This window comes from Scedosporium apiospermum, assembly GCF_000732125.1.
Source record: "Scedosporium apiospermum strain IHEM 14462 chromosome Unknown SEQ_SAPIO_0106, whole genome shotgun sequence".
Lineage (NCBI taxonomy): Eukaryota > Fungi > Ascomycota > Sordariomycetes > Microascales > Microascaceae > Scedosporium > Scedosporium apiospermum.
This window is the reverse complement of record NW_015971807.1, coordinates 1-136,557: the sequence shown is the minus strand read 5'-3', so window position 1 is coordinate 136,557 and position 136,557 is coordinate 1. Positions and strand designations below refer to the sequence as shown.

Sequence of the window (136,557 nt, the reverse complement as noted above, 5' to 3'; positions counted from 1 at the left end):
AACAACCGAAGCTGATTCCAAGATGCAAGTTATGACGATAATGATCCGGTTCGGCAGATGGCCAACAAGCGTCGTTGTTTCGTGGGAGCCTAGGAAGGGTGATTTATCGGGACGGCAATCAGCTTGAAGGAATATCGACAGTCGTTAAGATGATGGGGGAGGCAGAGAGGCTAGCGTGTAGGTAATTCTTGTTCATCCGTTAAGTTGGAGAGATGGCGCTGACTTCGCAAGCTGTTGAGTGCTATTATTTACAGGCGGACATCAATTGATCCCTTGTGATCAAGTGGACACAGGTGACAGCGAGCGCCAAGGAAAACGGCTGCCTATGAGCAGCTGGATAAATAGTTATTCCGCCGGCCGACTCTTTTTTTCTTTTGGCCCCGCCCACCCACGACTTTGCGTTCTTCCCATGAGAGAAGTAGCAGAGAGGAAAAAAAAAAAAAAAAAAAAATTAATAGTTTGGGAAGGTCCACCAAGCTTCTTCCAGGACGATAAAAAAATTCTTTTCCAGTCCTGCACCTACCTCTCTTTCCGAGTCCACCCCAAACATTGCGACATCGACTCGTAATTGCAGGTGGCCTTTGTCAATTCGGAGAAAGACCAAGCCAGAAACCATCTCAAGAATTGAAAAGAAGTACAATTGCAGCAGAAGAGGAGGGAAAGCGTCCCTCAACACCCACTCGCCATGCCTTCTCTATACATTATTGCCGACACGCCGGCAGGGTAAGTGCTTGCTTCTCTGGAAATATCCTTTGAACCTACAGCTGATTTGTCTCTTTTTCTTCAATCAGTTATGGTCTGTTCAAGGCCGCCGACAGGAAGCTTTTGAAGCGCGATGATCTCCGACAAAAACTCGCCAATGTTGAGGCGCTGACCGAAACGTGAGTACCATATTCAATCCCTTGAGTGCCTCTCGTTTTATTTTTCTCTTTTAGTTTCAGGCCATTAGGCCAATCCTAACACAGTATATGCGATAGTCTGCGATTAAAGTCTTTCGAAAAGTTTACCAGCCCAACTGTTGCCCTCGAAGAAGCCGCAGCTTTAGTCAACGGCAAGGTCCCCCAGACTCTTTCGGAGCTCTTGTCGAATATCAAGGACCCTGGTGATTCGACCATTGCTATTCCCGACCCTCGCCTATCGTCCGGCATCCGTGCTCTTCCCGGATTTGAGGCGGCTTCCCTTTACGCCAGCTCCTCGTCCGATTCTAAGACGGAAGACATTTTCAGAGCCATCCGAGAGCACCTAGATTCCCTCATCCCCGAGTCTGCCTCTACCTTTGAGAAGGTTGCCCTTGGTCTCAGTCACTCGGTACACCGACACAAGTTGAAGTTCAGCGCCGACAAGGTCGATGTCATGGTTATCCAGGCCGTCAAGCTTATTGAGGACATGGATAAGGAGCTCAATGTTTATGCCATGCGAACCCGAGAGTGGTATGGCTGGCACTTCCCCGAAATGGGCAAGCTCATCAGCGACCATGTAGCCTATGCCAGGGTCATTATTACTGCTGGCCGCCGACAAGGGTTTACCGAGGCTGATTTGACCACGGTCCTCCCCGAGGAAATCGCCGAAGCTGTAAAGGCCGCCGCTGAGATTAGTATGGGTACGGACGTCAGTGATGAGGATTTGGAGAACGTCCAACTGCTTGCCGCGCAGGTGGTTCAGTACTCCGAGTACCGGTCCCAGATTTCCAACTTCTTGGAGAACCGCATGCGCGCCTTGGCCCCTAACCTCACCGCGCTTGTTGGTTGGCTCGTGGGCGCCAAGTTGATCGCCCATGCTGGATCTCTGAGGAATCTCTCCATGTCTCCCGCATCCACCATCCAGATTCTCGGCGCTGAGAAGGCTCTCTTCCGCGCCCTCAAGACCAAGCATAATACTCCCAAGTACGGTATTCTATACAACTCGTCCCTCGTCGGACAGGCGTCGCAGAAGATGAAGGGTAAGATTGCCCGTATGCTTGCAGCTAAGACAGCACTTGGCCTGCGCATTGATGCTATTGAGCCTTTTATGAAGGAGGATGAGGAGGATGAGGCCACCCCTGCTGTGGAGCAGGACGAAGAGGAGAAGAGCCTGTTCGGTATCACGCAGAGGACGAGGTTAGAGAACCGGCTCCGCATGCTCGACGGAAAGCCTCTGCTTCCCAAGGGCGTTGCAGTCGGTCCTGACGGCCAGATCAAGGGCCCTGGCCAATTCTCTGTGAAGGAGGCTCGTGCCTACAATGACGAGGCCGACGGCATCACCAACGGAACCCCCAAGCCTTCTAAGAAGCCTCTGATTGAGGAGGTCTTGGACCAGGCGAACGGCGACGCCGAGTCCGACGATGAGATGGACGTCGACGATGAAAAGGACAAGAAGAAGGAGAAGAAGAAGAAGTCCAAGGAGGAAAAGTCCGAAAAGAAGTCTAAGAAGAGCAAGGGCAAGTCCGCCGAGAGCGCGGAGCCTGACTACGAGAAGCTGGCTGCCAGCGTCAACTTGTCTGTCAAGAAGTTCAAGAAGAAGCTCGATAAGGGTGAGATCACCATCAACGCCGACGGCACGGCCGAAGTTAGCAAGAAGAAGGAGAAGAGCAAGTCGGGCGAGAAGCGGAAGCGCGATGATGACGACGATGTTGAGCCTGAGCCCGAAGAGGGCTCCAAGAAGAAGAAGCACAAGAAGAAGAAGGGCGTCGAGGCGTAAATACCGCCCGACCGCCATTCTCCTTCTCTGCTCCCTTGTAATAGCTTCGTCAACTCTCTTGGTTTTCTTCTTGAGGCTTGATTTGTGTACGGGTATATTTCGCTCATGCGGCAGCGAGGATTCCAGACTATCGTGTACTGTCATCGATATCCCTATTCCCGCAGTTTTCCTCTTTTAAGGGATACTTTTGTTTCCGTTTCTCATGTCTCATCTCGTCTATCTTGTTTTCTGATTTCAAGAAAAGGAGGGAGGGGAAATCTAGGAGTTGAGGTTGGGAATTGTGTTCATAATGGACAACTGTCCAAGGCGTCAGGGCATCTTTTCCAAGTTCTTTTTTCGCGTCCTTTTTTTGCTAATTTCGAGTACTATTATATGAAACTTATCTGTTCTAGTCTTCTGTCCGCTTGTGTGTTTGCATGTTGGTTGATCTTGGGAAGCTTCGAGATGGTTCTGACATCGATCCCAGATGTGTGGTGCCTTTCTATTGAATTTTGCTTCTCATCTAGTAACTGAAATCTCTTGCAGCTAAGCCGAAACCAAGAATGTTCTGGACTAGGGCTCCTCTTGGCGAGTATAGTCTTTACGTGGTTATCCGTTCAACCGCATCGACCCTCCCTCTCCCCCAGAGCAAGAACCTCCTAGGAGCTTTCACATGGTGTAACCGAGCGGGCATAGGCCATCAACACCGAACAGACGGCAACTCTATCACAAGCATAGCTCCTAACGACACACCCAACATAATTATACCCTAAAGTTGACTTCGTGTATGGGAAGTAAAAACAACTGAGCAAGAGCAAAGAAAAATAACCAGCCTAATCAGAAACTAGTGTACTTGTGCAATAGGTCCACCTCCTCCCTAGACCTTTGACTCCCTCACGACTTCAGCATTCTCGAATACCGTTCTCCCTCCTAATCTGATAAATATAGGAAAGGGGCACATGGGGAAAAATGGAGAAATCTCCCAGCAAAAAAAAAAAAAAAAAAAAAAGAAGATCGAAAAAAATAAACATACAACACCGGGGATTCGCTGGTCGTCACCGACCCAACTACTAGTCCGGCGCTTCGCAGCTTGTGTACAGGGGAGCGGACGGGACCCTCAATATTCTGCGAGCTATGGTCGTATGTAGCAGTACTGGTTGCTAATCTCGCCTATAAGGAACGCCTGGAAAACGGTTTCCCTGGGATCGGCGTGCCCATGGCGATGATGACCAGTACCCGCATGTAACGCAGTGGAGCGCGAAGTTCTTGTCCAGCTTACCCTATTCCTCAATCTTCGAACAGAACCTCTCAACGGCGTCCCTGAGGTGGTCCTAGTCCCGCGTACTTTTGTCATCTAGGTTCGCGCAGACGAGCTCGCTTTCCTCGTTGCTGCCCCGACATCCAGTGTCGATGGCGGCGGTTATGGTGACTCATAAAAATTAATTTGGATCCAATGGCAGATCAGGGGTAGCACTGGATACGCCGGGTATCTTCTCAACGTCGTCGGCTTGGGAAGGAGTGATGTATGTACACCACCATACAAACTCATCACCGAGGTGGGCGGGCTCGAGCTCGACTTCCCCGAGAAGCTCCTCAAGGGCCTCTTTAGTCACGGCAAGCTACACCTTGTTGCCGGGGTCCACGGGGAAAATAGCGTACGGGCCGGTCCTAGGCGCATCTTCTCGCGTGCCACTGCGCGCAGACGGGGTAGCGAGCTTGGTAACCTGACCGATGCCCTCGTAGCGCTTGTATCTGCTTAATCTCCTCGGGGGAAGCTTCGACGGTCCAGGAGACGACTTTCTCGTGGACCACGGACGTGATGAAGTCTGCAGTCTGGGATATGTCGGCTCCCGGTTTAGGGCAGATGGTGTAAAAGGCCTTTCTCGGGCCCGGGACCCTTTGTGGTGCATGAGGGATGTTAGCTGCGGGAATATAATTAGAAAAAGAGAGGTAGAAAAGTGAGAATTCGATATAAGAGATGTATCTTAAAATGAGACCCCAGCTTATGATAAGCTGAAAAGAAGAAAAAAGACATGTTGGCTGATGAGTCGCGGTGTAGGTGAAGCTCAAGAAAATCAGCCGGCTAGGCTGGCTTTGTGGGGGGGGGAGTGAAGGTGGAAAAGAAAAGAACCTCACAACTACTTGCCTGGATGGGTTAGGTTGCAGCTGCGTCGCCATCCTGGTAGTTTTACCTCGTGACGAGCGCCCGGTTCGAAGGACGCGGAAGCAGCACTGAGGCAAAGGGGATTTGGAGATGTGGAGAGGAAGCTTGTAACAAAACCCCACAGCCCGCGACAAGAAGCGGGGGAAGATGTAAGATGGTGTAGCAATGAAAGCCAACCCATTTTCAATTTGGCAAACGATACGAGACGCTGTGGCTGAGCGGCCCGTCGCGTCGACCTCAACCTGGAAATAAGCCCCCACAAACATCCCGAACTCCGAGCCCTCTTGAGAATCGGAAGGGGTCACTCTCATGAGTTCATATGGAACCAGAGGGCAAGATTCAGGAAGGGTTCAGGATTGAGAGGGGCCGGAGGTGAGACCCCAAGGTTCTTCTAGCTTCCAAGGCCAACGGGTTATATCCTCACGGGGCTGTGATTTGGGTTGCCTCGTTGATTCAGATCGTGCTGCCATGTATTTTCGAATTGGGTAGGCATAACGTTATAGAATTGCCAGTAGATTCCCGCAAACCTAAAATAATGAGGAATTGTTGCCTAGAATGGATTTGGGGATGGTGATGGACTTATCAGGCCAACGCCAGTATCACAATCCAGGATGATTCAAAGGATTTGGTGAGTGATATTACTGCCACGGGCCAGCAGGAGAACATGGCAATACCTTCGGATCAATAGATATATTGGGCTCGATTCAGTTTCGTCGCATGCCATATACAGAGCAACACAATTAACACTGAGGGATAACAGTAAACACTATCATACACTCCCCAAATTCAAAACGAACCGCCCTTGAATCGAGAGGGAGACGGGCGGTAAACGAAAGAAGAGAAAAGGGAAATGCAAGGAAATCTAAATGCAACTGTTACCATTCAGAGCTCCACATCGTCTCCCTTCATGCTAGCCCATGACGCCGGCCCCCGGCGCATGAACTCGGCTGCGCCCCTTGAAGAGGCCGACTCGGCCAAGTGCGAATGTATCGGCCCTACTTCATCGTCCCCCCAATGCGCCACAACTGTCTCGCGCAAGACCCGGAGGAAATGCTCGTCCACCATGTCGCCTAGCACGATGATTCTCCGAGGAGCTCGTGCGCCCGGGTGTACCCAAGTGACCGAGAGCAGGAACTCGCGCACGTCGGCCCAGTAAGCGTCATGGGTGGGATAGTTCACAATGGCGTCACTCCCCAGCGTAAAATTCTCAAAGTGCCGGCCGTCGGGCTCCCACGCCATGACGGCGGCATGAATAACAGGCATCGCGACGGTCAGGGCGTTGCGCGTGAAGTGCACCGACATGACGGGTAGGTTCTCCATCTCCTCCATCTCTTTTTCGCAAATCGCCTCGTCGCGCCAATGCTCGCAGAGTCCAAATCCGTAGCCGGCGTACGCAGAGGCCGACTCCCATACAAAAGGCCTGAACTGCCAGTTGGGTGTGAAATAGTGGATCTTGAGGAAGGCGGCGACGTCCTCAAGGTCGTCCTGGTAAAGCGCCGTGAGGTGAGATCCAGTGAAGACCGCACCGTCGATGTGGATGTTGTGCGTCTTTTCCAACTTGGTACGGAGGCGCTGGGCTGCATGCCCGAGGATGCCGACTTCGTAAGATGCTGGAAGACCAACTAATTTGAGGGATTCTCGGAGGGCTTTGCGGGGCAGGTCCCTCCACATCTCTTCCATGTCGTCGTATGGGGGACTAGGAAGAGTTTTAGCCATCGGAGACACCCGAAGGACAAGCGGCGCTACGGAAGGTAACGTACGCGAGGTGGCGCGAAGAAGGAAGCGACAACTTCGCCATAACCTTCTGGTACGCATTACTGCTCCGATCGATCTCTGTATGCCACTCGAGGTTGCCATCGTCATCCTCGAAGAGGACAGTTCCGGCGACATACGACGGCTGGAAACTGAAGCCCACACTCACGCTACGTGATTCCACTGCCTTCTGGGGATCGTGTAGACGAGATTGATCTCCAGCCCACGATGTCGCCATGCCCACCGCAGCACGCATCATGGTGGTCATAACGAGAAGAAAATATACGGGTGCCATTGTTAGCGACGAGAGGACGATGAAGACCTCCCAAGGCGCTAGTGAGCGAGGCGATGGGAAACTTGATCGGGTTTGGGAAGCTCGGGCAAGGCTTGGGAGAGAGAGGTAGGAGAGAGAGAGAAACGAAAAGACACCAAATGGAAGGGTGAGCCCAGGCAGCCGAGAATTCAATGGGTTTGGCTCTATTAATGGAACAGGCGGTTGCAGCTACACAAGTGATTGCTTGATGTCGGTTGCAGGTCGCGACCAACCAAACAGGGTTGCGACTTCCCAGGCACCACCAATAACGTGCCCGGTGCTCCGCTCTCCGCCCCCACCCGGCCCCGCCCCGGGCCTGGACCACAATTATGATCCCATGAGACAGGCATCAAAGGATTCATGGAGGATGCCTTTCTCATTGGCCGTCAGAAGGGGCCGATTGTATCAATCGCACCATTAGCCAGGATGCATACTTCATCCTGGCGTTTTAAGGGATGGGCACTTTGTGTGTAGAAACAATCCTTAATTGATCAATGTTGGCGCTGAGGTACTTCAAGAGGAGAAGAAGTGATATTAAGGTTTGCTCATTTTATCATCTGGCATATCGGATAATTCTCGGGTTATTTTAAAAGAACAAACGCAGAGCTCAGGGAAGTCTTAATAGACGTGTTTCTTCTCATGCTTCCAGTTCAATCTCGCTTCTTTCTCTTGCTCCGTCATGAGAGGAATGGCTCATAAACCTTTCCGGAACCAAACGATTGATATCCCGAATCCATTTTCTAATTTACTTCACTCTTTGTCACTTTACTGGATTGCTGTGCATGCAAACAGCACCCGGCCACGCTCTCCATTCCAACATGAAAAGGCCACTAATGAAATAAGTAGTAATTATCTCTAGTCGCGTTTGTATTTTGCTTCATTGAGACTTTGAACTACACGATTGGATTCGCCTGGTTTGTCTTCCTTGCTCTTGGTATTGTATTAAAATAATATTCTAGTTTCAATTTTTTTTAATTGAGAGAGAGAGAGGAAAAAGATAATTATAACATTATTAGGCACTAAATAGAGTTTTCTAACTTAGAAATTTTCTTTCGTGCATCCTCTTCCGAGTCGAGCCCGCAAGAGCTTTACTTAAGCATAATATCTTGACCACGATACCGATAGCGACCACGACATTGATGATATTAACATTGGCGACACTCGCGATACTTGCGATACTTGCGATACTTGATAAGACGGCGGGTAGCGGACGGCGGACGACGATATTTTATAAATAATAATTATAATATTTATAAGATTATTTTTTTATAAAAAAATCGTGCTTTATAAGTTTTATATAATTAATAATAATAATAAATATTTATATTATATAATATATTAAAATTATTAAAATTTTAATTTTAATTTTTATATTTAATTTATTAATAAATTTAATTTTATAAAACTTAATTTTAAAAGATTACTATTACTATTAAGTAATACTAGCTTAGTAAGATTTAAAGAGTTTAAAGTCTAAGTTTACTTTATATTAACTTTCAAACTCCCTACTAGGATCCGCCCTGAGCTCTTTTTAGAATCCAGCAGCATAGATCGGAAGATGCAGATGCAGCCTTGATAAGTCTGCATCTCTATGCCTCATGCCCGCCACAGTCCTGACGTATTCCGGTAGCTATGAGTTCCCCGTTGATCTAACGGCGGACGACACTCCTCCTCCTCCTCCTCCTCCTCATGCACCTAGCCGCAACGGCACGCTAGCATCGACGCCCTCCATCCCGCAGCCAGAGGTCATCAAGATTGACCCCGAACCCCCTAAGAAGAAGAGACGCCTCGTCAGAGACAGCTACATAAAACAGGAGGACGATATCTACGATGCCGGGCTAGGCGAGGTAAGTTAGCGACCTTCCTTCACGCGGCTTAACGCGGATGCCTAGGCTAACTCGTCCTATTCAAGGACCTAACCCTGCCATCCGCCCAGGCGACAGACGAAGCCGGTCGCGACTCACCGCCATCCCACGCCCACGGACCGAATCTAGCTGAAAACCCTCCTCCTCCCCCGACACCACGTCCTTTGGCCCAGAATTCTCGACGAATTCTGCTTTCGGACGTCTCTCCAGCTAATTATCGGTCAAGGGCGCGAGCTCTCGAATGGCGATCGCAAAAACAGGAAGGAGCACGCCAGGAAGGTGGATCCGCCAGCGGTGCTCTGCTGGAAGGTGCGACCGGGTCACGGAACCGGTGGTTCACCTTAGGCCCGCAGAGACCATATATCGATGCCAAAAATAGGTGCCTTATCGAGACGGCGCTGCGAAGTAGCAAAGTCGCGTCACTGGGCCTGGAAACGCTAAAGGAACCATATACGTACCATGTGGATTTTAGCAAAGAGGAGATCGAGTATGTCCGGCAACAGGCGCGGGAATTGGTCACTCTCTCTAAGCCGCCTAAGAATCCGGTACGCGAGATCGCGAAGATATTGAGAAGACGCCCACTAGTTGCCAGCCTGCTACCTGAAAAGATCCACAGGCAAGGGGCGGTCTGTGCGAGGAGTGAACTGGACCTTTACTATTTTCTTGTTGATGTCAACGAAGGCCGAGTTGCCAAGCGACCAAGGATCTATACGCTACGGCGTGATATCTTTGACACCGCCAGAACAACATCTCGCTCGGGCAGGACATCCTCCCTGCTTTTTAAGCGGGAAATAGAAGGCCGGTCGTTGTTCGGCCGCGGAGGAAACGTCAGTGGTATCAAGGATGAGGTACGCCTAGTACGGGAGGACGAGCTCGAGCTGCGGCAAGAGTGGACAGACTGCGCTGGCGATATCATAACTATATCCTGGGTATCCGACTCGAGCTTCATCTGCGGTACCACGGAACATTCCGACTCCCATAACCAGCAATACAACAAGCCGGGAAATCTACTTTTATGCTCCACCAGCGCTGGAACGCTCCGCGCGTTTTCCGATCACCGCATCCCTCGACCTGTAGTCGCTAAGGGCGAAAACTCGACGGAGGCCATGCGGCGAAGCCAAGATCCCTGGCTCTACGCCTCCGTAGTGTCGTCCGCGTATGATGAGAAACTAGATCTAGCCTATACGTCGAGCTTTGACAAGACCGTCAAGGCGTGGAGAGTGGACAAGACGGGCAAGTCTATGAAGCTCATGGGGACCTGGCAGCATGACGCGAACGTCAACTTTGTCGTCGTATCGAAGCACGACTCCCGCTTCGTCGCGACCGCGTCTGATGTTCAAGTTCAAGCAGTAAGAGTGTACTGCGTAGTCGACCCGGACAACCTCTCCTCAAGTCCTTACCGGGGATTAGGCGGTAGGGTCGGCGGTCCCGAGGTGCAACCGGGGGAATCGGACAGCTGGGCCTACCACCCTGCCACTATTCAATGGGGCCTTGCCGAGGCATGTGCTCACCATCTGCTTGTCGGGTATTCACCTCGTGCTTCTAGCGCGGACGATAATGACATCCCAGAGGAGAGGAGGAATTCCGGCGTGATGAGGATGTTCAACGTGCGAACAGGCGGCGAGGTCTCGATGGGCATCCCCATGGCCCAGAACGTATTCGAGGTGATCTGGCACCCGACAAAGCCCATCTTCATAGTCGCCACCTCGGTACCCGTTAACATGGCGGGGCACAACGTCCGAACTCAAATTCGTGTCTTCGCGCTGTCGAGCAGAACGGGCAGTGTCACGAGCCCGCCACTCCGGCCCGAAAACAACGCGGCTACTATTAGCGCCTCAGCCGAGTTCTACGGCTTTACGCATATCCTGGACTGCTATTCGCTCGATATCAATGAGCTCACGATTCGTCCGAACAGCCCGGAGTTCTTCTATGTTACGGCTGCGTCGACTGACGGAAAGGTTTACGTTTGGGACACGGCTCAGGGAGACAGGCCCATCCATATCCTCTGCCATGGGGAGCCTATCGAAGAATACAGAGGCGACAGGGAGAAAGAAGACGTGGGCGTCAAGTTTACTGCATGGGGGAGTACTCTTGATCGTCTCTATACCGGGGGTTCAGATGGGGTCGTCAAGATTTGGAACGTGCGTCACAAAGACCCTTTGATCCGAGACCTCTTAGAGGTTACTGGCCCCGTGTCTGCTGGGGCCTTCTCTCCCGACTTTTCGAAACTAGCCGTCGGAGACGCGAGTGGCCGAGTTTATCTACTCTCGGTGGATAAGGAAGACGATATGGCCGGAGACTTTGTCCACCTCCCATTCGATAATGGAAGAGCCACACGCCCCGTTCGTCGTCCAAAGCCATACATCCCCCACCCGGAGCCGCCCCCTCCAGAAGGCTGGCAAAGCGACGACGATCCCGATTCGGGCGTCCTCCGCGCCAGGCAATATCTTGCCCGCGAACAACTCGTGCGGAACCCAAACCCCATCCTAGGCGTCTTCCAAGGCCCCAACTACTCATCCCTAAACCTCTACCGCGCCGAGGCCCACGCCGAGAACGACCCAACTGGCCCCCTTCTGAGCTCCTTCGAGGTGGATCAACAGGAAGCTTCGAGCCAGTCGATACGAAGCACGGGCTGGCGATGGCGGCGTAGAGCGCTCATATATGCCCAGCCCACGCAGCCTTGCTATGCGGCCGCCGAACAGCACCAGAAGAACTGCGAGAAGGATTTGGACTGGGAGATGTTGGCGCCTGAGGTGAAGGCGGATTTGGAGGCTTCGCAGGTGGATTTGTGGATGTTGGAGAGGATGGATTATGGGCTTGATCTCGAAGCGGAAACTTGAATATGCGGCGGTACAGGAGCGCGATACTGCATGGTGATGTGGATGATGCTTGCTCTTTGGCTTTTGATGAGTCCCAGGAATGATTGCGTTTTTTCCCCTCTTTTTTGACAACAGGATGGCCTCACGGTAGAGAGCGAAGAATCGTGGAGGAGGGAACTATGTCCGTTGCGATGATTGCTTTTCAGAATTTTCTTAGCCTACTGGTGACATACACCGCTATATATTAGAGAGCTTGAGTGACCTCCTCGAGGTGCCTCTGCTCTTCTAGCTCGTATGAATCAATTTATTGCAATCCCAATTCATATGAAATGTGAATGTGCGTATCCCTTAGAAACTGGTTGAGGGTTGGTTCTAACATCATTCTATTTCCTTGACTATCACAATCATGAATCAGGAGAGAAACAGAACATCCTTACGCGGAGAGAGAAGAGCATACACGACGGGACCAAAAGAAGATACCATGCTAATTCCAAGTTCAATTGTTAAATACGCCGAGACATAAAGGCAACAGCCTCGTCTCAACTCAGAGACCATTTACAGCAACACATCCCGTTGCTTCAGCAAAAATACGCACAGGAAAACAATCAACAATAAGTAGAACAGAATAAAATGGATAAAAAACAACGTCGCTATCTTGCTTTCTTTTCTTTTTCTTTTCCCTCTCAATCCGTACTCCTCAATGAATTCAACATGATGCCGCCACCGTCCAAATGCAGAAGTCAAACAGCTTCCTGAAACCCTCCCGGTTGTACAGCCGAAAAATGCAGTGAAAGGAACGAGGTTACCACCCTTGAACAGAAGAAGAAGAAACTAAAAAATGAGAAGACTTGGAGATTATCTCCACGAAAAGGTCGTAGATGCTGAATGCAAACCACCACTATTACTCAAGTCCCAAAAGTTTCGTACAAGGGAGGGACTTGGTCTGGTAAAGGGGATTTTTCTTAAGAGCCATTAGGCTTAGAGTCCTGCGAATATGGATATCCTGGGTACGTGGGCATCGACTGCATGCCGTAGGCATATCCGGGGGGGATAAGATTCGGGTTCAACGGGTTTTGGTATTGACCGTCGCGGTTCGAAGGGCCATCGTCATCACGGCGTACATCACGGTGTCGGGGTCGATCGCCTCGGCCGGGGGGCCCGTGGAACTCCTCATCGCGAGGTCGGGTGGACTTGGGGCCATGCGCGCCACCCTTGTCGGTCTGGACACGACGGCTTATCGCCTTGGAGGAAACGCCGGCTCCGATTTCAATGTCGGGCTCCTCGACGCAGATCCCAGTCTCAATGGGCGCGCCGCCGGTTCCTCCGTATTCGGCAGTGAGAAGCCACTTTCGATCGGCTTCGGTCAGTCGTGCGATGGGGATGACGCTAATACCCGTTTCGTAGTCACAGCAATCTCGAGGTCCGAAACCGACACCCCAGCGAGTCTAGAAAGTAGAAAATGGTTAGTTCTGTTTCTTCACTTCCTTCAAAATGCCATTCGATTTGTGGGAGGACACTTACACGAAGAGCCAAACCTCCTGACTTATATTCACCCATACTATTCTTGGCCTCGATCGCATATTCGCGAGTTAGCATCTTGACGAAAGCATGTCGCTTCTCTTTATTAATAATAACGGATTGGACATGGCCAACTCGGCTGAAAAGGTCGTGAAGCTCGGCTTGGGAGCAACTATAGGGTGGACGTTAGTAAATAGAAAACACCCTGTAATATGCACAAGGGGGAAGGAAACTCACGTAACACCGCCAACGAAAAGGGTTCGGCTCAGGACTGTAGGCAGAAGAATGGTTAGCTAGGAGTTATGTGGAGACATGAGACCAGGGCAATGGAGAGGATTGAACTTTACCTTTGATGTGGCCAGGTCTCAGATTGTGGTCCATCTCAACCCACTTTTGGGGCTTCTCATGGGGGCGATCACCGGGACTACGTTCGCGGCGTCCCATGGGGCTACGATGACGGTAGTCTCCTCGGTCCCTACCACCCCGCTCTCGGCTGCTAGAGCGGCGGTTATGCCTATCATAACCACCACGCGAATCACGTCCACCGCCCCAGCGGTCGGGTGACTTTGAGCGCGAGCGGCTCCTGTATCCTCTCCGGTCACCGGCAGGAGCATGATCATGGCCGCCGTGGCCGCTAGGTCCCCATCCGCCGTTCTGTGGCTGAGCGAAAGCAGGCATGGCCGGCGCCGCAGGTGCAGTGCTGGTACCCGACATAGCTGCCAGAATGGCAGAGATCTGCTCGGGCTTAAGGCCTTGGTTGATAAGGGTGTTGATCAGCATGACTTGGTCAACGCTAAGGGCGGCACCAGCAGGAGCTGCGGGAGCCGGAGGAGCTGGGGCGGGGGCCGGGGGTATAGCAGCGGCAGGGTACGCCGCGGGCGCTCCAAGAGCTGGAATACCAAGGTTCTGGGCGGAGGTGAGCCCAGCAAGATATTGGGCGGGGAAGCCGGGCATGGTCGTGGGAACGGCCGGAGCGGCGGCCAAGGGCTGTTGAACTTGGGGGTAACCCACAACGGTGGGAGTCGTGGTGGGAGGCAGACCGTACGCGCCAACTTGAGCGGGGGGTGTGGACGTGCTGGGTGCGACTGGGGGGGTTCCGGTTGGCTTGGGAGGGTTCACTGCGCTCTGCTTGGCAATGTTGGCCAGCACCTCCATGATGTTGGCGCCACTAGGAGCAGGCTGAGCAGCGGGAACCGGGGCAGCAGTTGGCTGCGCCCCAGGTCGTTGGGTTGGTACAGGCGCCGAGCCAGGCAGACCAGGAGGAGGGCTGCCGGGGGGAGTAGTGGATACGGCTACAGCTTATGTTAGTTATCTATCATCGCCCTCGAAGGGGCACCTAGAAACATGCTCCGAGCATAACATAGGGTTACCAGTCGTTCGTTTAGAGGAATACATACTTGCTCCACCATCAGCCAATTGTCGTCGGAACTTGGCGATGTAGCCGGGAGGGAACGTCTGTGCTCGTTCCCAGATATCGACCAGTTTCTTTATCCTATCCTACAGCAGAGAGAAGAAATCCAGTAAGTACGTGAGCAGCTCAGGGTGTGCCTTGTTTCGCAGGAATCATATTTCCTCTTCGTCACAACCACGATTCTCCAAGCCTTCTTTCTCCATTGTTGTGGGATAGATGTGTGAAAGGGAATGTGCTGGCATAACTACCAGAATTCTCTTACGAGCAGAACAAGGGGCTTTCGTGGCGGAAGAGAGGATCATTGGAAAGAAGTTTTCAGGCAGAGTTCTCGGGGCGTCACTGCTACAGATGACTACGAGGCTGGCCATCATGAAGCGAAGTCTAGAAACATACCTTCTGATCGGCTGGGGCAGACTGGATAATGTTATCCATCAAGGCCGGAACGATTTCTGTTACTCTGAATACACCGGCAGCGAACGTGCCATCTTGGGCAGTGCTAGAAATTTCTTGGTTATTTTGCTTAGCCTGCTCGACCCATTTCCTTACGACCGAGTCGATCAGGTAGAGGACGCCCAATTTGTGGGTGCCCGGAGCTTTCTTGAAATGCGTATAGAATTTTTGGACAATAAGGGATTCATCCTACAAGAGATGCTTATGTTAGCTACGGTCATGTCATCTCTCAGAGTGCCTAAGTGAGAGTAAATCCGTGGTTACCTTGATATTCTTCTGACAAAGATCAGTCAGGCTCTTAATCCTCGACGTGGATACACCGGGGGGTTTGAATTGGAGCATGGCCGTAAGGCCAGCTTCCAGTTCGGCCACGGCGGACATTGTGCTTGTAGGATGAAATACGTGGTAGGGAAAGGGTTGGTTAAGACCGGAGACCCCAGAGGAGGCGAGGTGGGAGTGGCCCAGCCAGTGGCTGGCGTCTAAAAAAAGGTCCTCTGACCTGACGTCCTTGAGGGAAATACAAGTGACACCTTTGAGGCGGTCTCAAAGGGGAGCGGTGCGCTTGTGTTGTTTAGAATTTGGTTCGGGAGGTGAAGCGTCGAAAAAGAAGACGCTGGTGTGGGGGAGTGAAAGGAGTTGGATAGTCGACCCTGTCTCTAGAGATTGTATCGCCTCCTCGAGAGAAGCAATGTGGATGAATGATGTGGCCGAGAGATTCACAATCCCTCGTCCAGTCTAGCTCCAGAAGGCAAGGACTCGTGTCACCCGGCCAGGTCAGAATCGTCTATTCTGGCTCAATATACTTCTCGTCCCTTTGATTAACCGTCCCTTGCTCCAGCTGGTCTAGATCCTTTAGTTGGCCTAATAGGATCGTACGCAGGTAGTAGGATATGTAGTGTTTAGGACGCCTAGGGAAGTACGAAGTTGGCCTCGAGGTGCCGACAGAGAGTCGTTTTCCTTCTAGTCACTTCTCTTATTGTCGCTCACGATACGGGTTTGACTAGGGGCCGCAGCCAGAGAGTAACTGTGATTCAACACCGCAAGATGTTCCAACCACTCTAGGTCTTGCAATCGGCGTTGCTTGTGACTGTTTAGCCCTGGAAGAGGTCGAGTCCTTATGGTCACGTGCCCGATCCGAAAAGTTGGCCACAGCTAGGCGAAAGCGCAAATTGTGGAGATTCAAACAGCGCAGCCTGATATCCCCAGCGGAGAAATACCTCTACTTAATAGAAAGGGCCGGAGAGTGTGTACAGGCGACCACAAAACCGGTCTTGGTAGGGCAAGTGAGATGGGTTACCAGAACGAGGTGTACTTGTTTGAGTGGTCCTAGATAGTCAAAGACGACAGGTATGTCCAGATCGAGTTTACAGGGGCGATTTCACCACGATCTGGTCGTTCGTGTTGGATCGAAAAGATTTCCGAGAGGATGGAAGATGGTCGTAAAGTGTCGTTGTTCGTCGAGCGCCTAGCCAAGTCTGTGATAACAGGCGGAGAAATGTCGAAAACGAAATCGAGGGGATTACAAGTCGTATAGAATCAAATTGGCAAGTATCAAATTCTGCGGACAATTTCCGGCAGAGCCAACGTCAACGGCGGATGAGAGAGGATGAAAGGACGTGGCCGCGAAATGGATTTGCTGCGAGGAGATGATGTGACGATGGTGGAGGTTAAGGGGGGAAAGTGTTGCAAGATTTTCAAAGAAGAGGTCTGTAACCATGCCTGATACCAGCGACCTGAAAAATCAGAGGGGTGCGGGCCAAGGGTTCAGCATAGGTAATATATTCCGACGAATAGCCGATGCTTATTAAAGCAAGAGAAGAACAGTGCAATTTCGAAAATATTATACAGTGTCTGTTTAGAGATTTCTTGCAAACGCACCGTAGACTAGATTACTACCGCCGAGGAGCTTTTGCATTTTGGATGCGGGCAGCGAAGCTAGGCTCGGAGGATTTCTTGAATGGGGGTGTCACAAGCTCTCCGGAATGATCGGAAAGAGAAGGTCAATCGAATCAAGGCCAATTCGGGTCCCGCAATCCCGATTTTCGTGGCAGGAAATCAAGGACAAACGGAGCTCCCAAGTCCCCAAAGCACAAGATCCCGTGGACAGCAACGGAGTGCCGCGGGATTTTCTATCCACACGATTCCACAACTTCCACAAGCCACGAGGGGTTATTTGTCTCGTCCGACGGGTCGAGACTCGATGGGCCCGGGAATAGCCTATACTCATCGTGTAGTAGTGTACTCCGTAGTTTCTTCATCCTCCGAGAGAATCCATACGTCCGACCTTACACCAAGACACCAACTTGCATCATTAGCAGTTTTCCCCAACTTGTGATTCTCGCGGGGTGTCCCAAACATGTCATCAGCCGTAGATCTATTCCGGACTTGTACATAGTGCTGGTTCGAAGCGCCACAAGCCAAAATTGAAGCTTTTCAACAGCTCAGTGTTGTTGCCATCGGTTGGCTATTGGCATGATCCCCTCCCGGAACCTAAAGAGAGTTCGGCGAGGTAAATATCATCTATCAAATGTCGTCGTCCGTTCCTGGAGCGGGAAACGATTCTCGCGCTTCGTTGCCGAGGATGGGAGCACGACTTGATTAGGAAAGAGGAGAGACCTTGGCGGGTCTTGGTACTTTTCGGTAGTGTACAATCCATCGATTGAAAGCTTCAAATGTTGATTTTCAGCCCCCCATCGAAGGGGCACGAAGAACGAATTCCGAAGTAAAAATTGATCATCGAGCTGCAATGGGTCAACTTCGTAATAATTGCCGCTTCCTCTTCCCCAGCCCCTGGTCAAGGTGGCGTTGGTTGGGGCTAGCAAGTGCCCTTGTCTCTGTGCTTCCAAGTGGGCAGCTCGGCACTGTTGATGTAAGAGCCTGACTAGCCAGGCAACCAACCTCCTTTCCACTCCTTCCGTTGGTCTGTTGGCATTTTGCGACATTGGCGTACCCACCTCCGACTTCGTAGTGTCGTGGAGTGCAGAGTCTAGGTACCTGTACTCGGCAGTACTCCGCCGGACCTGCCTACCCTATCACATTGCTTGCGGCGAGCGGACCTATCGGAGTATCGGTGCGGTTTAATAATAATCTTTTTTTTTCCTTCTTCTCCCTTCTTCCCTTCGTCCCTCTCTAGCTTCAACTTCCATCACTACACCACCACGATATCATCCTTTTTTCACGCAGTTCCAAACTTCTCCTCCAATTGACTGTTCGTCATCCTCGAGCAGTCATTCTACCTTCTGTCATTGCTGGCAATTGATCAAACCCTTTCCTCCTTCACAACCCACATTCTTCACAATGGCTGTCGTTTCGCGACTCAGCTCCTCGGCCATCCGAGCTACCTTCACCAAGGCGCCAGCCTTCAACACCAAGCTAGCCGCTTTCCAGACTGCCAGGTACTACTCTGCGAAGTCTAAGGTATGACATGCGAGCTTCTAGATTACTGCCTAATTGTCCCGTTGCGCTCAATGGGTTTGCGAACCGCGGTGCTGATTCTTTGCGACAGACCCTCAAGGAGCGATTCGGCGAGCTCATTCCCGAGAAGATTGAGGAGATCAAGGCCCTTCGCAAGTAAGTTTGGACTTTTCACAACCACTTAGACCTAAAAATATATTCTGGGGCGATTCGGAATGCTGACCACTTCGCAATTGAACAGGCAGCATGGCTCGAAGGTCGTAGATCAGGTCACCCTTGACCAAGTATATGGTGGTGCCCGTGGTATCAAGTGCCTCGTCTGGGAGGGATCCGTCCTCGACCCCGAGGAGGGTATCCGATTCCGCGGCAAGACCATCCCTGAATGCCAGGAGGTTCTTCCCAAGGCTCCCGGTGGCAAGGAGCCCCTCCCTGAGGGTAAGTTTGGAAAGATAGCCATGTTGCACATCGATCGCAAATCTTGACGATGAAGGCTAACGCTCTTTCGCGCATATAGGTCTCTTCTGGCTCCTCCTTACCGGCGAGGTCCCCACCGAGCAGCAGGTCCGTGAGCTCTCTGCCGACTGGGCTGCCCGCGCCGAGGTCCCCAAGTTCGTCGAGGACTTGATTGACAACTGCCCCAACGACCTCCACCCTATGGCCCAGTTCTCTCTTGCCGTCACCGCGCTCGAGCAGACCTCCTCGTTCGCCAAGGCCTATGCTCAGGGTATCAACAAGAAGGACTACTGGGGCTACACTTTCGAGGACTCCATGGACTTGATTGCCAAGCTCCCCACCATCGCCGCCCGCATCTACCAGAATGTCTTCGGCGGCGGCAAGGTTGCCCCCGTCCAGAAGGACAAGGACTACGGTTTCAACTTCGCCAACCAGCTCGGCTTCGGCGGCAACGCCGACTTCGTTGAGCTCCTCCGTCTCTACCTCACCATCCACACTGACCACGAGGGTGGCAACGTGAGCGCCCACACCACCCACTTGGTTGGTTCTGCTTTGAGCTCCCCTTTCCTCTCTCTCGCCGCTGGTCTCAACGGTCTTGCCGGTCCCCTTCACGGCCTTGCCAACCAGGAGGTTCTCAACTGGCTCACTGAGATGAAGAAGGTCATTGGCGACGATCTCAGCGACAAGGCCATCACTGACTACCTCTGGTCTACTCTCAACTCCGGCCGCGTCGTCCCCGGTTACGGCCACGCTGTTCTCCGCAAGACTGACCCCCGATACACTGCGCAGCGCACCTTCGCCCAAGAGAAGATGCCCGAGGACCCCATGTTCAAGCTCGTCAGCCAGGTCTACAAGATTGCCCCTGGTGTCCTCACCGAGCACGGCAAGACCAAGAACCCCTACCCCAACGTTGATGCCCACTCTGGTGTCCTTCTCCAGCACTACGGTCTCACCCAAGCCAGCTACTACACCGTCCTCTTCGGTGTTTCTAGGGCCATTGGTGTCCTTCCTCAGCTCATCATTGACCGCGCTGTTGGCGCCCCCATTGAGCGGTAAGCAATGGCCCGCATCCACTTTCCAACATTCCTATGCAATGAAAGCATGTAACGATTGCTAACGTGACCTTGCGCTTTTTACAGGCCCAAGAGTTTCTCGACCCAGAAGTGGATTGAGATCACCAACAAGCTCTAAATTTAGAACTACGTATAATACGATCAGGATAGCCTGTTGCACAGCATTCATGCAACTGCTATGGTGCAGCCAGCTCCTGCACCAGCCTACTCATTAGGGATTGACCCACTACACGACTACAACTACCGCCACCCCAATTTAAAGGACAGTATCGGACACCCGTAAAATTTTGGGCACATCCGGTGCAACCACAAAACGCCGCCGATCTTTTTGGAGGAGAAGTTTGGAGCGACAATTTTTTCTTTTTAATATTTTTGTTTTACCGAGAACTAAAGGGAGGGCAGGGTTTGGGGACAACCCCGATGATACACACTGCGTTTGTACAATACATTGATGCATGGGCGCAGAGCGCATTCGTTGAGGATTTCCGATTTTGTTTTAATATCCTGTCTAGACTGCGCCGATGAGTGTAGTGTACTTTAGAACCGGTGGGAGAAAAGTAGAATTTTACATATATTGTTCCATTTGCAAGAGCGCGACATCCATGGGTGACGGCGCAAACTTAAGGAGGATCCTGTCATCCAAATTCCGTGTCCTTGATGGTAGGGTCCTTCATGATGGGATCAGAGCGCATGGAATCATTGGGGGACCATGAACATTTCGACGAGTCGCTGACTGTGTCTCACGCCATGCTGTCAGCCTCAACCTAAGCTTGGTTTTTCCAACATTGGGTGCCTCCTCCTTAACCACGCCGCGAGGTATCAGTACGGCGCTGCGACAGGAAGACAAGAAGCCAGGTCCCTTGTGTGACGAGATAAATCTCAGGTGTCAATCTCAAAATATCGGTTCGTACTCGAATGTTGAGGACCCCTATCCTAGTGCCCCGCCAATATATTTTCCCTAGCTCAATGGATTGATCCAGCAAGGGACTCTTGACTTCCAGGCAGCATTAATTGAGACGGCGACCATCGTTACCGAAATCAATACTTCGTACATTGTACGAAGTAGTCAGAGGAATGATTGATTGCTTGTTCGGGGAGCTGGTCCTTGTCAACACTAACAATACACAGGATGAGGCTCGCAGGATAATGGCCGAGGTACCAGTACTCCAGCAGCACAGCTATCTCCGCCGGCTCTTGAGTGTAACTCACCGTACACCAGTACCTTTGTACCCGGCAATCCGTTGAATGACCAATTCGAAGCTTGCGCGGACACGGAAAAGTTGAGGAGCTTGCGCCAAATCGAGGATTGGCAGCCTCACACTAATGCCAATCTTCACAAATTGGATGAACGTCTTCGCTCGTCACTAGAGCTACACAAGAATGCGATTCCATGACGCAAGCTCGTATTTTTCTATACAAAGTACTTCGTAGTCATGGTTTAGTTTATATTACTTGTTCGGATGGCACAAGTTTGGTGTGGCAGGGCCCTGATTGTTAAACCGTCCTTGTCTTGGAATTTGTGCCCGGGGTTCTCAACCATTTGAGGCGTCAGCTCTCAACATCCCGGGAATTCCCATTTCGCCAAGCAAGCCTCATCGGCGTGCCAACTGGTTGGGAGCTTGAGAGCTTGGAAGCTTTGAGAGCTTGCAGCATCAGAGGGGAAGAACGCGAATATCGAAGACCACTTGATGCGACTCTTTTTCATTTGCCCTTTGCGTTTTTGCACGAAGCAGTATTGGCGGTGTATTCATGAACCCATCAATTACTTGCAGCAACTTCCGACAGGCATTTGAGATATTTTTTCTTCTCTGTACGACATTGATCAATGGACAAGAAGCAAGATTCGTGAGGCGGTCGCCATTATGCATGCTGCTATCACAGCCCGTCCCTGAAGCTTCCCGGCTTTGCTTTCCACTCTTCAAATGATGTAGAAACACGTGCAGAATCTCTTATCTCGACACGGGAAAGAAGATAGAATCTTGCCTCGGCCGGGATGGACTGTAAAACAAATTCGCGGAGCTTGCTGGCCGTACATGGAACGAAAGCCAAACACATTCCCGACCGATCGCGTCAATTCTCTGCTTTTTGTCAGCTCGCCCTCTGATTGTTCGCGAGGAACAGGACTAATACTCAAGTCTCCCTGATCAATTGATTGATCGAGTCCCAGTAAAGTGCTCAATCAATCCTTCCGCATTGATCAGTTCGAGGTGTGTGTGCCAGCTTCGTGTTACAGCGAGTGTACTTCCAGATAAGCCCCAATCACCGGCCGCCCACCACTAAATTTGCAGTCACCCTCCACTATCCGGCCCTTGCCCACCCTCCAAGTTCGCCCCCCCTGACACCTCAAAAGCTCAACTGTCCTTCCAGTGACTTGTGCTTACACCGCCTGTGCTCAAACTGCCTTTCACATTTGCACTTCGTTCCTAGTCCTCCCGAGGTAATAAAACCTCCAAGCTCCCCATCCCTCGGCTCCCGCCCACTTTTAGAACCCTTTTTACCCCCATCCTCCCACTCTTGCTTAGCAAAGCTGCATACTACATAGTTTCTAACTATTTTTCCCTTCCTGCGAAGAAGCACCCTATTCCCTTGGTCAGGGCCCCTTTCACGATAATCGCCGAAACAGTCATGGTCGCCAACTCTGCCTCCGTCGCTGCGCCCGTCGCGCCTGCCGCGCCCGGTGCAGAACCGAAGAAGCTGGAGAAGAAGCCCGTCAAGTTTTCCAACTTGCTGCTGGGCGCCGGTCTCAACATGTTCGAGGTCACCACCCTGGGCCAGCCTCTCGAGGTCACCAAGACCACCATGGCCGCCCACCGCGGTGATGGGTTCCTGACTGCTCTTGGGCGCATCTGGGGCCGAGGCGGCGTTCTGGGATGTAAGTCTTTCTCTTCTCTTTTTCATCGTCTTCTTTGTTTTCTTCATCGCCTTACTATCGGGCGTTCATTCATCCTCTTCCCTGTTTCCCCTTTTTTTTTTTAATCTTTTTATTCTGTTTTTTTTTTTTTCTTCGCCAATCCTCCACAATCCCGCGTCTTGCTCCGATGTGGAGCATCCGCGTTTTCTCTCGACATGTGAAAGTGCGATATCGGTGACTAACTTTTTTTCCCCCTTCCCTCCGCAACAGTCTACCAAGGTCTCATTCCTTGGGCCTGGATCGAAGCCTCGACCAAGGGAGCGGTGCTCCTTTTCGTTGCCTCCGAAGCCGAATACTATGCGCGAAGCTTCGGCGCCTCTGAATTCGGCGGTGGCATCATCGGTGGTGTCACCGGAGGTGTCGCCCAGGCCTACGCCACCATGGGTTTCTGCACCTGCATGAAGACGGTCGAGATCACCAAGCACAAGCTCGCCGCCGCTGGCCAGAAGCCCCCCACCACGCTCGAGACCTTCATGGGCATCTGGCGCAAGGAGGGTATCCGCGGCATCAACAAGGGCGTCAACGCCGTCGCCATCCGCCAGATGACCAACTGGGGTAGCCGATTCGGTTTCAGCCGTCTCGTCGAGCAGGGCATCCGCAAGGTCACCGGCAAGGACGAAAAGGAGAAGCTCGCCGCCTGGGAGAAGATTGTCGCTTCTGCCGTCGGCGGTGGTATCAGCACCTGGAACCAGCCCATCGAGGTCATTCGCGTCGAGATGCAGAGCAAGACTGACGATCCCAACCGACCTAAGAAGATGACTGTCGGTAACACTTTCAAGTACATTTATCAGAACAACGGTATCAAGGGTCTGTATCGTGGCGTTACTCCTCGCATTGGTCTTGGCGTTTGGCAGACGGTTTGCATGGTTGCTATGGGTGACATGTAAGTTTTTCTCCTAACCTCCCCATTTCCTGTCCTTTCGCGGTCTTTTGAATATAAAAGCGCATACTAATGTCTTTGGGGATTCACAGGGCCAAGAGTTATATAGAGACTTTGACCGGTGAGAAGGTCACGGCTAAGCATTAAGGAAACCGGCGTTTTACTAGAGGGACGGTACTTTGTCATTATCCTTCCACACGGGTGAAGGATGGACTAAAAAAAATGGAGTGGCCTTTTTTTCTCTATTCCCCAAGAACTTGACACCTTGCCTAGTTGCTTTCTTTTCTCTCTTGTCTTGCTAGCTTTTGCTCATCGATAGTGGGACGAATAAACAACACGCTTTGGGCGTCTATTTAGAACCTTGTTGTGGTGCTCATTCATAGTGACGGAAGACGGCTCCGAGCTGTCGAGGCTATCGTCCTCTAACCCCCTGCTGTGGAGGATTTGTCAGGTTGCCTCATCGCCGTCAGATAGTATTGTGAAGTTGCACAAGCCACTGCATCTGCCTAGTAGGACTCAGGAGAAACGGCGAGGCGAAGTGGAAATTTCGGGCTAGCCAGGGTAATGAATGGTACCAGGCCGGTGCTAATTCGAACGGTTTGCGGTGTGTTCAATCTTCTTTTTCCAGCTGGAAGGTAGATGGACGTCGAGGAGATGGATGGAATGATTCTTCCTGCATGGCTTCGTACCTCTTGGTCGAAGTACATACCGACGTGGAGGACTATTATTGAGCATGCATGACCGGGGCGCGGTTCATGCGAGAGCAGCTCCATGCAGTCGGCGAGAGCATCCGGACAATCCCGCTCTTTCGTCCTGTGCCTAGGCACTAGGATGCTTACTGGGACTGCATGTGTTGTTAACTCTTCGAGGATAAGATTCAACATCTTCCAGCTGAGCATCTGGCAAGTGTTGGCAAAAAAATAGTTCTTACCCAGTTTGAAACGCTCAGCTTCCCCAAGCTTCTCCTCCCTCAGCTGAACCTCGATCTCCAAGTGCCTCAAAACACTTCCCAACCTCAACAGGCCTCAAGGAGAAGGCCTCTCGAGGAGGAGAAGCAAAAAAAGACCTCTATGTATCTGAAGCTGATCCATAAAATAAAAAAAAGGATTCCCACTTCTCCCTCCCCGATTCCCAATTTCCTCCACGCCTCATGGTTCGACCAGACCGGGTTCCACGCCGGCGCCTTGCAGAAGCACTTTGTAAGCAGTGCGTCACCGCTCGACGACTTGAGCTTCCATGAGTCGTTGAGAATCCTGAGCCAAATTTTCAGCTATAACACACGCGCCCGCCGCCGTCAAAAGTCTAGAGGAAGGTACGTCCGTCACCCTCCTTGGTTTATAATTCACCAGAGAAAATGGTTTGGTTGAGGCTGTAAGTCATGCAGTAGACAGGCCATGATTAACATGGGACAAAGCTGAGATGGACCACAATTCAATGAATAGAAACGGGAATTGTCGTCCGCCCGGGACCTTGTTTTGATGGCCTGATCCTACTGGATCAAGGAGTTGTTGAAAGTGATTGAGCCAAGCAAGGATCTTGGCTGCGTTAGAATGATCGTACGATGGCTGAAGACACAGGCGCCGAATCCCTGATATCAGATTCCTTCGTACTGTCAAATGCGCCTACCTTTGGAAGCCGAACAGAATTCGATGTAGGCATATCCAGTCTCTATGACAAATGCCGGGTTCGCCTTGGGACACCCTCGATGATGGCCGCCCATAGCGAGTGTCATCAGCCTTTAAGAAGATTGATAGCCCAGAATAGCTAGAGAGGAGACGACAAGGCCCGGTTGTCTTACTTCATAAAGCTACTGCTCTGCGTCCATATTCGACACTTCTACTTTTCTACTTGCTGAGAGTAAATCCTAGAGATAGTATCCGTCAAGCAACTAGCTCGAGTTGCTCCAGAAGAGCTCTCCAAGAATCCCAAGGCCGCGACGCGTTGGAACAAACGGAACAAGGTATTCTAAGCATCGTGAATTTAACTATTTAAAGTTACCATACCAGCTCCTACATGTTTTGATTCCTCGAAGCCGCCCGACTACATACGTATGATGTTGCCGGATAAGAGGTTACTTCAACTGATGAGTTTGAGAGCTATCTTGCCACGACAGCTCTAGATAATATCAGTACTATCGAAGACCATGATGTATGTTCAGGCCTCCACCGATGAGAATGTGCGATGAAGGCCCTTTATGTAGCCCACCCACAAGGAGTGGCAGTAGTAGGTTCATACCTATGATAAGAGCCAATAGTGACTTGTTCTGTTATGATGTGAACCGACCACCGCCTCTGTTCCTTTCCATGGTACGTCTCGGCAAATAGCGACGAAGCCAATCGAAGAGGGGGACCCTCCAACCTGAGGACTACGATGAGCCTTGAGTTGCAAACGGAGACACGGATAAGGGCACAAGCAGGGTCTCACAATGGGGAGTTTGGCCCTCCGAGGGCTGTGGGAGTCCACTGTTCCTACTATTCATTATAATCCGCGACGTTTCTGGATGGTGATATCAGACGCTTGCGGGCCAAGCCTATCTGTATGATGTGAAAGAAAGGTGGCTGTAATATGAATGTATATATGCTCTGCTCATTCTTGAATAGAGAAAGAGATTCTGAAGTCAACTGTGAAACCGAAATATTCTTCTATACTAAAAAATGGGGCTTTATATCAAGTATTCGCTGTTTGGCCAAGGTAGCCGTGGGAAGCTGGCCTGGACTGGGACTTATAATCTTCATCGCCATATATGGAACGCCAACTGCCATTCTTGTCAATCGGAGTCCAGACTAGTATAGAACACGACGACGAGCCTAGGGAAGAAATCTCCAATTCATGCAGGATGCCCGAGTAACGGACTAAGAACAACAGGCGTCCTAAAGAGGTCTATCGCCTTTCGTGTCATGAAAGTGGAATCCAGCGCTGTTTAGATATTCTGTCTAGGACATGAAATGTCGAGAGTGCCTACAACAAAACAATCAAGAGTTACATGAGGCTAACTGCCGAAGGTGTGAAGGAACGGGACGAGAGGTGACGTTGTGGAGAGAGCTTCGATAAACGATACCTTGCTCTCAGGACCATGCCCTATCTGTCTGAGCTTGCTAGACTTAGACGGGATTCGTAGAAAGTCACGGATTATTCACCTGTCGACAAGCTGATTCCCAATGGACAGCATCACAATTTCTGTGAGAAAGCGGGGAAACGGATGAGGGGAAGGACGAAGCGACTAGCGCGGAGGGGAAGGAGGTTGGTATCTCATGATACTGGTCCACGTTGTTGTGTGCAGAGGGAAGCTCACCTCTCTTCCCCCTCCCGAAATGCAGTAGGCACAGCCACTGTCGGCCGAAATGGTCATCTGCAAGCTTAAGCAGAAGGTTCTGAAGCAACGAACAGCCTTTCCCGCGTAAACAACTCGATGCAAACTAGGGAAGGCGATGGCACGGCGGGCAGTGCAGAGCTCGTTGCTTATGTATGCATGTGTAGTTGTAGTTAGACTGCCGGAGCTTAAGCTCGCGCAGAGAGCTCAGTGGTTGGCTGGGAAGCGGATGACGTATTATAGCTAGGAAGGGGATGCGGGAAGAGACGTATCGGGGGTTCATTCTTTCTTGGCATCGGAGAATAAGATGTGTGCTTGGGACGACACTACTCTACGACAGGCATCAAAGAGCATCGCGCCAAAGATTCGGGGCTGGGGGCTGAGGCGGTACTTGTATTATGCCACGGACAAAGGATGGATTATCTTGGCGAGTAAAGAACTCATATCTTGGCGATTGAAGAAGGTGAAGCTTGGCAAGTAAAACGCGGATCTTGGCGGGCGAAGAAGCCAAGCCCATGGACAGGACACGCCCTTTGCATATCCTCCGATGCACAAAGGAATGGATACCTCGATGCCACTGAAGACGCCCTGTCTGACATGGGTGGTGCTTGAGGTCTAGATGTCGTGCTAGAGATCCTCAGTTTGCCATATCTCCGACATGGCCGGAACGGGAGTTCTAGATCTCGGAGCAGGACTCTAGTGCCCATCGCCTCTGTTGAAACACGACCCTTGGCCGTTCACCATCTTCACACCGCCGATTGATCAAAGTTGAGGACAAGACAGCGTCAAACAACGTCCAAACACACACCCAACTCCACTCCAAGAGCCACACCCGGGTCTTAGGTTAGCCGCATCTCCCGGAGCGGTCGGAAGCACCAATACCAATCACCGCCGCACGTCATCGGCCTCATTTAAAAGGGGAAAAAAAAATCAAAAATTAAATGGGTGCTAGCTATTGCCTTGGTGCCGCAAGCACGTCTCAGTGCGGTGAGGTTCGAGAAGCAAGGTTTTTGTGGGGCCGAGGGCCAAACTGGGTAGAAGAACGGGAGATTCTCGGAGGCTCGGGAAGTGCAAGCGATAGCGTTGTCGGCAAGTTCCAAGTCATTTTATCTCCTTTCCACTTTTTGGAGTACGGCGTTGGAGATGTTAGGGCGGCCATTGGCCGGTGCGAGAAGAGGATCCTCTTCTTATCTTTTCAAACTATGAATATGAGAACTCATTTGGATCTTTTTCGCTGGGGCCGGACCCACCGGCGAATGTGTTGAAAGGCCAAAGCCGAGTCGGCATCTCGTCATTGAAGATAGTTCAGGAGAACTAAGAGAGTTGTCATATCCTTCTAGAACCGCCTCCCGGTAAATTGGAGACCCGGAACCGGAGGTGATGAGTCCCCTGGATGGTGAACCCGGGAAAACATCTGGGATATCTAATCTTGACTTTCGTCCTCAAACGCTGAACGGCATCGCGACCCCCGACGGGAGCGTCATGCTGCAGGACGTGCGAGGTGGCAACGGGGCTCGTTACCCGAGTCTTCAGAGACTAACAGAGCGGCTTCCGGAACAAGCGGCTTCGTCCAGATAGACCTGCGTAAAGCTACTTTGCTAGGCCCCCACAGCTCAATGGTTGAAAGGTAGTGTAGTGTACACTATGTCCACAAGGCTGGATGGTTCATGGAATCATCAATCTAACAAAACTAAAAAAGAGCATTCCTCAATATTAGTTCTCCACCGTCTTGCGGCCAGAAATTTCTTCAATATTGGCCTAATTGACCAAGAAGACTAGTGCTGCACCCGCATCCGCAATCAAATATTTGATACTGGGCCACCAGCGCAAAAGAACATGTAGACTTCGTATGGACAAAATTACGTGCGGATAGCGTGTTCGCGCCTTGCACCACACACGCATTGAGCTATCAAACTTTGCCCTGGCTGCATGTACTTTTTCCGCGTTGTCAATTGATGTACGAAGTAGACGTACGAGTATGATTGAACTTTGAGGGAAAAACTCAATCCGAATAGCGTCGAATTTCGATAGACTCACCCTCAATAACAATAGGCCGCATCTTGCATGTTGTCCAAATATTATCTCGTTCGTCCGAGGAAAGGCGTGTTTGGCCCACAACATTTCCCTCAACCAACGGTTTCTGGCGATTTTCGTCCTTCCTTCATCCGATATCTTTCAATGCTCCATATTTTTCGCGGGAGGCCATGCTTTTGGCCCAGTGTTTCGTTTCTTGATGTTTCCTGCCTTCTGCCGCGAGTTTATTTTGTTTTGACGTTTCAGCATTCCTTGGCTTTTATAGGTGGTGTGTATCTATCTAACACATGGACAGACGGTTAATGGAAGCTTCCATTTCGAGGCACCGCTGAACTCTCATCTCCACGTGTGGGATTGCAGTCAGAGAGTGTGGAAAAGAATTGATGATATTAAATCTTCCAATTAGTGTAGTCTGGCACTTGAGCGTGTCGTGGCATGGCCCCATGTGAGTATCGCGCCAACATCAGGTATTGGTCAGGATCAGAAAAGCGCCGAAGAATATAGCGCGAACCGTGGAGGACGCCAATCTTAAAATTCGCTGACCTGCCCGTATGAGCCCATGGTCAAACAAGCCGTTGCATCGTCGGCGTGTCTGTCTGGACGTGCTGAAATCATCAAATACGTAATTGATAAAAACAACATGAACACATCGCATCAATGGGCGTAAGAGATAGGGTAAAGGATTTTAAACTAACATATGGGGTATCTACTTCGTATTTTGAGCCAAATTGATGATACTCCATCTTGGCAGACCGTTCCGGTAGATGAGAATGCAATTTGCGGAGACTTGGCTTGCAGAGACAGATCGAAGAATAGGAATCAGCCTGGTCCTGCCCTGGACTGCCCTGGACTGCCCTGCCTTGTTCAGACCCTACGGTGGCCCGACCTTATATTCCCCGAGTGTGTGTCCGATTTCCCAATCTCAAATGCTAGATTGCGGTCAGATCTTCATAACTTTAATTGTCTATGGGTTCGGTAGACCGAACTTGGTAATATCTAGCATTGCTTGTATATGGGAGATATAAGATAGTAGGGGTCTCTCTATTCGAGTGATAATAGCCATATGTCCGAAAGAGGCTTTTGTCGAGCCAAGCCCGGAAACCTATCAGTTGACAATACCGTTCGTTTTATCTGATGCATCGATCCATTCTGGAAATAAAATATGATCAGCTGTGGCCTGGGGCGGATTGGGCGGGAGATCTCCAAACCAGTTTGGGAACCTCGAATCTGTCTTTTGTCCCCCCTGCGGTAAAAACCGGTCTTGGCGGTTATGCAACAAGCTGGAATGTACCAATGTACACATGCGCTATTGAGGTAATTTGGATGTACCTCGTACTGGAGAACCTGCAGGCAGATTGCGGAGGTGGGGAAGGAAGGAATCAAAGAAAATGAGAGAAAAAAAAGAAGCGCCGATGAGGGGTTCAGCAAGCCAGGACCAAAAAAGCACGGCAGTAGGAGGTGCGTTGACAGGTTGCAGGTCGCAGATGGTCTGGCCAAGCTTCTTGAACATATCAATTGAACCCATTCATCAATTGACGGCGAGCTGTGAGGCCAATTGACTTATCGTCTTGTGTCATCACGAGTGAATTCTTGCCAATTGACGAGTACGGTGGCCGTGTAGCCCTACCGCCTTGGCGTTGGTGCAATTGGCAGCTCTTGTCACACACTGCCAGAATTGACGAACTTGAAGCACTTCAATCAATTGGAGGCTACCGTTGAGATCAAAGATTGAGCTGAGTGTGCGGTTTCTCTTCCGCCTGGCACGTCTGCGCTTTCTAGCCCAGCCCAGTCCCAACGTATTAGAGCATATGGCAGGCTTCGTATTTCAGTTATTGTTATGGGGAACCTGGATCTCGGAAGCACTTTTCAAATTAAGCATTGAAGCACGAGAGTCACTTGACAGTGGAGGTTTTTTCGCTAGCAGCTTCCATGATTCGCTGACCGCCTCTTGTCAGGCAACATTGAGCCCAGCAACAGCTCAGGTTTCTCCGCATATATGTGGTGCAGGCCGATTGCAGCTACTGAGACTAGTCCTTACTCCAACTGCAAAGCTCCGCTTCCAGAATATACCTCATAGTGGAAGGGTTCCCGAATGCTTAAGCCGCGAAAATGGGGGAGCAATTGGGAGTCCTTTTGGGTCCAGCTTCCAATACAGCCATCCAAAAATCTAGGTTTTTCCCTTTCGGTTTCAAGTTCATTGGAAGGGGAGCCAAGCTCCATCCGAACCTGTTGTAACCGGTAACGTCGTTCTGCAATTATACTCCGTATATTTCAGGATCTTGGTAGTAACACGTACCAATCCTGCAATCGCCTAGTGCCGCGTCGTGGAATCTGCTGGATCATGGAATTGACCACTGGCACCACACACCCCGGAGTGTCTCAAACCAAGAAAGCAACCTTCAAATCCGATCGACGGCCTGCGAGGCGAGCATGACAAGGACGCACCCCCCCCCCCCCCCCCCCGCCCTGCCATGCCTTCTGCAAGGTGCTCTGGTCTTGCATCCTTGCTGATAATAAAAAGCCAAAAATGCCGCCGCAAATACAGAAGACTTGGACCCATGCGTTTACCACAGTATTTCTATCAATAGACACTGTACCATAATTCCCTTGGCCCTTAACAGCGCATCTTGAGAAAACCGAGGAAGATTGATCGCCAACATTATCGGAGCCATTCACGAAGCAAAGGATTCGGTCGTACTAGGGGGGGTTTGAGGCACCTGCAGAGCAAATAATGTGTAGATAGGCGAATATCAATGACACGTTGACAAGCGTTAGTCGAAACCTCTGCTCCATCCGTCCGTCAGTGGCGAAGAACGAAGGAAGACGCCAGAAAACGGGGAAGGGGAAAAGGAAGGCTGGGAAACATGAAACGAAACATCAGTGAAAGGCGAGAGATCGTCAATGAACGGCTCCCAAACTACCACCAAGAATCGAATCCTATCTGTGCGCCTTGAAGCTCTGCGCCCAGTGCGCGACGTGGTGACGAGTGCCGCGGAGGCAAGTGCCACCAGGGCTTAGGGTCGCACTCTGACAAAGAATTTCGTATCAATTGATCCGACACACAAACTATGAGACATCAATGGCAAATCTCCGGTCGCAATTGCCAAGGAGTCCCCAGGCTCAGTCAGATATAGCATAGATATGGCTCTTGTCCTGGCCCTGGAGACAACAATGAGAACCTGGTCATTGCTCATCATGTTGGACGGGTCTGGTGGCATTGGGATCCACAAGGAAGTTGCATCCCCCAAAACAAGGCGCCAAGAAATATGCAGGCGGCACAGAGTGCCGAGCCTCAAGCTCGTAGCCCAGCACAGGTAAAATTAGCTGGTATCAGGTAAGAGGAAGGGCACGAGAGCAATGTTGATATCGGCGTTCGCGCTGACATTTCGGAAATATCACCATAAGAAGAGGACGTCGGTCAGGGACACCCGGCGATCGATGCACACATGTTGCATTTCTGGTGGCTGGGAAAACAACATGGGAAAGCTTGGATGCAATGCATGGCAGATGACTGGTCGAAGGCATCGGGGCAAGTAACGAAATTAATCGCCTTCCCGTCTTCCGTCTGGCCCGGATGCACTTGCCTTAGTCGCGGGGGGAGGGCTATCGAGGCAAGGGTAAGTGTGCGGGATCTGATTCAATTCCGTAATCCTACTTCGCAGCGCAGGAAGGAGGCTGCCGAGGGACTGCTCTACGAATTCGGGGTGTATAAAACTACGAAGTAGTGTAGCGTTTTGTGCGCGTGCGCGATTAGAACTCAAGAAGCTAGTATTTGCCGTTGATATTTTTTTTCTACGAGCTCGATCGGATCGGATGTCAGCTCGGCCGGGCAAATAGGTTAGGTCCTTTCCTTGGTGAAACATAGTCTCGAACTTAGCTTCTAAAACTTCGAGGTCCTCGTTCTTGACAATGGAGGGACATATGACCAAGCTCTGATGTGCGGGCGCCTAACTGCCCTGCTCTTCTTCGGGTGGTTGGGGCTTCCTCACCGTCGGTGAGCAAAGCCCCCAGTAGAACTCTTGGCGTAACGAACCCAACAGTCTTAGCCCTTTCTTGGCTCGTTCGAAATATGGGGAAATGGGCTTCCTTTTCTCTGGTTATGCTGCTTTACATCTTGGCCCGAGAAGCACTGCTTTGTCCATGTGTGTTTCTGCTTGCCACATCCCGCTCTTACTTTTCACCCCGCCATTTCCGATGCAGGACCAGTGTCCGCTTCTTTCTGTGCGTCTCGCATGGAATTCCCGCTCTGAAAGAACTTAGTGAGAACATTTGAAGGGTTTTAAGTCTATCCATGACTAATGAACTGGACATGCCGTCGAGTCGAGTACACGATGTATGAAGAAGTGAACATTCAGGCATCTGCTATGCTCTCATATAGTTGGCAGTCGAGGAGCAGGTTAGCTTCCGGAGGCTCGACATTTCCAAAATGAATAACGAGCTTTCTCCGTGATGATAGAACAAAGCAATTTGATGAAGATCTGAATCAGAGTCTCGGCCCTCATCATCCAATACAGAATCTACATATATCATTGATGTAAGTAGATGGGCATCTAAACCCGATCCGATGGACTTGTTACCATTGAAGAAGGCGGCGGCTTGTAGTATACACTACGCATGTAGCGGATCCTGCCCATGTTTCTCCCACTCCCTACGCATGCCGCTCCTCAACAAAGTGGCGTATAGAGTAGTAGTGAGAGAGGCCATTTCCGCGGGGTGCATCGAAAGGCTCCGCTGGCCAGCTCGCTAGCGAGGCAAAGAAAAAGAACCGGGGGTCTCGAATTGAGCTATTTTACAGCTCTTTTACAGGTCCGGAATGACCGCTCAATTCCTTAGGAAAATATGCGTCTTCGAATGCAGAAAAGGCTCTTCGATAATGCTGCCTTTTTTGAGGGTCTCAATTGGAATTTCGTGCGAAGGGAAGCGAGGAGATAAACCCGCTTCATTCGACACTGTACTCGGTATAGGAGCTCCAAATCCGAGGACCAGAGTCCAGTTCAAAGGTCATGGGGGCGAGATGTAGAGCTGTGGTAGCTCACCACCACTCTGGGGTAGCTGCGCGACGCCGTTATACATTTCAAGCCTTGGACCTTTTATCGCGCATGTGTTTCCCCAAAAGCTCGGACCCGTTGTTAGGTCATGGATGGCCAGGATGGTAAGGGCGTCTCCCACCAACGTCACGGTGCGGAACACGGAGTACAAGGATGCGCGACATACTTTCGTCGTTTGGTTGATCAATGATGAGCGATGGAACATGGAAAAAAATGGGGCAGCCTGCCTCTAGGCGATTGGCTGGACCAGGAATGGAAAACGTGGGACAGTCGAGCCAAAATAGACCGAGCCATTCAAACACCGGCATAGGATTGGAGCATGCGCTTGGGCCTGGAAAGGCAAGTCGAGCAACAGCGTAGGCTAACAACGCTCATCCACGGTTCTGATGGTCCGGTTGGCGGGCCTCATATCGAGAGAGAATTACTGTGAAGTAATACTTCGTAATACCACCTCTGTTGTTCAGGTATGGACTACTATCGTAGAGTTGAGCAAGGCAAGGGTGAAGACAGGGGAGGGCGTCATAGTCGGGGTTAGCGAAGCGTCTTGGAGTCTCCAGCACAGGGCTCTGTTGAATGAGACCAGGCCCATAAACATCCCGAGGTGACGAAATGGGCAAACGAACACCGGCGGCTCCGCCTGGGCTCAACCTCCCCTTGTCATACCGAAACCCTTGGACGCCGTTTGACGATTCAATTAAATCACCGAGGCTCCCCGGCGCAGCTCCGCACTTCGTATGGAGCGCAGTACCATTATGCCCTGTAGAGTCATCGGAGAAGGTGGCCAAAAGGCCGGCGGCGAAGAGCTTCTGCATTGTTGCTCCCTCTCGGTCAGACTTCCGACAGGGAGTTCGAGTCCCGTGGCAATTGGCTCGATTAGTACGGAGTACAATTTTTCTTCGTTCCTTCTTTTTCTTTTCTTTTTGGGTTACACGGTTACGAATTTTTTCCCCTTTGAGGGTGGTAATTAGGTTATTCTAGTCATCCACACAGTTTCCTTCCTGACCGCTAGAACATCATGTTGAAAGCTTTTTCCACGCTTCCCCGACTGAAGGCCGCCCGGACCAAGCAGGATTTAGCCAAGGACACAGAATGCCGACGACAGTATGACCAGTGTCGTCATTGTTGCGGCGCTCTCGGCCTGACAGGACATTGACCACCAGTCCACCCCAGCGAAAGGACCAGGGCCAGGACCAGGGATATAACAGACCCACCTCGAGTTGCCTGGCTTCCTCCACAGTATTTACAGACCATGTACAATACGTCACTCTTGGTAGCTTTCCCATCAATCGATAAGTGCACCACGTCTGTACTTTTCGTACCCGGACCGTACCCGTCCAGTTTTACTACTTTAGCGTCGTACTTCGTAGGAGCCGTCAATTGGAGCATCGGCGGCATGTGCGAGCGAGGGAAAATCGCGCAAAATTCAATTGCTGTCCTGGATCAATGATATCCTCCAGCGCCCTTTTCGTCCTTTGTGGTCACCGTGGTGAACGGAAGTACACTTCACACTCACACACTCGGATGTCACCGCGTCCAAAGTATGAAGTACTTTTACACTGTATACGAATGCCCACATCCCCATCTTAATGAGATCAATTGATGTGTGCCTGCAGTTTGCCTGGCACTATTAGCAGTAATCTGCTAGTCCAATGCGCGGATAAGGAATTACCAGGTCTAACCTTACTTCGTACGGGGTCGAAAGCTCAGTCGATTGTCGCGAACTGCCTTGCAGATATGCCCGAAGGCCAAGGATTATTACCACGCCTTTCCTTCTCAGTATACTCCGCTGCCCCGATTCGTGGTCATGAGAGCGCATTGCCAAGCCCAAGCTACAATTATACCTAGATTTGAACATCAGCGGCAGAAGAGAGAATTGGGGGAGAACGACAGGCATGGGAGCGAGCCATTCTGGGGTTCAAGCCATCAATCCCTCCATCGAAATTGGGGGTTGCAGATGGATGCAGAGTTGCAGAGTGGGGGGCACGGGCGACGCGGAAGAGCGAAAATGTTTCTTTTGTTTACATCCTTTGATTGCCGCTTTCAGGCAAGGCGACTTGGGACTGGGACACTGGGACAATCTGGGACTTGGTTCGGCACCGTGCCTGCACACAGTATGCGCGAAAACAGCTATCAATTGATCAATAGGAAGAGGGCATCTCTCGATGTCTCTCCCGCGGCGTTGCTCCAGCGCAATAATACTTTCGTATGAGTGAGCAATAATACACCACTTCCTATTTGCAGATGTGATTGGACCTGATTGGATCTTGCTTGCTCCAACAGCCCGGTCTGCTCCGTCTTGACAGCACTGGTGTACCTGATGATCTCTACCAATCTCCTATGAAGTACGAGCCTGACAATTCAGGAAGCTGTGAGCGAGGTAGAGATCTGTACCACCCACACCATGACCTGTTGAAAGATTTTTCTTGTTTTTTTTTTTTTTTTTTTTTTTTTTTTTTTTCGGCCTTATCGATCGCTTTCTCCGTCTTTCTCCGTTTTCGCAATTGAACTGCGAACTTCGTATGGGATCGCGCAATTGAACTCTCGGCCGTGCCTTTGCAAAATTCCGGACTTCGTGGTGTTCTTACAACGCGTTGGAACAGACATTCTGGCTCATCAACAAGGGTGATTCTGGGGTACAACGTAGGAGGGGATCTCATCAATTGCAATCGAAAGTAACCGAAGCTCCCAAATACTAGGCTGCTTGTGCACTATAGTAGATGTGGGTTATAGGTCAATCAGTGTTCCTTCGTAGTACACTGACCGCCGTAATTAGACGCGAAATATCACTAGAACCGCACACTGTGCCCTCCACCAGCCTGCAGGTCGAGCTTCCTGTCCTGTCACTCATTGAGCTACGGGATAGTGACTACTGGAAACTGGATTCGACTCTGCTGTACGATGTGTCTGATGTGGTGGGAAGGATGAAAGGAAGGAGCTTATTCGGGATGACCGTCACCTTCATTCTCGCTACGTACCGAAGCTTTGAGCAGAAGAATTGATCAATGATACCGTTATCGCCGAAAAAAAAAAGAAGTGTGGAACATTGAAAATTTCCTTGAATGAAACTTGAGAGGCAGACAACACAGTGCCTAATGAACTCTGATACTTGCGGCGGTGTACTCGCACCTCAATGACCTCAATCGTAGAAGCCTGGAGGACGGATCAAATGTGCCGATCCGGAGTTCGTAGTGTGCACAAAGAGCGAGGAAAGTGACGAAAGTCAGTAGCGTACTCCGTATTCCGTCTTAGAGCGACAGTGGACACGCCGTTTCCCACATGGGATGCAGGTCAGGTCCAGCGTGGATCTGGGATGAGGTGCGAACTGTGAAGTACGAAGTATTTTTTGTTTTTCTTTTTTCTCTTTTTCTCTTCTTTTTTTCCCTCGTTTCTTGACCCTCGGTGCAGGCGAGGAAGGCCGGGGTTCGGATTGGCTGGCATCTCAGAGCTTTGCGCCCCGGTCGGCAAAAAGATGGTCGCCACCGCTGGCACACGCCCCCTCCACTTCCACCACATCAATTGATCTCCACATCACACACGCCCCTCCCCCCCGCTCCTCCCGGTCCTAGTTTTCTCGCAGGTACGTACCGTTACTCGAACCGGAACTGGAGCTACGAGGTACTGGTGCTAAGGTACTGGCGCAAGGTTCCTTTCAATTGAATTGGGGCAAGAGCTTTCCCTCATATAATCGCGGGCGTCTCCCTCACCTCTTCCCAAAAGCCTCCCTCCTCTCTCCTCTTTTCCTTTTTCATCACCCACGAAGGTTTCCAGTTTGCGCTTAAAAATTGGCCCTCAAGTTTCGTGTGGTGGTGTCTTTGAAGGCTCGCCTTCCTTCCCTCGTCCTGTTTTAGGAAAATTCCTCGCGCCACCTCTTAAGACCCATCTCCCCTCAACCCACATTTTTTCTTCCCCCTCACAACCTTCGAAATATAAATTCTCACACGCGTCTCACTCGTGTCTGAATTTTTCATTTCCTACATCCATTTCCATTTTCCTCGATCGCCAACTCGAATTGGAAAAAAGGGAGAAGGGAGGAAAGGTTCAACCCTCTTAAGAGAGTAATTGGTCGTTGGAAGCTTCAGTCAATTGTTGACTTTACCGAACAACATTTTCAATCGCCATGGCTGATGTTTCTTCGGCCTCGGCGCAGCCTTCGGGCTACGACGAGAAGCGGGATGTGAAGCCCATCAATCCCCCCCACCCCGGTGCCGACGACGACGAGGATGAGGATATCGATGCTCTGATCGACGAGCTCGAGTCTCAGGACGGACACGATCTTGAGGAGGAGGGTGAGGAGGATGGCCACGGCAACGTCCGCCAGGTCCCCGAAGAGATGCTTCAGACCTCCACCGTTACCGGTCTCACCAACGAAGAGGTTCTTGCCCGCCGACGAAAGTACGGTCTCAACGCCATGAAGGAGGAGCGTGTATGTAGTCTTCCAACTAATCCCTCATCCCTTCCAACCCACTCATATCGTGGCACACGCGCACCTCATTGCCTCGATGAGGGGTATGGGCTGCAATTGGTGTTGGAAGAGTAAGATTTGCTCACATTTTCTCTCTCTACAGGAAAACCTTGTTCTCAAGTTCCTCAGCTACTTCGTCGGCCCCGTCCAATTCGTCATGGAGGCTGCCGCCGTTCTTGCCGCCGGTCTTCAGGACTGGGTCGATTTTGGTGTCATTTGCGGTCTTCTCCTGCTCAACGCCGCTGTTGGTTTCGTCCAGGAATTCCAGGCTGGTTCTATTGTCGAGGAACTCAAGAAGACTCTTGCCTTGAAGGCTGTTGTTCTCCGTGACGGTACCCTCAAGGAAGTCGAGGCTCCCGAGGTTGTTCCCGGTGATATTCTCCAGGTTGAAGGTAAGTTTCAAACATCAGATGATGGCGCCCGAACCAAACCCAAAACAAAACGAAACGAAACGGAACAGTCGAAACGCGTCTTCTGCGTGTCACGTGATTCGGTACATATGCTAACGTGTGTATGCTTGCAGAGGGTACTATTATCCCCGCTGATGGTCGCATCGTCACCCAGGAGGCCTTCCTCCAGGTTGATCAGTCCGCCATTACTGGTGAATCTCTCGCCGTCGACAAGCACAATGGTGACTCCTGCTATGCTTCTTCCGCCGTCAAGCGTGGTGAGGCCTTCATCGTCGTTACCGCCACTGGTGACAGCACTTTCGTTGGTCGCGCCGCCGCCCTTGTCTCTCGCGCTTCTGCCGGTACTGGTCACTTCACTGAGGTTCTCAACGGCATTGGTACCGTGCTCCTCATTCTTGTCATCTTGACCAACTTGATGGTCTGGGTTGCCTCGTTCTACCGATCCGTCGGCATTGTCCCCATTCTTGAGTTCACCCTTGCCATCACTATCATTGGTGTCCCCGTCGGTCTTCCCGCCGTCGTTACCACCACCATGGCTGTCGGTGCTGCCTATCTCGCCAAGAAGAAGGCTATCGTCCAGAAGCTCTCTGCCATTGAGTCGCTTGCCGGTGTCGAGATTCTCTGCTCTGACAAGACTGGTACCCTCACCAAGAACAAGCTTTCGCTCTCGGAGCCCTACACCGTCGCCGGTGTTGACCCCGATGACCTCATGTTGACTGCCTGCTTGGCCGCTTCCCGCAAGAAGAAGGGTATTGACGCCATCGACAAGGCTTTCCTCAAGTCCCTCCGCTACTACCCCCGTGCCAAGAGCGTTCTCAGCAAGTACAAGGTGCTTGAGTTCCACCCCTTCGATCCCGTCTCCAAGAAGGTTACCGCCGTTGTCGAGTCTCCTCAGGGCGAGCGCATCACCTGTGTCAAGGGTGCCCCCCTCTTCGTTCTTTCCACGGTCGAGAAGGACCACCCCATCCCCGAGGAGGTCGACCAGGCCTACAAGAACAAGGTCGCCGAGTTCGCCACCCGTGGTTTCCGTTCTCTTGGTGTCGCCCGCAAGCGAGGTGAGGGCTCTTGGGAGATTCTCGGCATTATGCCCTGCTCTGACCCCCCTCGTCACGATACCGCCCGCACCATTAACGAAGCCAAGCGCCTTGGTCTCTCCATCAAGATGTTGACTGGTGATGCCGTCGGTATTGCCCGTGAAACCTCTCGCCAGCTCGGTCTCGGCACCAACGTCTACAATGCTGAGCGTCTCGGTCTCGGTGGTGGTGGTGACATGCCCGGTTCTGAGGTCTACGATTTCGTCGAGGCTGCCGATGGTTTCGCCGAGGTCTTCCCCCAGCACAAGTACAATGTCGTCGAGATTCTTCAGCAGCGTGGTTACCTCGTTGCCATGACTGGTGACGGTGTCAACGATGCTCCCTCTCTCAAGAAGGCCGATACTGGTATTGCTGTCGAGGGTGCCTCTGACGCTGCCCGATCTGCTGCCGATATTGTGTTCCTTGCCCCCGGTCTCGGTGCCATTATCGACGCTCTCAAGACTTCTCGCCAGATTTTCCACCGTATGTACGCTTACGTCGTTTACCGTATCGCCTTGTCCATCCATCTTGAGATCTTCCTTGGCCTCTGGATCGTCATCTTGAACAGGTCGCTCAACATTAACCTTGTTGTCTTCATCGCCATTTTCGCCGATATTGCCACCCTGGCCATCGCCTACGACAACGCTCCCTACTCGTCGACTCCCGTCAAGTGGAACCTTCCCAAGCTCTGGGGTATGTCCGTCCTTCTCGGTGTTGTCCTCGCCGTCGGTACCTGGATTGTCCTTACCACCATGTACGCTGCCGGCACTCCCAACGGTGGTATCGTCCAGAACTTCGGTAACATGGATGCCGTTCTCTTCCTCGAGATCTCCCTCACTGAGAACTGGCTCATTTTCATCACCCGTGCCAACGGTCCCTTCTGGTCGTCCCTCCCCTCTTGGCAGCTCACCGGTGCCATTCTCGTTGTCGACATCATCGCCACCTGCTTCACCATCTGGGGTTGGTTCGAGCACAGCGACACCTCCATTGTCGCCGTTGTCCGTATCTGGATCTACTCGGCCGGTGTCTTCTGTGTCATGGGTGGTGTCTACTACCTCCTCCAGGGCAGCCAGGGCTTCGACAACCTCATGCACGGCAAGTCTATCAAGGGCAGCCAAAAGCAGCGATCCCTTGAGGACTTTGGTAAGTTTACTTTCCTTTCTTGCTTTAGTATCTTGAAAAGATGAAAGGCCATTTCACTAACCTGTCTTTTTCTCTCCTTTGTAGTTGTCTCCCTCCAGCGCGTCTCGACCCAGCACGAGAAGTCCGCCTAAGTGCGCGACACAGGATACCAGATGTGGGAAAGAGGGGGCCCGGTGGAACAAGGAAATATCATCACTCGCAGTTCTTCTACAAGTGTTGACATCAGGACTTCTCTCCGAACCACATCACACACAATGTTATAACTCTTGGGGTACTGTGGCTAGGTGTTTTTGAAGCTTGGATTTGCAAGTGGATTTGGCATCTGGACATTGGTGCTCTATGATAGACTTGCCTATTTACTAGGCTAAAACTTTTTTCTCTGTTACAAATTTTTTTTGGCATGTTTCAATGTCTTTTACCCTGCGGTAATACACATGGAGCTAGTTGATAGAAACCAGGGGGCATGTTGGACCCTGATGAACACAAAGAAGTTAATGAAGAAGAAAAATAAAACAAAAAATTAAAAAAAAGTTGGCTGTCCCCTGTGTCGCCGAGATGTTTCAATTGATCGCTCTCGGCTTTCATAGAGTACATAATCGTTTATAGACAATCAAAAGTTGGGTGTTTTCAATGAAATTGATGATGCATTCTCAGGAAGGAGCATTTCTTGCATGTCCTTCTGAATGATTCTGCAGCTTGAATTTGTACATTGTATTTTTTTTTTCTGTCTGTAAGTACAATTGTAGTCAGCATTAATCGAGTCCTCAGTTGAGCCTCTATTCAATTGAAACCATCAATCTTTCGTCTTTGACCGACTCTCCCTCGTTTCATCATCCATCCATGAGAACAACACATTCCTAACTTATATCAAAGGGCAGCGCTGATATTAGACAGCGCCCAAGGTTAATTTACCTTAATTGGGAATATGCCTCCCCGCGAGATCCCCGGCTTCTACTACGGTAGGGAACAGCCAACCATCATCCCTGTCTAACTCAAGCCCGCTTTGCTAAGATAAATTCCCGATCCCATCTTACAGACGAGGCCAAGGGCAAATATTTCAAAATAGAAAGCCGAGCCACAGCGCCCGTTAACGCCCCCTGGTCCTCCGACAACGTCAAAAAACTTAAACGCAAAGAGAAAGCCGAACGGAAACGGCGAAATGCCGAGGCGCGGGCGCGAGTCACGTCGGCGGGGAAGGTCAAGCCGGCTAGGATTACGCGGAGAGGGGGTGGGGTCTTCGGGAAGCAGAGCCTGGCCGGGACGGTGCTGAGGGTTGAGTGCTCGGGGAGGAAAGGCGTGGTCGAGGAGGGTGATGTGAGGGCTTGGGTGTACGGTAGTGGGTTGAGGGGGATGGGGGAAGCGGGACTGGGAGGGGCGAGGGTTGGTTGGGGAGGGGATTTGGTGGGGAGTTTTGCGGTGGATTGGGGGGATGGGGATGGATTGCCGGGGATTTATGCTGGTGAGTTTGATCGATGGGTTGAGTGAGGATAGTTTTGAGGTGAGCTGACGAGTGCGCGTGTGAGTAGGACAACTGGTGGATCAGGGCAGGATGATGATGTGTGGGCAGTATATACCGACAGATGAGACTGGCCTGTATGTTGTTCTCTTGGATATATCCCAGTTGGCGGACCTCGGTTTTTCTTAAACTAACAAATACCCATTGGACAGAGTATGTTGGGATTCTTCAAGAAACGGCGGCTGGCTCATCCCTCCGGGTGGAATCCGATCCCTCATCGTCCCTGAATTCGCCTCCATTGGCTACAATCCCACACACCAAGTCATCTTCATGGCCGGCCTATCCAACCCCGCAGCCTTCATGTCGTTCACCTGGTTAAAACCCATCTCCTACCCCGGCGACCGTTTTCTAAGAGGCATACGTCGAGGTAAAGTTCCCTCCCTCCCTCCCCTTCGGCTTCCAGGCTCTTCCTACACATATTTTCTGACTCTCACGCAGTCACCGGAGCATGCCTCGCAAGACTTCCGCAAGGAACGCCTCCGAACCACCTCTCCTCCCACACAGCCTCCCCCGCCCTCCCCCAACACCCCAACCTCTTCTGCTTCGCCGGCACAAACGCCGGCGTCCTCGCCCTCCACTCAACGGGCGACACATCCTGGGTCCACCCCACCCGCTCCTCCGGCGACATCTTCACCACGGACTGCCACCCGTCCGACCCCAGCCTCCTCCTAGCGGCCGGCAGACGCGGTATAGTAACACTAGCCGACATGCGCGTCGGCCCCGCCACGCACGCCCCGCCGCCGAGTTTCTCCCACGGAAGCCCCGTGACGCATTTACGCATCGCGCCCGACGGGAACCCCTATCGTATCGTGGTCGCCGGGTTGAGGAGTAAAATGGCGATATACGACCGGCGGTGGATGGGTCGCTATCCTCGGACCGAGGCGCTGCCGTATCTTCCGTTTCCGGCGTATAAGAATGAGGTTCGGTTGAGGATCGGATGGGACGTCGATCCTGGGGGCGATGGTGGGGGAGCAGGGGTCATTGTCGCCGCGCATGACGATGGACAGGTCGGTGTGTATTCGGCCGCTTCGGGGCGGAGGGTCGGATTTCTTCCTTTGGGGGCCGGGGAGAGGGAGCCTGTGAGGTGTTTGAGGGTTGGGAGGGTGAGGGGGGAGGAGATGCCCAGTGTGCTTGTTGGGGCAGGAGGAGGGGTTTTGAAGTTTTCTTGCGGTGCGGGTGAGGGTGAAGAGTAAGGAATTTGGATTTTTCCCTCTTTTTCTTCTTGTTACTTATAGAGGGGGATGTTGCGGGCTTTGCGGGCATGAAGGCTACGAGTTATGAATTTGATATACCCTTAGGAAAATAGATAGTGAACAATGGAAACACGCTTGTAGTAGAACAAATTTGGCATTCGTGTTTTCGGAGGTGGAGAGGAATCGCTTATTCCGTCGTCGAGGGAAAACCCAACAATGATAAGACTCTGGAAGGGTATATTGGACGATCCAAGGAGGAGGAAAAAAAAGGCGGAAAAGAACAGCTCCTCTCTATTTTTACATAAATATATCCCTACCCTTTACCCATACCTTCCAATCCAGTTCATCCCACCATCCTATCGATGCACGATGCGAGAGAAGAATACCATTACATGGCGTCCCAAAGCCTTGGGTATGCCGGCCAACCGCAGAAGAAACGCCTTTTTACCAAACCAACGGCATATACGTGCATATATACGAGGCGACTAAGATCACATGGCCTCTTCCCTCCCCTCGTATTCGAAACTACCCCGATATCAGCTGTCCTCATCGCATGCAGACCCTACATGCGGTCTAAATGCTAAACACCATTCATATACGGAGTAGACACGGTAGCCCTATATTCGGGGGGTATAACAAGATCAAGAATGAGACCTGTCACATCACGCGCGCCTCGGATCGTTTCGATATGTATACGTATCCGTCAACTCAGGAAACTTCTTCTTAAACGCCTCCCCTAGAGACCAATTATCCAAATTCCGGATATGCTGGTCGAACACAGGGTTTATAGTTATCTCGTCCGTATCAGGATTCCGAATCAAGGCGTACAGATCGTCGTACGGCCAGTGGCACCATAACGTCGACGTATACGGGATAAAGAAGTTTTCAAGGGGGTAGTTTCGGTAATTCTTAATCACGCGCTCTCGCATGAGCGGCCAGGGCATGTGGTCGAGCCAGGCGGGGTGCGGCATCGTGAGCTGGATGGGCAGGGGCCTCAGCCAGGGGGGGAGGTGCTCGTAGTTCTCCTTGGAAGGCTCAACCTGCCAGCGCATGAGGAGGAACATCATATATATAACTCCTAGCTGCTCGGGGAGCCTGCTAAGGTCGGGGAAGGTGCCTATAATGGCCGTGAATAGGCTGGAAAGAGGGTGCGCTCCTGTGGTGTTGTCCTTATTGAGAAGAGACGAGACGGACGGATATTTGGGGCCAACGACTTCTGCGCGAGGCTGCCCTTGCGCAAGAAGGTCGTGACGTTCCCTGAGGAACTTGAGTAAAATGTCGTCGAGCAAGCAAGATGTTTCATTGTTCTTGACTGGCGTCGCATAGAGGGGTAGTTCCGGCTCGGGCAGACGGTATTTGTCGCCAGATGGAGCATAAGGGCGTGATATTGCAGCGCTGTTCGATATTGGCATTGGCGGCCCAGGGTACCTCTGGTTTTGACCTACAGGTTGCTGCATAGCAAGAGGCCGCGGCACTTGGTGGTGGATTGGGCTCTGTTGGGAGCCTTGCGCATCGATGAAAGCGCCGTAGCCATTGGCCTTGTCTCCACTAATAGACAAGAACTCAGGGACGCTACCAGGCCGCGAGATGAGGAAACTGAGATCGAAGCGATTTTGGCCGGCTTCCAGCCCGCGTTGCACGTCTTCTCTTTGACGTATCAGAGTCTGCGTATGCTGATTGATGGCGGTGTGGTGGTTGCCGGGCTGTTGCAGTGGTGGTAGCAGATGGGAAGTGAGGGCCTCGGTCCTACCAATTGGTGACATGATACTGGGTGGTGTCGAGGCGATTGTGCACGTGGACGGTGCCGGCGGGGGTAAGGCGTGTGAAGGTAGGCCGGCATGGCTAGCCGGTGACGCATATGCGTGTTCACCTTCGTTTCCGTGCCGGGGAGAGATTATCTGTTGCAAAGTAGCAGTAATACCAGCTAGCTGCCTCTTGATGTCTGCATTCTCGGCTTCGACAGCTTCCTTGGCCTGGATAGCGGCTTGGAGCTCTTTGTTATGGTCTGAGCTTTTGAGCTGTCTAATAACGCCTTCGAGGTGGGCTATCCTTTGCTTAGTCTTTTCCCGAACCGCGCGCTGTGCTATCCTGTCTGTTTGGGTTAATTGGCACAGGAAAATGGTCAGCGAGCTGTAGCTTCATACCCGAAATGGCCCAAACGCGAACATGAGACGTGGTGGGAACCGGCGCATGAGCTGCGCCTAGCGTTTTGACATATCTAGGCTTGACACAAACAGTGGGAAGGTTGAGGAGATAGGTGAAGGGGACGTGGCAATTGCGCTAGCGGAGAAAGGAAGTAGTATTTACCGTTCTCTCTTTTCCTTTCGCGTTGCTCATGGGTCATATCTGCGACTGAGCGCGGCTTCTTGTGAGCTCGGCGCCTCTGGCCATGAGACTCTGGACCCGAGGTGTCCATGGTTGTTTCGGGGTTATGATGGTGTTGCGGCTCATTCTTGACATGGGTCGAAGGGCCGTGGGAGTCCGGGAAAGTGAAGGAGATGCTATCCGGGGAATTCTCCATCCGGAATGGGACCGATGATAACGGCAGACGCCTGTATCCCGGAAGGCGTCGGGCGTGGGAAAGGATAGGATGGCTGGCTGGCCAAGATGACCGCGCGGTATGCGGGACTGTATCCGTCCGTCGAAAAGAAGAAGAAGAAATCTAGAAAAAAAAAATGAAGAAAAAGCAAGGCTGGTTGCTGGCGCAGGATCAAGTCGAGGCTAATCAATAGGTTGTTCGTGGGTAGCACAGAAACGCGAGACTCTCATGTGAGGCAAAAGGGACATCTAGACAAAGACCTCCGATTTCGCAAAAGCCAAAAGCAAGTCCGTCGAGTCGGCGCTTACAAGAGGGGGGTCTCCTTGGTAGGAGGCGCCTCAAGATGGAAATGGAGCAGGGAGAGGAAACGAGCAGAGAAATGGGGTTAACAGGGCGGGAAAGCTATGATGGAGCCGCGGATGAGAGTAAGATGTGGGGTGGAATGATAGTGAAAGGCTATCAGAAATAGAAGCAGAGGCTGATGTGATGAAATGTTAGTTTGGCCAGGAAGATTTGAGCGAAGGCGAAAGGCTTCGTGGAGAGGGGTAGGTCGAATAGGTCTGGGCAATCCAGAACGAAGAACAAGTACTTCGCAGTCGAGGGGCAGCAGGTCAGTTCCCGGTCTTAGTTTCGTTGTTCGTTGTGTCCCATTTCCAGCAGACTAGATATTAAAACCGATATTCGTGGGTCTGGTGGATGATGAAAGAGCAAAATCTGACTCGCTGGGGGCATCAAATATCAAAGTCTGTCAGAACTCTGGATCCTGGGTCGGCAGGGCAGGTCGATCTCGGTTGCCTCTCATACAGTACCATTGATGTATTGATGTATTGATGTGACAGACCGCACCACGATATCTGCTCTGGCGTACAAGTACTTCGTACTTTCTCAATGAGGGAGGAGCATGAAGGGAGAGTGAGATATGCCTGACTTGGTGGCTTGGGCTCAAGATGGACTTAGGCGACTCTGGAGATGGAAGAGATGCTGAATTGGGCAGGGTCCTGCTAATTTGGGAAAGGTGGAACCCTCGAGTGTTTGGCTTTCCAGCAGTCTCGAGACTCTAAGGGAGAGATGCGGTGTACGAAGGTCTCGAAGAGGCGCTTAGGCTCAGCTGGATCGCGGCATGCTCTAACCGCGGGGCTGCATGGGTTTCCGAGGAGGGGTGGAACATGGAACATGGAACGTGGAATGCAAGGCCGATGATAATGTCAATATTGGCAGTGTGCCTAGTTTTAGAACGGTCTGGTCTGGCTGGTCAAAGGGCGATGCCGATGCGGCTGATGAAGTTTGGGTCCAGCAACTTTTGGGATTGTGAAGATGCAAAAGAATCTGTACTGAGGTACTTCGTACCCTCATCAAAGTACTTTGTTACCCCAAAGGCCCCAAAACGTTGTCGATTCCAATTTGTCGCTTTGATCGTCTCAAATCCGGTGACTCAAGGTAAGATCTTGTACAATGTACAATGCGCAATGTCGAACTTGAGGCCAGAGCCGCGCTGCAGGATCTACAATAATAAGTATAAGTACCTCGGTACTTCGAAGTCACTTTAAGCTTAGCTCAACACTGTGCATTTTGGCTCGTGGCTCAAACTGTGTGAAGGTACAAAGGTACCAAAGTACGAAGTACTTCAATTGTTCAAGGGATCAGTTGTTCAACACAACTCCTTGAATATCGCCAAAAGCAATTGAAGCAACTTTGACTGAGGCCAGACTCCATTGTCGGCTTGGGCACCGCAAGGTTAGAAAAACAGCTTAAGGTTTCACAGGCCAGAATGAGCTTTGGCTTCGGAGGGAGCAACGTTATAACTCTGCTCGAAAGGGCAAACAAGCTCCGTGACCGATTCGCTGATGCGCCTCGCCAGTTGAGAGCAGTCTCGAGCGAGTGCGTTGCCGGCTTCCTCTGTACCTCTGTCAGCGTAAATGGATAATTGACCAAGTTGCTAAAGATTTGCGGGTAGAGTCTCGAGCCTTGCGAGCGTCCTCGCAAACATCAAGGACCTTCTTCCCCAGCATGACCTCCCGGAGTGGCAAAAGAAAGCCCTGGTGCCCATCCTCGACGAATGTGACAATGTCGTTCTCGACGTCGGCAAGATGGTGGACGAGAACGCCTGCCTTGACCCTTCAAGTTCAAAGAGTAGCGCCGATAAAGCGCGGAGAGCGTGGAAGAGATTGACCTGGGACCCAAAAGACGTCCAGCAGCTTCGTCTACGAATGGCATCCAACGTCACCTTCCTAAACGCATTCCTTGGAAGCTTGACAAGGTACCGTGAATGATTTCATTGCAGACTCCCACGTAATTACAGTAAACTTACTGGAGAAGGAAAGTTGCCGTGGCCACGAAAGACACAGTGGACGGGTTGCATACGCGTCAGGATGTTCGAGAGCGGAGAGAGCAATATGCCCAGATCCTGGACTGGCTGGCGAGCACGGACTATACCTTTCAGCAACACGACCACCTCAGAAGACAACAACCGGGGACTGGCCAGTGGCTACTTAACTCGTCTATGGTCCGAACGTGGCTGGGCACTCCGGGAAAGACTCTCTTCTGTCCTGGAATCCCAGGCGCAGGAAAAACCATCCTTACGTCAATTGTAGTTGGCCATCTCCTTGACAAGTACCAAGAAAACCCGACTGTCGGCATTGCTTACGTCTACTGCAACTTCAGGCAGCAAGATGAGCAGCGGCTGGACGACTTGCTGAGCAACATACTAAAGCAACTGAGCTCGCCCTTGATGCCCGATGCCCTGGAGGCGCTTTATGACAAACACAACCCCAAGCGGACGCGGCCGTTGACTGATGAACTTTCGGGGACACTGCAATCAGTAGCCAGTTCTTACACAAGGACGTTTATCATTGTTGACGCCCTGGACGAGTGTCATATCTCGGACGGCAGTCGGTCCCGTTTCTTGGAAGCGTGCTTCGCCTGCGGGATCTATGCAAAGTAAACTTGTTCGTAACATCAAGGTTTATCCCGGACATTACGGAACTGTTCGAGAGAGCATCCACACTAGAAATTCGTGCCAATCCTGAAGATGTGCGGAAATATCTCGCTGGACAGATGTTCCGACTGCCAGGGTTTGTTCGCCGAGATGCTTGCTTACAGGAGGAAATCGAGCATGCGATTGTGGAGGCAGTAGATGGAATGTATGAATTTTGAAACTGCCATGGGCCAAGAGAGGCCACGCTAACGCGACACTAGGTTTCTGCTTGCGCAGCTTTATATAGACTCTTTAGTAGGGAAGAAGTCGCCGAGGGCCGTTCGAGTAGCGTTGCAAAAGCTCCAGAGAGGCGTAGAAGCATATGATCATGCCTACCACGAAGCCATGAGTCGCGTCGAGGGACGGCTAGGCGATCAAGAAGAGCTCGCCAAGCAAGCTCTATCGTGGATCGTCTTTGAAAAGCGGCCACTCTCAACACGCGAACTTCAGCATGCTCTCGCTACCGAATTAGGAGACTCGCATCTTCGAGAAGACAACTTGCCCGAGCTCGAAGACGTGGTTTCCGTGTGTGCGGGATTGGTAGCTGTGGATGAGGAAAGCGGCATTATCCGACTGGTGCATTACACGACGCAGGAATACTTTCAGCGGACGCACGAACACTGGTTTCCAACAGCAGAGCAATATATTACGACCATTTGTGTCACTTACCTCTCATTCCGTTCGTTCGAGAGCGGGCCTTGTCAAGCACCCTACTCATTCGAGGAGCGGCTACAATTGAGCCACCTCTACGAATACGCAGCGTCTCACTGGGGACATCATGCCAGTGACGCTCTCTCTACCACCCAAGAAGTCGATGGCACAAACGAAGAGAAAGCGCCGAATTTTCCCGAACGGACGGCCAAGTTCGACGAGGCGTACCGCGCAGTCATGGACTTCCTAGGGAGGAAAGCAAACCTGGAGGCGGCGATCCAAGCACTCTTCGCTCCAAAGGTCTCACGCGGCTTGCCATTGTATCGTAATGACTATCCAAAACAGATGACGGCACATCATTTAGCGGCATATTTCGGGCTTGGTCTGGTAGCGAAAGGCCTTCTGGCTTCTGACAAGGTCCGACTTGATGCCAGGGACAGCCGTGGCCGTACACCACTTTACCTAGCTGTTGACAAAGGCCATGAGGCGATAGTCCGACAGCTTCTCGACACTGGGAGGGTCGACCCAAATATTAGGTCTGATACTGGCTGGGCGCCACTTAGCCGAGCGGCCTTCAACAACCATGAGGCTATAGTTCGGCATCTTCCTAGTACCAGTGAAGCTGACCTAGATATTAAGGACGGCTGTGGCCGGACTGTACTTCACCAAGCCATTGTACGTGGCAACGAGGCTATAGCTCAACTATTTCTTGCACCGCACCTGCTTGATACTGGTAGGGTCAACCCAGATGCCAAGAGCGTCTATGGACGCACTCCTCTTCACGCAGCTGCTTACAACGGCCGCGAGGCGATGGTTCGACGCCTTCTCGAAACTGGCAAGGTCGACCCAGATGTCAAGAACTTGGGCGGTGCTACGCCACTCCATGATGCTGCCACGATCGGCGACGTCGCTATCATTCGGCATCTTCTCGACGCTGGGAAAGTTGGCCTGAATGCTGAGGATTGCCGGGGCCAGACACCACTTGATGTAGCTTCTAAGAACGGCCATGAGGCCGTGGTACGGCAACTTCTTGCGACTGGGAAAGCCAAGTGACGTGACACTTACTTTAATAGCGCAGGTATTTGGGCAAAGATCTATCCATCCTATCGATGGTCTGTTTTTAGCTTAGACAGGCTGTCTGCATTGATGAACAGTTAGAATAGAGTTGAGGAGGGGGGGGGATGTCTGATTTTCCAGGTATCACGAGCCCCATTTGTGGGGACGGGAACCGCTAAATCTGCAGAGGTTGGTGCTGTGAGACAGTTTCTTGGGGCTGCTAAATAAGTCAATTCATCGCGCACTTTGGTGTCCTCGTGATCACGTGACCTCGCGACAACTCCAGCCCAACAGCGCTCAATACATCTCGACATGAGCGAGCGAGACGCGGACATCGACAGTGCTCCTCGGTGCTTCAATTACACCCTTGGAAACGCCAATCTTACGCGAGGGAATATGTAAGATTTCCGTCCCCTCGTATAAAACACTTGTTCTTTCTGGGCCGACCTCTAGACCCATTCTTCTTGTGTCCTCCATCATTCTCGACACTCTTCTCACAGAGCAACTTCAGTCAAGGCCGGGCTCCGGGCGTTGATCCTACGAGGAACCCTGATTCTATTCTTTTCCTTTCCTCAAGATGGATGGACTGACCCCCCCTGGGCGATTCCCACCCGATCGTTACCCTCCTGGTGTTGGGAGCCATGCCCCTCGTCGAGGGTATCGCAGTGTCTCCCAGGACCCTCGTCTGAATCATGCCTTCAGTAAGTTTTCCCCGTGAACCCAAGCTCGCTGAAAAGATGTCTTGTTCTATGTGGAGCTGGGGAAGATGGGACTCTCCTGGGAAAGGCATGCTGTTCGTGTGTTACTCTCCTGCTCTCCGGCTCTCTTTCTCTCCTGTGGGCATTTCATCGGGATCAATCAACGCCTTGGTTGTGAACATCTCTATTTTCGGGGCCAAGTGGCACCAAATTCACACAAACTATGGCCGCCACCAGATTTTGAACGTATCACTTTCAAGAAAGGAGCAGTGGTTCATTGAATGCCGGGTCGCCGCCCGTTCTTCTTGGAGGATTGTGTTTCTGTTCTCCTTCTAGGCTTTGCTTCTTTCTCTTATTTTCCAGTTCTTCTTTCCTCCCTTCACAAACCCAACCCAACCCAGACATTGTTATACTGTATATGATTTCCAGCATCTATTACAATGGTCGAACAAGTTCCTTGTCAAGTACAGGATGGGGGCGGCCTTGGATCTCCTGCTTCGCGTCGTCGCGATGCCACTTCGTCCGACATACAGCTTCCACACAGAGAAGTTCCCTTTTCCTCTAGGCCGCCTCAGACAGAGTCTTGGGCCGAGGGCCCAGGCCAGCTCACACCTTCTATGAGCACTTGGAGATCTGCTTCTCCTAGTCTCCCGGCGCCTGCGCTAGGCAGCGAGGGCTCTCCCCCACCCAAGCAAATCGAAATCAACCCCCGCAATCCTCGGTGTATCCTTGTCAAGAGTCCTGACGGAAGTTCTGACTTGGTGTGGTTTTCATACCCCGAAGATGATTTACCTTTCGTCGCACCTGTTGCGGTACGCCCTTGGTCCCGGAAGAACATGCTCCCTGTCAGGGGTTATCGGCGGGATGGCAGTGGTAATTCCCTGTACCTACAGCTACCTGATATGGATGCTCCAGCCCAGACCCCAACCCTAGCCACCAGGCCTAGGATGTGAAACAAATACTACTGTGGGTATTGGTCATTTTTGTTAATCCTGTAAGAGAGCAGGAGACCTGGAGAGGGAAAGAGAGCTGTTGACATGGTTGCCCCAAGGAGTTTACTAACCCCAAAGAGAAGAAAACAGCATCAAAATGGCAAAGAATAAGCAGACTAATTTTCTGGATAGGTCCGACTTTGAACCAGGGCGATATCCAACTCCATCCTCCAGGAGGGCCCGATGCGATGGATAGTAGCGAGGTGATGGAGGAGAACTCGGATTTGTTGGATCACGACGCTGGAAACGCATACGAAGTGGACGAAGATGTTGACTTGGAAGGTCAAGAGTACGAAGCCGGCGAATATGAAGTAGGCGACGAGTCTACCCAAGACGCAGACGAGGATGTTGACGAAGAGTTGGAAGAGGAGGATGAGGGTCTTGTGTTCGACCCTCATCCGCCCGGGCTCAAGGAGATTTCCAACCTGGGGAAGTTTACTGTGAGCACGCACAAGCAAGACAACGGTGTTGAAGAGTTACGAAGTGATGATTTGACGAAATTCTGGCAGTAAGTCCAGCTCAGTCCTTGGCTCTCCCTTTCTCTCTCTCTTCAAGCGGCGCTATTTGCGGGCGTGATACTGACTGCAAAATGGGAAACGAGCAGATCCGACGGTACACAACCACACAATTTAACGGTTTACTTCGTGAAGAAAGTGGGAATTCGCGAGATACGTTTCTACGTCGACTACGACCAGGACGAATCTTACACACCGACCCGCATCATCTTCCGATCGGGCACGAGCGAAAACAACATGATAAAATTCGCAGCAATGGATCTCGCCAATCCTAAAGGATGGCAAAAAGTCCCTCTCGACGGTGTCGGCGGCGGTCCCGACGGCAACACGCTCTTCTGCTGGGTCCTCCAGATGTCCATTACGGAGAACCACCAGAACGGCAAGGATACTCATCTACGCGGTATCAAGATCTTTGCTCTGGATACGGAGACGGCCGTGGCGAATGGTGGCCCTGATAGAGGAGCTTTAGGTGAATGGGTGGTCGGCGATGTGCAGACGCCGGTGTCATCGACGCGCAGGCGGCTGAGAGGGTCTTTGCGACGGTTGGACATTGACCCGGAGACGCCTATTCGTCGACGAGGACACGATCATGAGGAGGGGAGTGTAGGGCCTGGGAGGAGGCAGCATCGGGAGATCCTTAGTGTGGCGGATATAACTCTCTCTGCGGAGTTTATTCGGGAGCCGGAGCTGCGCTGAGTGTACCTGGATGGACAGGACGTTGACGATAAGGTCTGTTGTCGGAGAAGGACACTGGAAAGAAAAGGATATTTGTATTCATTGTTGCACATGGTTTCGTTTGATACCCCCCTCTTGAACTATTGTTTAGGCAGGGACCGTCTCTAAGCATGGGGTTTGGTCAAATCGGTCAGGACTCTAATCTCGAGACAATAGCAAATCATTATTTCATCCATCTGCTTTTACGAAGAACTTGTATGCTTCTTCTAGAACAGGCAATTCATATGTACTACCCTCGAAAGCAATAAGCCAAACACCCGGTTACGCGCGTAAATTCTATAAAGTCCCTTTCACGAGAGTCAACCTCGGACATCTGAAATCTAGTAAACTCCTCGATCGTCGGCGATTCCTTGGCTCGTGGCTGAGCAGGGGCACTATTAACAAAGCTGAGCAGATCCTGGCGACTTTTTGATTTTACTAGTCAAGCTTACCCCTGCGGATCTCTCAGCGAAGCGGCCGCATCCCTCTAAGCATTTTTCTCCTGCTCCTTCGTCTCTTCCTGTGTTTAATGCCCTGGTGGGATTTAGATAGATCTGAAAAATCCAGGCCAAGGCTTGGAAAAATGTGGCTGATCGTGGCGCCAGATATTTCCTCTTTTTTCGATTGAAAGATCCACTTTCAAGATTATTTAGACATTTTCCAACTTGGGATTCACGAAGAAGGAACGAGGCCAGGAGGCATAGAGGGAAAATTGAGGCGGCGAGGGAAGAACGGACGAGGCGAGGTGAGGCCCCAGATCCTGAGGCCGGAGCGGAGGATTCGGATCGGTATTCATGTGATGGGTTTAAAATCTGACGTTTTTTTAATGATTTGTGCTACCTCGACGCAAAGCGAGGTAAAGGTTAATACCGGCTGAAGCAGAAAAAAAACCTGAGGAGAAGAGCTTGGAAGGGTGATGCGAGTCGGCGATATTGGTCCGCCCTGTTTTCAACTTTTGCAGCGGTTGTCGGATCTCGGCCGGGAGGGGAAAAGGAGACTCTCCCGCTTTTTAGGGGACTTGATGAAAGAGGTACTAATTTGCGTAGCCAACCGAAATTCTGGAAACATTGATATTTTCTAAGGAATCGAAAGGAGGACAACGTGATGTTGCACTGCCCCCCAAAAGTGGCACCTTGGGACGGTGGTGATGCTGTGATGCGGCGCGACGGCGGTTTGAGGCCCGCACATGAATGATGGACCCCGAAGTAAGTTTATAAACACATCAATACATAAATTAATGAAATATTTCGTATAATTGTACCGATTACAAGACGAGAACGCCGCTCGGGTGCAGCTTGGGGATATCGATCGATGGCTTTACCCTCGCGTGATGTGATATATTGACTGCTTTGGCGAGCTACGGGAGTTGGGGAAGGACCAGTGCGTTCAGTTTCAGTAGGAAGTATTAATATCTTCTCCGCAAAATGGAAGTACGTAGCAAGGATGCGTAGAGCTGCATCAATTGATGGTGCAACATAGTGCACTTTCTCTTGTTTACCCCCCTTTGTGGTCTACTTCGTACTGTAACGGTACGCAAGCTGCAGCACATTGTTGTGCCGATTATCCCATTCACGTTCTTTGGGACGAACTTGATCGAAACGAAACACGATGGTGGGTTCGACTCTCAAAGGTTCCTTCGTAAACTAAACTTACGGGTACGAAGGAAAGCAAGGCGTAAGGCAGACAGGGCTGGCAGGGACGAGTCAGAATAGCGCCCGATGGATGGAGTCAGTCATCAAAGATCCAAGTGTCAAAGAGGCGCGTATTCTTCGTATCGTGTTGCTCTGAACTGAGAAGTACCTTCGTACTCTTCGCTCTCTGGGCTCAAGCCCGAAGATGACATGACGAAGTATACTTGTCTTGCTTGAATAGTCAACGTCGCGCAACGGGTTCCTCGCTCCAACTGTCCTTTCCTGTTCGGACAAGAACGACGCCACCAAAACCAACGCTAGGAACTGGACGTGCCGAGCCTGAATTGTTCGCTCCAAAGATCTTTAATGTCTGTCCCTGTTCACTAAGAATTGAGGGATCGCGAGTGTGGGTTGGAAGCATTGACGGTGAACGACTTTGCCGTGGCTGATGCCCAATTCTGAGAAGAGAAGGGTCGATGCTGTCCAACGTGATCAGAGATAATGTATAGGGTACAAGAAACCGTCGTTTACACACTGCCTGGCTGTAGCGAGTATTTTGCGTACTTGAGACATGTGCCATCAAGAGACTTGGGGATTGACGTAATGGCACGGTCGTAAACTGCGCTAGTTGACACCCGTGGAAGCTCCCCAGTCGCTGCAGGCAGGAACGACCGTTGCTGGCAAAGCTACCTCTGATCAATTCAGGCTTCCACACCTTCACGGCTCACATTGGCTTCACACTTCACACTGGCCGTTGCTGTTCACACCACCTTGACGCATCCGATTCGATCCTTTCCCCACCCCGCCGCCAAGAGCTTCGCCTGTTTCCTACCAAGCAGATCCCGGATCCGGCTGAGAATTGGCTGGGCTCCTTCGGCACCTTGACACCTTGAGGCCTCGACACCATCTGATACTTAAACACACCCTGTCGCACCACCACTCCCACGCCAATCTCGAACGCACGAACCCCGTTGTTGTTTCTTTTCCTGTGTCTCCGGTTCAAAACACCCATAAATAACCCAGTCCCCCTCATTAATAGTTTAAACGTCTCCACAAACAATAAGCATTGAAACGTCATTAAACTTCCATCCACCCCATCATAGACACCCGCCGTCAATACATTGACGTTTCTACCAAACATCATCGACTCTCCTCCCCAACGCAACAATGTCCAACGTCAACTACGGTACGGCAGCCGAAGGCGTCTCTGGCGCGCCGCCCGCCGTTCACTCCATCAACGGCAGCACCGCCGCCAGCGCGGGGAAGCAGCCAGCGCATGATCATAACGATGAGGGCTTCCAGCCCCAACCCGCCATGGAGGTCGTGCCTCCCCGCCAACAGGATCTACAGCGCAGCTATGCCACCATTGTCGATTCCGACGCGAACCCCAAGGGCTGGTATGGCTCCATGAGTAAGTTTTCTTTATCGCTTGATGTTCCTTAATTCTGTCTCGAAAGCGCGTCGAATCCCTGCCCGGCGCCAGAAGAAGCTCCCTCCCATGGTCTAGAACTTCTCTTAGAATTTCTACTCGCTAACACGTCTTTTTCTCACCTCAAGTCAATGGGCTGGGCGTCTGCATCGGAGCTATCGGCGCCGTCCCCTGCTGTCCTTTCCCCAACCCCTACAAGACCGTCGGCCAGGGTCATGTCGGCCTCGTCACCAAGTTTGGCAAGTTCTACAAGGCCGTCGACCCGGGCCTCGTCAAGGTCAACCCCCTCAGCGAGCGACTCATCCAGGTCGACGTCAAGATCCAAATCGCCGAAGTACCCCAGCAGACCTGCATGACCAAGGACAACGTCACCCTCCACCTCAACTCCGTCATCTACTACCACATCATCTCGCCCCACAAGGCCGCCTTTGGCATCTCCAATGTGCGCCAGGCCCTCATTGAGCGTACACAGACCACCCTGCGCCACGTCGTCGGTGCCCGCGTCCTCCAGGACGTCATCGAGCGCCGCGAGGAGATTGCCAATTCCATCAGCGAGATAATCGACACTATTGCTACTGGGTGGGGTGTCAAGGTTGAGAGCATGCTCATCAAGGACATCATCTTTAGCTCGGAGCTTCAGGAGAGTCTGTCCATGGCGGCCCAGAGCAAGCGTATTGGTGAGAGCAAGATTATCGCCGCCCAGGCTGAGGTACTTTTTTTCTCTCTTGATTGTCCCAGAATTACGATGCTAACCACCACAACCCCCAACAGGTTGAGGCTGCCAAGCTCATGCGCCAGGCTGCCGACATCCTCTCGTCCGCTCCCGCCATGCAGATCCGCTACCTCGAGGCCATGCAGTCCATGGCCAAGTCCGCCAACAGCAAGGTCATCTTCCTGCCCGCCGCCAACCAGACCATGCCCAACAGCACCGTCTTCAACAAGGACGGCGAGGCTTCGAGCGTCGCCGACTTTGCTCACGATTTCAGCACGACGAACCCCGGCCTTCAGCAGGCTATAAACGCCCGCATCGTTGAGCACATTTAAAGGGGGTCATGAGCTGAGGATGCAATGCGCTTTGTTCTTTCGTTCTGTCTCATTTTTTTTTTTACCCGTTCTCGTTACTATTAATCCTGCCGCCGGTTTCTTTAAGTCTATTTTTGAAAGTGTACGAGAGTAATGTCTGGTCTGGTCCTCATATACCCCAATCCGTCATATGGCGGTTTCTTAGTTTATTTTGTTTTCTTCTTATTCCAAGTTTTATTCAGAAAGTACCACAGCACCCCCCTAAGGGACGGAATGCCTTCTCTATATGCTTTATTGAGGCACTGATGCGAGATGAGATAAAATGGAAAAAAGAGAAAAAAAAAAAGATAAGATGTATTTCTATTCCCTGACGCTTGCCCTCTTATGCTACGAGCCGGAAATATGGTTCATTCGTTTTTACTTGAGGATTGCCGTTGTAACCGTCGATAACGAGTATAGTCTCAATCAAATCTTGAAGTTGCAAGTGTCTGCTGAATTTTACTACGGAAGACAGCATGGGCGGCGAGAGAGTCTCACCCGGAAAGTTGTGTACATCCTCCTAGGAATAGTCCACGCTGTATCATCCGCTCCAACCGTATGGCGATCGATTCTTTTTATCTTTCCCATTCTCCGCCCTCTTTACTCACTACTAAAAAGACGCGCACACTCATCTACCTCGAAGATGGCACATGAAGTCTGCTATCATGTGGTCTCACCTGTCACTCTCTTCGGTCTTCTCTTTTCATGCGTGGTGGCTACTCATGGGCCCGACATTTAGAGAGCCATACGCTACGCAGTAGATATCCATTCGTGCTTTCGGTCAGGCGTCGGCTTTTGGGCGTTACTCGGGGTCCAGGCGGAAGAATTGTCGACGATATCAGGCAACATCGTCGACCTCGGGCACACGTCAATCCTAGGTAATGCTCGGAAGCGTGTTTCTTTTGAGATGAAGGGGGAAACCTAGAAATGTGCGGGCTTGAGTGCTTATATGGAGGAGACCTCCTCAAGCTTACTACCTCATGTATTAATTACCTGGCGGCCGGCAGAATCCAATTTTGCAGCACATGGCAGGGACTCTCTTCATTGAAGCAGTATTAAATAGTCATGAACTCCTTCGTAATACGCCGTATTATTATTTCGCTGTCTCGGTTTTGAAAGACGAAGTAAGGTTTGGGCTAGGAGTGGGTCGAAGGACTCTGAGGGTGTGAGTGTAACAAACCAGGGGGAACGAGTTGCGCGTCGCGGCCTTCCCACGTGCGCTTGCACAGGAGGACTGGCAGTGAGCTCTGAGATAAGAGGTAGAACATGTTCCAACGTTGGTGATCAAGACTGGGGAAAATATCATTAGGCAGAGCCTGGAATAAAGTTGGTTGGCATCAAACTCTGGATACATTTCACCATGCCCACCGCTCCAGGGGAGGAGTGCAGGAAAAAAAATAAAAGAAAAAGTGGGAGAAAAATGACATCTTTTGCATTGTGAATAATCATACAACATATATATCCTCTTTCTTACAGTAGCGGTGTGATGTGGTCCTTCAATCGGGAAGCCTCTGATACTTCAAGTCCCGAGGCGCTCTCCTACAACAACACCTCCAAACCGCCAAACCAACCAAGCCAACAACCCCGAAAATGACCAAAAGAATATGGTCCCCAATCCAATCAAACATCGCCTTATCCCAATCATCCCAAGATCCCCCCCTCACCTGCGTGAAAAACACCCAGGGGTCCGCGCCGGGCCGTCCGTCCATCAGGATATGATGCAGCGGCGCCCACCCCACGCCGTCGAATCCCCGGACCGTACCGTCGGCGGCCAGCAACGAGTGGTACTTTTCGAAGATGGCGGTGACGTACCACTGTCCCGTGCAGTACATGACGACGACGTAAGGTAAGAGCCAGTTCCAGTCGTAGGGGATGAGGTTGTTGGTCAGGAGGTGGAACCAGGGGTGTTCGGGCTGGCCGCCGAGGATGTTGTTGCTGAGGGCGCCCATGCCGCCGTCGGTGGTGAAGGCGGGATAGTACCGCAATGGGTCAAGGCTTTCGGCGCATCCCTGGAGTTTGTTAGTTTCTTTTTTCTTTCGCCCTATATTCTTCATATTTTGTCCTTCTTTTCTTCCGTGGTGGATCGGAGTTGGCGGGAAAAGGGGAAGGCGGACGAGCGAGCCCCTCGTGGTTTACTCACATTGTCCAAGTCGATGTAAATGCCCCCGTAATGCCGGAGAATAAAGTACTTCAGGGCATCGACTCGCTGGATGGGATATCTGTACCCATCGTAAGTCGGGAGGAACCAGGGGTATTGCTCCTCGATGAATTTCCTCGAATTCCTGCTCGTCCACAGCTATATTTTTTTTGTTGAAAAATGTCAGCTGTGGTCATGTTATAGCGCTACGGAATCGCATCATATCTTTAATGAGAGACTAGGCTTCGAAGCCCTTGCCTAACCTAGCCCAGCCAAAGAGAGAAGCAAAAAAAATGAAAAAAGAAGAAAAAACTCACCTTGTGTTCCCACTCGGGATTCAACAAAACACACGTCTGATGCGCTTCCTCCCAATCCTCAGGAAGCCTATCATCATTCGGATCACGCCAATTGTGAAAGATCTGGTGCAGGATCCTTGGCACGACGGGCTCTCTACCGTCTGCTCCCCTCGTAGCGATCTCGACCTGCGTGATCTTGGTGCCGGAATGCTCGCCGAAGACGCCGAATAATTGGGCAAAGGCCAGGACCCGCGGCACGAAGGTGAAGATGAACGTGGCAGCGGCAAGGATGACGGTGAGCAGGGCGAGGAGACGCCACGCTCGTCGTTGGGTAATAATCATGTCATGAGATGTTTTTGGGGGAAGTTTGTCGCGTGTGAGAAGGGAGCTGCGTAGCTCTGGCGGTCTGAACTTTCGTTTTGCTTGTCGTTTCTTCTGCTTGGTTTCTCCTGTCTGTCTCCTTTTCCCTTTCCTGTTGGTTTTCTCTTTTTTTTTTTGCTCCCCTTCCTTTTCGTTTATTCTTCCATCATCGCCAAGGCTGTCGTACACTTGCCAATTGAAATAAAATTCCTCGTGGTTTGTTTATTCGAAGACGAAGAATACGAAAGGAAGAAAAGGATGAAAAGGGGAAATACGAGTGAAAATCAGGCTACGAAGTCCGAACAGTCCAAAGTCAGTCAGATTTGGCGATAATTACACACACGCCCCAATGTGTCAACACAGACCCCACGGCGACGTTATCCTTTGCAACATTGTGTTGGTTGCGGGATTTGGGAATGGGATTGCACTCCAACAATGAAACGACCGACACGAAATAATAATGTGAGCGCGGCTCTATGTTACCCGAATTGATTCTGACTTCTCTCGCTTGTGGAATTCCATCGCGACTCTCTCTCAAATTCCTTGCATCTCTGTAAGTGTCCTCTTCCATCCTCGTATCCCGCCGGAAGAAGGCATGTCTCTAACATGTTTCAAAGAAAGAAAGAGGAAAAAAAAAAAAAAATCGCGTGATTTGTACAAAGTTTGGAGTTTTATTTATACCTAAACATGATATGTCTAGACATGCTACTCATCGCCCCGACCTATGCCAGAGACCTATGGAAAGGACAAACAAAAAAGAGGATGCAAAGAGGATGCCTTCTACACCACCATAAACATACAAGCAGCCCCAGAAGACTGAAACAATATCAACGAGAATGATACTCCACAAGAATTACCCGCCCACGGCTTTTACAGCTTAGCCTTGGCCGTGAGGGCGGGATCGGCTGCGATCTCCTCGTACATGCGGCTGATCTCCGCCTTGAACGCCTTGGCTACCGGCGCCCTCTTGAGCTTAAGACTAGAAAGAAAAGAAAGGTCAGTATAAAAGAAAGCAACAACACAGGGCCAAGGAGTTGCACTTACGTTGGCGTCAACAGCTCGTTGTCGACGGTGAACGGATCGACGAGAAGGAGGCAATTGCGAACCCTCTCGAAGCTGTTAAACTTGTGACGCCTACCGATACCATCAAGGATCTTAAGGAACGCCTTCTTCACAGCAGGGTCAGCACCCGCCGCCCTCAAGCCCTCCACATCGGCCGCATCGACAGGCTTCTTGAGAATGTTGCTAGCCCAGGGCGCAAAGATGGCGGGGTCGACGCCGAAGATGGCCACGAGCGTGGACTGCGTGGGATCGCCGTGGACGTACGCCGTGGCCACGAGCGTGGTGCTGCCCGTGTACACGTTCTCGATCCTCTCGGGGGAAATGTACTCTCCCTGCGAAAGCTTGAGCACGTTCTTCTTGCGGTCGACAATCTTGATGCGGCCGAGGCTATCGATCTCCGCGATGTCGCCCGTGTGGAACCAGCCGTCGGCGTCGAGCGCCTTCTTGGTCTCCTCGTCGTTCTTGTAGTATTCGCGGAAAATGCAGGGGCCACGAAGAAGGAGCTCACCCCTCGGGCACGGCTTGTCATTCACCGAGTACTCAAGGTCAGGGACCGACTCCAAGCAGACCTCAACACAGGGGGCCGGCGGGCCGACGTTGCCGATGGTGAAGTCCTGTCGGAGTTGGACCGAGGCGACGGCGTACGACTCCGTTAGACCATAGCCCTGCGCGAACGAGTTGCCGAAAGCGGCACGGAGGAATTCGTGCACGTCGGGGTCGAGCATGGCACTTCCGCTGACCATGCTGTGGCACCTCTGTAGGCCGACGGCGGCACGGACCTTGGGGGTCCAGATGCGGTCGTAGAGGAGATGGGTGTTGGAGGCGGAGCCGGCGGGCTTTCGCATGTTGGCCTTTTTCGTGTTGATGACGTGGCGCGAGAGAGCTCCCTTGACGCCCTCGGCCTCGACGGTGGCCGTTCGGAGCGCCGAGTTGAACTTGTTGAAGAGGCGCGGTACGGACATCAATCCTGTGGGGCCGAGAAGCTTCATGTCGTCAACAAGTCCGGCGATATCACCGTGGAAATAGCCGACGCAGGCACCCTCGGCAAGGGCCGTCATATCGACCATCCTGCCGTAGATATGCGCCAACGGAAGGTAAGAGATGTGGACGTCCTTGGGGCCTACGGTGCCGGCAGATCGAGCTCCAGAAATGGCAGCAACGGCGTTACCGTGGGTGAGGACGACACCCTTGGGCACGCCGGTGGTACCGGAGGTGTAGTTGATGGTGGCGATGTCTTCACGACGAGGGGGAACGGGCTGCCTTCCGGATTCGGCACCAAGAGCTTCAACGCCGGCCAAGGAGTAGACCTGGATTCCGCTCTGGGCGGCAATGGAGTTGAGGACCTCAAGCTTAGTGTGTCCGGATTGCTCACCGGCCTCCATCGAGTCGAGGCAGACGATGATCTTCAACGTCGGAATGCGCGGGGCAAGCTTGAGGAGAGTGGGGATATGGGGCAACGAGCAGAGGACGCTGGTAAGCTCGGCGTGGTTCATGATATACTCGGTAGTGTCGGGGCCGAGAGTCTCATACAGGGAGACGGTGTAGAGAGACTGAGATACGATACCGAAATCTTTAAAAGGCATTCGCGCGTTAGAAACTAGACGGAACCCCCGGGAAACGAGAAAAGAATTGGGGGGGGAGGGGGAACACGGGGCTCGACATACCAGCAATCTGCCATTCGGCGCGGTTCTGCGACCACAAGCCAACACCGAACTTGTCGGCGGTAATACCGATCTTCTTGTGGATCTCGACAAGTCCAGCACCGAGATTCTTGCTTCGCTTGTTAACGTCCGAGTACGTCTGCCAAACGTACTTGTTCTCCCACGTCTTTGTCTGGGCGTTCCAAGGCCGGGTGCCAAGACACCTGGAGTTGGGGAACTTCCTCACGGCATCCTGGAAAAGATCATAGGTGCTCTGGATCGAGGGGTCGTATGTGGTGAGGAGAGGTCCATCGCGGAATCGCCAGTGCCTGTAGATGGGAGTGCGATCTGCCCTCTCGGTCCCGGCAACGGGGACAGCGTGGGCGGAGCCCGGAGGAGGAGGGATGGCGATTTCGCGGATGGCGCGGTCGGAGTAGACCCGGGGGGCGGTCATGATGATGGTCTATTCTATATTCGAAGGAGTTTCGTCAGGATCTACGCTTAAGAAAACAATCGTGTCGACTATTCCGGGAGAACCTATAATACCTTCGAACGTTTGTTAGTCTGAACCGGTTCAACAAGCTGTCCGGTTTGCAGAAATTTGTCAACAGGGGGCGCGCCACCGGGGGTAGCATACACACCTTGCGCAGAATCTGGGGTAAAAGTCTTGGAGACGGGAAGGAAAAGGAGAGGGGAGGCGACAAATGGGGGCGAGAAGAGAAGGTGTCACGACAAGGAGATGCCAGCACCCGTTTGGGTATTTAGTGTAATGGGTCGCTGGAGGGAATCCGGAGAAGGCGCCCACCAAGCCGAGGCATGTGTTTGCGTTGGTGCGGCTGAGGAGACGAGAAAACAGCACGAGGTCGAACGTTGGGCTGCACTACGGCCCCTACGGGCTTTTTTTTTTAGTGGAGGTTATGCGGATGAAGCACACTAATGGCGCACTACGCGGAGATAAGAGCCCCTTCTGAGACCCCGTCTCCGTCCCGACAACCACTACGGTCATTTTTGTGAATTTTTTTCCCATGTGAATCTGGGGCGCCAAGTAGCGCAGTTGCACTAATTCATAGTTCAAACACTCCGTCTGGAGTTAATAAGTGGACAGCTGGCAATTCTGTGAGAGATTCCCAGGTTGGACATTTCGAATTGCGCCTCTGTTGATTCGTCCCCAGTTCTCCCCCAGAAATTCAGAAATGCGGAGCCGAGGAAGCGACCGCTCTTAAGCTGGAGAGCGAGGCGCATCCATCAATTGACGAATATCGCCTCCCCAAGGTCCTATCTGCATACCTTCGTAGATTGCGCTTGGATCTGGGTCGAGTATGACCTCATAACCCCTGTGCAGATTTTCTGCAGATGAATTATGGAGATTGCTGCAGATTAATATTCATGTATGGCCTCATTTGCTTGAGTTGCTGAAGATTTATGTGTTTAATGAGGTGCACTGTTCAACCGAGGCTGCCCGCTGATCTTAATCTAGTGCGCGTACAATCTCGTGACACGCCCCCACACGCCGGACACGCTTCAAGGGAAATTCCAAGTTTGCGGTGTTCATCACGTGATAGCGCGTCGGTTTCCATAAGCCCAGCAAAATATAAACGCGGTTCCTCTGTTGCTTTTGGTCACACCAACTTCCTTCTACCTCTACCAACGCACAGGCGTCAATCCATGATCGAAACCGCAGCCCTCGATCGGTGCTTGGGAGTCTTTGCCTGAGCCTCACCATCGCTCTAATTTCCTCTCATACAGCCTAAACAGATGGCTAAGCAAATTCGAACCGACCGACACGAAAGCCCTTTCGCGACACGCCTCGCACATTTCCACGCACGACGCCTCCCCCACAGTTCTCCGACTCATGTTTTCCCCGAAAGGGGAATGTCCATCGTGGGCCTCTCAAAAAGGCTGGGACCCTGTCAATACGCCGCCCTAGAGCCTGGATCGGGACCTCTTTGTCTGCGGTATCAAGTATTGCTGGTGCCGCGTCATGCTTGGAAACAAGCTTGGCACGGTCTAATGAGGGAATGTGTTTCGGAACTTAACCCTAATAGCGTACCTTGGTTCGCTCAAAGTCTTGCGCTCCTCGTCTGTTCGAAGCTGCTGTTTATTTCACCTAGGCCACCCTACCGCGCCGCCGCTGAAAAGTGGTCCCGTGGATTCGGGCGTCTGGAGGAAGGACCAGCGGTAGAGAAACAATCCAGTCACCGGCTTTCTGGTGTGTGAAAGGGCAGGTCTTTGAGTCAAAAGCGGGTAAGAGCCTCTGGTCTGAGGTCGCTCAACAGGTCTGTTCCGCTGGAGTTTGACGTAGGCCACCAAGAGACCGTTCTAGAGAAGCGGGTAGTCTCGACTGGTCTGGGAAATGTCGACGAATGCGTATCCTTCCGAGGTCTAAACTTGCCCCATAGGTCGGGATCCTCCTGCCTACACTTGTGGCGTTTGGTGTGCGGTTGAAGAGAATGGGTAGGGCACGGCTCGGCTACACACGGTCAGGACTTCCGTTCATTTCAATCGCCTTTGCGTGGGTTGCCTCGCCCGAATCACTTGGTCTTTCAATCAAGCCTTGTGAGCGAGGCACCCTCAGCTACATACAGAAATGACATCTTTCAACCCTGATTTGTGGCTTTCTGCCACTACACAGCCTGTGCGAGGCCCTCCGTACCCTGCATCTTCTGACACAAACCCGGAAGCCATTAACGGTGGACGCGCATTCTCGACGTGGACCTCCCAACTCGGATGACTGCGCTCTAGGCCTCGCCGTGACAGTTGTTACGGCGTGTCATGTTTTGCCATGTGGTCTGGCCAGCGCATTAACTTCCAAGTCATGGTTGCCTAGTCCCATGATGTAGGGGGACGCCAAATCTCCGCCCTTTTGGGCAAATTTCCCTCTTTATCGGACCCACAAATAAGCGAGACAAGAGATGATAGCACGGGTTTTGTTGGGCGTTTTTGTCCGTGCGGAACCAGCCCTCCGTCTGGCCTTATCAACGACCTTCGACGGAGAGGAAACAAGAACACGTCTTTCGTTGGCACTGCGTACATACGGAGAAGGCTTTCGTCGGTCCTACTAGATTCTGCTTTGGTACCTGCGTTTATGCTGTGGGATTAGGGTTGGCGTGGGGCGATGACGTCTCTGGCTCATTGATGGCATCATCGAACCGGTCTCGAGCAAAACTGCTACTTGGGTTCTCCGGACTGGCTTGATTTCGGCCTCGTATTCAGGAGGAAGGTCGTGGCCGGATGAGCGACTGAAGCGGTTCCGGAACCCAACGAACGGTTGGTGTTTTGAAGCTTGGTGCTTCGCTGGGACTCGTGGATGGTTCATCTGCTAGTCTTTCTGAATGGGTGTGGGCAACCGGGACCATTCAAGTTTTAGGGCTCCCTCCTTTTTCTTTTTCTTTTTTTTTTGGCACAGCCTCTTTTGTTGGACAAGGACAGGCCATGAGGTTGGTAGTCCTGGTCGCGCCCTCTCCAGAAATGGCGAGGGCGCGACCCTCCATCTGTTTTGGGGATAAGTCTATTTCCCTTCCTGCAAGTTTATCGAAAATGTGAACGCGCTAACACACCTACAGTTTAGACCTTAGCGTTGCACGTGGCTTAACTGCGCCAGCCAGATCTACGAAACGCCCATTTTACGATTAGCAAGGAAATAAGCGAGAAGCTTAAAAATGTGATGTGACGGCCGACGCCATTCAGCTGAAGTCACCGTCGATCAACTGAGCCCGGTGAGCTGGCTGTGGACGATGGTTGGTCTCGCTAAGATCGCGACGGATGGTGCAACCCTCACAGCTCCTCCACTTGACTGGTCTAGACCCTTGCTTCTCGGCGTTATTCCCTGCGCCTGCTCCTCCTGCTCACCTGTCAAGCATCTTATCGGAAAGCTCGGTTAGATAGCCACACCGCACACCGAGGTGGTGATGACGTCCCCCCCTGTCTCTGGCTCTGCAAGTTCTGCATGATGTCACTGACTTCATTGCTCCAAGGCTGGTGCAATAGGCCCATCCATGCCCAGCTCTTGCCTCCCCCCCACCGTCCTGTGTCCTGTCACTGCCCCCCCGGTCCTGTCACTGCACCCCACAACTCGTCTCACGTGGATCTAGTGCGGCGCATGGAAGGTGAGCCATGATGTGATTCTGTGTTAGTCGAGAATGATCTATCACATCTATTATCGAGGCCCTCTTCGTTGGGTAATCTCCGCCAACCATGGGAAGGGGGCGTGTTCCGGGGAAACTCGGCTTTGTGCCCCGACAGTCTGTTCGAGGGTTTTTTAGCCGAAGGGCAAAACCACCTCGAAGGAGGGAAAAAAAGCCTTATTACCGTGAAGGGAAAAAGAGATCAGTGCGATCTATAACCAACAGTCCCTCGTTTATCCTTGTTTTCCTGCAATGTTACGCTGTCAAAACTGCCAAACCACCTTCGGGCATGCACCTGAGCAGAGCCAGTCTCTTCCTTCGTACGACGTACCAGGGGGCCCCCTGAGGTTTGGGGCCGTCGAGGTTGCAGAAGCCGTTGGGGCGCTTCGCTTCCTAAGATGCTAACTATAGAAGTGTGCGGGACACGCCACGAATATGTCAAAGCCTTGGTTCAATTCAGCTTCTGTCATGCTCCGGGGTCTCTTATACGAAGTACACCGTCGGGCACGTTTTTCTCAAGGTCATGAAATAGTCGTCAAGTTAATTAAAGAAGGAAGAGATGCTAGCTACGTGATGAAAAATAGAAAGAAACCGAGAAAAATAGAAGATCGCTACCCTAATGTCCAAGCCAAGAACTCCCTTGGTGTGCAAATTACCGAAGATTTAGTTCACTGAGCTCAACACGAGCACCAGATTGCGAATTAAAACACAGACCCCATCGTCAAAACAAGCACTCATCATCTCCGCACCGGACCCCCACCCCGACCCAGCATTCGTTGGCTTGCGTTAGCTATTATTAGTCGGGATCCAGATCTGTTCTCTTTTCCCCTCAAATCGTCCATTTTCGTTTCCCGGCAGGCCGCCGTCGTATGTTTTTTCACGTCTGTGGTCTCGTTTCCGACTTGCAAATAGGTCAACCTCGCGCGAGCCTCATCCGCGGAAACCCGTGAGTGTCTGCCGCGGCTCTTGTTTTCGTCCCCCTCCCGAATTTCCACTCCCATCCGGGTTGTTCCAATATTACCTCGTTTCCTTGACAATTTGGTCATTACTAAAACCGTTCCGCATCGACTGCGGTAGGTCGCTCAAGCATAAACTCCCGTCCCCGTATTAAGAGAGAAAAGAAGAAGAAAGAAAGAAAAAAAGACAATCTCTAGGGCGCCATTTCATGTCCGAAAGTGTCCGCAGGCTATCCACGTCTTGCGACACGGACAGACCCAAAAGAGGAAAAAAGAAGAAAGAAGAAAACCATTTCCCCTCCTTTTCTTTTCGATTAAACGCCAAACACCTAGGGAATCGACCCACGTCGGTGAGCTTCGTCGGTTTCCTGAAAACGGACGTACATGTCCTCTGAGTGGGACGCTACGTCATCGTCTTCATGCTCATGGGCATCACAGCCGTCAGCCTACGGAACGGATTAGCTTCATGGTCTTCTTCTAGAATCCTCTTGCCATGGTGCTGCTAGGAAGGAGCAAAAGAGAGTTAGAGTGGTGGGGGACAAAGGCACAGGACTTACAAGACATTGCATGCAAGCTTCGCCATTGACGTAGACCCAGTTCTGGCAAGACTTGGTATAAAAGTACTTGCACCTGTACTTGTAGAAACCGCCGCCGGTACTCAGGCTAGTAGCCATAGTGTAAAAGGTGAGGAAGAGAAAAGGGAAATTAAGATATACGAAGTTGGTAGAGTTATAAAACAAGCTAGTTGATACAGAGGCGAAGTAGATCAATCGAAATGATAAAGGCCACTACCCGCTGGCAGTGAAGCGGTTTTAACTGCTTGTGGAAAGCAGGGAGATCCCGAAAGCCGGTTCGTGATGGGTGAATCGTGGAAAGAGAGAGAAGATATGAGGCTAATGGGGGTCACGAGCCCCAAGGAGGATGGAGGAGGGAGTTGTATATATACGTATATAAGCCAGAAAGCCCAGGGCCGTGGTAACGGAATTGGCTTCGGTTACAGATTTGGAAAATCAGCGGCGAAGGCGATATAACGTGTAAAGAAGAAGAAAAATGATAAGACGAGAAGGATGGAAGGATTCCGAGGACAGGATGAGATGACAAGGGAGAAGATAGAGAAATGGCATCATGACATGACACGAGAGCTCGGGTTCCACTTGGGAGTTATATATATTCGGAATACATATCTACATCCGAGGACCTATCGCCTTTCTTCTTGTTGGTTGGGTGGTCAGCAAGCGAGCCAGCAGCAGCGGCAGAAGTAGATCGGAGCAAGAAGAAGAAGCCCATGCCTCCTTCAAAGGAATAAAGTCCGGGCGTGGTCCACATCTGCTCCTCGACAAGGACATGAGTGGGGTGAGGTTAAATCCCGATGCAGACGCGAGGCACGCCTTGCGTCCGTACATAAGGGATTTGTTACAGCTAGCCACCGCCCACCCATGGCGTTGGAGGCGGACGGGTGCGCGTAGTGAGGTCCAAGATAGGCCCAAGACTTGGACCGGACGAGGGAAAAGTGGTGTTAGGCCGTTTGTATAACAGGCCACATGGGGATGAGCAATATTATCGCCCAATGCTGTGTTTTTTAGGGCTTGGAAGCAAGTTGTAACGGATACGATGGACAAAGGGACGTTGGATCTCTCTCATTGGCAAAACTGCTCCCAATGCTACTATTATAGACCCGCGGTTGCATCGAGAGAGGACCCGAGATGCACCAAAGCACCGACGACCTAGGCCGGGTCCGGACTGGACCCTTCGAAACTTGAGCGAGGATGTCCAATGCGTTAACTCTCGGCAGAAGGGCCCCCGACCGGCTCTCCCTAGCCACATCCATGGGTATGCGGCTTGCAAGACGGTATCGACGCGGCCCCGTAATTTCCGTGTTCTTTCGGCTTGGGGGAGGTCGTGTGCAGTTTTTGACGGGATGGGATGGAGAAAACAATATTAAACAGCCTTTACGACCAGGGAAAACAAGACGAGATACAAGTACGGAGTAGTGCGGACGGCGACTCATGTTTTCGACTTAGAAAAGTGGTCCTCCGTCCTAGTGCGGTAACGTGCTTCTTCTGCTTTGCTCAACTTTCCTCTTTTGCGTAGGAGGTAGTGTAGTGCAGTGTAGGCCGCGGGAACTCCTATTGGAAACTGACTGCTTTCGCATCATACTTGTACTTTGGCACTTTCAAAAGGGGACTAGACTAGGAGGGTCAACTTGGAGGGTCGCATGCAGCAGCTTGTCAGAAGAGAAGAGAGAGAAAATAATGTGGCAGAAGACGGAAAGGGAATGAAAATGGCAAGGTCTTACGCAGCAGGCAGTCTCGCCTGTGAGCCGTTGCATATCATGGGTCTTCCATTTTACCCACTTTTCCTCCCCCACACACGCCACAGAGCTGTTTCGAGAACGAGAGGGTTGTCGAGACATTGCTTTTTCCATCGTGGAAATGCACCATACGGCGAATTTGAATCGATCAACAAAGTTTATTCAAAAATACCTCCGGGAGTAGGACAAAACTCCAGCTGAACGATCGCCGGGAAATTCGCCGCAATAAGAGAGGTGCGCGTCGTGTTGAAGGAAGAGAGCATCGACGATTTTGCCTGGGAGAAGAACCTGGAAACGGCATGGAGTCTCACACATCCACATCCCCATCCACCACACGCACACACCCTCTGCCGAGAAAGCCTGGCCTCGTATATGTACAGTTACTGTTTTGATCGAGTGTTGAAAGCGAAAATCAGGCATATTGATAATCAACAATCAGCACCTCGGCGTTGTTGGTATCCTCGTACCTTTCACACGTCGTTCATTTGCTGAAAAGGCCCCCCCGACAATGGAACAGGTGGCGGGTGATGGGTGACGACGGGTGACGATGCAACCCGACGCCGACAGCACCAGCGCAAAATGCGTGATTCCGGGAGACGCGGGGCGAAAGGCAACTTCGAAATTCGATGTTCGATGTTCCAGCAGCCAAGCTTCAAATGGGGTCGGTCGGGCACGGCCGTGGCCAGGCCAGGCCAGGCCAGACCCACGGCAGGCAAAGCCTGGAGTCTCGCTTAGTCCCCAATAAGGCTGATTTGAGTCTTCGAATTGACGGGTCAAGTCTCGGTTGACGACCTATAGCGGCGGGAAGACGGGCCATCCAAGTCGAGGATCGACTCAAACTAAGACTGGATGGGGCAAATCCAAGTGCTGAGATTACCACACTGCAGCAGACTTCGTAGTGTAGGTAGCGAGGTACTAAGGAGGAAAATCGGGCCAGGTCTCGATCAAGTGCATCTCGGACGCTCCTCTAGTGTCGTTATAGAATAGTGGCATGCATTGCATCCGTTTTAGCACGGGAAGATCCATTGGAAGCCTGGTGGAGCTCGAGAGGACATTTGACAGACGTTTTGGACTATCGATATGACTGCATCCGTGAGACGTATGAGAGGGTAGTTGATTGTGCATGTATGACGCTCGAATCGACTGGCGTAGACGAAACATCGAGATATCGACGTCAATATTGACGCGTTTCCCTCCACCACATATTCCCGCTGACCTATTATTCTGCTCTTCCACCATGCGCCTGCCATTCTATCTAACCAGTCCCAACACTTGCCGAATCGGACCGGAGCAGGCCGTGAGGGGTGGGTCTTTCCTGCCCTCTCCAGTGTCCTCCCCGCCCATGACCACGACGGGGTTTCGTTGGAGGAAGGAAGGACACTTAGACCCGAGTAAATCTCTGCATCGTACCTCCCTCACTTTTCATCAAATGCACAGGTGGCTCAATGTCGCTTTTTTTTACTAATTGTATCATGTGCCCTCAAGCACGGATCAACGGACTTGGGGGTGGATCAAAAGCGAAGTGGGCGGCTCTTTCTCCTCCCGCATTTAATGCAGAGGACCTGTCTTTTCTGTATTCCGTATCTGTATATCCGTCCGGCCTATGATTCCAGGAGGCATATCCTCCGATTTCTCGCCCGCAGCATTAGGCAGATTAAACAGGTTCCACTCGTCAATGAAATAACTTGGAGTCAAGGTCCTGAGCTTTGTGAAGGTGCCTCTTACAATTGTGCTCCGTAGGCAGAACGATCCGCACTGGTAGTCACATTGAGAAGAGGTCATTCCTGGTTATAAGATTCACTCCTTTTCACCTTCGCCTTTCCCTGTCCTCCACAACAGATGGTCACCCAAAGTCTCGTGACTGGCAACATTGGCTACCAGGCTGGCTGGCTAGGGCGCTTATTAGTTCTGGGGCATGCGACTCTCTTTCTTTTCTCCCGTGTCCATTTCCATTCCGCGGGGAGGCAAGGTCTCCGACACAGAGATTGATTACATTGATCCCTAGATACCTGAACCGGGTTTAATCAAGACTCAACCCTTCTATATTTGGATTAGATGTTTTCTTGGCATTATATGGTACCTACAAGGTGTGCAACTTCCCGTCTGCTTGATGAAGCAGGAGTGCGTCTGTCAGCGGCCGGGGAAGTGGTTCCATTGCCTCCCGCCAGTTGCCACTTCCTCTAACTGTGTATTAGGTTATATTGTGTGTGTGTGTGTGTGTGTGCCACAGCATGGATTTTAATCTGGGGAAGTCTTCCGAAGCAGCGAGGCTCCTGCCCTCAGAACAGGGGAGCCGTCGAGTCAGCTGCGATAGCTGCTGATGGGTGAGGCGCGAGATGTAAGACAAGAGATGGGGCCTACGATTGACCACCTCAACTGGCTTTCCTGCCAAGTTGTCTACACCCCAAGCCGGTTTCTTGGCTACGCCCTTCCTTGTTCTTCCTTGTTCGAAGCCCCGATTCCTTCCAATACGCAGCGGCCGCGCCTTCCGGGGCGAGGAATCAAAAAGATCCGATGTACGTCATCGCTCGTGTCCTAGACCTTTCTTGTCCCGAGTCCCTTCCCGGTATGCCTTCATGCTGCACTCGAGACCCAATTTGCTTACTCGCTCTTTCCTCTGACTTTTCAACTTCAAGGCTCACGTACATACGGAGTACACCTCGTCGTTGCTAGCGCCCGTCTGATGTTGCGCCGAGGCCTGGTTCCATCGTTAGAATCAAGACATGTGGATGAGAGCAAGCTAGCAAGGTTTTAGTTTTTACCTCATAGATTGCGTCCCTCGAGAGACCGTGTCATCAAAAGGCAGGCATCGCCGGTATTGGGTGGGGAAATCGTGTTTAATATGAGAGGGCCAAGGTAGCGGCACCACGCACTCTTTACTGCGTCCCGCCAAAATAGGCAATGCGCATGCGCCGACAACGACGTCTTCCCTCAAGAAACCCTGGCACAGATTAGGGGTCCTTCTTTTTTTTTCATACATACCCCTCGCACTATACTGCTTACCTCTTAGTCACTCTGCTAAGTTGCCTCTTCTCGAAGAATGCACATAATCCTAGGTGACGCAGCACCGAGAGACTGGACGACATTGAAAACGGCCTTTTTTGCTGTGGTCAGAATGCAACGCATCATACGATCGTATCGACGGGCAGTTCCGTTTCGTGTATATGCTGCCAAGGTTCCATCCGGAGCGATAGGTCCTTGATTTTGATCCTTCAAGACTTTTAGCATATTGCTTACTTCGGACGAAGTAGTTGAGTTCGCCTTGGAAGTTTGCCCTTGAGTTCCAATCGATATCTCCTTACCAAGTACCTTCCTTCCTCGGCATCACAGGGATCTGAATGCTAACCTATCGCCGCCAGAGAACGATGCGCTCAAAATACTCAGACTTCAGATCGAGAGGGTGGCTCCTTGGCCGTGACCTGTCATATTCTTAATCAAGATTGCCTTCCCCCATGCGTGTATCTCGATCTAGAATGTCTTTCATGGAATCGGAGTTCCAACTTTAGCTGCCGGGTTGACTCGGAGCATTGAAAGTGTAAAGAAATGATAATAGCCTCACTTGTTAGGGCTCAGCCCCGTCCCTTTCATTCCCACAGCAGAGAGTCCGAAGCCGTCACATATCCACGAGTTCGTAGTCGTTTCGGCACTTGAGAAGGATCAATTGATGTCTAAAACCGCAGTATAATACACTATACTCCTACGCAGACCTCCTTCTAGCTCGTGTCAGTGACTCGTGGCGGGACGCCTCGGTCTTGGCTTGTCCGTGGGTTTTCCATAGTGTAGCCTAGGAACAGGCATGAGCAGTGTCGATCGACAGAGGCGAAAAAAAAAAAGAGAATGACAAAAATAATCAGAACAAAAACCGTTCTTGTCCAATAACAGCCTAGTCGCCTCTATGCAAGACTGCGGAACCGCAATTCAAGTTCGGCTCCGAAGGAATAGTATATGGTGATGGATGATTATTTGTCGTTTTGGTCAACGTGGACGGGGCTCCGGTGCCTGTAACACCGTGCATGCTTCAATGAACTATCTGCTCGGCTATGACGAACTTCCATTGATCAATCTCTCGTCCCACTACGTCGTACGAAGGATTCTCGTAGTTCCTACGAGATAGCTTCATGTGACTGTGTTAAACGATACACGTGGTGGAATGATGGGCGTGAGGGAGCGCATCACTGACATCTTACAACCCCCTTGGCGAGCCGGACCGTCTTTTCCTCATGTTCTATTTTATTACTTCCATGCGATACTAGCCTTCTAAAAACAGAGGGGGAAAACAAAATCTATCTCTAATAGCAGTCTTGGAGAGGAATCGAATGCTCTCTCTTCTCTTCTCTCTTCTCTCATCGCCCAGATGACCCAATCCGAGGTTCAGATAGATTCCTCCCATGACAGTAACGCTTGATAAACTCCTTTTTTAACCCGCCACGCCAAAAAACGCCAACCTGTAGTTACTAACGAGGGTTGCGGGCAATTTCCTCCCGACGCTTCCTCCTGGCGACCACTCGCATAAGCGCTGAACGAACCTCGCCGGGCTCGAAGGTGTCTATGTCATAATAGACAGGGGCAATTTCCTGTGAAATGATGTGCGCGTTAGTCCCGGCAGGACACGAATGAGGGGGGGTGAGGACAAGGGGGGGGGGGAGGGATAGGGACGATCAGAAGGGGCTAAACTCACAAGTAGCCATTCTGGCTTGATGTAGGTGCAGGTGCGAATGTACTGCTGTGACGTCAGGACAAACTCATGGTAGACGACCCAATCGGGGTCCATCTTGAGCACGGTCGAAGGATGGAGCCGCACGACCTGGTTGTCCTTAATCGTGCAGTATACCTTCGCGGCAGGATTCCGCATCGCCACTTGCATGAAAAAGCCCGTGAGGAGGCAACGGCGGATGTTGGTGTAATAGTCGGGGTCACCAAAGTCCGTGGATACCAACTCCAGGTTTTGGATCTCCATGATACGCTTGAGCTGCGTGCGCACATTGTCGGCGCTGGAAAGATGACGGTACGAAAGGAAATGCTCGTGGCACCACTTCTTCACATCGGCCTCGGGGTTGTTTGCTTGACCCTTGAAGGCGTGGTATGCGTTGAGGAGCGTCAAGTGGTCTCCGTCGCGGTGGGCAAATAGGGCCTTCATGTCGTCGGCACGCTTTCGGTTGTTCGCCGGTCTCATGAAGATCTGGGGCACGGAAAGGAGCGACGTGATCGAGAGAATCTCGTTGGAGCAGTAAAACTCGGGTGATGAGATAAGCATGACCGCGAGCGCGGGATCAAGAGGGAACTCAGAAGCCATGCTGCCAAGGGTGGTGAGCTCACCCTCGTCATCAAGGCATGCCAAGTAGTTCAGCTCTTCTAGCGCACGCATCATGGTTTCGGGGGCAGGAGGGTCCATGAGGTCAAAGTGCACTAGATCATCGACACCAAGTTTCTTGAGCTCGAGGACCGTGTTAGCCAGGTTGGATCGGAGAATCTCGGGATATGTCTGCTCAATGAGCTCCTTCTTGAAAGCGGCTTCCGTGTATAACCGGAAGCACTTGCCAGGCTTGGTACGACCGGCACGACCAGCGCGCTGCTGCGCTGAGGCCTTTGAGATGGGAGAAACGAGGAGGGATTCGACGCGGCTGCGTGGGTTGTAAATCTTCTGCTTGCTGAATCCGGGATCCACAACATAGACGATACCGTCAATGGTCAAACTGGTTTCGGCGATGTTGGTAGCCACGATGCATTTGCGACCAGGCCTTCCGCCTTTGCGGAGGGGAGGCGGAGGTTTGTCGAAAATTTTCTGCTGTTGGTAGGGGGGTAGGGAACCGTACAGAGGATAGACGGCGAGAGGACCACAACCCATTTCGCGAATCATCTCGTCTGCCTCGATCGAAATCTTTCGGCAAGCGTCCTCGATCTCCTCCTCACCAGTCAGGAACAGAAGGATATCGCCATCAGGCTCGGATCCGTGAATCTGCAAAACCGTTCGGATGGCCGCCTCGACGTAGTCCCGCTCAGGCTCGGGGGTGTAGAAAATCTCCACGGGGTGCGTTCGACCAGGGACTGCCAAAAGAGGCGCGTCGTGGAAATACTTCTGAAACTTCTGCGCATCAAGGGTAGCCGACATGATGATGATCTTCAGTTCGGGACGCCTAATCGCGATCTGCTTCAGAAGCGCCATCAGGATATCGGTGGCAAGGGTACGTTCGTGGGCCTCATCGAGAATAATGCAGCTGTAGCGCGACATTTCGTGATCGTGCATAGCCTCCCGTAGAAGCATACCGTCGGTCATGTACTTGAGGATCGTCTTCGACGAGGTCATATCCTCAAATCGAATACTATATCCGACCTCTTCACCCAACACGACGTCCATCTCGTCTGCCACGCGGCTAGCGACTGACATGGCGGCGACTCGGCGGGGCTGGGTACAAGCGATGAGCTTCTTGTTGAGCTGGGGCAACTCGTCGTAGACGACATATTGAGGAATTTGGGTTGTCTTTCCGGAACCCGTCTCTCCAACAAAGACAAGGATTTGGCTGGAGTGATATTTGTCAAGGAATTCCTGTCTGCAAGATAGGAGTTAGCAACAAAACTGAGTATCATGATGGGGGAGGATGGCCCAAAGAAACTGCCTCAAAGACAGAACATACCTCTGCTTGTGTACCGGGAGGTCTCGTCGAGTCTGCAAGATGTTGAAGTACTGCGTTGTGTGAGGCTTGTTGGTGAAAGGATTCACATCCATATCCTCAACCTTCTCCGCCTGCTGAGATGTTGTCGCGCGGCGCTTAAAGCCCGCGAAAGGCGAGTTCGCGGGTACGTCGCCATCGCCGTTCGATGCGCCATCGGCAGCCATATGCGCAAGGTACGGATTGTACTGCTCGCCGCCGGTCTTCAACGAAACGCCGCCCATCTTCGTCTTCTTCCTCGAATCTTCGGAACTCTCTGCGCTGCGGCGTTTTGTGCCTTTGGTGTCTGAGTTGTCACCCATGGTTTGAGTCGGGGGACGTGGAGTGGGGGTTTATATAAAAGGGAGAAAAAAAAAAAAAAAACAAGACGTCTGAATCAGAGCTGATTGCCTGGAGCGTCCTTGGCTGCGCGTTTGCTCCAGTTGACCAAGGCAGCCTGCAGTGATTGCCCAATTGCAAACAGAAACTTATCTGAGTGGGGCACGTTTGTGAGGATGGTGGTTCTTGGGCGCTCTCTCCGCGTAGACCTGCTCCTTCCGTTTGGATGCGATTCGGGGAGGAGATGGACAGTGGGAAATTTTTTGGTAGAAGGTGCGAAAAAGGCGGCGGTTGCTAAAATTATCATTATCGTTATCGTTATCGATAAGATAAATGCTCTCCTAGTGTGTACTGTGTAGATACATTCAGCCACGGAGTATATGTACTGTATTCACTGATTGTACATACCTGGATCCAAGACTTGGACCAAACTTGTGTGGTGGGGTTTGAGGAGATCCTGGGGTTTATTGGGTGCACATCAAATTCGATACTTCAGTCTAAGCAGAGCAAGAGAGAGCTTGAGACGGACATCAAGCTGGGACACCTGATGAAGAAGATGCCAAATAAATGCAAACATTTCCTGTTGTTTATAGATACAACTTATATATATTCTCCTGTAAACCGGAGAGCAAATTCCGATTGCCATCTCCAATGTTGTCTTGAGCTTGGCTTGCACTAGGCTTCCATCCAGGCAGATGGTATGGAAACATTTAGCTATGGTTACGGGGGGGGGGGGGGGGGGGGGGGAAGAGAGAAAAAGATCCAAGATGAAATTTTGGTCCCCTCCCCAATGTGAGAAGGAACATTTCTCCTTTGCACCTGCCCACTTTATCCTCTCACCTATGTGATTTTATTAGGTATGTAAATGCAGCCAAGGTAGAATTATTTCTAGCTCTCTCTCTTCTTTTTATTTACTTGGCACTTTATCCCTTCTCCTTCTGCATCCCCGACTGTAACTAAAACTCTTCATCTACTAGACCAATCCTGGGGATATTTACGGAACGATGGCTACGTCTGCTGATGTGGATGATATTTCCACGAGGAATGATGGCAATTGCAACATCCCCATCCTCTACCTGGGCCAGCATGATTCCATCCGACAGCAGCCTCTTGGTGATCTTGCCTACGGGCATCTGTTGAACCTTGGTGTGAGTACTAAACTACCTATGGGAATCAGCCCCTGGCCAGCTCAATGTTCATCTTTCTAACAAAAACATGTTAGTTCACCTTTGTCACTGCCCCCATCACCAATGGAAACTACCACAATAGGGTGCTAGACTTGGCGAAGGATCACCTTGCCAGTATAGAGCAGCAGGGAGTCTCCGTAAACACCACCCACACCCCTTCCATCCCGGATCCAGTCGTCCCGCCCATTACCGCGGAGGACACCGGTCTCTACCCTACGCTGTCATCCAAGAGCTACACAGCTTATTGTAGCCCGTGGATCGATATCTGTTCCCCCAGCCCCGTCATCTCCAGCATTTCCCGGCAGGTCCTGAACCAAGAGGTCAACTATGCCAACTTTTGCGGCGTGAGGACGGTTATCATTCCCGGGCCGAGGCAGGATGCCACTACCCCCGTCAGTAGCGACGGACTGGCAAGGTATTCCCGGGCTATCAAGGAAGCCTTGAACGTTGCGCCAAGGCTCAACTTTGTTATCCATATTCCCATGTATCGGGAGCCAGGATTGGAGGAGAATATAAGCAGCTTGACTGCTACTCTTTCTCGCACCTTCAAGCTTGGAACCGAAGACTCTTCGAAGGCTGGGCCCATTGATCTGTTCAGCGCTTGGGATAGTTGGGACCAGATTCGGAGCTTTTGCGAGTACAGCCTTAGGTTATTCGTAGGTACGTTTAACTGTCGCTGCTGCTCCTTCTCTCTTTTACTGGGCTATGAGTGCTGACCAAACTAGGCATCCGCTTGCCCAAGATTCTCCCCGAGAGAGCCCTGCAAACACGCTGGTTCGCTGAGCCGGTGCATCTCATTTCAATCAGCAAGGATTCCTTCCAGCTTAATAAGAGCAAGTTCCCTTGCTTGAGCAGAGACCACCAGGATCTCATCCACGAGTTTTACACACTCAAGAATACCCCCTGGGTGATGTTGTGCGATGTGGGACCTGACGCTGCCACACTGGCGAAGGCATCGATAACGGATGGAGAGTTCGATTTGAAGGTGCCGGGCGAGGCGGATTTCCCGAGTCTTTCTGAGGCCCACAGCTCGCGGTCCGTCAAGACCGGTGGTTCGAAACCTGCGGTAAGCGATTACGTTAAGTACATGAGGTGGATCGAGGGAACGCAGGAGCCGCTCTCGGATCTCGAGTATAATACCCTCTCGAGCTTCCAAGATTGGCTACAATCTCCCCTCCAGCCGCTCTCCGATAATCTCGAGTCCGCTACCTACGAGGTCTTCGAGGGCGACCCAGTCAAGTATAATCAGTACGAGGCGGCCACAATGGAGGCCCTTCGCTGGTGGAAGAAAACCAACCGTAAAACGTCTTCTGCCTCCGGCGCAGTCGTCGTTGCGGTAGCCGGTTCTGGCCGTGGGCCTCTCGTTGACCGAGCGCTCAAGGCCAGTCGAGCCACCGGCGTTCCCGTGGAAGTCTGGGCTATTGAGAAAAACCCCAACGCCTACGTATACCTTCTTCGGCGAAACGTCCTCGAGTGGAGTGGAAAAGTAACCGTTGTCAGAACCGACATGCGGAGCTGGAAAGGCCCCCTCCTGAGCAAGCTGGATGAAGCTCCTGAGAAGTATGGGCAGGTTGATATTTTAATCTCGGAGCTCCTTGGCTCCTTTGCCGACAACGAGCTGTCGCCAGAATGCCTCGATGGTATCCAGCACGTCCTCGCCCCGGATGCTATCTCGATTCCCAGCTCTTACACCGCCCACCTGAGCCCCATCGCCACCCCTCGTATTTATTCTGACCTCCTCAGTCGCGCCACAGCCGATAAGACGACATTCGACACCCCTTGGGTCGTTCGTCTGTTCCAGATTGACTTTGCCGCGGTGCGCGGAGTCCCTGGCCACCCTCTATTCCAGGAGATGTGGGAGTTTAGCCACCCCATGCCAAAGGCCACTTGGGACCAGATGATAGCTAGGGGAAAGAGCGGCCTTATTGGCGGCGTAGGCGGAAGCATGGAGGGATCTGTCGGTGCTAATGAGCACAACGCTAGGTTCAGCCGCGTCAAGTTTGTATGTCTGAACAGAGGGGTGATTCATGGTCTCGCCGGATACTTTGAGTCGACCTTGTTTGAATGTAAAGATGGAGATGATAAGGTCAAGGTTGAGATTAGCACGCATCCCGAAAGGATCGACCAGAAGAGCAAGGATATGATTTCGTGGTTCCCCATCTTCTTCCCTCTCAAGGTAAGTTCCCCACTTCCCCTTCTTTTCCTCTTGGTAGAATGACTCTAATCAAAATTTCCCACCAGCGGCCCCTCCACTATCCCGATGATTCGGAAATCGAGGTTAGCATGTGGCGCCAGACTGACGACAAGAGCGTCTGGTACGAATGGATGGTGGAGGCTTATTGTTGGACTGGGCAGAATAAGCGATTGAAGCTAGACTCATCCGATCTTTGCAGTAGCCGTAGCGTGGCTTGCAAGATGCTCTGAATCTGAGCTACGGGCGAGGAAAGGCCAATTACGGCTCCTGGTAGAAGTCACTAGTGTTGGCCGGACCCTGAATGGGACGTCTTAACAGGGGACGAGAGAGGAAAGAAAGGGTCCGATGTCTTCTCCAGATCATCAAGACTCGATTAGCGCCCACAACGTCCATTGCGTCATGAAAAGATTATCTATGCGTAGTCTCCCTCCTCTCTTTATGAGACCTAAGTTGCCGCTGAGACGGGCCCCACGAAAATACTGTCTTCCCGTGTATCCTAGCAACTTTCGCTGGCCGCAAAATAGCCATTTACGGCTCTGAGATTGGGACATGAGACTTCAATTATTTCCTCATGAAGCTGGGGATGTTTGTCGCGTCATAGCGGGTGGCACCACCGTTTGACAGCAGCTAACAGCCGGCACCCTTGATATTCGTTCCCAGTTTATCTCGAAGCTAAGTAACTCTCGCATTTGATCCCAAGTCTTTCTTCAATTGCATTCCCATTTCACACTTCTTCCGACTTCATCGTTGGCTCTGCATACAGTATTCCCCCTCTGTATCACAAAACTGATTGCTACCATAATTACCCTGGTCTGTTTTGGTACTTCAAAAATTGGAATATCCCCAGCTCGGGGCAGTGACTCACGACAGGCAGCAGACAGAGCCCAGCAAACTTATATCGAGCTCTGACATCCTACCTGGAGCTGAATTTGTCTCTAACTCGAAGAACAAGATTAAACTCATTTACTTTTACACAAATCCTTGTGTCTATATACCCTGGGTTCTTGACGGGATTTGAAGTTTGCCGGTACAATGACAATCCAGCTCATAGACACCCAAGGTGTCCGCGTCGCAATTGAAGGCTGCGTAAGAATAAATCCCCCCACCTCATCGCCCATCTCTACCTTCAGAAAACTAACCTAGCTTCGATGTTCCAGGGCCATGGCCAACTACACGCCATCTACGCTTCAATTGACGAGTCCTGCAAAGCGCGAGGCTGGGACGGCGTCGACGTCGTCCTCATTGGCGGCGACTTCCAAGCCGTGCGCAACGCCGCGGACCTAAACTCCATGGCCGTGCCCGTCAAGTACCGAGAGCTCGGCGACTTCCCCGAGTATTATAGCGGCCGCAGCAAGGCGCCCTACCTAACGCTTTTCATCGGCGGGAACCACGAGGCCGCTTCGCACCTCTGGGAGCTGTACTACGGGGGCTGGGTGGCGCCTAATATCTTCTACCTGGGCCCGGCGAACGTCTTGCGTGTGGGCCCGCTGAGGATCGCGGGCATGACTGGTATCTGGAAGGGATTTGATTACAAGAAGACGCATCATGAGAGGTTGCCGTTTAGTGGGGATGACGTGAGGTCGTTTTACCATGTGCGCGAGGTTGATGTGCGGAAATTGCTACTGTTGAGAACGCAGGTTGATATTGGTATGAGCCATGACTGGCCGAGACTTATCGAGAGACATGGTGATGAGAAGAGGCTGTTTAGGATGAAGCGGGACTTTGAGAAGGAGTCGTATGATGGGACTCTTGGGAACCCGGCGGCTACGTACGTGCTGGATCGGTTAAGACCTCCGTACTGGTTCTCGGCGCATATGCACTGCAAGTTTTCCGCGCTCAAGAGGTTTCCTCCGCCGAGCGGTGGGCAGGTGGATGATGCTCCAAGTGCAGAGACTCCAGCAGAGCCGGTCACTCCGGCGCCGGCTCTAGTGCAGGCTGCCGAACCGCAAGCGAACCCCGACGAGATCGACCTCGATATGGATGATGACGCTGCCCTAGCCGCTCCGTCTACGGAAGAGGCTGCTGCAACTACAACGACGGAGGCAACTTCTTCTGGAGTGGCCGACCACCTCCGAGCACAGCTCCCGGCCTCCTTTGCCAAGCCCGAAAAGAAGGAGAAGAGCACGCCGGGCCAACCCGTTCCCCCGGGCATAACGAACCGAGAAACCCGCTTCCTCGCCCTCGACAAGTGCCTCCCTGGACGCCACTTTCTCCAGCTCTGTGAAGTCCACCCCCATGACCCTGCCGAGTCCGCAAAGCACCCACCCTCTTCCGAGTCGCCCCGCTATCGCCTCCAGTACGATCCAGAATGGCTCGCCATAACGCGCGTCTTCTCCAAAGATCTCATAATCGGCGACGCAGCCGCCTCCTACCCCCCAGACCTAGGCGAAGCCCACTACGCACCCCTCATCGACGCCGAGCTCGCATGGGTCAACGAAAACATCGTCGCGAAGGACAAGCTCGACGTACCCGACAATTTCGTTATCACGGCGCCCCCGCACGAGGAGTGGCAGCCCCATGCGGTTCCGGAGCAGGCGGACGAGTATACGAATCCGCAGACGGCGGCGTTTTGCGAGCTGATCGAGGTGCCGAATTTGTGGGATGCGAGTGAGGTGGAGAGGGAGCAGAGGAGGATGGAGGGGCCGGCGCAGACGCAGTGGAGGGGTGGACGGGGTGGGAGAGGTGGTGGTGGCGGCGGCGGCGGCGGCGGTAGGTTTGATCGTGGGAGAGGTGGAAGAGGAGGACGACGGGGTGGAGGTGGATGGGGCCGAGGGAGGGGTGGTGGAAGAGGTGGTGGATGGGGAGGGGGCGGATATTGAGCATCAGGTTATTGTTATCGCAAAGCCCAAGGCTCTTGGGAGCATGTCAAAGCAAAAAAATGGGGGTTGAGGCTTATATTGTCTACGTACTCTTATGATACCTTACAAAACAGGTTCTATATTTCGAAGGAATGTCACCCTACAAAAAAAGCGAGAATCCAATGGAGCAAGTGGGTTCAAGCAGAGTGAGAGGGATAGGTAAGGTTTTCTCTTCCATCACTAATAGACGTTTAACCCACGGAGGAGTAAAAGGATCAAACGTATATGCTTGGATGGGGTATCAGGAGTGGGAACTGTTCATGGAGCAGTGAATTTGAGGCATCATCTCTATCATTCATCTTCTTTGTGTGCAATAAGTACATCGGAATGTCCATGCCATCTCAAGATGCTTTAGTTCATAACAATACATGCTTGAAAGCAGTGCCAATATCTGAGCAGTTCGGAATATAGCCTACGAACACATTCTCATTTGCATTTAAGCTGTGGGTAGTTAGCAAGGGAGAAGTGAATGGGGGAGGGGTGCTGCAGCAGTTCTCAGAAGGACATACTGTCTAATCCCAGGAAATCCGCCGCAACGAGGAGTTCAAGGCAGAACTCGACAGGGATATCCATATCTTGGACTCCTTCGCTGCTGTCCTTGTTTCTATACCAGTAGTGGAAGTACTCGACAGCTTTCTCCATCACGGGTCCACTAATTTTTGAAGGTGAGAGTGTCAGCAAACTCCCCAGCCAGAACTGTGTTTATGAAAAGCAGATGTTGAAAGAGAAGAAGAAATCAGATCAAGTGTAGTTTAATTTCAAGCAGACGCGTCTCATGGACTGTCTGTCAATAGTCGTCCTAATAAAGTGTTCATCACAAGAAGGGGTTGTGCTCGCCAACCGGAAGAGACGGGGAAAAAAAAAAAAAAATGTAACGCCAAAACTAAAGCGGAGCTTACCTGATTTCCTGGAATCGGCAAACCCCAGTGATGGCTTCCTTGAAACCACCTGAATAGAAGATGATGGTTAGCTAAGGCTGACCGAGGGGTTTCTTTAGTCGGTGGCTGCCTACTTCGTGGATCGATCATGCTCTTGATGACGGTGCTTATCATAGCAGCCTCGCGGAGCACGACGAATTCGAAGCCATCGCTCGAGACGAGCGTGATGTACTCCGAAGGGGCGTTTTGGGCCATGGTCGGAGTGGAACGGAGAATGGGCTTGTTCTGACCGAGATATAAGGGGGTTTGTTGGGGGGAGAGGGAATGAATTAATGGTGAAGAATCAAGGAGGGAATGACGAGCACGATGAGAAGATCGGGGTCAGTTCCTCCTGCCTATCTTAGGCTACATTGTCGAGTAAGAAGGTCTTCTCGCGCCTGAAAGATCCAGAACAGGTTGGGCTGTTTCCGAGTGTTTGGAAACACGCGCGATGTCCGGTTGGGGACAAAGAGCTGCTGGAGGAGCTATGGTGGAGGCGGAAGGAGCGTTGCCAAGAGATGAAGGAGTCGTGAGGGAAGAAAAATTCAGTGCTTCGTCAAGCTCGAGGTTGAAATTGTGCAGGTTCCAACTCCAGCGACGGCGGGCGGTGTGCTAAGTCAGGCGGGGCCACCCTCCAGCAGCCAGCCAATGCGAGAAGACAGCAGCCAGCAGCCAGCAACGGGTGGGGCCAGCAGCTGACAGACCCCACTTGATTTGCTTGCCTGGCAGTGGTCAGATCCAATTAACAATTGTGCCGCCTAAAAATAATTCCCTCTTGGACAATTCTGGTTGCCCCGCCGACTGTTTACATGCCCTCGTCCGCTCGTCCACAGGTCAACGACAGCCAAGATCCCATCACTTCTATCCCGCCTGCTAATGTCCATCCACCCACTTCGCCTCCACATCCCTTGACTCTGAATACTACTTCAGATCTTGCCAGATTCTATCTCCAAAGGCATCATCATATCCTTCTCTGAGGAGGACAAACGACTTTTATCGCATTTATCTAGCACGCATTGGGCATCAACAAGCGGTCCCATTCTCGCCAGCCACGACGGGCCCCCCAGACCCCAGACTGGAAGACTCAGAATCATCTATCCAGTCAACCAACATCTTCACTACGAACGAATATCCATTCAAGCAGCACTTTCATTCGATTTCAGTAAGGTCCTAACAACACGATATCGGACAGAGAATCATTGCTCCGAGCAAAGCAGCCTAGCTAAATAGGGACACCAAACAACTCGCCTCGGTGGGCCTAACCATGGCTTCTTCTTCTTCCTACAACTACCAATCCTCCTACTACTCCCCGCAACCCTTGAACGAGAAAGCCGACAACTACCGCGAGAGCTCCGGCCGCAGGGAGCAGCGATACCGGGCCAGTGAAGGAACCATCAGCACCACCATGAGCTCCTCCACGGGACGCGAATCCTCCGGCACTCATATGACCGAGGCGCCGACCTACTCCAAGAAGATCGTCGTCGTCGGTGATGGTGGTTGCGGGAAGACTTGCCTTCTCATCAGCTACAGTCAAGGATACTTCCCCGAGGTGAGTAAATTAGCACACCGCCTTCTTGGACTGCATTTTCTACGCAGTTCCCATCGATGCGATCCGAATGCGCATGGCCATACCGCCACTCCTGTTCCACTCACTAACCTAACCTCCCTCCTCAGAAATACGTACCGACTGTATTCGAAAACTACATTACCTACCCCATCCACCCTCCCACAGGCAAGATTGTCGAGCTTGCCCTGTGGGATACCGCCGGCCAAGAGGAATACGACCGACTGAGGCCGCTTTCCTACCCCGAAACCGATTTGATCTTTGTCTGCTTCGCCATCGACTGCCCCAACTCTCTTGACAACGTCCTGGATAAGGTAAGTTATTACGCCGGTCGAATAAAGCGCCATCGAAACCGCGGCTAACTCTCCCTCCCTCCACAGTGGTACCCCGAAGTCCTTCACTTCTGCCCCTACACTCCCCTTATCCTCGTCGGCCTCAAGTCCGACCTCCGTTACAAGAAGACCTGCATCGACATGCTCAAGACCCAAGGCCTCACCCCCGTGACGACGGAGCAAGGTCTCGCCGTGTCCAAGAAGATGGGCGCCCAGTACATGGAGTGCAGTAGCAAGGAGATGCGCGGCGTCGACGAGATCTTCGAAAAGGCCATCCTCACCGTCGTGGCCAACGATCGTCGGAATCTCGAGGCGCAAATGGCCGCGGCTAGCTCGTCCGGCGGCAATACCAACTTTGTTGTACCCGTCAAGCGAAAGAAGCGGAGTTGCAAGATTCTTTAAACCAAATAAAAAAAAAGAACAGAAAAAATGGGAAAACCAAATCTGGATGGGGGTTTTTGTTTTGTTGAAGGGAGTCTTGCATCTTTTTTTGACGGGTCTTGGTATAAATTTGTCTTTTTTATGTTCATGAAGGGAAACTCACACTCGTTTACACACATCACTGAAGGGGAAAGGGAAAATACGTTTGTCGAATAGACATTGGAAACGGCGGATGCATAATGACCTCTTTTTATTGACTTGAAACGAACACATCCTTATGACCCTTGTTGTTCTCAACCTTTCTCTTCTTCCCTTCTCATTCTAACCTTTCTCCTTCTCTCTCTCTTTTTTTTCTTTCCTTTCTATCTTTTTCTTTTGAAAACTTATGAAATATGTTTCTCTGTCCCTTTCCCTATGTCGGAACTGTCGAACTCGTCAGTCAAGCCTCTTGCTTGAAGATGGTTGAAAGGGACACTGCCGAAGGGAGACGAAACGCGGAACAACCGGAGTGGATCGGGTCAAGAGGCCAACCCTAGGACCTCAGGATACTCGGTTGTACGACTCGTCGTATCTCTCCGCGATTTCCGCCCCAGTCCGGCTGTTTCTTTCTCCTCCTGGTTCCCCTTCGCAATTTCAGCTCCCATGTGTAGCGGGGTGCGGGTCCAAGAGGCCTTGACGGCAGTTGAAGTTTCTCGAGCGAAGGGGGGCCATAATACAAGTGAGGCGGCAGTGGAGAAAAAAAAGACAATGGGGCTTCGGGGATAAGCGAATCGGGCCACAAAAAGGGAAAAGTCCCTCTCCGTCTCCTGCTGCGCCCATTTACTATCATCATCAGTGGATGACGAGAAGTGGAGGCCCTTTTTTTCTTTCCTTCTCTTTTTTCCGTCTCGGAGAAACTTCTGTGGATCTCTTGTTTTCGATAATCATCCGTCCGGGGAAGACCTATTGTCCCCAAATTCATCTTTTCCTTGGTGTCTTGTTTTCTCTTTTATCATCTGTAACATCGGTCGTTTTGCGTTTTTTGTGTTTGTTCCTCGTTTTGAGGAACTGGTGCAGGTCAGAGAATTGAGAACCCGCCTTTGAAAATCAAGTCCCTTCCCTTGTGTATCTTCCATCATACTCCGTGAGAATCTAAAGAAAATGTTCGTAGGTCGTAGTGTTTTCGCAAAGCCTCTCTGCCAAACCGCCTATTCCAATCACCCCCTTTCCCCCCCTTCTGGCATCCTCACCTATCACTCCTCTCCTCCTCCTCATCCCCATGTCCCGTAATCTCCGTCTCCTCCTCCTCCCTCTTCGCCCCCCGCTCCTCCTTCACCGTGTCTTCGCCCCCTCCGCTCTCCTCCTCCTTCCCCATAACTCCCTCAAACTGCGACCAGAGAGCCTCGACGGACGAAAACTCGTTGCCGACGGTGATCACCGACTCGAGGGATCTGTTCAGCTTGTTGATGTTTGCGAGGACTTGCTCGAAACTCTTCATTCATGCGGGTCCGTTCCCCACTTTTGTTAGCTTTTTTTTTTTCCCCCAAATTTGAGGTAGGATACTTCTGGCTTTTCCCGTAGAAAGTGAGACATTGGGGGGGGAAGACGAACCATTGCGATTTCGCCAATGAGAAGTTCGCGCTGTTGTTCAAAGTAGGTCTTTCCTCCGCCCGCAGCGGACGTGGGTCGTTGTGAGGCCATGATGCGGAATGTGCAATGTTGAAATTTGAGATTGAGGAGGATAAATGATGGTGTCCGTGTTTGTGAGGTTGATAAACGCGTCTTTTGGCCGGGGGGAAGCACGCGAATGTCCGCCCATTAAACAAATTGATGGGATGGTTTAAAGTGGTGCGGGGCAGAGACGCTGATCTGCTGGGATCAAATTGATCTGCACTGCGCATCGATAGACGGATTCAAGCATGGTCGATTTTGACCGGCCAACCAACTATCTTGGATACTACTTTAAAATCTGTGTACGTGGATTGTAAAACCTATGAAGCCTGATGCCGGTTTCTCTCTCTCTCCAGGGCGTTTGCACCTTCTGGCAAGGAATAACAAACCCAGATCCTCTCTGTCTTACAATCTGCAAAGGCCGAGACACTTGACTCATCTCTCCCGAGTTTCGATAAATTTCCATTCAGCTTGTAAACTAGGAGCTACCCTACAATCCCGCCAAGACATTGTTTCTTTTGCTTCTCACAGCCAATGGGCAGTGCGTAAAATAAACTTATATCTTGCACGGAAGATAAAAAGCAATCGAAAAAAGTACAGGTAGAAAAAGAAAGAAGAGTGAAAAAGGGAATGCAGTACATAGGTCTGATAGGGTTGAACAAAATGCGTGCTAAGTTTTTGTAAAGCGGTTGGGCAAAAGCTTCCAAACTAATCGTCGACCAAGCCAATGAAGAAGAAAAGAAAAGAAAAGAAAAGAAAAGAAAAAGAAATAGAAATAAAGCAAAGCCACATCAATGTATATACCCTCGAGATTCAAAACCTCTCAAAACCCGAATTTGAACCCGACTTGCCTTGAGAAGCTGGGCGGTGCGTGCATCGGAAATCGCTAGGAGGGCCTTCTTGAGTTGAGAGGCAAGGAGGCCGGAATACCGACATGGAGTTCCGTCATCAAAGCCAGGAGCTTGCAAGTCTTGGCGAGGTTGAAGTCGGCGAAAGACTCGGCGGACGCTTGTAGCTCTAGCCACCTCCGTAAGTCGCACGCGAGAAGCCTCCCACTTCTCCATTCTCTCTCCGATTTCATCGTCCTCAAAAGGGCATTCGTCATTCCTCGTCAACGGCCCACCACACACATCCCAGCCTCGTCGACTCTGCCATTTGGCAATCGCAGCCCGTGCTGTCCATTTTTAACTGTAAACGCCGGGTCCCCAATCCCCTAGCCCATCGGAAAACGCCAAATGTCCTGGGATAAAATGGAATAACATATAGTCCCGAACATATGCCTAGCCCAGTTCGTTCTAATTAGATCGAACAAGCTCGATAAATCGAAAACAACAAAATAACAAAGCGTACATGTATCGCGTAGAGATATATTTGCTCATAAATTCCGGTCGTGTGGCCACAACCCACCATCATCCTTCTTCTTCTCATTTCGCTTATAACAGTTCGTCGCTGCCACTAGCCACACTACTTTCGATGGCTTTGATAATATCGCGTTCGGAGAAGACGGGTCCTTGGCCGTCGCACTTAGCTTGGTTCTTTATGCGCTCGCTCACGTCACCAATATCAACAAGACCACGCTTGTAGAGGTCGTGCGAGATGATGAGGTCCCAGGCGGCCCCGACCGCGAGGAGGCGCTCGCCATCGTCGGAGGTGACGATCCTGTGGCTGGGCGTCTTGTTCGCGTGGTTCGAGAGCACATTGGAGTAGAAGTCGGTGGGGTTGTAGTGCATAGGACCGGTCGTAGTAGGCTCAGGGGAGAGAGAGCTGTTGCTGTGGCCGTTCTGAAGGCCGCTGGTGGCCCGGAGAATCTCGTTCTCCGTGCTAATCTTCTGTAGATCCTGCTTCAGGCGCTCATTCTCGGCAACTGCAATCTGCTGCGACTCCTCGAGGTTGGCAAGCCGCTGCTCTAGGTCTTTGACATGTCGCTCCTTGCGCTCGCGGAAAGCACGCTGACTAAATGAGAAAGCTGGAATTAGCATCTAAGCGATCCATGGAAGTTTCTAAGGAGGAGGAACTATTTGGGATAAGGAGGTGTGTTCTCGACAGTGGCGGTCGATGAGCTGCTGCAGAGAATGCAAGGCAGTATGCGCTTCGTAAGACGCATCCTTCACTAGAAGGACGGCCCTTTCATTGACAGCGCAGCCAAGTCCAAAAAATGGCGGCTAGAGATAAGTTTCTCAATGGCAAAAGGCCAGTCCAAGCCACGGAGGGGATATGGAACGGCGAAGAGGGTATGAAGGGAGTACATACGCTGCTCGATTCTGGGCCTTGCGCCTAGACTGCGCAGGGGTCAGATCATCTTCGTCAGAATTCGACTGGCCCCTCCGGCTCTGGTTGTACGCTTGCTGTGCGTTGCGTTGCTCGTCGCCACTCGACTCGACTTTCGCGATCGACAGACCATCGAGGGTGTGCTGCTTAACCTGGGCCGCACCGTTCAGCAGCGGCTGCGCGACCTGCTGCGTAGTGATGGCATTGTTACTCGGGGGAGTCGGGGGGCCAGGGAAGGTGGTGGTCTGGTTGAATTGGGTGGGAAAGGCACCGTCGAAGGCAGCTTGGTATTGTTGCTGTTCGCTGGGGAAGGGGTCGAAAACCTCCTGGGGAGTGAGAAGTGACGGTTAGTAATCCACAGCCTGGCTAAATGCGGGATCCATTGATCGTTCGAGTGCGCGTATTAAGGCACTGACGTGAGGGGGAAGGAAAACAGAGAGTGGTGGATCAAAGGAGCACGAGTGATGAGAAGGGGCAAAGAGAGAGAGGTGGGGGAGGAATAGGGTCTAGGAGAGCCCATACCGGAGGCGAAGTGGTGTTGAAGTCGTCCGAACCCGCCGAGTGGGAGTTGGACGGAGTCAACGGCGGCATACTCATGAACTGGTAGGGCTGAGGGCCGCCGAAGAATTGCTGCCGCGAGTAGTCCATTGTTTTTCAATTGTGACGATGGCCGGCCGGGTTTGAGGCGAGAAGTGGTAAATAGGGCGATGCAAAGAGGGAGAAGAGAAGGGCAGCTGAACTGGTCGCTGCTGCTCGATCGACGGTGCTACACTGATCAGAGCAGCGTTGTATTTCGCGGAGCCTTGGGATCCTCCTTCAGGATTTGTCTGCACGTCAAGTTGAAAAATAATCGTCAAAAGTGATATGTCGCTTCAGATCGTAGAATCGTGCTTTTGGGGGTCTTCTTTTCTTCTCGAGAGCAGAGTGTGAGAGTCCGATGTTCAAGTGGTTGAAGTGGGAGGAGGGGGCAAGTTTAAACTCAGAAGGCAAGGAGGGCTTATTTGGGGACGGACTTGGGATTGATGGTTTCAATGGAATTTGGGTTTGGATTTGGAGGGGGAAATCGATGGAACCTGGACCACGCACTGGACCATGCACTGCACTACGCATGGAAGCTGAGGAGCACAAGCAGCAGAAGCAGCCACGGGAAGGGGGGGGCGAGTTGCAACGGAGCCAAAGGAACGTGATGGAACGCAGCTTGAGGGAAAAATGAATTGCGCGAGACAGGGTAACAGGGTACGAAGGGACATGGAAATTGGGAAGTTCACCGTTGGGGGGGATGCTGCGATATACATGTACGAAGTATACGAAGTAGAGCAGTGTCCAGTTGTACCGGACCGCCCTCTTGTTAACGGTTAAGGTGGTTATGTGGTACAGTTGCGAGGCACAAAGTACAGAAGTGTACAACCACTGCTACCATCTCCGCGTAAGTCCGTCTCCAGACGCTAGTAATGCGACTTGGCGCTGTAGCCTGGCATTTCCGGGAACAGACTGGGCATGTCTTGCAGGGGACTAAAGTTCCTTGTACCGCGTAGTGTCGCGTATTAGTGTAGAGGGGGGGGAATTAGGCTCACACCGAACCAGTTAACGAAGAAAGAGTGTGGAACTAGTGCAACCAGCCAGTCCAGGGACACTGACTCCCTGACTATGGCCGAATTGCTCCGGGGGAACGAGGGAGGGAGAGCCCGCTCCTCGATGCATATCCCAAAGTCCTGGTTTCTACAAGTACGAAGCACAAAGAAAGGACAGAGCAGACGGCCCTGAATCGTGTATACAATATGCACTGGGACCAGTACCAGTGGATTGAGTGGACTACCCCCATACTTGATACACAATGTAGTGTACGAAGTTAGTACGAGCAGGAATTGCATCAACGATTTCAACGATCAGATCTCGTAGACCCGCCGACTTTATCCAATGTCCTGTGCACGAGGCACGCACACTATTATTACCTCCGTATATCCAGCATCCACTGTCCAGTATCCCAGAGCGATGGGTGGAGAGATCGGCCCTACACACAAGATTAGCATAGCGCCAAACCATAATGCCAGCACGGGGGGATACCCGACGTCAAGCGAGTACAAGCTAGTGTGCCACACGCGAAGTTTGGTTGGACGGGGCGGGGGCCTGCTCGTGCCTTCCGTGCTGTCGTTAGGTCATTGAGCATCTGTGATTGCACAGAAAACGATCTTTGCACCTGGACCAGACCTGGACCAGACCTGGGCCCTTCGACGTCGTTGCTGCTGGGACCAGCTGGTTACAAACATCTGAAGTACATACCTTGGAGGTGGCGTTTCTCCCGTTAATTGCGTAGCCAGGCTAGCCAGGCAGAGTCGGGTAATCTTCGTGCTACTCAGCACGTGCTGTCTCTTTAGTGCTCAATACATCTGAGGCTTCGGATAAGGCCTCGCCTAGAGTCAAGCGAGGAGGTAATACCGAGCAAAGCCAGATTAGCAAATTGATCCCTCGATCAAGAATACATACCCTTCACAGTGGATGTTGTTGCATCATTGTGTTGAGTGTTTTTCGTTTTTCTTCTCCGCAACCCCAGTCGCCGACCATTGAGTAGTGTAGAGTTCATAGACCCATGCTCACGAAGACACGAACCCACAGATGAACAATGCATGGCGAGCCATGCCGCATTACCTAGCTCCCCGTCCTACAGGCTCCTGGGGTTAAGATAGCGCGGAAGACGAGTGACCCTCCATTCATCGATAGACAATTGTGATCAGTTAAGGAAAAACCATGCGCCACCGGTGCATGACCGGTGCGAGATTCCTCGCTTCTGCCCCTGCTAGCTGCTAGCTGCCAGCTTGCCCGCCCTCGTCATGTATTGCAGCCCACCTCAGTACTGTTCTTCACGTCCTTCATTTGATGCTAGAATGATTCCGCCTCTTATTACTATTCGCTGGCGATCTCAGAAAAGTACTGTGCTTCCTCCACGTTGCGGGCACGCTAGGATTAATGCAAAGGATCTTCATCACGGAAAGCCAATCTCAGGCGGGATGCACGACAGGGTAGGTAGTATTGGCGACGGTCAGCCCGAGTTTAAAAAGAAGAAAAAAAAAGTTTGAGATGAAATTTTATTATTATCCTTGCGTCGCAAAGGGAAGTCTAGACTTCCCGGATATCAGATGGCTAGGAACCCGGCAGGCTAGCTTTACTTATAGTTTAACTACCAGCTATTATAGTGGAAGGCTGCGGGCACGGAATAGCAGATCGATGAGCCTTACACTTTCTAATTCTCATCAGCTCCCCCCCAACGGACTTCCTCAGAGCGAGGTGTGGAATGTGTGAGTTATTGTCCTTCGTACTCTATGCGTATCCGACGGAAGGTGAAGGACAAGACGGCGATGTGTGCAAGCACGTTTCTCCTGAGCCCGAGACCTCAATTTGCGCCGCTGAAATCGGTCTGATGCAGAGACTGGGGTTAAACGGCAACCAGGCCAAAAGGCTAGACTCCCTTTTAAGCTAGGCTAAAATCTAACCTTCCCCTCCCCCATGTGCCCCCAAACCCACTCGGAGCTTCATCAAACTGTCCCAAAAGGGGCCGTGATGTGCGAATACCCCAACTTTCTCTTTACGAGGGGCCAGTGGTGCAAGCTCCTGGAAGGATCTCCGCTCCCAACCGACCCACAGAAAAAGCCAAGATACGCCATTTCCTGCATGCAGTGTACGAATCCGCCATTCTCTTTGGTCCTCTGGACCCATATGTGCGGGAGCAGAAAAATGCAATCACGGCTCTAGTCTTGGCGTCTCCCCAAAAAGCTTGTTGAGGACCTTATCTGCGATGTAGTGTACAAAGTACAGTGCAACGAGTCTGTTTCTCGGGATCGCCTAGCCTCAAACAAATGCCCAGAAACGACTGCCGTAGCGATCTTGAGACGGGGACTAAACCCCCACGAGGCAAGTTTAATGATCGAGCTGTCAAAGCATACGGTAATAATCCGTTCGTCATTCAAGCTCACCGAACATCAGGAAGAGATCGATGGGTCTAGGTTTTCCACCTATTCACCTTGAAAACTGCTAATTTGCTAAAGGTATCTATATGCAATACAAAGTAGATCTCGGTTCTCGGGCTTTCGAGGAGAGTTACACACTGGTCTAGGTGCCCAACATACCTTAATCCATGGCTGGTCCTAATGCCACTCGGCTCCGTTCTGGGGTTTCAGAGGTTATCTTACTTTCCTACCTTCGTACCCTCGTACATAATGCCGAATCAACCAGTGCCGCCATTCCGTTGTCTTCGTTGCGCCGCGTGCAGTTAGTTTAGTTTACCTCCTACTTCTTCGTACAAGGGACCCTGGATTCAGCTGGACTCCCCCAAAGTCACTTGTACTTGTCACCCTCTTTCAGGTTAAATGCTGCGCTTCCAGAGCAACACACCAATCGCGACATCACGGGTTATTGTCCCGCTGCTTATCCCGCACGGGTTCCTCGCATGTAGAACATGCAACCACCACGTTGATCTGCTCGCCAATCCACCAGACCCTCCCGGAACTCGAAGACAAGAGACCCCTTGCCTTTTCCTATTTTGTGACGTCGTCTGGCCTGGCCTCTCCAGGTCCCACATGCAGATGCCGCTAGGTTGCGATGATAAGAGAAAGCGCAGTAGCAAAAGTTGGCCAAACTAACTGGCTTCATATTGATGATGGCTACACTAAGTTCCCTCCACTCTATCTAGTTTCTGCTACTCGGAAAATCTCGAATCATTCATCTCATACACGACCTCGACCGTCTCTCATATCTCATCTCCAAAAAGGTATGGGGTTACAAGTTAGGGAAGAAAAACATGGTGAAAATAGGGGGATACATTGAAGAGAAAGAAAGTAAGAGAGGAAAAAAAAAAATGAAGAAGAAAAAGAACAAAAGAACAAAAGTAAAAACATAGGCAAGTAAAGTTCATTCCACCATCGAAGACATTCTCTAGTCTCCTGTTCCCCAAAATTGCAGACAGAGAAAGCAGTGGGCAGCTTGTAGGAACGGAGTTGAGAAAATCATCGATCCATCCGTCCTCCTGCCATCAACGACACTGCACCTAAGCCATCACATCTCTGCTCGTATGAAGGCAAAGAAAAATAATGGAAAACCGTCCTTGAATCAAAACGTGAAAGGAACCCGTCGTCCAATCTGTGCGGTAAAGCGCCTTAGCCGTTGATGTATCGTTCGTCGAGGCTTGTCTTCCATGGATCTTTAACAGATGACGATGTTGTGCCTTCTCAAGAGTCGCTCGTACAGGGCAAGCCTATCCCGCTGCTCCGCAATCTTTTCGCGCTGCTCGGCAATGGTGTTCATGCGGTCTTCCAAGGCCCGGTCGGCGCACTCGAACTTATGCTTCCAGTCCTTGACAAGGCGTCGGAGATAGGCAATCGGTTCCACTGACGAGTGTCGGCACTCCTTAAGGAGCTGTCGTATACGGACCCTCATGCAATCATTGTCTCGTTCGAGCCGACCGACCTCGTCACGGAGCCTCGCTACTTCTCGGCCTCTCTTATCTGCCAGGGAGACGGCGCTATCGAGGGACTGACGGAGGGAGGCATTCTCGTCGCACAGCTCTCGGACCCGACATGTGAGTTTGTCTTCGCTGGCTCGGAGTCGCTCGTTCTCGTGTTCGCTCTTCTTTAGGCTGGACTTGAGCTCGCGAACTTGGCATCGGAGGTCCTGTTCCGACTTGACGAGACCGTTCCATTCGTCTACGGGGACGTGGAGACAGTCCTGGTGCTTATGGCAGAGAGTGGGCTTGCCACACCGGGGTTCGTGGCGGTGCTCGTGGTGGTGATGATGCTCGTAATGGTGGTGGTCATGGTGGTGATGGTGAGATCGGGAGCGCTTGAGCTTGACGAACTGGGTGTTGCCCCCCGGTAGGGTCTCGACGTAGACTCGGGTCGACATGAGAAGGGCCTCGTTGAGGTCGGGACACGAGTGGTGAGGAGTTAGGCGTCGGTGGTGCGACTTGTCTTTGCGGCAGGTCTCCTCACAGATGATCTTGCCGCCGTCGCCCACCTCGATTGTTGAACCCGTCAATGTGGTGTTTTTGCTTGTTCGTGTAAGTGGGAGTCTTGAACCCCGCCTACTTTGTTGAGAAGCGTAGCTTGAAGTTGTTCAAGGTAGGCTTCCAACAACAGGAGCGAGGCGCGAAGAATGGGAAAAGGCTTTCGATGTTCTTTCTTTCTTTTTTTGGTCGTCTTTGTTGACTTAGACTCTTTGGCGTGTAAAGAGTGGAAGTCGGTCGGTTAGAATACCTGAAGTGGATAGTGGTCGCTCGATACGGAACTGCGGTTGCTGGAATGCGGACAAGACAATGGAGGGACGGCAGTTTGAGGCACTTAAGCCTCTGATATATACTCTTGTTTGTTCCCAAGAGAAACTTTTTTCCTAAGAAACGAAGTCTATGAAGAAGCGCAGGTGATCAAAGCAGAAGACTGTATGGCATGGCCTCCCACTAGAGACAAGCCCTGGCAGGTCCTCACGGGAGAGGCCCGTCCCTACACAGTTATGGAGAAATAGTAGGTGTAAGTCGATTATCTTAGTGTTGGAATAGAGAAATCCAGACATCATTTTGCAGAGGACAGGGGCCCAAATTTACGGTCTACATCATGAAATGGCCGGATATCGGGCCCGGCGCAGTCTGCCCACGAGGACCCTGCATATGGTCTCCAGAGGTGTGGTGGGTGGGGAGCAAGGGTTGGGCATAGCGGCCAAGCGGTCGGCTCACTCGATGCCAGGGGGGACACTTCTACGATTCTGAGATTTATGTACCAAAGAGTTGGAGGTGAAAGGGTCCAAGTTTGCTATATGGAAGTAGACTTGAAAGGGAGGGAGGGATAAAGGAGGGCGGGAATGGTGGTCATGTAGACACGCTCACAAAATGGCGAGAATGAGACTTCGTGTGACGTCCCTGGCCGTGGGTCTTGGCCACGAGTCCAACGAGCATGTCCAGAATGTCTCAACTGGCTGTCGCCCTCTTGTGCGATGAGAGATTATATGACTTAATTTCTCACGCGCCTTCGAGGACAGACGCTTTTGAAGTGGAAACCAAAGGAGGCAACAGATTTCACTCATTCTTTCCGTCCTTCCTGTTAGACTTCTTTTTCCCCATTTTTTTCGAGTGTTGGAGAGGAGATGCGAGATTGTCATCCTCGACAAAGCAGCCGTGGAGTGCGTGACACAAGATTCGAGATGCAGGGCCACGTTCCTTCCGAACCAATCAGGGTATTCTCTATTTAACCGAAGTTCAAGCTGACACCTGCCGCGTCTAGCGCTTAGTGATCACAGCCAATCATTTTTCTCGTTCTTACGGCAAAGTGTCCCACGCAAAACAGCACCGAGCACAGCCATCAAGACATCACCGCATCGCCTCGGCCAGACCCAAACCCTTCTTCGACTTCGAGAATCACCTGTTTTAGCAGGGTGTGAAGCTCATATCGACCTTTCAGTTATCTAGAAATACTCATCTCCACCCTCTATCTTCAACATGCTTCCATGGTCTAGAGCTCGAGAATGTGGGTTTTCTCTCAAATGGACTATCCCATGAGCTTTAGCAGTCCCGGGTCTGGTTGTCTTTGACCACTCACACTTTGGCGAGGCCCGGTGGACAGAGATTCCTGGAACTTGGAGGTCCAAGGCTCCAAAGTTGTCCATATCCTCCCGCACCATCCCGCACCTCCGAACCCACCCGGCCTACTTTTCAGGCCGGTCTTGACTTGACGTGACCAGGATTGCGAACTGCCGTCCCCTCAATCTCAGCATGTGAGAAAGGATAAGAATGGCCGAGGTTGCTTAATTACCATAAAAGTGGATTTATTGCCCATCCGGCCGTTGTCTACTTCATCTTCCTTTGGGTCCGCACCGTAACTCTGACATCACGAGCACATCCAGTTCCGTTCCCTCGGGTCCGATGAGGCGCTGCAAGAGAATTTTTTTTTTTTTTTTGCTCGAGGTGATAGTTGCGCTAAGTTTAGGCGTCGAATGCTGCCTGGCCAGCTTAAAGTCGGGCCGGTTGGCGGAAAGAAATTTCGCGAAAGGCACACACTCGTGCTTTACGGAAGGCGTTCTGCAACCAACGTCTATGGCTTCATGACCCAAAATCACATTGAAAAAGGCATGGAACATTCGTGAATGATAATTCGCCACACATGATGGACCTCGAGGACCGAATGGGTAGTATTCACCTTCCGGCCGCCTTCCTTGATGCAAGAAGGCCCAGCAGTCGACCAGTCATGACCCAGGGCAAGACCCTATCGTCTGCCTCACTGCTATGCTTCGCAGGCACCCGCATTCTGCAAATGTATGGATGTTGTGCATGCAGTGCACGCCGTTCCTGTGAGACATGAGACATGCTGCACGCTTTCCTCCAAGTCGTGGCCATGGAAATCTATGTTAAAAGTCACGAGCCGTAGGGTTGAGTTCGAACCTTTCGAGGCAAGCCTCGAAGGATTTGGTCACTCACTCAAGGGACCTATAAACTTTGATTTATTGCTATCGACCTATACTTCTTCTACTTCGTACTCCGCCCCTGATCTAATTCTCCCCGAGTGTGTCAGGAGTTGGGCTCCCTTTCTATGAGCTAACAAGGCAAATCGCAAATTGCATCCTTTGCGCCGGCCACAATTCAAGCCCAGTGTCGCCCACTGAGCCGAGCTCCCCTCGGGAACATCAAATGCGGTTCTTCTCTCCCCGGCCGAACCCGATGCTCCGCACAATAAAGCGAATTACTCGCCCTCTCTGCAAGCCTCGTGCACCCATCTCGCTGACACTTCGAGTGATCGCGACACCGCTGCGTCTCCGGCTCGGCCCGCTCGATGCAAGAAGGATAGTGGCACGCATGCTGGACGCAGTAGGGCGACGGCGCCACCGTCATCGCGGCATAAGCGGCAGTTATGGGTGCGTGAGGCAGGATGCTCCATTTTGCTGCTGTGCAATGCGGCATGGCGCATTTGTGAGCCATGCAGAAGGCGCTAGAGGGACTGCAGACGGAGTTGGTGCATTCGCGGATAGTGCAGAGATGGGTGGTGCAGAAGAGCTTGGTCGGGGATGCCTTTTGCTTGCACCCTTCGAAAGTGCAGATCACGGCCGAGTCTAAATAATGGCGTTAGGTCATCTGCTCGTCGAGCGGGTTTTCCTGGAGTTAGGGAGGGCGGAGGGAGAGAGGTACTTACGGTCGTCGCATTTCTCTAGGATCTTGTCCCCAATTACCGCACGATATCGCTCACAACCCACAACTGTGCAAAGTTGATGTCTCTTGCAGTATCCATTGGCCTCAGCCCCCTGGTCACAATTCGGCTTGACGCACATGTGCTCCGGGCACCAATCACCCTTTCGCCTCTTAAAGAAGCATCCGGAAGCTTTACACTCGTGGCTCTTGCAATACAGAGACTCGGCCTCATGCCTCGCTTTCAAACAGCCGAGCTCAATGCACGAATGTTGCTCGCAGTTCTGGTCTCCCCGGCGTTCGTTGTCGCACCCGGCGACTCGGCAATAGTGGAGTCCGCACCGTTTCGAAGCTATTCCATCCTCGCGGATATGGCATAGTCTACTACAGCCGTCGCTCATACAGACTCGGTGCCTGTCGCAGTAGCGAGTCCATGAACCCGGCTCGCCAATGCCCTCGGCGAAGGCTGTGCAGTTGGCGCCGTCACAGGTGTGCTTTCGGCAGTAGGTTGCGTTAAGGCCTCTTTCTTGTTTGCAGTTGGCGACGATGCAGCGGTGCTCGGCACAGTACTTGAGGTCTACCTCGTTGTAGATGACACGTTCTTTATTGCAATCTTCTTTGTTACAGTTGTCTAGTGGGCAAGGTCGGTCAGTAACCTATACCTGTAGCGAACTGGTAAGCACCGAGACGGGGTTGAGACCTACGCAGTTGAGCGCAGAACTTGAATTTGTTCGCACTCATGTCCTTAACGTAGTTGGAACATCGTGTGCCGCTCGTCGATGCGGTGCACCTCGTATCTGGAAGGACCGTGAGCCAGGAATAGCGAATCCACAGAACGGCATATGGAGTTCACTTACGATTCTGACAAAACGGAAACCCTCCTACCGTTGGTACACCACAAGGCGCACCCTCACCGTTCTTCTTGCACTGGTGGAAACGACAAAACTGACACTGAACGCGGGTCTCGTGGATCAAGACCAACGCCCTTGGGTATTTGCAGGTCCAGCCGTTGTTGGTCCAGCTACATCGGGATGGTTGAGGCGTTCGACCTTGCTTCTTCTTGGAGGGCATGCTATATTCCTTGGGGGCGGCTCTGCGACCGAACCATGCCATGGTCTGTATCTGTCTCGAGGGACGCGGTTGTCTCTCGCTATTAAAAACGAAAGTTCCTTCTCTGTAGCGAAATCGAGGTCGGACAACTTTAGGTCTCACACATCAATTTGCCTTGAGGAGAAGACTGGGAGGTGCCTGGGCTACCGGCCTTATATACTCAGAGCCATCAGCTTCGCCAAACCGAAAGGAAAAGCCCAGTACGACGGCGCAACAACAAACCCGCCTGACACCTTGTGCCAAGGTCAGACGCCATCTCAAGGGAAATTCGCTGTGAGCCTCCAATCTGTCGATGGTGATCCCAACACCACGGCAACCTGCATAGCCTGTACTCCTCGAGAGTCCTTCGCATCCAAGGATTCACCCGTCCTTTCTTGGAAATATCGTGCCTTACAGGACCACACACTACCCCCCTTTATCTCTTCGTGACGTACGTGTTTGGCTATATACATCCTCCTCCGCCGTAAATGCAACCTGCGCGTTTGCTCTCATCGGTTGACCTCCTCCGATATCTCCCGTATAAGCCTCAACCATCTCCACCAAAACCACCCTCGCAGTCGTATTAGTCAAAAGGGTCGCCGAAACTCTTACGTGGCGATGCCTAGTTTCACGTTCCACAAACAACATGCGTTTCCATCCCTTTCGGCTTGGCCACCAAAAGAAGGCGGACGAGGACCCTCACTTGTGTTACATTCCGAAACAAGAATCGTGGGTACATACACCCATCTTTGCTTGCCAGTGCCGATTTTAAATGAAAAGAGGATGGATGGTGCCGTATATACACGAAATAGAATATGGGCTACGTGTTCCAAAAGGAAAAAAGAAACACAAACCTCTCTAAAAGCAGGATTTGAGCCACTGGTCTCATTACTTCAGGCTTGTTCTACGGATCAAGATACGGAACACGTAGGATGTTTGAAGAATAAGCTGGCAGGAGAGAGCACTAACACATCTCAAAGAGAGTGCTACAACAGATCATGCCACATAACATAGGGACATCCTCCACATAGAAATAAAGCCTTAGCTTCTGTAGCCCATTACTCTATAAGATATCGCTTCGCTATCCATCAACCTAAAAGAATATTGAACCATTTCGCCGACTTCAAAAAGAGCGTGTTTGTCATATCCCTCCCAGCCCCCCATCGAAAGTCATATACCAAACAAAGCCATGATATGAAAGGAGAAAAAAAGCCAACAGACCATAACCCCCCTCCCCTCCACTTCCCTACTGACGCTTCCGCCTCCGACGTGCAGCCGGCATCGAGGCAGCCACAAGTTCCCTCGCCGTCTCAATCGATGGCCTCGGCAAGATTAGCCTCTAGCCCGACCTAGCCTCCTTAGCCACCTCGGCCCGCAACCTCTCCAAGAGCGCGGCATTCGTAGCTTCGGCCTCCGTCACTCGCGAGAACAAATTGGCGGGTATTGTCGACGTCGGGAAGGATTGCGACAGTGTCACGGGAGGAGTCGATATCCTCGACGCGGCGAGGGAGTGGAGGGCACTGTGATGCGCAGAGGTACTGGTGGTGGGGAAGTTGGGCAGAGAAGTCACCGAAAGTGGGAGGGTGGGCATCTTCGGTTGGGTGGTGGGCGTTGCTGCGGGCGGGGTCGGCGTAGGTGCAGAAGTAGCAGGGGCAGTGGCCGTGCTGGCAGCGGCGATGGCGGATGTGGAGGCAGTAGGTACGGATGGCTGCGTTGATGCGGGCGTGGCCGTCGCTGGTGTGTAGGTCTGCGGCTGTCCTTGGGTTGAAACTTGGGGTCTTGCCTGCGGCAAAGCGATGGGTCTTTGGCCACCGACTTGGGCATGAACTGATGGGCTTGGTGCGAGATGAGAGGCTTGAGGCGGTCGCTGGGCTGTTGCAGGAGTGGCGATTACCTGTGCGGGCGTAGGAGGAGCTGGGCTTGTAGATGTGGTGGTTGCTCTATTCACTGCGCTACCTGGGGTTGTCCCACCGGCCTGCAGCGTCGAAGCTTGCAAATGGGCAAGGGGGTTTGGTGCAGACGCAAGCCTAGGCGAAGGCGTTACAGTGGGTGCTGAAGCGGGGATTGCGGCCTGGGTAACGTTTGAGACGACTGGAGACGCCTGGATCGGTCTCTGGGCAGCTGCAGATTGGGCTTGACCTTGAGCCATTGCGGGCGTCGTTATCTGTGCGGCCAGGGCTGCCTGCGCCGGGGTAACCACACCCGGGGTCTGTTTGCGCGCAAGGCTCGCTGCTCCGGCTTGGCCGTGGTTCGCGAGCTGAGGTGAGTTTTGTAGGCTGCTGGAGAGACTCAGGAGACCTTGTGCCTTCGCTTGATCTTCCTCGCGACTGAGCCTCGCCCGCTCTTCCGCCTCCTTCCGGGCGGCCTGGTTCGGGGCGCGGGTTTTAAGCTCTCCTGTGACAGCCGAGAGGTAGTAGGGCATTTCCGATTGTGTCTTGAGGAAGAAAAGCTTCAGGTTACGAGCCTTATCCTTGAGCTGAACCTGGGTCCTGTCTTTCAGAACATCTGATATGGTGCCGTTAGGACCAAACAGGCTTAGAATTTGGCTCCAATGGGGTCCCTTAACCATGTCGAGGCCAGTCATAAGCGCTTTCTCTTCCTCTGGAGTCCAAGGTCGACGGGTTGAGTGGATACCCTCTCTCCGGGTATGAGCAGTAGACTTCGAAAGCGCCGCTTGTCGTGCCTTATCGTATAGAATTGAGGTGGGGCAGGTTTGGTTGGGGGGAAGTTCACCTGGCGCCGCTGCTCCCGACGCTCGTCCGGCAGCGGGTCCGGTAATATGATTGTGGACCTGTCCGAGGCCGGCATGGGGCAGAGGATGTACTGGCACATGCCCCTGAGCGTGGCCCGGCATGGGCACAAGGGGAGGGCCCGCAGGAGTAGCTCCTTGCGCGGCGCCTGGTATTTGCTGGCCATACACGCCTTGTTGCGCCTGAGGCATCTGGGCCGCCTTGAGGAGATAGAGGTTCTGTGCGGTGGTATCGTGATCTGGCACACACAAGACGAGTTAGCCGAGCGCAAGTGAAAACTATAGGATGAGAAGACATACGAGCTAGATTTGGGACTGGAGTGGCAGGAAGAGCTGCTTGAGCAAGCTCCGCTTCGCGCGACGCAATCCTTTGGTTCATATAATCAAATAACGGCCCAAGAATTGCGCCAATTCGCTTCTGCATCTCTTCGCTCAAGGCTGGGATGCTTTCAGCACTCGAGGCGGGTGCTGCAGCGGCCTGAGGCTGTGGGGTGCCGCTCGGTACGGAAGGTTGATTGTCTGTTCCTTGGGATGTGCTGACTGCGCCTGGCACAGCATCCGTGGGCTTCTCCTCGGATGCAGGTTTCAACCCTTTAATCTCCGCCATGATTGATTCCCCGACACCATCGATGAGGCTATTCGTCTTCTTCCAGTAGTCATCGTCGTCCTGTAACGCGACATGGGCAGGGATGGTGGTTTGCTGCTTCCCGACAGCCCTCGCACTGACAGCAAGCGTCTGGCAGTGATCCGCATGGGCCACTAGCTCATTGTGAATATAGGACCCAAGCTGTTTTAATAAAGAGTCGGGAGGGTAACGGTCTACAAGTACTTGGGCTGCGGCAGTGGCGTCTTCTGTTAGCCTCGGATCCCGGCTTGGAATGTTGAGCAAACATCTTCACGTACCGTTGTTGCCACTCTCTTCGTATTCCTGTAATAAGAGCGACATTCTTATCTCCGCCGAGGTTAACATGCCAAGCTCCTCATCGAAGTTGGCCTGGTTCCAACTTCGTTCTTTGAGGACCGACTCTAAACCCTCGGTGAAGACCTCATGTAGCAGGTCGGCGGGAGTTTTCCCACTGGTGTTCTCGGCGAGCAGACTCAACGCCAGCTGCGTTTTCAGCTCCAAGAGGATGTTAGAATGATCAAAGGTAAACTTTCTCGTGCCGTAGACGAAGACTTGGAAAAATCTCTCATGGAGAGTAGGTAGATATGTCTCGTCTTCGGAAAACAGATCGATTCCGAATCGAGCAAGGTTTGCCAGCCGCACCGTCTTACGGTGCTTCTGATCATCAAGACCTAGTTTCGACCAGACCAAAAGATCGTCGTCCGTTTGGGAAAAGTTTCTCCACGCCTGTTCAAACTGGGTCACTTTGAAGCTGTAGGACGCGTAGAAGTCGGAATCGAGGTCACGAAGGGCATCAATGGACTCTTCAAAGGGCTCCTGAGACAGCCATTCCAGCACTTGCACGGCCTGATATTCGAGCATAGATGTTAGTTAATGGCGAAGAACAAGGTTGCGGAAGAGGCGTTGAAACCCACAGTTATCCCCAAAAGCTGCATGTTCATGCCTCGCAACGCTTGCGCCGGTGCCTCCAGCATTCTCCTCCGCTTCCTCGGATGTGCGGGCGCTCTCGTTTGCGGCGTGGGAGTCGTAGTTTCCTTAACCGGCTCTGGGGTTGCGGTCTCCTTCCCCGGCTCAAGTTTCACTGAAGGTGATTTCTCTATGGAAGCGATCGGCGTGACTGAGGTGGTGGCCGGGGCCTGAGCTGCAATAGGAGCTGCGGTGGGAGTTGAGACGGGTGCCGGAGCGGACTGCGTGGATGTCGCAGCAGAGGGTACAGAGACGGGTGTCGCGTTTGCGAGACTGGCGAGAGTCTCCGGCAAGATTGCCTGCGTGTCATCGATGGGTTCTATCTTGATTCTCTTTGCAGCGGGTGCTTCCGATTCCAGCGACGCGGGTCTTTTCGTTGGCGAAGTGGCGATTGGGAGATTCGGAGGGTTCATTGCAGGTTGAACAGGTATCGGCGCGGGAGGATTCGTTAGAGGAGTTGCTGTCGTGGTGGTTTTGGTAGTTTGGGTATTTGCCGTGATGGCCTTGAGGATACTCTCTGGGATGTTTGAGCTCTGGTTCGCATCCGTACCCATTTTGGGCTGTTGAGAGAGACTCGTTGCAGGTGCTGCAGGACTCGTAGTGGATTGTGTTGTTTGTGTTGTCATGTTGCTTGTAGGGTTCTCGACAGGTATGTTTGATGAAGGGACCGCTTGGAGCTCGGCTGAAGCATGCACCAAAGACTGCAGTAGTCTGTCTGCCGAAGCAGGGTCGAATATATGCGCAGCGGGCATCTGCTCATCCGACCCGGTCGAGGGTGCCATCGGAGCGGGCCCCGGCACCGAGGGGTTTTGCGTGGCATTACCCTCCGAGCCCGTCGCGGCCGTCGTCACTACATCATCGGTCATTCTTTCAAGATGGAGGAGCTTCTATATTTGGTGTATGGGTTGGCGGCAGCAAGGATGGAACAATTCGGTCTAGATCAATCCATTGTCGAGCTGAGGTATGTTGGCAGGCGCTAGCTACGTTCCACGATCCTCGGCGCAACTTCTTAGGTGGGGGGCGAGGGTTATTGCAGGGTAGGCCTAGAGGGCTTCTTCGCGAACGGGTTTAACTGCGATGTCGCGATCAGGCAATCTCGATCTGGCGACGACAATGCCGACCTCTTTCTCACGGCGGGGGTTGGTTCAGCGGCGGGTTCGATAACGATCGATAAGAAAAAGTTGGAAGGCGGTCAAGATGAAGAAATTTTGCCCTCGTACGGGGAAGTGCTACCCCAGCTGCTCGGCACATCGAACGACTGGCAACACCTGGAAGAGGCTGCCCAAGGACAAAATAGACAGCCCATTATCTGAAGCTTGGACATACATACACCTCAATTTCAAACCTATTCTAGCACGAGGCATGTGAAATTGATTCTAGGTGTTTTTCTTTTAATTTTGAAGGCATTCTCTAGTAATTTGAGGCGTTCGTTTGTGCCATGTGAATGTGTAGTTTAGGGGGTACAACAAAGAAAACTAACCCATAGCGGGTGGCTAATGTAGCTCACTAACATTAGCAAAACCAGGAACCTCAGTTTCCTCATGTGGAGGAATTTGATGTATTAGGAAGAAATTCCCCAAAGGGTAAATTATTCCCGTGGAAAACTAAGAACTATGGAGGCTGTATTTCGGGCATCTAGCTGCAGTTAGCTTTGACTGTCAACCTGCCAACACCTCAAAAGCTAAAATAGAAGCTCGTACGAAGTACTTCGTAATTGGATGTAATCGGACGGGCAGGCCAGACCAAGCCATCGAGGTCGACGGCAGTAGCAACACACAACAACGCTGGATACTTTCTGGAGACAGTGGAAAACGAATCCGGGGCATCGATGAGCTCATGAAATCAAGATTGATGTTTCCCTTACAATTGTAATGACATTGCTCTGCAAAATGGCCCTGAGCTATGACAAATCTACGACAAAAACAAACATCCTTGGCAGGGAATGAGGAGAAATGAGCGAAGACAAAAGCCATCTGTGGGGAACATGGGGCCATTCTTTCAAGGCAGGTTGGTTGATGCAACTCTTAGTGCAGACCTCTCCGCTTACAACCCCCCTGTTCGGGGATTACTCGACCAGTAAGCCGCACTGCGAAACGGCTCCGGCGTGGCATACCTTGTAGTATTTCTCAGATATGCGTGGGTGAGAAGGTATGGCCCTACTTCGTATGTGATTCACGGTTTGGCGCCGGCCGAGAGGACGCGGCATCATTTCCCGATCTGGTAATTGATGTTTAGTTTGCGGTGCTCGGAGGTACGGAAGGGCTGAAGGTGTATGTATCTGCGAGTAAGGAAGCTATTTCCAAGAGAGGATGGGGGTTCGTAGGGCGATAGTCGATGGCGATGTTGGCCTACTTCGCTCTATCAAACAGAGCTGAATTCGACAAGTCCAAGTTGCAAGTTGGCGCGGAGATAAGAGTGGCTCCCACTTTCTACGAAGTAGGAGAGTCATTAGTAAAAAACGATTTGCCCTTTCTGGTAATTTCTGGTCTGGCCCCTCGTTTCATTTGCGCGGACATTGGGGCTTTCTTTCGCTCTATGATTAGCCCGAGTGGTCGAGACGCAAAACCAGAGGGCGGGCAGAGTGCAGCAGAAGCGGATTAGCAAGTTAGTGCGAGCCGCCTCACAGCACGACTGCCATGCCACTAAACCAGGACAAGTCAATACTCTGCATGTCTCCTCGATCGGTGTTGCTTGGGGTAACTGTATGCCCGACCCAACCTTGATGGGATGTGCCTCACTGCTGTGAAGTCGAGTAAGATCAAAGGACACGAGGGTGTGCGAGTCGCACTCACATCTTCCAGCAGCGGGATACAAACTACTTCCGATTAGTAGAATTGCCGACGCTGGCCAGCAACGGATCAATCCGATCTTCGGCCAGATATTGGTAAGTTTACTAGAGTAGAGACTGTACAGTGCAAGCTTAACGCGCGACGCCATACTATTTGGATTAGAAATTAAACAAGATGCCAATGATCCCCTAGAAATCCGCCTCAGCGCTGCTCGTTAAAGGAGAGCAACTGTAATTGTACCTGGTATTCTTGTATTTTTCTGGGGGGCCAATGCTTCCATTCTGCGAGTCGGTTGACCTCCGCGTCCGAGTCTGGTACTGATGACGGACACGGATTGCTACCCCGCAATTTAGTTCTCCGCGATTCTTCGGGGCTAAGGCACTGTGCCGCGGTAGACGGATTTGTAACTTGGACAGCCACCCGCAACCTGGATCAATCGGTGATTCGATGTATTATTGCGGTTTAACCAGCAGGATCAGCAAAGCTCTTACAGATCGCAAAGGAGAAAGATCCGTCGAAGCCTTAATTGGACATCTCAGACGTACTTGGTACTATTTTTCATATCTAGGCGCTAGCATCAGGGTTGGGGCATGTGCGGAACCGCACTCTTTCCAGATGTCCTAGTAGTGGGGTGTACCTGCTAGTCTACTTTGTAGCTTGTCTGGGAAAGAGCACTTGTGCATCCCCACCTTGATGCGGGCAACCCTGAATGACGATGGTACCTGCCGTACTCCATAGATGCTCGTTCTCCCCATCTCGACATGCTCACGGGCGCTTCATGGCGCGGTGGAATTTGGAATCGACATCTTCCCTTTCTCCGTTCCTCTATGTGACCCTCCGTTTCGTCACCCAGTCCATATTCCAGCCCATCTCCGGCCCATGAATCCGAGCCATCCCTGTCCCCCGCACCGAGTTCGAGACAGCTCAAGTTAGAGCTCCCCCTCTTTACGAGAGATCTCGGGCTATTTGGTGATCTATGGGTGGCTAACCCCGCCTTGAAACGGCTGTACTACATCGAGGAACCAGACCCCTCAGTGGATCGTCTCTTCGCACCATTCCTCCTGCAGCGTCTATATAATAACAGCAAGCTCCTCTTGCATTCCCTTGCCGAACATCTCCTCTCGACCTTCATCTTTCTACCAACCCTTCGATCTAACCCTCCCATTCCAATAACCTTCCAACCCCCTGCTTCTCCGGAACCGAATCCTCCGCAACTAAGACTCCTATTCCTACACCTTACTCAACCCTACTCAATACACAATGTCTCTCACTGTGGACCTCGAGACACCCGTCACGGGCCCTTACAAGCAGCCCATCGGCCTGTGAGTTATAGCTCCCGCTTCCATTTCGCCTTAAGGAGATTCGTAGGAACTTTGCTAATATTTCATCCGTCTCGGCTAGCTTCATCAACAACGAGTTCGTCGAGGGTGTCAAGAAGCAGAAGTTCGAAGTCATCAACCCCTCCACTGAGGAGCCTATCTGCTCCGTCTGCGAAGCCACCGCCGAGGATGTAGACGTCGCTGTCAAGGCTGCCCGTGCGGCTTTCAACGGTGTCTGGAGCGAGACTACCCCCCACGAGCGTGGAAGACTACTTCTCAAGCTCGCCGATCTCCTTGAGGCGAACCAGGATCTCCTTGCCGCCGTCGAGTCGCTCGATAACGGCAAGTCCATTACCAATGCCAGGGGTGACGTGGGTGCTGTAGTTGGAACCATCCGTTACTACGGTGGATGGGCCGACAAGGTCGAGGGCAAGACTATTGATGTCGCCCCTGATATGCTGAACTACACTCGACAGGAGCCTGTACGTTCTATTCCGAACACTGCACTTACTATTTCTCATTTCCGTGTTACAAAAGTTGCTAACTAGGCCTTCCAGATTGGTGTCTGTGGTCAGATCATTCCCTGGAACTTCCCTCTTCTCATGCTTGCGTGGAAGATTGGTCCTGCCTTGGCGACCGGTAACACCGTCGTCATGAAGACTGCCGAGCAGACCCCTCTCTCCGCCCTTGTGTTCGCCCAGTTCGTCAAGGAGGCTGGCTTCCCTCCTGGTGTTCTCAACATTATTTCCGGTTTCGGCAAGACTGCTGGTGCTGCCATTGCCTCCCACATGGACATCAACAAGGTTGCCTTCACCGGCTCCACCGCTGTTGGCCGCACCATCATGAAGGCCGCTGCCGACTCCAACCTCAAGAAGGTCACTCTCGAGCTTGGTGGCAAGTCTCCCAACATCATTTTCGACGATGCTGACATTGAGCACGCCATTGAGTGGGTCAACTTTGGTATCTACTACAACCACGGCCAGTGCTGCTGTGCCGGAACCCGTATCTTCGTCCAGGAGGGTGTTTATGACAAGTTCCTCGCTGCATTCAAGGCTAGGGCTGAGAGGACTACAGTTGGTAACCCCTTCGACGAAACCATCTTCCAGGGTCCCCAGGTCTCGCAGCTCCAGTTCGACCGTATTATGGGATACATCAAGAGCGGTAAGGAGGAGGGTGCCACCGTCGAAACTGGTGGTGAGCGTCTTGGTGACAAGGGCTACTTCATTAAGCCCACCATCTTCAGCAATGTCCGCCCTGACATGAAGATCATGAGGGAAGAGATCTTCGGCCCTGTCTGCGCCATTGCCAAATTCAAGGATGCCGAGGAGGTCATCCACCTCGCCAACGACACCTCCTACGGCCTTGCTGCTGCCGTGCACACCAAGAACATCACCACCGCCATCAAGGTGTCCAACGCCCTCAAGGCCGGTACCGTCTGGATCAACTGCTACAACATCTTGTCGTACCAGGTTCCCTTCGGTGGTTTCAAGGAGTCCGGTATTGGGCGAGAGTTGGGCGAGGCCGCGCTCGCGAACTACACCGAGACCAAGTCCATCACTGTGCACCTCGGAAAGCCTTTCCCCCACTAAAGGAAGGGATAGGGAATGTCAGGGTATTATGGGCGGGAGCAAAATGATATTATGTAGCGTATGAACTAGTCTGTACTAATTCCCCCAACTATGAAATGAATCAATTTTTTGGTTACACAAGTTTTCTCTCCGCACTACATCTGCCAGGGAATGTGATTGATAGACGTGTACTGACGTGATTTGAGTAAATGGCACGTGTGAGATGATGATCGAGTGTATGCCAGGCACCGCCGCTGGTCCTCACCAACTGGCCCCTGACCGCAGATTATGGGGTATAAAGAGTAGCTTCTCCTTACTTCTACTTGCGAACTGGTGTGGATACACCTACGTTTCCGCTTGCCCGGAGCGCGCGTTTAGTCGTGGTCTTTTGTGCCGTTGGAAAGGCGGTTCCGCACTTCGTATTGCGGGTACACAAAGACCATCGAGAGTGGGACGCGATCTAGTCTCGTCCGATCCTGCTACCACCATGAAATACCAGCTTCTAGCTTGCTATCTCCGGGGAGTTTGAAAACTTTGTAAGTTTCGTATAAGTCTTTTTTTTGTTCCGCTTTGAATTTTTGTGCCGGTTGTAAGAGTTTTGATGGTGATGTGCCTATAACGAGTTGAGGTGTAAGTCGAAGCGGTGCGTTGTTGCGGGTGGCGAGACGCGGCGAGGACCATAATTATAGCGTCCCGTCCGGGGAAAGGCTGTAGGGCTGTAGGGATGCGGGGGGCGTATCGATCGCTTGTGTGGGGATTAGAGACATTCGGGTTTGGGGATGGCTCAGGGGCGTGGAGGTGATTCGGGAAAAGGGAAAGACATCCGCCTTTTCCCCATGCAGCAGTGTCTTGAAGGATTGATTGCTGGATAGCCCAGGTTCGGCTTTCTTCGTAGTTCGTATTTGATTGCGAGGACTCTCGTGCGACATTCCGAGACGGCTTCACAAGTCCTATTCTCCTCAACAACTCGAAGAAACATCTACGATCTACAAACTCCAAGCAAGTCAAAAGAGCACATTTCATGTTTCGTTGACAGGAACGTATCTAAAACGTCTTATATTCATCATCACTCCAATCTCAAGAAAAGCAAGCCTCCTCTCACAGGAAACCAGCATGCCAACCAGCCCGCCTGGTATCGAAAACAAGATCTGTCCAATTCATATGAAAACCCGTTTTCTCGTGCCATTGAAACGTGTGCTATGAAATCAAAAATCAATGATATTGGGCAAGAGGTAGTTAATCATGAAGATGGATACCAGCCCTCTCTCAGACTGCCTTATGCAAGTCAACGGCAGTCATGACTTATGTATATATATGAAATGAAATGAGATATCAGTCCAATCTATGGGTTTTGTATGCATGCGTGTTCCCATCTAGGTATATCCTCCAACAAGCAAATAAGCAGTCAACTAATTAGGCATAAGAGGAAAAAGAAAATCAAGACAATCAAGAAATCATAACCATACTTTTCATCCTTTTGTATGTCGACGATGGGAAACAATTTGGCATTTCTCAACAGCCCAGTGGAGAAAGAGAAGAAAGCAAAGGGGTTGAGAAGTTGAGGAAAGGTTGGAGGGGGGGAGCAAAAAGCAAGGGAACTAAAGGGCATCGGGGCGAGGCAAAGATATAGCTGCAAGGTCATTTCCGCTGTGTGTCTCTGCCCAATAACCTGTGGCGCAGAGGGTTCATGATAAGAGAATAATATCAAAAGGGGGTCTTTTTGAGAACGAGTATCCTCAGGAACGAAGGAGACCGCAAAGGAGAGTGGTCTTAATAAACGCTCCCTTGGACACTCTTCTCTTCCTTTTCCAGGCGGGTAAGCTCGTCCTCGTTGAGAGGCGACGCGAGGGCGTCCCCGGGCCTCGTGTCCGGAGACCCCACGTCCGAGCCAACATCACTGCTGCTGTGGCTATGATCGCCCAATCGGTTAGCCATTGCGCCACGGCCCATTCCGCTCTCGTCGAGGTACACACGTTTTTTTCGATCGGCCTCGTCGTCGTCGGCTTCCGCGTCGACGTGGCGAATTCGGACCTTGCTGCTGTGCGAGGTGCTGTGGATGCGCGCCGCAAGGCTGCCCAGCCCGCTGCTTCCCGGTCGGCGGCCTTCCTCGTCCGCGGACAGCTCGTCGTCGCTACCGCTGAGCGAGGCGTGGCCCGAGTAAGTGCCGCCGCCGTCACGTCCGATGTGGAGATGAGGAGACCTGAGGCTACGAAGGCGGTCTTCGGCGGAGATGAAGGAAGGTGTTGCATCTGGCGAGGAGGAGTCCAGCTCCTCGAGGGCCTTGGTGATGTCGATTTGAGGGCCACTGGCAACTGTTGTGGTACTGTCTTGGATCTGCACGGAGCGCTGCTGCTTTGTGATGTGGCGGCGAGTGCTAATGGTCATCAAAGTCGAGGAGGAATTCCCGCTGGTGTTTCCGTTAGTTCCGTTGCTGTGGCCGTTCGTACCGTTCGTACCGTTAGCGCCGTTTGCACCAGCCTCGTCTCGTAAGCGAAGGGTTTCGAGGTCCTCACGTCTCTTGTATTCCCTCCGGTGGTCGCAACCATGCGGACAACCTCCCCATCGACGAAGAGAAACAAAAGTTTTTGTGCGGGTGAGCTTTGCGGCATCTTTGTTGGCCTGTGTCCCCGATTCAAGCTGCTCTAGGCGCTCTCGCCGTAGTTCCGACCATGTGCGTAGCTTGTTTTCTAGTAGGTACTTGCCGGTCTCCTCGATCTTTCGCATTATGAGAAACTCGCAGTGATTGATGTTTCGAAGGTCTTCAAAATGCTCGACGGTGAAATGGTACCACTTCATTAGGAAAACGCGAGACATGAGGCCATGGGTAACTGAAGGCGAGGGTTAGTACTATGTTGGGGTCTAGCATATATTGGTGAAGGGGGAGGGAACGACGAACCAAGTACGCAAACGCTGGCAAAGTCATCTTCGCCAAACTGGCGCCACAAGGACTCGTTAAAGCCACTGATTCGGTCGTACGCATCAGCAGCGCTCTCTCCGTTGGGAATTCTGTAGAAGAAGTGACCATAGTCGGCCCTCTCCTGCCACATGCGCTCCATCTCAGCGCTGCAGGGCTGGAAGTTCCCGAAGTCCTGTTCTCGGAGACGGGGCTCCTCATAGACTTTGATATTCTCGCGCTTCCAAGGGCTCGGCTCCTCGCTCTCATCCTCACCCGTCAAAGTCTCGAGGATACCCTCGGTCGTCTCTCGAGTTCGTCGGTAGGGGGATGTGAAGAAGTGGAGGGTATCGGTCGGTTTAAGCATGGACCGCAGGCGACGGCCCGCTTCGTGTGCTTGTTGCCATCCGAGCGGTGTGAGCTTGACACGGTGATCTGGGATGGTCTGGTGAATGTCTCGGTTTTCTGAGTAGGTGAATAGCTAGTTAGTTCAAGTTCTCTCGTAGCGATGAAGAGGGCTAAATTGAAGATGAGGCAGCATAGGGACGGTAGTCTGGGGAGCCTGAAAACTAGCGCTCACTGCCGCCGATGGATGCCGAACTCGGGGGGAAATGCATCCAGACATGGGCCGGTCGAGGAGGGCAGGCGCAAAAGAAAACGGGCAATTGGTAAGGGAAGGTGTTGTGCGTACTGTTGCCTTCTGACTGGGCATGTCTAATGACGATAATCAGGCGCGGCTTAGCCATGGTGTTCGATTCGTAGTCGTCGTATAATAGTTGTGAATTGGTGGAGAGTAGTGGTGTAGTCGACAAAATCTAACCGTCGAACCAAGGTTTCGGGTTTGGAGGGGAAGAGGGGAGGCTTAAGGGTTAAAAAATAAACCAGGAACAATCGAGAACGTTGTTTGAGCTGGAGCTAAACGTTTTTGGACTTCCCCAATGAAACAAGAATTGGGAAGTATGACGCCGGCGACGTTTTGGCTGAGAGAACCCGGCTTTGGAGGGGTTGTTGTTCTGGGTGGGAGGCGAATATGGGACGAATTGTAATATGTTTCAAGTAATTCGTTCCTGAAATGGGTGAGGTATCGTATCGTTGGGATCGGATCTGATTGAATCAATTGCTCGGTGCTCAGCAGGAATCCGTGAGACGTTTGAGATGTAGCCTGGACTGAGCCAATGAAAGTGTCGACCGCAATGGCGTGTGGCTGATCACTTTGGTGGAGTTTAATGGGATATCACAAGGTGGTGGTACGAGCGAGATCTGGGCTCAAGTTCGTGAAAGGACGAGTTGGAGTTTAGTTTAGTTGATGGAGAGGTGTGATGTGAGAGGTGCGAGGTGATGAAGTACGAAGGTAGATGTAGGTTTAGATCAACAGTGCCAAAATGTGACTCGATTTTTCGTTGAATTTCTTCTACCCCTGGTTCGCTGCACTGCACCTTCCCTCGGTCGGAGGTTTTGCATTATTAAGGCGGACCTCGAATAGAACAAGTCGAACCTGCCGCATCATCATCCTCTCAGAGTGCGCCGATGGCCAAGACTTTCTCAGCCGATAAGCTTCGAAGCGAACTAACCTCCTTGTACAGCAGACGACAGGAAACTACACGAGAGCCGAGGGTGTCTAGCGAGGCAATGCTGCCCCCCCTTGCGGCCCCGGGCGCCACGTCGGCCGCCATAGGCCAGCGCCTTCCTGAAGGGAATCAGCTCCAGGCCTGGCTGCAACCACTTCCTGCATCATTCTGAGCATTTGCCGTACGATGAGATGGAGTCGACACAACAGCAGACAGGGATCAATATCCTCCAGATTGGCAGATCCATACCAGGAATGAATGTGAAAAGGGACGAGTTGGCGCAGCCACTAGACCGAAACTTGGCATGTTCCAAGCAACCCTACCAACGCCGTCCTGAACTCTGAATCATCCTATCAACTCCAAGAGCTCTCACAGTCGGGCAATGTTCGCCCTGGATGGAGGGCGGCAAACTGATCCAATCGGTGGAGCCCGCCCCAACACAGATGGGGCGGCGCTTGTGTGCAGTCATATGGGCCGAGGGTAAGGAAGCGTTTTTACGTTCTAGAACTCTAAGAGTGGTCTGGCTTCTGGATTTCTGGATTTCTGGAATTAATAATGGAATTGATGGAGAGCTTCAGAGAATTACCAATATTAGTAATGCCAGCCTGCTCAAATGGGCTCGCTCTGCCCCTACTGCATCTCAGTCCAGATTCAGTTTGTCTGTCCGTCCGATCTGCTGGGCATCAAGGTGCTCGAGGACGGCGCATGACGCCGATTTCGCAGCCTACTCCGTACACTCAGTGGAGTGCAGCCCGGGGCCTGGCGCTACTAGTACAATTATTACCATGCTTCCATGCTCAAAAGTGCAATTCTGGAAAAAGGGAGGGGCAGTCGTTGAAACTTGGGGCGGACGACCTGTAGGTGAATTGAGGATTAGAGCCTGGCCAAGTCGAGCAAAGTAGCAAAGAACCTTCCACGCTGCTGAACTAAGCCTGACTCACACGTAAAGGTACCCATTTGTACTTTTAGCCTGGCAAGTTCGACGTTGGCTTCTCTGCCAACCAAAATGGCGGGGCGTCACAGGGGGGCAAACAATTAAACCAAACACAGCTCGAGGCTGAAGGAAAAATAACGGAAGAAAAAAGCGTCATCAAATTGATCACCACGCATCATCTCCAGCGCGGCAAGGTCATTTGATGAGACACTCCACTTTCGACTTCATGACCCAAGAGTTACGACGGCGCGCATCATCATACGAAATTCCAATCCCCGATCTTGTGACCCCGGACTTTTTACAGCTCGTGACGGACATCATCAAACAACATCCCAAGCACAGTGACCGCATTGCTCCGCGGTCAGCTGAGAAACAGCTAGACAACCAAAGTTTCGCCTCAGCGCCTCGCCCCGAACCCCCGCCTTTCGGATCTCCCCTTTCCCCCACATTAATCGAAAGCCAACAGCCGAAGAAAAGTAAAGTTGCTTCACTGCACTACGACTCCCACACAATGTCCGCGGGCGGCCCCGAATCCATCCCCACCTCCCAAGACCGCATCTCCAAGCGTCCCGCCAAAAAACGCGCCCTAACCCCAACCTCAACCCAAGCCGCCACCCTCAACGCCCTCTTCGCCCGTCCCGACCAAGAAATCCGCACCGAGCGCCCTCAGCCGCGCGCCGCCCCTTTACCCCCCGACATCGTCACCAATGTCCAAGGTTCCAGCGCCGGCGCCGGCTCGGGCGAATTCCACGTCTACAAGGCGGCCAGGAGGAGGGAGGCTGATAGGTTGAGGAGGATGGACGAGGAGGCCAGGAAGGAGAAGGAGCATGAGGATTTCGAGAGGGAGAGGAGGGCTAGGGAGGAGAAGGATGACGAGAAGACGAGGAAGAATAGGGAGAAGAGGGAGAAGATGAAGGCGAGGAAGGCGAAGGCGCGCGCTGTCGCCAAGGCTGCGGGGAGTAAGAGGCCGGATTCAGACGACGCGGCGGGGGGCGCGAATGGGGCTGCCAGCGTTTTGGAGGATGTTCGAGTCGACGCGCCGCATGCGAACAATAACAGCAACGTACCGACTGCTCCCTCGTCGGGCACCAATACCAAAAAGGACGACCATTCGGCGGAGGTGGAGACCGAAGGCCTAGTCATCCATGATGATGATTGATTCTTCATTACGGAGACTATCGAGTGTTTGGGCCCGAGTCCTGCCTTCACATTCTACGGACCCGCGGAAAAGTTTCTCAGTTTCTCACTGGCGCCAGCCTGATGAACAATCGGCGAGTACCACGAGCCGTTGGGCGCCAATGGATTCACATCTATTTGGGTTTTTCTTTTTCTTAATATTTCTACCTTTTTCTTTCCTGTAAACTCTGACCCTACCATCTCTATTTGGGCAACCGTTCATGCGTCGGCCGGTACAGGGGTATTCGAGCGCAAAACATACAACGTATCTTTCCCCGACGATTCGGGTCCTTCCCGCTGACTATCTTTAGATCCATTCCTTTTTTTGTTCGAGTCACTCACGTGCTCTGTTCCCTTTACTTCTCCCGCACTTTTTTCTTACTCGTCTCCTCCCCCGCCCGTCGGGCCGGCATGTTGGACCTTCTTGGCGCTGCAGATATCATCGACACGCAGTAAGAGGCATGCGGCCTATGGTCCAGTCGTTAGCTTCAACGTTACATTCCTGTAAGATAATGACAAATAGTTCGCCAATAAAAAAGGCAAAACGGCAAGAACGGCTCTGTGGCATGGGATAGAAAGGTTGTGGTAAAAATGTGAATACTTACCTCGATAGCTGTCTTTAGGCTTTGAAGCTTGATGGCCTCCGGCTCCCAGACACCGTACTCCTTCATGTCCGCAATCGTACCCGAATCACCGTTGATGCCCCACGTGTGGTGGCCCTCTGCATGCTTGGCCCGCAGATCGGTAAGGACTCGTACCGGGCTCTTACCCGCGTTCTGAATGAGCGTGCGAGGGATGACCTCCAAGGCCTCCGCGACGGCCCTGTAAGGCCACTGCTGCACACCCTCGATGCCCTTGGAGAGCTCTCGAAGACGCACGGAGACAGCCATCTCCGTAGCTCCACCACCGGGCGCAAGACTGGGGTGGAACATGACGTTCCTCGCAACGCCCATGGCGTCGTGAAGGTTTCGCTCAATTTCGTTGAGAACATCCTTAGAAGGACCCCGTAGGAGGATGGTGCAGGCCTTGGGGTCCTTGCATTTGGTGAGGAAAGTGAAGTACTCGTCGCCAATCTTCTCAATCTCGAAGAGGCCGCAGCCAGTACCGACATCTGACTCCTGAAGGTCATCAACTCGATTCACAATAGTCGCGCCGGTGGCTCGAGCGATACGGTTGTTGTCGGTCTTTCGGACTCGGCGCAGAGCCGTAACGTTGGCCTTGACCAAATAGTGCTGAGCCAGATCTATCAGAGGACATGTATGTTAGTAATAGGACGGCACTTGGAGTAGACCGGGAGAGGGCTATCGTAGAAGCATGGGAGAAACGTACCTGATACACCCTTCTCAGTGATGACCAGGTCAGGCTTCAAGGCGAGGATAGCATCGCACATGGCCTTCACCTGCTCCTCCTCAATCTGAAGAATGCGGTTCCAGTCCTCCTCTTTGGAGATCTCGATATTAGTTTGCGACTCTCCCTTCTTGTACTCGAGAGGACAGTCTAGGAGCACGATCCTGGGGTTTTCTATCCTCCTTCGCATCTTAGGGTGGGTAATATCCTTGTTGAGCATGACACCGTCTAGCACCCTGCTGTCCTCGATCTCGCCACCGGGAACCTTTTCTATACGGGCATACCGCTTAATATCGACCTCCTTTTTGCCGTTACCAACCTCCCACGTTACGGTCCGTACCGCCTTTAGGGCTAGGTCGCACATGAGCTGCGACCACCTCGAGACGAATTTAGTGCCGATAGAGGAGTTGATGAGGCGGTACATGGCCTTGTCGTTGTTGATATCGATGGGGAGGGAGATGTCGTCGACGATTTCGAGAGCGTCTGTTAGCGCCCTCTTGAAGGCTTGTATAATCATGACGGGGTGGATGTTTCGCTCGAGTTCGGGAAGGGCCATGGCTAGTATCTCTCCGGCTGTACCCTGTTAGTACCTCTGTCCGAGAAATGAAGGGCAAAAAAAGACGAGAAGAGTGCAGGTATCGCATACCAAGAATAATAACTGTTGTAGTACCATCTCCAACCTCCTCATCCTGAGTCCGGCTGAGCTCGATCATGCTCTTCGCCGCAGGGTGAGACACCTCAATCTCTCGTAGAATGGCATGGCCATCGTTGGTAAGAACTATTCCGCCCATCGGATCGAGTAGCATCTTCAACATGGCCTTGGGGCCGAGACACGAGCGGATGATGTCGGCGACGCTAGAGTGGCAAAGTTAGAGGACGAGAAGGGAGAGGAGAAAGCTGCGGGGCTCGAGGAATAGAACATACATCTTCGCCGCAGTAATGTTGGACAGCTGAGCCTTGCGGCCAGTCTGCCTCTCACCCGACTGGGTGTCTAGATATGTCTCGTTAGCAAGGGTTGTCCAGAGTTCGGTTGCCCGCAATCCCACGAACAATCTGACGGCGAGGGGCAAGGGGGGGCAGGTCGATAGGGGCCATGGTGGGGGAGCAAACGTACTCATAACCACTACAGGAGCCTGCATCTTGGGCAATCCTGTTGGCGATAGAAAATATTAGATATATCGGATGGGATTAAGTGTAGACACGTTTCGTCGGTGAGTAGGTAGCGGGGGGGAGCAACTGAAGCTTCACAAGGCAGGCAGCCAGAATTGTCATCAAATCCACCAAAAAATTCAGAAGACGAGGGGCACAAATGCCAAGACTCTCCACACCTTCCAACTGCTTCCCAGAGCTCTATCGGCAAAACTAATTTTCCGAGAGCGGGCCCTGAATCGCCCAATCAGAGAACGGCATAGACAGTCTCTCCTTCAAGCCTCCTCAACGTCATGCGAAGGCTCGCAAGCATCACGATCCATGAATCCACTGGCAAAGACGGGCTTCACTCCGCTCCTGCAACTAGGATGAAATCCGTAATACACTTTGAAGCTAGAAACAGCCGGGTAGCGCAGGATAGCGTAGGATAGCAGAGGATAATACACTTCACGAGCCATCTTGCAGTTGGCTCCGAGCCCTGAAACCTCAGTTCAATCTTTACTTCTACTCGTCTCTCTCCTATCAATCCTATTAAAACTAGGTATTCTTCAAAGACGGACCCTCACTTCGTGGGAGTTTCCTGAACCTCTCTCATGGAGATATTCGCCAGCAGGCTCCGGCGTAGATGTGGTGACGCTCGCGTCCACTTCATTCAACTTTGTGAATACGAGTCCCTGCGTTGGGAGACACATAGTTCAGGTCCCCGAGGACTCCATCACGTATGCCTAAACTACACGATACAACCGATGAGCAAGAGGGGCCAGTGCACATTCTCAGCTCACCGGCCCGTCCCCATCAACATCTTGGCAGACAGAGCAGGAGAAGCCCATATATATAGTATCTGAGCCAATGTAGCCTTTCCGTTATCATACAGATATCGCTATCTCAAGTCGACAGGCGGACCTTTCCATCTCCCTATAATCCATGAGGCTGTCCTAGCCTCCTTGTATAAGCACACAAACCCACTCTACCCACTCTCATCAAGACCTAACAGTTGCGTTCCGAGTCAAGTGGCCGCTGACACTCGTTTTATTGGCAGTTTATGGACCCGCGTACGTTTTCTAAATACAAAGGAAGTATCTTAGGAAAGAGCGCCTTCCGCACCTTCCTCGTTCGCACTCGGCCGCGGTCATATGCTTTATATATGAGGCTACGGCAAGAACTTCCAACCGAGCAGCTCAAGCAGTGGCGACACTGCGACCAATGGCCAAGTGGTCATTGGAGCGCTCAGAAGGTTAGAAAAATTTCAATTTTCGTAGCTCGCGGCAAGCAACCAGGATTCGATCCTGGGAGCGAACCCCGAGCGAGCTTTTGGTCTTTTTTTTTTTTTTTTTTTTTTTCCCTTTATCCCCTCTCCTTTTTCTCTTCCCTATGACTCCGTCTTCATATGCGGCAACGGTCTTATCTTTGAGAACTTCTTTGATCGAGTTTCGAACTTGATTGCCGGGGAGCCCTTGCTCTCAGCTTCGAAGTATTATGCCCCTTGGCCGCAATTGATTATCATCCTCACTCTCAACGCTTAATGGGTCACCAATTGGCGGCATAGCCTCCAATCTTATCCACGCCCGCCGAAGGATAGGAAAGTAGGTTGGCGACTGCAAACCTTGCGTTTTCGTGACAACGTCGTTATCTCGGGGCGGGGCCTTCGTAAGCCTAGGTTCTTCAAGGCCTTTATGATCGCCGAAGTGAACGACATGATTCCGGCTCTGAGCCGGCATGTACCGCCTGACGGCTGTGATATGGGAACGACGGGTTACCATCAGAGAAGGGAAAGCGAGAAGAGGATGTAGTAGTACCTAGCAGCTAACCTGAGAAGACCGCGAAGGATGTCGCTTCGAATCAGTCATCCATTCCTTGGAGTCAGCCGTTCTCTTTTTGCTTGCGTCTGCCTGAGATTTCGAAATCGAGGTGAGTGAGACATTTTGGCAAGTTGGGTCTAGGCTTTCCGTGCCGTACGCGTCGGATAATTTTAAGAGGGCTTGGGGAAGGGATGTTCTGGTTACCAACCTCTTTGGAATCTCTCGCGATTACCTGTGTACATCTCGATCGTTTGAAGTAAAGTTTCACCCTCTTTTTTGCAGTTTCCTTGATTCCGCCGGGGTGTTGTATTATCTATCGAACACCATCGTCAATTGGTAGTGCAAGGTCAGGAGTGGCGAGCGTGTGGCTTCAAAACCGTGGATCGATTTCTTTACGGAGTGCGAAGCAAAGAGGATGAAACCTAGAAGATAGAAAAGGGGAAACCGAAGCTGGAAACACTCATCGAGGGCCGCCCATATCGCAGCGAATCATCACATCTTCTTTGCTACACATCATGTTCAAGAAACTGCTTGGCTAGCTAGTCATTTTACTATTTTCTTCCTCCGCTCCGGGCGTTAAGAACACATAGGATCACTCCCATGAACACCGCAGCGCCTACGATATCCCCTCCAGACCACTGGCAGAGAAAACGCACATATTGGGTCCAGCATCATCCCACCGATTGCGGAGGTCTCCAAAACTAACGTAGCTGGGATGCCCACGAGTTGCTCCTTGACCGTCTCTCGGACCTGAGAGCGCGTATGACTGCCTCGGAAGAAGGTTATGATGAGGATGGCCTGCCTGGAGCATAAGCGTTCCTCGACGTCGGACTATTGCTTTATCGGTGATGCGGAAACCCCGAGGACCAAGCATGCACCTCATCTCTTCTACTCCGGCTCTACAGCCTCTAGAGATGACCGTGTATGAGTACAGAAATGGACACCCATTTCCATTCCCATGTTCAGGGGAGTGGGTGTCCACCATCGGACAGCAACCTACATATGGTACGACTATAACACCAGACCTGTCGTGGACTCCCGTTAGATCAACGCCTCACTCCAACCCCCAGAACTTCTTGCTGTTACACCTCACTAAAATCCCCCAAATCCACCGATCGTGATTCACTCCTTCTGCATTCCAGACAGAAAAGGCAACTTTGGCCGAGTATGTCGTGTACCCGATATCGATGAAGCCAATGCCCGCGGCCAATTCCAACGACCGAGGCGTGGGGAAAAAAAAAAAGGGAAAGACCTAGCTCGGCTCAAACATCGCCGAGTAAGCGAGGGAGGAGAAACAAACGCAGGACTCGCCTTGAACAGCACGAGAATGCCTGCAGCGAGCATATCTCCCACCCTGTGTCCAAAGCTGCGCACACTGGAACACAAAATCGCAATCGTGAGGGGAAAAGCCTTCGCCCAACCATGCAAAACTTCATTCTGCCCCTTCAGCTCCTCCTCCAAGTAGTATTTCTAGCCCCCACCGCTCCCTTTGCCGCATCAAGACACCTGCAGTTCAAGGAAAGTCCCTACATGAAATGCAGTATGCCACCCCTTTACCATACGTCCCAGCTCCTGCGGCCTCACTCTTCAGGTGTCAGACTATCCCCTCAAACATCAATACAAAATCATTCATGATAACAAGGGGGTTTCTCCCTCAAAAAACCAAACAGCATTTAAAAAAACTACGTCATGTAATAACACGCAGCATTGCGGAAATATCTCTCCTCAATACTTGATTTATTTTGCTCTATATTCTTACTCCTGAAAAGCTGCCTCTTCTGGTGCCTTGCAGCAGGCCTACGTCCTGAGGCTGAGGTCATCTCTGTGCGCTGGTTGATGCTAGGTGGGAGCTACACACACACACTCACACACACACCAATGTCTGAATTGGGGCGAAGCTCATACGTCTGTTCCCAAGGATTTGATCTTTGAGGGTGTGTTAATCGCGCATTACAAACCCCCGAAGAGAGGAGGAGGGCAATATTGGTGAGATTTTTCGAGCCGTAATTTGGATAGTTTGGTGGCATCAACTTTTAGTGCTTATGGCAGCTTCGGTGAGTGTAATTATACGCCCGTAAAGAGATAACGCCTCCTGATTCAAAACGGAGGTGGTGACCGAGATGTGATCAATACATGCCTCGGTACAACGCAAGGCTGTAACCCTATTCTACATGCCGGACGTGATTGTCGCTCGGAGACGCCGGCGACTCAGGTTTAGTTTACTCTGGATAAGCGACAAGGCGAAACGGCCGAGGAGAAGAAAACAAGAAGATGTCCTCCCCTCTGCCTGCATCGCGACTCCGCGAACCGAGCTTGGGGGTGCGGGGGGGATCGTTTACCTCCTGGGACTTGCAGCCTGCGTCAATCGCATGTAACAGGATGAGCCATTCACCAATATCGCAATTTGACCCGCTCGTAAGCGAAAACGACAGAGATACACACATGTTACTTGTAAGACAATAGTTCGTACATCCAAGGCTGGCATGTGAAGCAAGGGGCTGAAAAAATAGGCCCGGACTCGTAGGGAGGAATACTATTGTTCAAAGTGGTTTGCCGTGGAACGGTCATCACAATCCCATTACCATGGATTTGTCACTACGTGAAGACCGAGAGATGGTATCAGCTCAAGGATGGACCTAGTTTCCTCTCCCGTCCGTCCTTTTCTAGTCCCAATTCAGCCCGCAAGTGGCCGCCAGCACAAGACAAGGCGGGTTCGAGGAGCGGCCACGTCGTTTTGGCTCCCTGCCGGTCTCAGTCTCATCACACACGGGAAAATCCAACAACACGGACACGGGCACGGAAACTGGTATTTGTGGCTTGCTCCCATCACATCGTAATCAGCACTGTACTCGAGAATGAACATGGCCGAGAGCTGGTATTAGCGTAAGCCCGAAGGGCGAAGATCAAGGAAACGGTGAGTGTGGGCCACATCGCGCTGTATGAAGCATACTCATGCCCGATCCTCCGGTGTTCCCTCGATTGATGGGCCACTTGCCGCCGGTGAAGGGGGGCCCAGCGCTTCCATTTTGCTCATTGACGTTACCCGTTTCCACTACTGCCCCTTAGGTCGACACCCTTGAGAATCCCAGCCCTCAAATCCGTGACGTGACGGCGCCAAAATGAACCATGAACAATAACCAGAAGATTGGTAAATGAAGTACCACACCGAGACCAGAACTCTCCCGGTGAGCCGGGCCAAGTTTCATTCCGGGATTAGGTGGATCCAAGGCCATTAACTCGGATTCCTATTCACATTCTTCGGTCCCGTCAGCATTCATCCCCCCTTGCCACCGATGCCGTTGCTGTGCTGTTGTCATTCTCGCTGTTGAAACAACTACTTCTTTCTTCATCCTCCCTTGCTTCGTGAATCGGACGAGCCCCTTTATCCCTTGCATAACCTCAGGCCGTCCTCCTCGGGGAAGAAGGAATCTACCTTTGTAGAGTTTTTGCATCAATAGAAGCCGACAGGGTAGGTGTCCCGTGGCAAACCTGATCTCTGATTGCTCCCCCAACAGAAACTGACCGTTACACAGATGGGCAGGAGCAACACGAGGCCCGGTCGGGGCTGCAGGCAAATGGCTCAGTGACAAAAATTGCAGTGTAGATCTGGCCGGGCCTGAGATGGCCAGTCAAGCAAACAAATAAGCCAAGAGAAAGCCACCCGTTTCTTTCCCCCCTCTCGTCGGCGTTCGGGCGCCAAGAAAATGAAGGCACAGATCTCTCGTAGACACCGGAGTTAGGTAAGTGACGGATGTCATGTCATGGCACCATTCGGCCACTCACACGCCGTCTCCGTGTGATGAGACTGGCCGCCGCTGACGGCCACGGGACCCTTGGGAAATTGAGATGCCTCCTTGGACTTGGCGAGACCTTCAGTGATTAGACAGAGGGCATACAAACTTGCAATGTAACCTCGTTTGATTCGCAACCGCTTGGTCGGGATAATCTAAATCGGTGATAATGGATGGTTGCGAGGCAAGCACATTCTAGAGCTAGCAGAGAAAAGATATCCTGGATGGAGATTAGCATGATGGGGGCGCTGCACAACATGGTTCGCAGGGCAAAGGGGATTAAGGGGGGCCAAGGAGGAAGCAAACATATTGAGAACAGGCAATAGGCCTGGCGATGTGTGAGACAGGCTTGTCATGCAGCCGTACCAAAGCCAAGGGTATCACACACTCGGGGGGGACGCCGAACGGTCGTAACCACGTCCAGTTGTCGGTGGCTATCGCAGATGAGGGCTAACCACTCTGTTGCCAGGAAGACTTTACACTCTTTCTCCCCTTGCTTAAGCCACCCCTCTAGCGCGAGGCAGACCCGTGGGAGAGGCAGGAAAAGGGAAGTGACGCATATGCGACAGAACAGGCATGGCTCTCATTACCCCGAGAATGCCAGTGCGCCCTCCATGCAAGTTGCCAGCACTCAATAATAATTGCCCCAGCCAGCTTCTCGTGAGCTGTGGGACGGCAGGCGTGTGTGTGATGGTCATCGCTGGGGAGGTATCAGATTTCGAAAATGGAATAGTGCACTGTGCCGCGCAGGTGCATTGGGAACGGACGGCTGTATGCATCTAGGACCTGGGGAAGCGAACTAAGAGTATACAGGGTATTCAGGGTATTTGGGGAGGGGGCTTAGCCATCCCGATGGTTGTTCCCCACAGCCACTTTCCATTGATCTAATAGTGCAAACAGGAAATGGCACAGCTGGGAAGGACGCAAGAGAATCAATAATGGGTCATCTGGTCTGGATTCGATACGGCGATGGCGTTGGAGATCATCGCTAACCTCATGTGTGGAAGATGAGGGCAAGCACTGACACCCCCTCACTTTGTCCTTGGATGACCAAGGGTCTGTTTCCCCTCACACGCCCTCTGTAATTTGAAGCACTAGCCCGTAGTTTTCCATCGAGAGCCTCTCGATATTACTTCACAGTTCGACCTCCTATTTTAGGGGTCCACCATGCTTTTTTTGTTCGGAGTGTGGAAGTGCCGGAGGCTGCGCAGCTGTGGATGGATAAGTCGTGGTGGGGGCCGAGAAATCCGGGGGATGGCTTGGCTAGTGTAGTCTGGAGTCCAGACGAACCCAAGGGCGTGATGGGCGATGAGAATTCCCAAATCAGAAAGAGGGTGTCCAGGAGAAAAGTGATCGACCCCTCGACATCAATAAACCATTGTCCCCTTTGAAGGGGCTAGACGACACTGTCGTAAACAGAGAGCGAATGCCGTGGTCAGATGACCACACTTTCTCGCATGGGGTGCGTATGAAGGAGGCTATTGAGGACTGTTTCCTCCTCTTGGCACATGTCCAACCTCTACTCTTACACTATGCCAGGCTTCGTGGGGTTCCAGACGGGAACATTACCCCAGACCTTAGGCCTATTTGGAGATGGTGTAGTGCTCTGTGGTGCAAGACGAAATGATACGCCATGGGACCCGAACCTTGTTGCCCCCCCCCGCGTCTTCGGTCTTCATTATTCGTCCTACGAAGTTCTGGGACGTAATCATCTAGGATGCGATGCCCTTTCAGGCATGGCAGTCAGAAACGATATGATACCATTCGGGAGGCTCGGGCGCGCTAATGAGTTCATTTCTCATCAAATCGAGGTCACCTTAATTCGTACACAGAAGCCCGAGGAGACCCAAACTCCATGAGTAGCGTAGAGATGCTCATGCTGCTAGGTTGCTAGGGGGCAGGTGATGAGCGGATAGCACGGCAGCCTGCGCTAGTGTCTGGCAGGCAAAGGTCAAGACATTCGTGAGGGCGCACACGACAATCACTTTAATAATGTTGACTTTGGTTTGTCATCTGAAGACTCGATTTGTCTTGATTGTTCTTCCTGCCCCCCACACGTCGACCTCACTTGACCCAATTGCTGCGTAATACTGAGGAATATAACGAGAAAGAAGCGAGGATGCCGAAGAGCGCGACGATCCCGATACGTAAGACACCGAACAAGACGCCGTTGCTCCTCGTGGACTTCGGGTCCATGTCTCTGGCCCAGCCGCTAGATTTGTCTCCAGAATATATCACAACGAGTAATTAAAACGTAGAACTAATAATTTCCTTCTTTCGCGAGCCGAGAGATGAGGCTAGAACAGCACATGGCCTTCGAGTGGGGTTTCTTGATCATGTTCCAGAACAAGTGTGAACCAGAAATCCAACGGTCCTGGTTGATGTACATGAGTCAGTCACCATTGGTGCGGCCGCCGATATGGTTCGATTCTTGAATTCCACGTTTATTAGGAATGCATACATACGACGACTTCGACTCGACCTCAGCTTTGCGGCTGGCCAAATGCAATGCTGCTTTTTTGGATGTCGTTTCAAGTTGCTTTTCCCTCTTGCTTCTGCGTCTTGTGGAGCGACGGAGGATTGTGAGATGCGGCTTCCCCGCAAAATATTTTAGTGGGTCAAAAAGCGATTGATCAATCGATTTGATCAAATCCAACATTGAGCATTGAACCCTGCCAAGTAGTCTACAAACTGTCCCTTCGTAGCTTTGTACCCAACCCCCACATTGTTCAACGACTCAAATTTCAAAATTCCTGCTCTGAATTTCGAAGTAATACACCTTTCAGCACAATGACTAATATGAGGGGGGTCCCACAGAATTGTAGAGACAGAGACGGAGGTGAGAGGCAAGAGCTGTCTTACTGGCTTTACTTCCTAAGTCGAATTGATCGCCGGTGTTACTTCGTACGCGAGTACGAAGTTTGACTACACTAGCGCTCAAAGTCGTCGTTCGCCCCTCTTCCCATCTCCACCTTTGTCCATTTACCCCGGATCATATATCGGGTTAGCATGCAGCAGGCAGCCTGTTAGTGCCGTCGGTCGGCTAGTTTAGTGCCATCCCCAGGCACCACCAAAGAGCCAAGAGGAAATGGGACCATCCCCTAATAAAATTTGATGTCAATCCTTGCCCTCTTCGCTTGGGACACTCCTCTCTCAAACCAGCAGAAAAGGACGGCGTACTCTCTTGCACTTTGAGTATAAGTGTAGCACGAACTAAACGTACGCTACATGCAGAGTCGTAAACGAGGAGGGGCTGCATCATACTACTACTCTACCAAGTATGCACCACCGACGATGCAGACTAACGCTGCTTTCTGCTGCCCCTTTGCCTTTCGGGGTAGTAATTTGATTGCGACAAGCCTGCTCCAACAGCAACGGCAGAGTACAGCCTACATCCGACTCCACACTCCATCTTTCACAGAAACGACGGGCAGGAGTTCGTGAGTTCGTATCCCCCAATGATAGGTCACGTCGGAGCAAGAGGTAGCCCACGGGAAAAAAGCCGTTAGTAGGGGGGAGGGCTGGACTAGCTATGTGAGTGGGAGGTGGGAGGGCAAGAGGGGGCAGGTCGACGCCTACTCCGATGCGGTGCAACCTGACCTGTTATCATTTCCTGCCCGTCATACCCCCTTCACAACGCTCGCAAGCCAAAAGCGAAGCTTCTTGCCCCCACCCCTCCAACATTTATTGATCCTTTTTACGACCGTCTTGCTCTGTGAAAAAAGTGCGTGGAAATGCGTACTCGTATGCAAGGTGTGCCAGTAAAATTATTAGCCCCCACCCCTGGAAGATTTGGTTGTATTGGAGCGACCACACAAATGTCTGTCTGGCAACTTTTTCTTGCTTTGGAGCACCTTCATTGGCGAAGCGCTTCGAGCCGGAGCCTCGTGTTAGCTCGACCCACGCAGAGGAAAAAAGGAGGCGAAAGGCATCCAATAGAAAGTTCACGCCCCCCCAAAGCACGACACGGGCGTACAAAGTATGGGGCAGGGTGCGCCCATCTCGATAACTATGAAGTAACGATTCACTTAGCCTCTCCCCCAGTGTTTTGAGTATGACGCTACAAAGTCTAGAGCGTTCACTAGCCCTCAATCTCGCTAGTGTAGCCGTCCACTTTGAATATCGATGGAGGGGGCGTACAACGACAGAGTATGAAGTCAAGAAAAGCCTCAAATTTGCCCCAGACCATGTATTCAAGCCGTCCACCAACCCTGACGATCTTCAAAGCAACAAAGATCGCACACGGTTCCATCCAAACAAACAAGGCCCGCTTATGGGCCGTGTTGAAACCGCCTGTGGCGAAGTGCAGATGGTTCCTGCGCGTACGAACGTACGAAGTAGCCTAAACTTTTTAAACATTATGCCGAGCTAATGTTGGGCCATATCAATTCTTGGGAATATTTGATCTGCGTTTCTCTTACCCCAAAAAACACACGCACTAATAAAAATTTCAATCACTGGCATTGAAACCGCTTTGCTCGATTAGCCTCGTCTTAGCCTTGGCCTCGGACCTCTGTGGGCGTTTGCAATTCCGCATTTTCATACATTTCTTGGGACAGTCAGTGCATTACGCTATGCGGTCCTCTGGATTCCAGTGGAGCGTCAAAGTTTCCCTAGTTGGCATCGCCTGGACCTCGCCGTCGGTGGCACATTGATCGTAATGCTCGTCAGAGGGTCTCGTGCGTCCTCCAGCCGCAACTCATCATATGTAGGTTGCACATCATCTCCCGACGCCCCAAAGACTAGCGTAAGAAGTAAGGAGTTGAAACAGTCTAGACTTTCAGAGTTCGATCTTGTCCGGGCGGCATTCCTACCGTGTGCAGGGTGCACAAAATGGCTGGACTCCCTCCTTGGCTGCTGGGGTGGTGGGAGCCAAGGATCCGCCAGGCGTCTAAGGAATTCTCCGTAGTCTCCTTTTACTTGCTTGTGATAATAAACACACATACGACAGTTCTTTGATCGAGCGACCCTCCCTCATCATGCCCGTTGACAGGCCGTTGACAGGGGAATTGCATATTTGCCCTTCAAGGGCGTCAGGAGTGGATGTTGACTCGTGGCCTTTATCAAGAAAAGCATGCCGATTCCCGATGGTTGATGTTGCAGTGCTCAATGTCGCGTCTGTAGGCGCCCTGTAACCCGCTTCTGCAGAAGGGGTGCCCTGTCAGTCCTCCGTCTTCGTATCTGCGGTAATACTTCGTAATATCCCAATATTGAAACCTTTCCCTCCCGACTCAGTCCAAGCAAACTAGGACAAGTACGTCTCTGCCGGTCAAGGATCTGTATGTAAGGCGCTTAAAAAGGCAACGGGAGTGCATCGAAAATGATGTGGTTGCCCCAGACCCTGGTCGCCTTGGCCCTTGGCTGATGGACCCCCCTGGCCAAGGTGTAGCCCTCAACGTGCAAGTTTGATGAACACATGCACTTTGACATCTCAGGAATGCGGGGTGAGGAAAATAGGAGGAAATTTCTTGCACCTCAATACCACGTTGATGCGTTGATGAGATCGGACAAAAAGCAATGTTGATCAAGGGGAAAATATGCCAAGAACTACGAATAACATCAATATGAAGCATTAATTCTATGAAGAGAGGGAGTAGAGAGAAGACGACTTCTTCACATCTCAAGGTTTTGGCTTGAAGCCTCAAAAGAAATTGATGTATGTTTTTACACAGCTTGCCCACCTGGCTAGCAGGCTACAAGGAGTTCCGTCAACTCCAGTGCAATCGTGGCTCTGGATAGAATGTGTAATTCGATACCCACAGAATAAGAACGGACGTTGAAAAAAGAATAAGTGGCATCCCGTAGTGCCAATGAATAATACAAGTTGATAATGCCGTGAGCCGCTTCCCGTACATGATCAGCATCCCATGCCTGCGTACGGGTTATTCCTTAGGACCTGGCATGTTCGAACCGTGGTACAATCATGGATAGCCGTGTTACTACGAAGCAATATACGATGCAGAGCGGCTCGGTCTGGTTTTGTCTTTTGACAGAATCGGTCGAGGTGCAGCAACGGGAAACCAGGGGGCCAAACTCACGCCCTGAGGCCCGCACCCCTTTGCTTTTATGTTCAGACAATTTATCCCGTTAAAAAGTATGTCATAAACTGGAAAAGAAGAATAAAAAGCAATTGACCTCGTCTAGAAATTTCTATCGTAAAAAGTAACGAAGATCTTTTCTTTTAGTATGTGCACTTGAGGATATTCTGAAACGTGGAACAAATCATGAGTGACTCTCGTCATCTACACTACCGCTCGTCAATTGGGTCCTCCGTAACTTGATTGCCTATCCTCCGAAGCAAGATTGAAATCAAGGGGAAAAGAGAAAGGGAGAAAAGTCTCTTTGTTTTGACGATGATACCGTTCACAGCAAGCGCCTTCGTTCCGTCTGACGTCGATAATTGCAGACGCGCAGTCGACCAATCACCATGCCATCTTCCGAGTTTCATCAATTGGGAAGGCAGAAAAAAAAACTCTTACCAGTCGGACCCCAACTCAGTCTGTCTTATCCTGCCACCTACACGCCCCCGTTGTCCATGTCAATATCATCAGACAAGGGCGGCCTTTAGCACGGACAGCAACTCCTTCATCTCAGGGCGGCTGGAAAATGCAAGTGCGAAAGACGGGCGATGCGGGACGCCCGTGAATTCGACAAGTTGTGGACGGGATATAATACTGGGCATTAAGTGTAGAAACGGAAAGTCGTACGTAAAACACGGATGTTGTTGTGTAGTATTAGAAGCTGCCACCATACGAGTTATTTTTGAAACGGCCAGATGGTGGGTGCGTCCTTGATTCCCGGTCGGCGAGTTGCGAAAAGGAAAAAGAAAATTTCATAAATGATCATGAAGTAAATAAAAAATCGAAATAAATAAAAAAAGAAAGGGTAAAAAACGCTCAATTGCGCTCTTCCATTATGGTTCCACTTAAGCCGTTACAGACTTATTATCATCAGGCGTGTTCAACATCATCGGGCATAACGATCGCACGATCTCGAAAACCAAAAATGCGTTTTCTTACACAGCAATGGCAGCCCAAACCCTGGGCATACTAATACCCTGCAGCACAGTATGTTCAACCGCTATGGGCAATGCTTGAGAAATTCTAACCGTAAACATGAAGCAATGTCGTCACTGACGGGGATCTTCATGTCTGTGCTTGCGGCCGGGGGTTTTGCATCAATTGATTTCTCTCCATTCCAACTCTGGGTGGCAATAATGCTGGACCAGGAGCAGGCCAGTTATCTGATAGTTTGTTACACTATTAATAACAAGAATTCAACGTTTTTTTTCCCCTTCACTCTCGGAGCCAGCGGCGCCTAAATGACAGGGCATTTCACTTTCGGCACAGTCTCGTCGGGGGAAGCACAAGGCGTATAAGACATAAACCGCCGTAGAATCTACACAACGGAAGCTATGAAGTAAAAAGAATGAAAACCGAAAGTGGATGGAAGCAGTGGAGCAATTGGGCATGATTCAGTCTCGCAGACTTGCAGTTAAGATTAGTCCTCAACGCTGCTTCATCCCAGATAATCTAAGATTATTGCCACCAAGAACTTTTTTTTCCTCTTTTCGTCTTTTTGCACCATCCATGATCCAAACTGCGAGGACGATGGCGTCCACAGCTTCAGTCACGGGTCGCAGCGCAAGTGTCCGTAGTGTCCGGTTTAGCTTCATCTTGGTCTGGGCAGACGCCATCCATCTGCATGTTCACGAGAGCAAGTGGCGTGGCTTAATTACGCCTCGAGCTGTTTTCAGCAAAAAATTTTCTCTCTTTCTCTCTGCTGCTAAACTAGTGGTCAGTGCACACCATGCTGACTTTGCAAGGTGGGAGAGGGGGGCGTGCATCTAAAACTAAGAAAAACAGGGTACATGGCACCTTGGTACCTTTTTTCACTCTGAGCTTTCGAGCCAGGCCCAGGGTGCCATCGATGGCGTGCGCTCCAGTCGTTTCTTTGTGCAGATCGAGCCCTTTTCAGGGTCTCGAGATCTCGTCGACTGGGATGATCTGAACCCAGCCCGGTCGGCCCTTGTCCTGCGTCTACTCCGTACGTGCCGTGTCTCTCTCAGCCTCTCGAACAGGCTCCAAGAAAAGCAATGTGCAAGGGAAAAAAGATTTGTATTGATCGCCTTGCCTTGAGGCAAGAATTCACTAGCGCAGGTGAGCACAGGTGTGCCCTCTTACCCCAGCCCAGCCACGAATCTCTTACTTTTTGTCTTCATTTTTTTGGGGGGCTTCTTTTTATCCCTGGACTCGGGAAGACCATACAAATCGGGACACTCGCAGGACGGCGAAAACCCTTTTTATCAACATGGAAGAGCGAACCAAGCGCACCTCGGGCGCAAGATCGCATTGTGGGCAGGTGCTGCGTTCTCCCATCAGATCAATTTTACATAAGATAAAAACGATTCCGAGGCTCACAGCATAACCGCCTAGCATGAATAATGGCAGATGGAATTGCCACGCACAAAGAAGGCGAGGCGTCGACGATCGATCTCTCTCTGCGAGGCCAAGTGACGTGTTTTGGTATCATTATGGAGATAGATGGCGCCGTCAACTAAAGTTTGACTCTACTCGATTCAACCTTTTAATTCTCCTCTTTTAACTTTCTCCACCCCTTTCCTAATCGACGACGTCTCCGCACTAGGAGGAGCCTTGTTTCTTTTAGCTCATATCTAGTACGAGTATGGCATGGGCTCGGCAAAAAAAAAAAGTAATCTCCGGAACGGGGGGCAAATCTGATAGATAGGCATGAAGAACAAAAATGAAAAATGGCAAGGGTGAAAAAGGCAGAGTGAAGAGATAATATAAAAGGGAAAGGGAAAAATAAAGAAAAAATTTTACTGCATGCCGGAGAATGCCTGTCTGAAGGCAGTCGTCCGCCCGGGGGCGAGGGGGGTACGGAAGTTGTGCATCTCGCACGTCGGTCATTTCCCCTTTGCTCGGGCTACTGTATTCCTTTTTCCGCCTTCAGTTTCGTCCTGCACGAACTTTTTGCAGCTGTCATCAAGATCGCCCCTGTCTCTGCTGTACTAGCGCCCAGCGCTCAGGGTCGACGCCGCCGTGCTTCTTTCTCGGATGCTGCACTCTCCATCATCGGCTAAGGACCGCTGGTCGGAGGTGCATCTAGATACAGAAAAGCAAGCCGACGGCTTTCCACCTGGGAGGAGATGGGCCGAGGAGACGAGAGTGTCTCACAATAATAGGAAAGAAGGGATATTCTTTCATTTTTTGGAACACCTAGAATTTCAGCAGAAGTCTGCACAGTGGCGACGACGATCGCGCTGGTCCGTGCCAGCCAAGTCGCATCAATGGGGTCCGTCAGCTCACCACAAGTCTATCAATTGATCAAATCCGATGAAGGGCAGGACGCCTGCACACACGCACTAATCCCAATACTTCAATGATCAGAGCAAATGTCATCGGCATGACCATGGGCCATATGTCAGTTGGCTCGGCCCAAATGGCTGCTGCGGACGCCCTTTTCCAGGGCACTATGCTGCTTGAGGACTGTCGACCTTACTCGTTTTGACTGAATACCGGACGATCGAGTTCATTGTGCCCCTCCAAGCCCAGGGACCCGGCCCGGTGACTTGAGGATTCGGAGGGCGCTTATCTCCAATAGAGATCCAATTGCCAATGAGAAGCCAATACCAGGGCACAAAAGAGCCACAGGATGCCTGGTTCAGCTGAGGCGTGCGAGGCCAAGCTTTTACCCAATTGAGAAGGATGCTCACACACCTTAGCTCGCTGCATCAGCTCGATGCCCTGGGAAAAGCTTGGGAATATCGCCGCGCTAAAAAAGATGCTCGGCCAAGAAGGAATGGAAACTCTCCGAGGGCTGCTTGATGTGCAGGAGTTATTGCTTTTAGTGTAGATTGCCCATTTATTTTCTTGGGAGCCGAACTTGCCGTGAAGAAAGCAAAAGGGCGCCAGAATTAGGCGATGGAAACTAAAGAAAATGTTCAGAAAAAAATAAATAAAATTACAGATAAAGAATGAGGGAAACAAGCAATTGGGATTAGCTTGCAGATTCGTGCCATTCTGGAAGAATGATGTGGACGTTTGTGTGGATGAGAGAGTCATTTCTCATACATCGCGCCATTGACAAAAGCTCCTTTGCTGGGACCAGCAGTTCGGGAGCTCGGCCGGCATAGTGCAAGAAAACGTGTGGATCTAGAACCTTTTCCGATCCTCAAACCCACACTGAATGACTCGAACGTCGCTCCGATTTTCTTCGCATCAGGAGTACGAAGTCCAGAAAAAAAAAAAAAAAAAAAAAAAAAAAAAAAAA

The 136,557-nt window shown here is 51.8% G+C and overlaps 27 protein-coding genes and 3 pseudogenes across 27 annotated transcripts; 14 read left to right on the top strand and 16 right to left on the bottom strand.

The window, feature by feature from the left end:
* Positions 1–685: 685 nt before the first annotated feature.
* SAPIO_CDS6662 (Nucleolar protein 58) lies at positions 686–2,676 on the top strand (the record flags this gene model as incomplete). The annotated part of the gene is made up of 3 exons (XM_016788710.1): positions 686–723; positions 792–881; positions 978–2,676. 3 exons carry the CDS (start codon positions 686–688, stop codon positions 2,674–2,676), a joined length of 1,827 nt encoding a protein of 608 aa, XP_016641654.1.
* Positions 2,677–5,701: 3,025 nt separating this feature from the next.
* Positions 5,702–6,866, bottom strand: SAPIO_CDS6661 (uncharacterized protein; the record flags this gene model as incomplete). Its single annotated transcript, XM_016788709.1, has 2 exons — positions 5,702–6,515; positions 6,580–6,866. 2 exons carry the CDS (start codon positions 6,864–6,866, stop codon positions 5,702–5,704), a joined length of 1,101 nt encoding a protein of 366 aa, XP_016641653.1.
* Positions 6,867–8,482: 1,616 nt separating this feature from the next.
* SAPIO_CDS6660 (WD repeat protein) lies at positions 8,483–11,589 on the top strand (the record flags this gene model as incomplete). The annotated part of the gene is made up of 2 exons (XM_016788708.1): positions 8,483–8,731; positions 8,797–11,589. 2 exons carry the CDS (start codon positions 8,483–8,485, stop codon positions 11,587–11,589), a joined length of 3,042 nt encoding a protein of 1,013 aa, XP_016641652.1.
* A 941-nt stretch (positions 11,590–12,530) lies between these two features.
* Positions 12,531–15,328, bottom strand: SAPIO_CDS6659 (uncharacterized protein; the record flags this gene model as incomplete). The annotated part of the gene is made up of 7 exons (XM_016788707.1): positions 12,531–13,013; positions 13,090–13,258; positions 13,324–13,357; positions 13,434–14,378; positions 14,484–14,583; positions 14,891–15,136; positions 15,212–15,328. The coding sequence occupies 7 exons, from the start codon at positions 15,326–15,328 to the stop codon at positions 12,531–12,533; spliced, it is 2,094 nt and encodes a 697-aa protein (XP_016641651.1).
* Positions 15,329–18,244: 2,916 nt separating this feature from the next.
* On the top strand, positions 18,245–20,005 carry SAPIO_CDS6658 (Citrate synthase, mitochondrial; the record flags this gene model as incomplete). Its single annotated transcript, XM_016788706.1, has 5 exons — positions 18,245–18,364; positions 18,453–18,517; positions 18,603–18,796; positions 18,876–19,866; positions 19,954–20,005. 5 exons carry the CDS (start codon positions 18,245–18,247, stop codon positions 20,003–20,005), a joined length of 1,422 nt encoding a protein of 473 aa, XP_016641650.1.
* Positions 20,006–22,512: 2,507 nt separating this feature from the next.
* Positions 22,513–23,825, top strand: SAPIO_CDS6657 (uncharacterized protein; the record flags this gene model as incomplete). The annotated part of the gene is made up of 3 exons (XM_016788705.1): positions 22,513–22,759; positions 23,009–23,681; positions 23,771–23,825. The coding sequence occupies 3 exons, from the start codon at positions 22,513–22,515 to the stop codon at positions 23,823–23,825; spliced, it is 975 nt and encodes a 324-aa protein (XP_016641649.1).
* A 10,616-nt stretch (positions 23,826–34,441) lies between these two features.
* Positions 34,442–34,882, bottom strand: SAPIO_CDS6656 (annotated as a pseudogene; the record flags this gene model as incomplete).
* Positions 34,883–38,187: 3,305 nt separating this feature from the next.
* On the top strand, positions 38,188–41,289 carry SAPIO_CDS6655 (Plasma membrane ATPase; the record flags this gene model as incomplete). The annotated part of the gene is made up of 4 exons (XM_016788704.1): positions 38,188–38,493; positions 38,636–38,924; positions 39,056–41,158; positions 41,243–41,289. The coding sequence occupies 4 exons, from the start codon at positions 38,188–38,190 to the stop codon at positions 41,287–41,289; spliced, it is 2,745 nt and encodes a 914-aa protein (XP_016641648.1).
* A 794-nt stretch (positions 41,290–42,083) lies between these two features.
* SAPIO_CDS6654 (uncharacterized protein) lies at positions 42,084–43,867 on the top strand (the record flags this gene model as incomplete). The annotated part of the gene is made up of 5 exons (XM_016788703.1): positions 42,084–42,117; positions 42,195–42,617; positions 42,685–42,751; positions 42,827–43,041; positions 43,113–43,867. The coding sequence occupies 5 exons, from the start codon at positions 42,084–42,086 to the stop codon at positions 43,865–43,867; spliced, it is 1,494 nt and encodes a 497-aa protein (XP_016641647.1).
* Positions 43,868–44,529: 662 nt separating this feature from the next.
* SAPIO_CDS6653 (uncharacterized protein) lies at positions 44,530–46,283 on the bottom strand (the record flags this gene model as incomplete). Its single annotated transcript, XM_016788702.1, has 3 exons — positions 44,530–45,950; positions 46,012–46,068; positions 46,175–46,283. 3 exons carry the CDS (start codon positions 46,281–46,283, stop codon positions 44,530–44,532), a joined length of 1,587 nt encoding a protein of 528 aa, XP_016641646.1.
* A 1,891-nt stretch (positions 46,284–48,174) lies between these two features.
* SAPIO_CDS6652 (uncharacterized protein) lies at positions 48,175–51,084 on the top strand (the record flags this gene model as incomplete). Its single annotated transcript, XM_016788701.1, has 4 exons — positions 48,175–48,284; positions 48,361–48,663; positions 48,723–49,190; positions 49,602–51,084. 4 exons carry the CDS (start codon positions 48,175–48,177, stop codon positions 51,082–51,084), a joined length of 2,364 nt encoding a protein of 787 aa, XP_016641645.1.
* A 1,141-nt stretch (positions 51,085–52,225) lies between these two features.
* SAPIO_CDS6651 (uncharacterized protein) lies at positions 52,226–53,988 on the top strand (the record flags this gene model as incomplete). Its single annotated transcript, XM_016788700.1, has 3 exons — positions 52,226–52,523; positions 52,910–53,285; positions 53,382–53,988. 3 exons carry the CDS (start codon positions 52,226–52,228, stop codon positions 53,986–53,988), a joined length of 1,281 nt encoding a protein of 426 aa, XP_016641644.1.
* Positions 53,989–56,804: 2,816 nt separating this feature from the next.
* Positions 56,805–58,110, top strand: SAPIO_CDS6650 (Uncharacterized protein; the record flags this gene model as incomplete). Its single annotated transcript, XM_016788699.1, has 3 exons — positions 56,805–57,048; positions 57,195–57,775; positions 57,838–58,110. 3 exons carry the CDS (start codon positions 56,805–56,807, stop codon positions 58,108–58,110), a joined length of 1,098 nt encoding a protein of 365 aa, XP_016641643.1.
* A 1,154-nt stretch (positions 58,111–59,264) lies between these two features.
* SAPIO_CDS6649 (uncharacterized protein) lies at positions 59,265–60,903 on the bottom strand (the record flags this gene model as incomplete). Its single annotated transcript, XM_016788698.1, has 4 exons — positions 59,265–59,375; positions 59,793–60,137; positions 60,269–60,424; positions 60,583–60,903. The coding sequence occupies 4 exons, from the start codon at positions 60,901–60,903 to the stop codon at positions 59,265–59,267; spliced, it is 933 nt and encodes a 310-aa protein (XP_016641642.1).
* An 888-nt stretch (positions 60,904–61,791) lies between these two features.
* Positions 61,792–64,077, bottom strand: SAPIO_CDS6648 (AMP-binding enzyme; the record flags this gene model as incomplete). Its single annotated transcript, XM_016788697.1, has 3 exons — positions 61,792–61,900; positions 61,966–63,553; positions 63,648–64,077. The coding sequence occupies 3 exons, from the start codon at positions 64,075–64,077 to the stop codon at positions 61,792–61,794; spliced, it is 2,127 nt and encodes a 708-aa protein (XP_016641641.1).
* A 5,029-nt stretch (positions 64,078–69,106) lies between these two features.
* SAPIO_CDS6647 (uncharacterized protein) lies at positions 69,107–69,377 on the bottom strand (the record flags this gene model as incomplete). The annotated part of the gene is made up of 2 exons (XM_016788696.1): positions 69,107–69,205; positions 69,261–69,377. 2 exons carry the CDS (start codon positions 69,375–69,377, stop codon positions 69,107–69,109), a joined length of 216 nt encoding a protein of 71 aa, XP_016641640.1.
* A 6,091-nt stretch (positions 69,378–75,468) lies between these two features.
* On the bottom strand, positions 75,469–77,984 carry SAPIO_CDS6646 (Pre-mRNA-splicing factor ATP-dependent RNA helicase PRP43; the record flags this gene model as incomplete). The annotated part of the gene is made up of 3 exons (XM_016788695.1): positions 75,469–75,588; positions 75,693–77,562; positions 77,647–77,984. The coding sequence occupies 3 exons, from the start codon at positions 77,982–77,984 to the stop codon at positions 75,469–75,471; spliced, it is 2,328 nt and encodes a 775-aa protein (XP_016641639.1).
* Positions 77,985–78,695: 711 nt separating this feature from the next.
* Positions 78,696–81,611, top strand: SAPIO_CDS6645 (PRMT5 arginine-N-methyltransferase; the record flags this gene model as incomplete). The annotated part of the gene is made up of 5 exons (XM_016788694.1): positions 78,696–78,698; positions 78,978–79,148; positions 79,223–79,847; positions 79,913–81,363; positions 81,429–81,611. The coding sequence occupies 5 exons, from the start codon at positions 78,696–78,698 to the stop codon at positions 81,609–81,611; spliced, it is 2,433 nt and encodes an 810-aa protein (XP_016641638.1).
* An 802-nt stretch (positions 81,612–82,413) lies between these two features.
* Positions 82,414–84,200, top strand: SAPIO_CDS6644 (Lariat debranching enzyme; the record flags this gene model as incomplete). Its single annotated transcript, XM_016788693.1, has 2 exons — positions 82,414–82,467; positions 82,539–84,200. 2 exons carry the CDS (start codon positions 82,414–82,416, stop codon positions 84,198–84,200), a joined length of 1,716 nt encoding a protein of 571 aa, XP_016641637.1.
* Positions 84,201–84,675: 475 nt separating this feature from the next.
* Positions 84,676–85,372, bottom strand: SAPIO_CDS6643 (uncharacterized protein; the record flags this gene model as incomplete). The annotated part of the gene is made up of 4 exons (XM_016788692.1): positions 84,676–84,680; positions 84,749–84,891; positions 85,139–85,187; positions 85,252–85,372. The coding sequence occupies 4 exons, from the start codon at positions 85,370–85,372 to the stop codon at positions 84,676–84,678; spliced, it is 318 nt and encodes a 105-aa protein (XP_016641636.1).
* Positions 85,373–86,420: 1,048 nt separating this feature from the next.
* SAPIO_CDS6642 (uncharacterized protein) lies at positions 86,421–87,454 on the top strand (the record flags this gene model as incomplete). Its single annotated transcript, XM_016788691.1, has 3 exons — positions 86,421–86,705; positions 86,831–87,034; positions 87,101–87,454. The coding sequence occupies 3 exons, from the start codon at positions 86,421–86,423 to the stop codon at positions 87,452–87,454; spliced, it is 843 nt and encodes a 280-aa protein (XP_016641635.1).
* A 1,204-nt stretch (positions 87,455–88,658) lies between these two features.
* On the bottom strand, positions 88,659–89,113 carry SAPIO_CDS6641 (uncharacterized protein; the record flags this gene model as incomplete). The annotated part of the gene is made up of 2 exons (XM_016788690.1): positions 88,659–88,904; positions 89,024–89,113. 2 exons carry the CDS (start codon positions 89,111–89,113, stop codon positions 88,659–88,661), a joined length of 336 nt encoding a protein of 111 aa, XP_016641634.1.
* Positions 89,114–90,516: 1,403 nt separating this feature from the next.
* On the bottom strand, positions 90,517–91,999 carry SAPIO_CDS6640 (uncharacterized protein; the record flags this gene model as incomplete). The annotated part of the gene is made up of 3 exons (XM_016788689.1): positions 90,517–91,036; positions 91,334–91,677; positions 91,874–91,999. 3 exons carry the CDS (start codon positions 91,997–91,999, stop codon positions 90,517–90,519), a joined length of 990 nt encoding a protein of 329 aa, XP_016641633.1.
* Positions 92,000–96,544: 4,545 nt separating this feature from the next.
* Positions 96,545–97,243, bottom strand: SAPIO_CDS6639 (annotated as a pseudogene; the record flags this gene model as incomplete).
* A 2,719-nt stretch (positions 97,244–99,962) lies between these two features.
* On the bottom strand, positions 99,963–101,615 carry SAPIO_CDS6638 (uncharacterized protein; the record flags this gene model as incomplete). The annotated part of the gene is made up of 4 exons (XM_016788688.1): positions 99,963–100,429; positions 100,510–101,133; positions 101,207–101,299; positions 101,360–101,615. The coding sequence occupies 4 exons, from the start codon at positions 101,613–101,615 to the stop codon at positions 99,963–99,965; spliced, it is 1,440 nt and encodes a 479-aa protein (XP_016641632.1).
* Positions 101,616–102,930: 1,315 nt separating this feature from the next.
* SAPIO_CDS6637 (uncharacterized protein) lies at positions 102,931–106,797 on the bottom strand (the record flags this gene model as incomplete). Its single annotated transcript, XM_016788687.1, has 4 exons — positions 102,931–104,579; positions 104,641–105,174; positions 105,244–105,811; positions 105,880–106,797. 4 exons carry the CDS (start codon positions 106,795–106,797, stop codon positions 102,931–102,933), a joined length of 3,669 nt encoding a protein of 1,222 aa, XP_016641631.1.
* Positions 106,798–109,980: 3,183 nt separating this feature from the next.
* SAPIO_CDS6636 (Aldehyde dehydrogenase) lies at positions 109,981–111,628 on the top strand (the record flags this gene model as incomplete). The annotated part of the gene is made up of 3 exons (XM_016788686.1): positions 109,981–110,042; positions 110,122–110,521; positions 110,597–111,628. The coding sequence occupies 3 exons, from the start codon at positions 109,981–109,983 to the stop codon at positions 111,626–111,628; spliced, it is 1,494 nt and encodes a 497-aa protein (XP_016641630.1).
* Positions 111,629–113,377: 1,749 nt separating this feature from the next.
* SAPIO_CDS6635 (Phosphoglycerate mutase) lies at positions 113,378–115,246 on the bottom strand (the record flags this gene model as incomplete). The annotated part of the gene is made up of 3 exons (XM_016788685.1): positions 113,378–114,435; positions 114,504–114,965; positions 115,192–115,246. 3 exons carry the CDS (start codon positions 115,244–115,246, stop codon positions 113,378–113,380), a joined length of 1,575 nt encoding a protein of 524 aa, XP_016641629.1.
* A 1,982-nt stretch (positions 115,247–117,228) lies between these two features.
* Positions 117,229–118,161, top strand: SAPIO_CDS6634 (annotated as a pseudogene; the record flags this gene model as incomplete).
* A 395-nt stretch (positions 118,162–118,556) lies between these two features.
* Positions 118,557–120,664, bottom strand: SAPIO_CDS6633 (uncharacterized protein; the record flags this gene model as incomplete). Its single annotated transcript, XM_016788684.1, has 6 exons — positions 118,557–118,646; positions 118,784–119,421; positions 119,508–120,098; positions 120,172–120,380; positions 120,450–120,516; positions 120,640–120,664. 6 exons carry the CDS (start codon positions 120,662–120,664, stop codon positions 118,557–118,559), a joined length of 1,620 nt encoding a protein of 539 aa, XP_016641628.1.
* Positions 120,665–136,557: the final 15,893 nt, after the last annotated feature.